Source organism: Coffea arabica, chromosome 9e (assembly GCF_036785885.1).
Source record: "Coffea arabica cultivar ET-39 chromosome 9e, Coffea Arabica ET-39 HiFi, whole genome shotgun sequence".
NCBI classification, from domain to species: domain Eukaryota; kingdom Viridiplantae; phylum Streptophyta; class Magnoliopsida; order Gentianales; family Rubiaceae; genus Coffea; species Coffea arabica.
Window position 1 is genome coordinate 38,028,020 of NC_092327.1, and position 126,847 is coordinate 38,154,866.

General features: G+C 35.7%; 14 protein-coding genes, 1 long non-coding RNA gene and 2 pseudogenes across 29 annotated transcripts; 9 read left to right on the forward strand and 8 right to left on the reverse strand.

Annotated features, from left to right (window-relative positions):
- Positions 1-1,560: 1,560 nt before the first annotated feature.
- Positions 1,561-3,292, reverse strand: LOC140014716 (uncharacterized). The gene is made up of 2 exons (XM_072065817.1): positions 2,268-3,292; positions 1,561-1,777 (listed from the first exon to the last, which is right to left on the reverse strand). Exons 1-2 carry the CDS (start codon positions 3,290-3,292, stop codon positions 1,561-1,563), a joined length of 1,242 nt encoding a protein of 413 aa, XP_071921918.1.
- A 20,717-nt stretch (positions 3,293-24,009) lies between these two features.
- LOC113710664 (uncharacterized) lies at positions 24,010-26,041 on the forward strand. Its single transcript, XM_072065818.1, has 3 exons — positions 24,010-24,603; positions 25,186-25,364; positions 25,454-26,041. Exons 1-3 carry the CDS (start codon positions 24,291-24,293, stop codon positions 26,039-26,041), a joined length of 1,080 nt encoding a protein of 359 aa, XP_071921919.1. The 5' UTR covers positions 24,010-24,290.
- Positions 26,042-30,625: 4,584 nt separating this feature from the next.
- Positions 30,626-32,813, reverse strand: LOC113709261 (patatin-like protein 2; annotated as a pseudogene).
- A 3,787-nt stretch (positions 32,814-36,600) lies between these two features.
- Positions 36,601-37,341, reverse strand: LOC113710663 (antimicrobial ginkbilobin-2-like protein). Its single transcript, XM_027233783.1, has one exon. The coding sequence runs from the start codon at positions 37,339-37,341 to the stop codon at positions 36,601-36,603; it is 741 nt and encodes a 246-aa protein (XP_027089584.1).
- A 3,066-nt stretch (positions 37,342-40,407) lies between these two features.
- On the reverse strand, positions 40,408-41,125 carry LOC113710662 (antimicrobial ginkbilobin-2-like protein). Its single transcript, XM_027233782.1, has 2 exons — positions 40,942-41,125; positions 40,408-40,859 (listed from the first exon to the last, which is right to left on the reverse strand). The coding sequence occupies exons 1-2, from the start codon at positions 41,123-41,125 to the stop codon at positions 40,408-40,410; spliced, it is 636 nt and encodes a 211-aa protein (XP_027089583.1).
- Positions 41,126-43,909: 2,784 nt separating this feature from the next.
- Positions 43,910-47,386, forward strand: LOC113710661 (uncharacterized). Its single transcript, XM_027233781.2, has one exon. The coding sequence runs from the start codon at positions 43,910-43,912 to the stop codon at positions 47,384-47,386; it is 3,477 nt and encodes a 1,158-aa protein (XP_027089582.2).
- Positions 47,387-47,452: 66 nt separating this feature from the next.
- Positions 47,453-48,092, reverse strand: LOC113710660 (cysteine-rich repeat secretory protein 38-like). Its single transcript, XM_027233780.1, has 2 exons — positions 47,671-48,092; positions 47,453-47,567 (listed from the first exon to the last, which is right to left on the reverse strand). The coding sequence occupies exons 1-2, from the start codon at positions 48,090-48,092 to the stop codon at positions 47,453-47,455; spliced, it is 537 nt and encodes a 178-aa protein (XP_027089581.1).
- Positions 48,093-49,425: 1,333 nt separating this feature from the next.
- On the reverse strand, positions 49,426-50,484 carry LOC113710505 (antimicrobial ginkbilobin-2-like protein). Its single transcript, XM_027233553.2, has one exon. The coding sequence runs from the start codon at positions 50,457-50,459 to the stop codon at positions 49,716-49,718; it is 744 nt and encodes a 247-aa protein (XP_027089354.1). The 5' UTR covers positions 50,460-50,484; the 3' UTR covers positions 49,426-49,715.
- Positions 50,485-55,767: 5,283 nt separating this feature from the next.
- Positions 55,768-56,496, forward strand: LOC113710658 (antimicrobial ginkbilobin-2-like protein). Its single transcript, XM_027233777.2, has one exon. It carries the CDS (start codon positions 55,768-55,770, stop codon positions 56,494-56,496), a length of 729 nt encoding a protein of 242 aa, XP_027089578.2.
- A 1,239-nt stretch (positions 56,497-57,735) lies between these two features.
- On the reverse strand, positions 57,736-62,057 carry LOC113710524 (protein RETARDED ROOT GROWTH-LIKE). 2 transcript variants are annotated; one of them, XM_027233581.2, is made up of 7 exons: positions 61,516-62,056; positions 60,934-61,045; positions 59,634-59,793; positions 59,051-59,199; positions 58,813-58,964; positions 58,307-58,421; positions 57,736-58,233 (listed from the first exon to the last, which is right to left on the reverse strand). In XM_027233581.2, the coding sequence occupies exons 1-7, from the start codon at positions 61,971-61,973 to the stop codon at positions 58,093-58,095; spliced, it is 1,287 nt and encodes a 428-aa protein (XP_027089382.1). In that variant the 5' UTR covers positions 61,974-62,056; the 3' UTR covers positions 57,736-58,092. The 2 variants fall into 2 exon arrangements, 1 of the variants encoding a protein (XP_027089382.1); XR_011821586.1 differs by having other exon boundaries at positions 58,070-58,233; positions 58,307-58,416; positions 61,516-62,057.
- Positions 62,058-67,040: 4,983 nt separating this feature from the next.
- Positions 67,041-74,816, forward strand: LOC113710523 (uncharacterized). Of its 3 annotated transcripts, none has more exons than XM_027233577.2 (13): positions 67,041-67,200; positions 67,536-67,605; positions 67,701-67,803; positions 68,688-68,815; positions 68,894-69,044; positions 69,212-69,321; positions 70,240-70,323; positions 70,415-70,463; positions 70,602-70,693; positions 71,471-71,609; positions 71,860-72,820; positions 73,848-73,958; positions 74,077-74,816. In XM_027233577.2, the coding sequence occupies exons 3-13, from the start codon at positions 67,711-67,713 to the stop codon at positions 74,691-74,693; spliced, it is 2,535 nt and encodes an 844-aa protein (XP_027089378.2). In that variant the 5' UTR covers positions 67,041-67,200; positions 67,536-67,605; positions 67,701-67,710; the 3' UTR covers positions 74,694-74,816. The 3 variants fall into 3 exon arrangements, with proteins under 3 accessions (XP_027089378.2, XP_027089380.2, XP_027089377.2); XM_027233579.2 differs by lacking the exon at positions 67,536-67,605 and having other exon boundaries at positions 67,042-67,200; positions 74,077-74,142; positions 74,227-74,816; XM_027233576.2 differs by lacking the exon at positions 67,536-67,605 and having other exon boundaries at positions 67,042-67,200.
- A 3,519-nt stretch (positions 74,817-78,335) lies between these two features.
- LOC113710528 (glutathione S-transferase L2, chloroplastic-like) lies at positions 78,336-82,007 on the forward strand (annotated as a pseudogene).
- A 1,782-nt stretch (positions 82,008-83,789) lies between these two features.
- LOC113710525 (glutathione S-transferase L3-like) lies at positions 83,790-87,266 on the forward strand. Of its 10 annotated transcripts, none has more exons than XR_011821362.1 (12): positions 83,790-83,975; positions 84,060-84,131; positions 84,613-84,673; positions 84,781-84,867; positions 85,124-85,222; positions 85,327-85,429; positions 85,502-85,582; positions 85,789-85,892; positions 86,429-86,509; positions 86,596-86,683; positions 86,851-86,928; positions 87,018-87,266. XR_011821362.1 is itself a non-coding variant. In XM_072065873.1 (10 exons), exons 1-10 carry the CDS (start codon positions 83,965-83,967, stop codon positions 86,605-86,607), a joined length of 711 nt encoding a protein of 236 aa, XP_071921974.1. In that variant the 5' UTR covers positions 83,790-83,964; the 3' UTR covers positions 86,608-87,266. The 10 variants fall into 10 exon arrangements, 2 of the variants coding, with proteins under 2 accessions (XP_071921974.1, XP_027089383.2); XR_011821364.1 differs by having other exon boundaries at positions 86,851-86,919; XR_011821365.1 differs by having other exon boundaries at positions 86,870-86,928.
- Positions 87,267-88,781: 1,515 nt separating this feature from the next.
- LOC113710527 (glutathione S-transferase L3-like) lies at positions 88,782-92,110 on the forward strand. The gene is made up of 10 exons (XM_027233583.2): positions 88,782-89,285; positions 89,376-89,450; positions 89,900-89,960; positions 90,061-90,147; positions 90,482-90,580; positions 90,693-90,795; positions 90,869-90,945; positions 91,137-91,244; positions 91,619-91,708; positions 91,805-92,110. The coding sequence occupies exons 1-10, from the start codon at positions 89,275-89,277 to the stop codon at positions 91,808-91,810; spliced, it is 717 nt and encodes a 238-aa protein (XP_027089384.1). The 5' UTR covers positions 88,782-89,274; the 3' UTR covers positions 91,811-92,110.
- An 8,558-nt stretch (positions 92,111-100,668) lies between these two features.
- LOC140014744 (uncharacterized) lies at positions 100,669-101,096 on the forward strand. The gene is made up of 2 exons (XR_011821379.1): positions 100,669-100,787; positions 100,887-101,096. It is a non-coding gene; the product is annotated as an uncharacterized lncRNA (long non-coding RNA).
- Positions 101,097-103,001: 1,905 nt separating this feature from the next.
- On the forward strand, positions 103,002-106,025 carry LOC113710473 (glutathione S-transferase L3-like). Its single transcript, XM_027233504.2, has 10 exons — positions 103,002-103,324; positions 103,435-103,509; positions 103,885-103,945; positions 104,029-104,115; positions 104,448-104,546; positions 104,655-104,757; positions 104,831-104,907; positions 105,057-105,164; positions 105,545-105,625; positions 105,716-106,025. The coding sequence occupies exons 1-10, from the start codon at positions 103,314-103,316 to the stop codon at positions 105,719-105,721; spliced, it is 708 nt and encodes a 235-aa protein (XP_027089305.1). The 5' UTR covers positions 103,002-103,313; the 3' UTR covers positions 105,722-106,025.
- A 1,396-nt stretch (positions 106,026-107,421) lies between these two features.
- LOC113710472 (APETALA2-like protein 3) lies at positions 107,422-112,391 on the reverse strand. 3 transcript variants are annotated; one of them, XM_027233502.2, is made up of 10 exons: positions 110,823-112,388; positions 110,098-110,123; positions 109,980-110,010; positions 109,751-109,838; positions 109,507-109,652; positions 109,233-109,277; positions 109,019-109,122; positions 108,783-108,910; positions 108,454-108,552; positions 107,422-108,086 (listed from the first exon to the last, which is right to left on the reverse strand). In XM_027233502.2, the coding sequence occupies exons 1-10, from the start codon at positions 111,479-111,481 to the stop codon at positions 107,850-107,852; spliced, it is 1,563 nt and encodes a 520-aa protein (XP_027089303.2). In that variant the 5' UTR covers positions 111,482-112,388; the 3' UTR covers positions 107,422-107,849. The 3 variants fall into 3 exon arrangements, 2 of the variants coding, with proteins under 2 accessions (XP_027089303.2, XP_027089304.2); XR_003452882.2 differs by having other exon boundaries at positions 108,020-108,086; positions 108,454-108,624; positions 110,823-112,391; XM_027233503.2 differs by lacking the exon at positions 109,233-109,277 and having other exon boundaries at positions 110,823-112,386.
- Positions 112,392-126,847: the final 14,456 nt, after the last annotated feature.

The window sequence follows — 126,847 nt, forward strand, 5'->3', positions numbered from 1 at the left end:
GTATTAATTAGGGACCACAAAAGTGCTCTGAAAATATTTTTGACTCATCTTTTAAGTTGCCTTTTTTTTTGTGCAGTAAATTTTGCCCCATCATTCCATCACCACTAACAAGTAAATTGACAGAAATCTTTAAACTTGGCACTTTTTTTGTTCAAGGGTTTCTTTGAGAGAATTTATAATTGAGGGGTCAAAATCATATAAAGCAAATAGTTTAACGACGGAAAGGATTGTTTCCTCCCATGTAGGTGCATTCGTGCTCGCATAATCTATATAGTGACATGTATTGACAATTAAATTTTTTCTAAATGTGCTGAGCATGTTGTTTGTACATATATCTTGAAATATTGGAGTTATTCATCAAGAACAGAAATTTTGAATGAAGGGAAGAAAATTGTATTGATTCACTATTACTTTTTTGAATGTACATGAAATTTGAAATCGTAGCCACAAATACATGTAGGAACACTAATTCAATTTACTCATGTTTTTGACCAATATAGCTACAGAAAATTTGGAAATGTCCTTTATCATGGATCTATTACAGCAACAGCAAATTTGGTAAAAGTATTTAGTCTTCTTTACTTATATTGTGTTCAATGGAAACCAGTGTAAATTTTTTAAAAAAGGAAACTAAGTTAAAACAATGCTAAATGTACAGGAAAACTAATTTGAATGTATACTTTTGAATGATAAATTATGGATAAATTATGTACACTAAAATATGTTCACTAATTTTCTGATTCATTTGATAGGTAAAGATGTTAATGATGCCTAAAAACAAAGAAAAACAATATGTTAATGACATATGGAAATAGTTGCACTTCCTTATTTTACCATAATTAGTCTAAAAGTGCGACAACCATAGCTAATTCAGTCAACTTACGTGCCACTGTGGTACTTCTTAACTCAACTCTTCATTGAATGATGTGAAACAGTAGCTAGGGAGTAGAAATTTCAAGACATAGACCAGTGCTATCACTATGGCCTCCAGGCTCTATGTAATCAAGAAAGAAAAAAAAATCCTTCATTGAAATACTATATACAATGCTTGTGTTCTCAAGAATGTTACTTTTACATCAGATGGAGATAAGATAAAAGGTATTAACCTTTATAATTTATTACTGACGTGGTTTATATTTGACATAAATGAATACTCTCTATTCATGCAACATAAAAGCTAGAGAGTCGAGTCACTTAAAGAGTAAATGAAAAACCACTTTTGGTTTCAAAATGAAGGGCAAATGTCAAATCTATACCAAGATTTAGGGTTCCAAAAACTCTTAAACTTGAATAAATTTGTAAAAGATTTGGAGCAACTAGGATGCCAGACAAGATAATTCACGTTTATCCACATCACTAAAGTCCACCGACTACTGTAGCATGCAGTCTTAAATCCAACGATATTTCAACCCTTAAAAGGTTCCAAAAACTAAAACCGATAGACGAAACAAACATCCACAACATAAATGAACAAACTTCAAAAACAACAACAACAACAGAAATATACAAATCCCTTATTACAACAGTAACACAACTGTAATTGCAGTTTGGATTGATTAATCATCTAGGTAATGCAACATTTCTTGGAGGGGACTTCTGCTTCCTTACATACTTCCTAGCCCAGACATGCTTCCCATTGATGGTGTACTTGGCTATTCCGCCTTCCACCACCGCATCAAGGGCTGAGGCTGACCTTGCAACAATTCGGCCGTACAATATTTGCTCATTTGGTGGAACTTCTTGCATCTGAATGGCTTCGATGAAATCTCCAAATTTCCTGTCAACAAATGAAACATTTGACAAAGGAAAAGATCTTTGACACACACACACACATATAAAACTATATGCATGCTAAAATATTTAAATAAAAGTTAAATGTTTATCTTTGATATGTGATATCACCTTTTAGTGGTTATGGAATATCGGGCTTGTAGGGAGTTGAATACAAAAATATCATAAGGAAGGAGTCAATTAAGTTTTATTCTCAAGTACCAAACATCAATTAACAAATTAATCAATATTTTTTCTAGAGAAATTGTCAATAATACTGCACACACGATCCTGTCCAGCAAAAACTAATTGAACACGGTTGCACAATGCAATGCAACAAAAAATTTTTCAATCTCAAAATTTTTTGCGGGCAAATTAGTCAATGATAATGCCCCCAAAACATGTAATCAAATGCAACAAAAGACAAATTGAATGGTGCAAAAATCAAATAAAAGTAGGAGAGAGAAAATGGAAGTAATAACAGATGTAAGAGATACCTAGTGAAGAACTCCCTAACTTCAGTTTCTGATATGGGGTAACCCTTGGAGAAAGTTAAGAAAATTGTCCTCTCATCAGGGGAGACTTCATCATTCGCCTCCACCAAAGCATTCAGGCCAGTGTTCAACCTGTGACACAGTTCATTTTCCATAATCTGATCTTCTGTTGACTGTACAGATCCGATAGGCCGCATACGATTATATAAAGGAAACCAGTATGGATAAACAGCAACAGCAGTAGCATTAACAGGTGGGGTTTGAACCACACTCGCCGTCACCCCGCTCCCCATAAAATTTGAACTATTTCCAACAGGAAAAAATGATGAACTTTGGCCAACTTTCTCCACCGATGGCAGATTGGGGTTTCTAGCACCACCATGGCTTCGCGAGAACATCGTTCCAACTTGACCAAAAGACGAAGAAGTTTCGCCAACTTTCTCCACCAATGGGGTGTTGGGGTTTACACCACCATGGCTTCGCGAGATTGTCCCAACTTCACCAAAAGATGAAGAGGTTTCTCTAGATCCTTTTAGGACCGCGGGGACAAAAAACCCGGTTCCACGGGTGTTTTTGTCGAGCAAGTCGTGAAATGCCCTGGAACAAACTTCCCCGATCATTTTCGACACCCCACGAAGAACCCCAATTCGATTCTCGTAGAAGTATTGAAAGCTGATGTTTCTCTCCACAAAACTAGGGAGCAACACGAGTTCATGTGGGTCTTTTTCTCCAAAAGGGAAAGAATCACTTTCCACACATTTGAGACACATCACGCTTTCATCTGCTAATTCGTTCATTAGAGTTGCTGGCAAGGACAACATTTGGTTCACCAAGGTCAAGTTGTCCGCGACTTCTTGTTCTAGCCATAGCCAAAACGCCATGAGTTGCACGGACTCGGATGGGTCTCGACCCAGGTTAGTCATCAAGCGAATGAACAACTTGCGGTCGATGGAATGGAAGGAGTTGAATTCTTCATCATTTACTGAAGAGGAAGCTGTGGTGTAAAGGAGAGGAAGAGAGGATGCCATTGTTGATGTTTCGAAATGATAAGATGATTTTTGCTGTAAAAACTTTGTGAAAGAAAAGGCAATACAAATCAACTTGTCTGAAGATATAAGGAAGGCAAGGGGTACAAAAGGTGGCTGTTGGGAAACGACTTGGATAAATAGGGCAGCATTTCTAATTCTGCCGTACCATTACTAAGAGGCAGCCACTCCAAAACGTTGCACACTTCCAAAATTTGGCAAAAAAAAAAAATTTATTATTTTAATTTGTTTCTGAATAATACCAATGATTTTATCAATTTAAGCTTTTTTTTTTTCCATGTATTGCCTTGTTTGAGAGCTATTGGATGGAATTTTTGCGATGACTTCAAAATGGGTAAGAAAAATTTTTAAAAGATAAATGCCGATGGAAAATCTAAAAGGTAAAAAACAAAAAAATCTCCTGTGGTAAATTTAATATACAAAAAAATCCCCCGAATTTCAAAACATGCAATACGACACCTCATACTTTTGAACTAAATTGTAAAGGTGACAGAATCCGTTAAAATTAACGGGAACAGATGAAATGACAAAAATGTCCTGATATAACCAAGCAAAAGGTAGTTCAACAAAATCATTTGTTTCATTCTCTAAAGAGATAGAGAATTGGGGGCTAAGGGGTAAAACGGGTATATTTGTTAAAAATTAGGTATAAAAAATTTATTTTTAGGTTCCAATAAGTCATTTCCGTTAATGTTAATGGATTTCGTCACCTTTACAATTTAGTTCAAAGTATGAGATATTGTTTTGTACGTTTTAAAATCACGAGGAGTTTTTCTGTATATTTGGTTTATCACAAGGGTTTTTTTTTAAATTTTTTTGCCCAAATCTAAAAGGTCCAAAGCAATAAGAGACAAAATAGAGAAGGAGAATTCTGCATCAGCATCTATCCATCTTGAGTTACTTTTGCTGCCATTTATTACTAACCTTCTTTGGTGTTTTTAAAATTATTCGTCCGCTTCTAGCCCAGGTCCACTTACCAATTTACCGTCCTTCTGTAATCTGTATCATAATCGGCATTATTCATTACCAGCTTTGCGTTGAAGTCTTGGAATTGCATGAATCTGGCCAAAAAAAATTTAATTAAGACAGCGGAAATGTACACTTTTTTTTCCCATCTCCCTCCCATAACGGTACAACTGTAGAATCCGCCCGCAAACTAAATAAAGCTTGAAGGGGGCTTTTTTACAACCTCGGTAAAAAATGTACGTGTAGCAATAATTTCAGGCACCTCCCCTCAAGTTTAATTGGCACTATGTCACGTTAACGCTTTGTTTGATAATTCAATTGAACAATTAAATTTAATGAATTTAGATTTTAACATATTCAGATGCATTTGATAATAAAAAAATTAAACATCTGAATTAATTAAATGGTACTGAATTTTTTAGGCAAAATTTGTTTCAAAAAATAAGTGATAAAGTATTCACTTATCACTTATTATAATATATATACATTCAAATATATGAAATTTATTACTTAACAATTTAATAACTTAATGGATTCAAATTTCATATTACATATTCCAGTTTTCAAATTTTAGTTTCATCTAATGCACCCTAAGTTTGTACAAATTTTCAAGATTATAGTGACCGACCTCAATTTAAGTTTCCTTAGAATATTTAATTTTTGTAAATTAATTAAGTTCTATTTTTTGGGGATAATTTCATAAACTTTCCCCTAAGGTTTCTATCATTTTCGCTAAACTTCCTTGAAGTTTTAAAAATTATACTTACCTCTCTTGATTTGACACTTTTAGTAACCAAACATTAGACTTGGTTAAAAATTTATATAAACCCTAAAAACCCTCAGTCTGTAAAATTTATATTACTTTCCAAAACAATTGAAAAATATATAGCACAAATATGAAGAAAAAGCAACAAGTTTTCAATGCCTATATTTATTATTTAATAAGCAATTATTACAATAGTTTTATTACTATAATAGGTTATTGTATATGGTGCTTTTTTGGGATACATATTCCTTCTAAATTGAAGAAGAATGTATAGTCATAATTCTTTTAGACTTGTAAATTTTTTATTTGTTGGAACTATCATAGTTTAGTAGTAGTGTTGCACAATTTCTTTTTGAGTTATTGTTGCTTTTGATACAAAAAAAAAAAGATCAGAAAAAATTGAATCACGTTCAAAGTTATCCAAAAAAAAAAAGATAACTAATTCAACATCTAATAATGATAATGACTAGAGCCAATATTTATAGTTTATTGTTATGTAGTTTTACTCGCAAAATATATAAAAAAAAGGAATAAGAAGAGAAAATGAAAAGAAAAATAATTATAAATCTTATTCTTTCTGTATGCATACCTAACAAGGGAGTTCTATTAAAATGTTAAAGCTGATATTGTCATTTTAGGTGGGCAAGAGAGATAAGCGTAATTTTTAAAATCTCAATCGAGCTTAGTAAAATTGTTGGAAAATCTAGAGGAGGTTTCTAAACTTATCTCTTTTTTTCAATATCCCATCTTTCTCTACACACTTTCTATCCCCAACTGCTAAACCTAGAATTCGAATCCTAAATCTGGCAGAAGGGAGACTCTAAAGACCCTATCCTAATAATTGGGCCAAAAGATTTGTGAAAAGGACGTGTTTTTTTTTTCATATATTGTTTCCAGCATGGGAAGATTGGAACTTAAAAAGTGGGGAGGGTTGAGAGAATTTGAACCCAGAATTTCTAATTTCTAGGACTGTGCTTGAATAACTAACTCTTGAACAGAGCATAATTTTTGATAATTTCATATTGAGGGCGTTTCTATCGAGTATTGAAAAGAATGTAAAATTTTCCTTAAACTCTGGAGTTGAATATGTACAATAGTAAGTACTCAAGTCTTTTGAAATAAGTATGCAAAATTTTTTCCCTTTTCATAACTTTGCCATTCAACACGTTTTTTCGTAAAACTTTCCCAATTATCTAGTTAGAGAAAATAGTCTGACAATTGGATAAACAGAAGGGGTTACATTTTTCCATTTTTACAACATGACAAGAATAAGTTTGAAGTAAAATTTAGCTAGAGCTTTGGAAATTCATGGACCAAATATGTCAAAGCAACAAGGAAAAATGTAATTTTAAAAACAAATAATCACCCAACTGTAAATATACAGAATTGTGAAGAGAATAGCTTTTATGGGATTCGAGTGGAAATGAAATAACGTGATCTAGTTTTTGTTTTCAATGAAGAATTTTATGTGAGTCAACCTGGCTAATAGATTAAATTGCCTTTTTCCTTTTTGTGGTCGCAAAAGTAAATGGCCTTTGAATATTTTTTTTTGTGTTAAAAAAAGGAATACTTATTCTTTGAAGTTTGAACAGTGGAAGTTTCAAACTACATAGACCAATCTTGGGTGATTTAATGCATGTCTGTCAGTAACTTTCCTTCTTTTTTTTTTCTTTTTAACTTTTCGATCTTTTTCTTTAATCTACTTGCTATTCAGTCCAACAAAAACATTTATTCACGGAGTATAACATTTCAAAGCTCCATTAACTGGAAATAAAGGAAAATATATAAAGATTACAAGAGCAAAGTGCTTCATTCAACTTGATGTGCCACTTAAATGACATCAAAACAAAAAACATCAAAGTCCCAGCATCGGAGCCACGATTGATCGAGGCTATGTATGTTTCTTCTTATATTTTTTAGCCCATACTTGCCTCCCATTGATGCTGTACTTTGCGTTGCCACCTGCTACAACCACATCAACCACGATAGCCGAGCGAGAAATCACTTGTGCATATAGTGGTTGTCCACCCGGTGCCACTTCTTGCATGTAAATTGCTTCTATAAAGTCACCAAATTTCCTAGGAATAACACGCAAATAGTTAATTAGCTCATCAATTAACTTAGCGAACAAAGAGATAACAAAGTGAGAGGAGAAATTGAGAATTACCTAGTAAAGTAATTTCTAAGTTCCAATTCAGAAATAGGGTATCCTCTCGAGAAGGTTAAGAAAATTGTCCTATCTTCTGGTACAGACGGGATCCTCTGTTCATTATATATGTCTATTTTTTCTGTCCAATGCAAAAGCACGTAGTTCTATTTATTAATACTATTGATGTATTACATAACATTGAATGCATATTTATGGAGTGTTTAGTAAATGGGTTTCAAATTCTGTAATATCCTAATTGTAGCCATAGTTTTCTACTTTGAAATTTCACGCCAAATGATTCAGATGAGATTAAGCAAGCATTTGTGGACGAGATCTCTGAGTTTGTCAGAGTTGCAGTTACGTGCAGTCATGTTGATTTAGAAAGTAGACCGTCCATACTAAAATTGAATTTGAAATCCATTTATCAAACGCCCCCTAAATATGCATTTAATATTAGGTGCCACATCAGCAGCATTAATAAGTGAAACTACGTAATTTTACATTGAACAGAAAAAATGGATAGATATAATGAACAGAGAATTGCGTCTGCTTCTGATAGGATGTTGTCTAAATTGCCGGTGACACTTAAGCAGCCAAACTTGTCACTTAGTTCCCAGCTGTGGAGTTCCTTCTGCCCTTCTGACCAAGCCTGCACATTTTCAGCGGGCAAAATCTGTTGTATGTTAATCGCTTCACCAGGAGGTATTGCATAAAATCCCAGCGCAGGTGGAAAAATTGAATAACAGGAGCATTATATGGAAATTGAATAACATGCTTCCCTTTTAAACTGTTTACTCCTCCAATAAAGCAGCTGGATTTATTGCCAAATGTTGTTGAAATTTGCCTATAACCAGTATTAGTACTGAAGCTAGTACATTCATTGCCAATGCGTTTGTCTCCATTGCGATACATGTAGAAACACTAACTTAATTAAGTCAATCTTCGACCAAAATAAACATGCTAGATCTTTGTACATGTTGAAAACGTCCTTTGTCATGGATCTATTACCGCAACAACTACTTTGACAAAAAAAGATATTTCTCAGTATTGAGTCTTCTTAACTCAACTCTTCATTGATTGATGTGAAACAGTAGCTAGGGAGTAGAAATTTCAAGACATAGACCAGTGTTATCACTATGGCCACCAGGCTCTATGTAATCAAGAAAGAAAAGAATCGTTCATTGAAGTACCATATACAATGATTATTCATTGAAGTACTATATACAATGCTTGTGTTCTCAAGAATGTTACTTTTATATCAGATGGAGACAAGATAAAAGCTATTAACCTTTATAATTTATTACTGATGTGGCTTATATTTGATGAAAATGAATACTCACTATCTAATGCAACATACGAGTTAGAGAGTCGAGTCATCAAAAAAGTAAATGAAAAAACACTTTTAATTTCAAAATGATGGACAAATGTCAAATCTATACCAAGATTTAGGGTTCCAAAAACTCTTAAACTTGAATAAATTTGTAAAAGATTTGGAGCAACTAGGATGCCAGACAAGATAATTCACGTTTATCCTCATCACTAAAGTCCACCGACTACTGTAGCATGCAGTCTTAAATCCAACGATATTTCAACCCTTAAAATGTTCCAAAAACTAAAACCGATAGACGAAACAAACATCCACAACATAAATGAACTAACTTCAAAAACAACAACAACAGAAATATACAAATCCCTTATTACAACAGTAACACAACTGTAATTGCAGTTTGGATTGATTAGTCCCCTCCCTCCTCAGGCGTCGTTCATCATCTGGGTAATGCAACATTTCTTGGAGGGGACTTCTGCTTCCTTACATACTTCCTAGCCCAGACATGCTTCCCATTGATGGTGTACTTGGCTATTCCGCCTTCCACCACCGCATCAAGGGCTGAGGCTGACCTTGCAACAATTCGGCCGTACAATATTTGCTCATTTGGTGGAACTTCTTGCATCTGAATGGCTTCGATGAAATCTCCAAATTTCCTGTCAACAAATGAAACATTTGACAAAGGAAAAGATCTTTGACACACACACACACATATAAAACTATATGCATGCTAAAATATTTAAATAAAAGTTAAATGTTTATCTTTGATATGTGATATCACCTTTTAGTGGTTATGGAATATCGGGCTTGTAGGGAGTTGATACAAAAATATCATAAGGAAGGAGTCAATTAAGTTTTATTCTCAAGTACCAAACATCAAATTAACAAATTAATCAAGTTTGTGTCCAATATTTTTTCTAGAGAAATTGTCCAGTAAAAACTAATTGAACACGGTTGCACAATGCAATGCAACTAAAATTTTTCACGCCCAAAATTTTCAATGATAATGCCCCCAAAACATGTAATCAAATGCAACAAAAGACAAATTGAATGGTGCAAAAATCAAATAAAAGTAGGAGAGAGAAAATGGAAGTAATAACAGATGTAAGAGATACCTAGTGAAGAACTCCCTAACCTCAGTTTCTGATATGGGGTAACCCTTGGAGAAAGTTAAGAAAATTGTCCTCTCATCAGGGGAGACTTCATCATTCTCCTCCACCAAAGCATTCAGGCTAGTGTTCAACCTGTGACACAGTTCATTTTCCAAAATCTGATCTTCTGTTAACTGTACAGATCCGATAGGCCGCATACGATTATATAAAGGAAACCAGTATGGATAAACAGCAACAGCAGTAGCATTAACAGGTGGGGTTTGAACCACACTCGCCGTCACGCCGCTCCCCATAAAATTTGAACTATTTCCAACAGGAAAAAATGATGAACTTTGGCCAACTTTCTCCACCGATGGCAGATTGGGATTTCTAGCACCACCATGGCTTTGCGAGAACATCGATCCAACTTGACCAAAAGATGAAGAAGTTTCGCCAACTTTCTCCACCAATGGGGTGTTGGGGTTTCTAACACCACCATGGCTTCGCGAGATTGTCCCAACTTCACCAAAAGATGAAGAAGTTTCGCTAGATCCTTTTAGGACCGCAGGGACAAAAAACCCGGTTCCACGGGTGTTTTTGTCGAGCAAGTCGTGAAATGCCCTGGAACAAACTTCCCCTATCATTTTCGACACCCCACGAAGAACCCCAATTCGATTCTCGTAGAAGTATTGAAAGCTGATGTTTCTCTCCACAAAACTAGGGAGCAACACGAGTTCATGTGGGTCTTTTTCTCCAAAAGGGAAAGAATCACTTTCCACACATTTGAGACACATCACGCTTTCATCTGCTAATTCGTTCATTAGAGTTGGTGGCAAGGACAACATTTGGTTCACCAAGGTCAAGTTGTCCACGACTTCTTGTTCTAGCCATAGCCAAAACGCCATGAGTTGCATGGACTCGGATGGTTGTCGACCCAGGTTGGTAATCAAGCGAACGAACAACTTGCGGTCAATGGAATGGAAGGAGTTGAATTCTTCATCATTTACTGAAGGGGAAGCTGTGGTGTAAAGGAGAGGAAGAAAGGATACCATTTTTGATGTTTGGAAATGACAAAATGATTTTGCTGTAAAAACTTTGTGAAAGAAAAGGCAATACCAATCAACTTGTTTGAAGATATAAGGAAGGCAAGAGGTACAAAACGTTGAAATAGGGCAGCATTACTAAGGGGCAGCCACTCCAAAACGTTGCACACTTCCAAATTTTGGCCAAAAAAATTATTATTTTAATTTGTTTCTGAAAAATTTTAATGATTTTATCAATTTAGTTTTTTCTTCCATGTCTTGCCTTGTTTGTGAGCCATTGGATGGAATTTTTGCGATGACATCAAAATGGACATGAAACATTTTTAAGATAAATGCCTACGGAAAATCTAAATGGTCGAAAGCAGTAAGAGAAAGAAAATAAAGAAGGAGAATTCTGCATCAGCATCTATCCATCTTGCGTTTCTTTTGCTGCCATTTATTACTAACCTTCTTTGGTGTTTTTAAAATTATTCGTCCGCTTCTAGCCCCGGTCCACTTACCAATTTATCGTCCTTCTGTAATCTGTATCATAATCAGCATTCTTTCATTATCAGCTTTGCGCTGAAGCCTTGGAATTGCATGAATGTACACATTTTTTTCCCATCTCCCTCCCACAATGTTACAACTATAGAATCCGGCGGCAAAGTAAATAAAGCTTGAAGGGGGATTTTTTACCACCTCGGTAAAAAATATACGTGTAGCAATAATTTCAGGCACCTCCCCTAAAGTTTAATTAGCACTATTTCACATTAACGCTTTGTTTGATAATCCAATTCAACAATCAAATTTAATGAATTTAGATTATAACATATTCAGATGTGTTTGATAACCAAAAAGTTGAATATCTTTTTTTTTTTTTTTGGCAAAGCCCCAAATTGGGGTAGGGATGTCATCCCTTAATTTATTTATATTGAAAAAGAGTACAGTGAATTAGAGGGGGGGCCAAACCTGACCTCTGTTAAAGTAAAAGAGACAGCTAAGGATCAACAATAATACGCACATATGGAAAAATCTGGAATTCTAAACACATAACAGATCAATCGAACGAAATCATCCACATGATAAAAAAAAGTTGAACATTTGAATTAATTAAGTGGCGCTGAATTTTTTAGCAAAATTTGCTCCAAAAAATAAGTGATAAAGTATTCACCTATCACTTAATATGATATACATTCAAATATATCAAATTTATTGCTTAACAATTTAATAATTTAATGGATTCAAATTTCACATTTCAATTTTCTGTTTTCAAATTTTAGTTTTATCTAATGCACCCTAAGTTTGTTCAAATTTTTAAGATTATAGTTACCGACCTCATTTTCCTTAGAATATAAGGTTACCGACCTCATTTTCCTTAAAATTTTCAAGATTATAGTTACCGACGTCATTTTCCTAAATTTTCACATTATAGTTTCCTTAGAAAATTCAATTTTGTAAATTAAATAAGTTCTATTTTTGGGGGATAATTTCATAAACCTCTCCTAAGGTTTCTATCAATTTCACTAAGCTCCCTTGAAATTTTAAAAATTACACTTATCTCCCTTGATTTGACACTTTTGGTAACCGAACATTAGACTTGGTTAAAAATTTATATGAACCCTAAAATAGCCTCAGTTTGTAAAGTTTATATTACTTTCCAAAAAATTGAAAAATATATAGCACAAATATGAAGAAAAAGCAACAAGTTTTCAATGCCTATATCTATTATTTAATAAGCAATTATTAGAATAGTTTTATTACTATAATAGGTTATTCTATAAGGTGCTTTTTTGGGATACATATTCCTTCTAAATTGAAGAAGAAAGTATAGTCATAATTCTTTTAGACTTGTAAATTTTTTATTTGTTGGAACTATCATAGTTTAATAGTAGTGTTGCACAATTTCTTTTTAAGTTATTGCTGCTTTTGATACAAAGAAAAAAGATTAAAACAATTTGGATCGCATTCAAAGTTTTCAAAAAAAAAAAGATAACTTGTTCAGCATCTAATAAAGATAGTGACTAGCATCAATATTTATAGTTTATGGTTGTGTAGTTTTACATGCAAAGTATAAAAAAAAAAGGAATAAGAAGAGAAAAGGAAAAGAAAAATAATTATAAATCCTATTCTTTCTGTATGCATACCTAACAAGGGAGTTCTATTAAAATGATAAAGCTAATATTGTCATTTTAGATGGGTAAAGGAGATATGTGTAATTTTTAAAATTTCAATGGAACTCAGTGAAATTGTTAAAAACTCTAGGGGAGGTATCTAAAATTATCCCTTTTTATTAATATCCCATCTTTCTCTACACACTTTCTATCCCCAACTGCTAAACCCAGAAATCGAATCCAGATGGGAGAATTGGGACTTAAAAAGTGGGGAGGGGTGAGAGAATTTGAACCCAGAATTTCTAATTTCTAGGAATGTGCTTGAATAACTAACTCATGAACGGAGCATAATTTTTGATAATTTCATATTGAGGGCATTTCTGTTGAGTATTGAAAAGAATGTAAAATTTTCCTTAAACTTTGGAGTTGAATATGTACAATAGTAGTTTCAAACAACATAGACCAATCTTGGGTGATTTAATGCATGTATGTCAGTTTCTTTCTTTCTTTTTTTCTTTTAACTTTTCTATCTTTATCTTTAATCTACTTGCTATTCAGTCCAACAAAAACATTTATTGACGGAGTATAACATTTCAAAGCTCCATTAACTGAAAATAAAGGAAAATATATAAAGATTACAAGAGCAAAGTGCTTCATTCAACTTGATGTGCCACTTAAATGACATCAAAACAAAAAACATCCAAGTCCCAGCATTGGAGCCACGATTGATCGAGGCTATGTATGTTTCTTCTTATATTTTTTAGCCCATACTTGCCTCCCATTGATGCTGTACTTTGCTTTGCCACCTGCTACAACCACATCAACCACGATAGCCGAGCGAGAGACCACTCGTGCAAATAGTGGTTGTCCACCCGGTGCCACTTCTTGCATGTAAATTGCTTCTATAAAGTCACCAAATTTCCTAGGAATAACACGCAAATAGTTAATTAGCTCATCAATTAACTTAGCGAACAAAGAGATAACAAAGTGAGAGGAGAAATTGAGAATTACCTAGTAAAGTAATTTCTAAGTTCCAATTCAGAAATAGGGTATCCTCTCGAGAAGGTTAAGAAAATTGTCCTATCTTCTGGTAGGACGTTGTTTAAATTACCGGTCACACTTAAGCAGCCAAACTTGTCACTTAGTTCCCAGCTGTGGAGTTCTTTCTGCCCTTCTGACCAAGCCTGCACATTTTCAGCGGGCAAAATCTGTTGTATGTTAAGCGCTCCACTAGGAGGTATTGGATAAAATCCCTGCGCAGGTGGAAAAATTGGAAAACCAATAATAGGAGCATTATATGGATGTTGAATGACATGCTTCCCTTTTAAACTGTTTACTCCTCCAATAAAGCAGCTGGATTTATTGCCAAATGTTGTTGGAATTTGCCTATCACCAGTATTAGTACTGAAGCTAGTACATTCATTGCCAATGCGATAGCAATTTTTTTGGCCATTTGCAGCTGGCAAGATTCTTCCGCCGCCATTAAAAGGACAAGTTCTTTTATTGCCATCAGCTGCCATAAGATTTCCATTTCCTTCCTTATCAACGTTGCATGACCGAGTTTTGTTGATAATAGCTCTTGCAAAAGAATTGGATATTCCACAATCATGCGACCAACCAACTTCTCCTGCACTAGCTGTTGTCAAAATACTATGGCGCCTTCCAGATCCTCCAGGAAATTTTTCATCAATAATTTTTTCAAGGATGTCTTTGAAAGCCCTAACACAAACATCTTTTACCCTTCTTCTCACCCCATTAATCACAGTAAATCGGTATTCATGCAACAATTCAAGACTAATGTTTTCGCGTACCAATTGTCGGAGTAAAACAAGCTGAAAAACACCATCTCTAAAGGGTAAGATCTCACTCCCAATACATTTCAGGCACACAACACTCTCATCTGCAACCTCATTAAGTACCGCAATAGGCAGCTTCAACAAGTGAATCACCAAATCCATCTTGTCACAAATGACTAATTCTAGCCACATCCAGAACCCCATGACTTGCATGGATTGTTCAGGGTCTCTGCCAAGATCGAAGATTAGGCGCGAGTATAATTGTCGCTCCATCGAGTGAAACGCGTTGAATTGGTCATCTGTAATTTCAGGGCAGAAATAAGTGAAAAGTGCACCGGCAGACAACGACATTGTTCAAGGTTGAACCAAGTTAGAAGTTTTTCTTAGGAAGAAAAAAAGATTAAATTTTGTGAATTTATACTAGATGGGATATAAGGTTTATGTAGACAGTGTCTCTGCAAGGATGATAGCTAGGTGCTTCTACTTGAGAAGCGTTGTTAGGCTTATATAGATGCAAATGTAGTTAAAGGCCATTGAATTTGAGCACAGAGTCAGTTGAAGAAAAAGCTAATAAAATAGGTGGATTTAATGCTTTCATACATGGAACTCGTTAACATTTTTTTGTATTCGTTCATTTACTCATTTTAATATGCTTACTCACTTGCCATTTTATATATATAGGTGCATTCATGCTCTCATAATCTCAACTAGTTACATGCATTGGCAATTAAAAGTTTTCTAAATGTTCTGATCTTGTTGTCATTGCAAATAGCTTGAAAGATTGGAGTTATCTAAGATTTTTCCTTTTTTTTTTGGAATGGAAGGAACAAAATTGTTGTGATTCACTTTTATACTACCGAATGTACATGAAGTTTGAAATCTGTGGACACAAATACATGTAGAAACACTAAATTAAGTCAAGCTTGGGCCAAAATATATATGCTAGATCTTTGTACATGTAGGGAATGTCCTTTGTCATGGATCTATTACTGCAACAACTACTTTGACAAAAAAAGATATTTCTAAGTATTGAGTCTTCCTAATCTTTTTTTTTTTGTTGAAAATCTCCTATTTACAATCTCTCTTATCTTACCACTCTAGTCAATCCTTCCCCCAGTCTTCTTAACTTATATGATGTTTGAAGGGTAACTGGTGTTAATTTTTAATAAATTAAATAAAGTAAAAAAAAAGTTCTAAATGAACATGATGAATAAATGTGATTGCGCACATCTAAATGATAAATTAAGTATAAATTATGTGCGCTAAAAAGTGTTCACTAATTTTTTAATCCATTTGATAGGTAATGATATCAATGATGCCTAAGAAATAAAAAAAATGTTAATGATATATGGAAATAGTTGCATTTCTTTATTTTACTATAGTTAATCTACAAGGGCAACAAACAGGCTCCACAGTGGTATTTTCCAACTCAATACTTCATTAAATGAGATGAAACAGTAGATAGGGAATAACACTCTCGAGATATAGGCCATAGTGTTCTGCAACCAGGCTCCATGTACGTAATCAATAAAAAGGAAAAAAAAAAAATCTTCATCGAAGTACTATATATATATATATATATATATTTTTTTTTTTTAAAAAAAATTATTTTATTTTATAGATAGGAGCAAATTTTACACACTGAGAAAGACCAATTCGAAGTACAGCAATCGACTGAAAAGGTAATAAATCAAACACAAAACCTCCATGTCTCATTCAACCGCATATTAGCTCCAGTTGTCCTTTGTTCTCAGCCCTTCATACGCTTACTTTTCCGAATTGAAGGCATTCCTAATCTATCAAGTCGAATGGCCCCACGAGCCATAGTTGGGAACGAATTAAAGGCCTCGTAAAGCTTGACTTGATGCTCTGGATGAAATACGCCCACATTGGACAACGCATCAGCAACTTTGTTAGCTTCCCTATAGCAATGCTCATTTTCTCTAGAATGCTGCTTTTATATTAGATGGTTTTAAAGAAACCCAATGCTAAAAGCACTTCACTTTTGTGATTCATTAACGCGGTGGTTTACATATGATGTGAATGAATACTTTTTATCTGATGCGACATGTGAGCCGGAGAGAAATTCAGAAAGAAAAAAGGATAGAGTAACTTTCAATTGGTACTTTGATTCTATACCAACTGCTTTTCATCTTCTACTTTGAATTTTCTAAATCAAAATTTGTGATGTTCAATTGTCATTTTGCATCAATGCAAGTACTTTTGGTGCTTGGCAGGTCACATTAATATTCATATCATTTTGAGAAAGAGAAAGATCCATCAATAATTACTGTGCTCAATTCTGGTGTTTGTGTTTCTGGCCGGCTTTATTATCCTTAGACATTATAAATTGCACAATGTTTGCATATGTGAAGACAAAAACAACGATTTAATGAAAAGAAACTGAACTTTTTACTTGAAAATTGAAATGAAATTCATAGTACAATTCACTTCTGGTTTGTCGAACTAAGGATTATTTATCAATAGAACAAAAGCAAAATTGAAGTATATATCTTCAAAGAAGACGAATTTAAATCAACATAATTGTTACAACGTGATCAGAAGTCAAATGTTCTCAAGAAAATATGTGTGTCGTCACTCGCACTTTGGCACCTACCTAGTCCACAAATTCACCCCCGAAACTGGCTTCTTCAGCAATTTCTCACTGACTTGCACCAGATTCTGTAAATTTTTCTCAGTTACGGTATCCACGGAAGATAGATCCCCTGTTAAAGTGTCATCCTGATCGTAATTTTTTGGTAGGCAAACAAAAGATTGGTAAAATCATTTTTGTCATAATTAATCACCGTAGAACTTTTCGGCTTTGGCTACCAATTAATGGCTGCCTAATCTACTTTGTGACAATTTGCTATAGGGTAAAAAATCTCAGTAGCCACTAAACTATTAGTCAGATCATGTTGTGGCCATCAAACTATTTTTCGTCAGTAATTAACCACTAAACAACTTAATCAGTAAACTAGTGACCATTTAGTCGATAATTGCTTTTAATCTGTAAAATTAACAGTTAATCTGTGAAATAAGGTCGCATAATTGTTAGACAAAATTACCCCGCACTTTGCCACGTGTCCAGCTAATTTCACATATTAAGAGCAATTATCGACTAAATGGTCACGAATTTACTGAATAAATTGTTTAGTGGCCAATTACTGGCGAAAAATAGTTTGATGGCCAAAATATGATCTGACCAATAGTTTAGTGGCCGCTGAGGTTTTTTGCCTTTTCTACACCAACCAACGGAATTATCCTTTTACTTATGTGTGATTCTTGAGTCGGTCATTAACCATAACAACTTTTAGTTGCACACGTTTCTAGGCCCAAGTTTACATGATCCCTGCAGGTGTGTTCGTATAGAGATTATTCAAAATACTAGTATTTAAAATAAAGAAAGGGATGAATTGAGTGGTACGAAGGAGGGAGTATATATGAGATGTTTGAATTCAAAATCTTACACTCACATAAAAAAAATATTTAAACTAATTATTGTGAGATAAAAAGAATATAAACTCTAATTTTTAAATTTTGGAGTTGAATATGTACAAAAGTAAGTGCTTAAGGCCTCTAAGAGTAAGTAATTCAATATTTTTTTTCTTTTCATAACATTGCCATTCAGCATGCTTTTGGTAAAACTTTCCCAAAGAAAAGAATCTAACAATTGGATACAGAAAAGGGGGGTACAATTTTTCTTTTTGACAGCATGACAAGGATAAATTTGAAATTAAAATTTAACTCGTGCTTTGGAAATTTATATTTAGTTGAAATGGACCAAATATGTCGAGGAAACATGGAAAATTGTAATTTTCAAAGATACAAATAATTACGAAACACCAAATATACAGAATTATAAAAAGAAGAGCTTTTTCTGTGCTTGAGTGGAAATGAATTGACATGATCTAGCTTTTGTTTTCACTGAAGAATTTTATGTGACTCGACCTGGATAATAGACTCAATTGCATTTTTCCTCTTTATGGATTAAAAATTAAATGGCCTTTGAATAGCTTCAAGGAAAAAAAAAAGGAATAGGTATCCGTTGGACAATGGAAGTTCCCAGCTACATACACTTATCTTGGATGATCACAGAACATGTATGTCAGTTCATTTTTTTGTTTTTTTTGCTTTTCTATTTTTTTTCTTTAATCTACTTGCTACTGAATACAACAAAAGCATTTATTCATAAAGCTTAACATTTCAAAGTTCCATTAACTGAAACATAAAGGAAAAGATATAGATTACAAGAGAAGTGCGAAATTCAACTAGCTGTGCCACTTCAACTAGCTGTGCCACACACACAAACACACAAAATAAACTGATGGAGGCTACTTTTGCTTCTTGACATGTTTTGTAGCCAATACATGCCTCCCATTGATCCTGTACTTTGCTTTGCCGCCTCCTATAACCACATCAACCATGGCAGCTGAGCGAGAAAACACTTGTGCACATATGATCTCTTTCCGCATCAATATTGCAAGGCCTAATTTTGTTGCGAATTGCTCTTGCAAAAGAATTGGATATTGAATAATCATGCGACCAACCAACCTCTCCGGGACCAGCTGTTGTTGAAGTGCTACCAGATCCACCATAAAATTTATCATCAACAACTTTTTCAAGGATGTTTTTGAAAGCCCTAACACATACATCTCTGACCCTTCTTCTCACCCCATTAATCATAGTTAATTGATATTCATGCAAGAGTTCAAGCCTAATGTTTTGGTGTACCAATTTTGGAAGCAAAACAAGCTCAAAATTGCCATCTGCAAATGGTAAGATTTCACTTCCCATGCATCTCAGGCACACAACACTTTCACCTGCAACTTCTTTAAGTTCCTTAATAGGCAGCTTCAACAACTGAATCACCAAATCCTTCTTGGTGCAAATTACTAATTCTAGCCACATCCAAACCCTATGACTTGCATGGATTGTTCAGGGTCTCGGCCAAGATCAAAGATTAGGTGCGAGTATAATTGTCTCTCCATCGAGTGAAACACGTTGAATTGTTCATCTGTAATTTTAGGGCAGCAATAAGGAAAAAGTGCACTGGCAGACAATGACATTGTTCAAAATTTGACCAAGTTAGAAAATTTGCTCAAGGAAGAAAGGATATACTCTAGATAAGATAGAGTGTTTATGTAGACGGTGTCTCTGCAAAAGGCCATTGAATTTTGGAAAAGAGTTTGTTGAGTGAAAACTTAAAAAGAGAGGTGGTATTAATGCTTTCATACATGGAAAGTTTTAACTTTTTTCTTGGATTATTTTTTTTTATTTTTTTAATGTAAGCAGAAGGACTCGAACTCGAGACCTCTTGCTTACATTCCCTCCCCTCTCCGGGACCAGCTGTTGTTGAAGTGCTACCAGATCCACCATAAAATTTATCATCAACAACTTTTTCAAGGATGTTTTTGAAAGCCCTAACACATACATCTCTGACCCTTCTTCTCACCCCATTAATCATAGTTAATTGATATTCATGCAAGAGTTCAAGCCTAATGTTTTGGTGTACCAATTTTGGAAGCAAAACAAGCTCAAAATTGCCATCTGCAAATGGTAAGATTTCACTTCCCATGCATCTCAGGCACACAACACTTTCACCTGCAACTTCTTTAAGTTCCTTAATAGGCAGCTTCAACAACTGAATCACCAAAATCCTTCTTGGTGCAAATTACTAATTCTAGCCACATCCAAACCGTATGACTTGCATGGATTGTTCAGGGTCTCGGCCAAGATCAAAGATTAGGTGCGAGTATAATTGTCTCTCCATCGAGTGAAACACGTTGAATTGTTCATCTGTAATTTTAGGGCAGCAATAAGGAAAAAGTGCACTGGCAGACAATGACATTGTTCAAAATTTGACCAAGTTAGAAAATTTGCTCAAGGAAGAAAGGATATACTCTAGATAAGATAGAGTGTTTATGTAGACGGTGTCTCTGCAAAAGGCCATTGAATTTTGGAAAAGAGTTTGTTGAGTGAAAACTTAAAAAGAGAGGTGGTATTAATGCTTTCATACATGGAAAGTTTTAACTTTTTTCTTGGATTATTTTTTTTATTTTTTTTAATGTAAGCAGAAGGACTCGAACTCGAGACCTCTTGCTTACATTCCCTCCCCTCATACCACCCAACCCATCCCTCCCCCCTTGGATTATTTAGTTTACTTATTAATATATTTTTTAAACTTCTTTTTTTGAAAGTAGAAGGGTTTGAACCCGATACCTCATACTTAAAATTCCCTCTATATTACCGTCCAACTCAACCCTTCCCCCATTTACTCATTAAGACTCTGTTCAATAACCCAATTCAGCGTTTAAACTTAATAGATTCAAATCTTAATATATTTAGAAACGTTTGATAACTAAAACTAGAACATCTAAATTCATTAGGTGGCACTGAATTTTCTAGGCAAATTTGTTTCAAAAAATAAGTAATAAACTATTCACTTATCATTTAATATGATATAAACTCAAATGTATCAAACTTAATACTTATCAATTCATTATTTTAATGGATTCAAATTTCAGATTTCAGACTTCAGATTTTAGTTTTTAAATTTCAGTTTTATCAAACACACTCCAACGTGCGTATTCACGTGCCATTTTATATGGGGAGGAAACTATCCATCCAACCCTTAAATATTCGCTTTGTGCAGTTTTGGCCCCCTTAATTATAAACCTTGAACAAAAAATGTGTCAAGTTTAAGGACTTCTACCAAATTTACCGATTAGTGGTTGTAGAGTGAGAGGCAAAATCGACCAAACACAAAAACCAATAGTGTGATAAGGAGTGACCAGTTCTCTAGAGCAGACTCACAATCCATCAATTCTATCAAGAGTATGCTAGACCTGTTTTTCTCTATTTCTGGTCTCCAAACCAACCTCCTTAAGTCAAAAGTCCTTTTCTCTCCCAACACTGACCCTCTCATCAAAACTACCATTTCCAATACTCTTCGTATTAGCCCCACAAATGACTTAGGCAAATACCTGGGGTTTCCCATCACACTCCACAAATCACCCACCAAGTCCTTTCAGTTCTTGCTGGAAAAAGTGCAAAAAAAATTGTTAGGATGGAAAGCCAGCATTCTATCTTTAGCAAGAAGGAAAGCCATACTCCAACAGTGCATTTCCTCCATTCCAACTTATTTCTTTCAGGCGGCTGCTATCCCAAAAAATATTTGTCAAGCCATTGATAGGGAACAATTTCTATGGAGATCTACCGCTGACAAGAGAAAAATTCACCTACTAAATTGGGACACTATTACTCTCAAGAAATCCCAAGGGGAATTAGGTCTCAGGCAAACTTTCCACCTTAACAAGGCTGGTCTTTCTAAAACTAGGTGGCACTTACTAAAAGGCCTTCCCAAACCCTGGGTGAACATTCTTTCGAACCTTTACCTTGACAAAACCCAATCCCTAGTCCAAATAGGCTTCTCTTTACTACCTCTAAAGGTTCTATTAACCTTAGAAACCTTAAAGTAGGGAAAGACATCATTGAACAGGGGCTTGGATGGAATGTTGGAAATGGATTATGCTTAAAAGTCTGGACTAGTAACTGGTTCACAACATCTAGCCTTAGATCCCTAATTCAGGGACCCTACATAGATATGAAGAAGATCTTAGGGTGGCTAATCTCTTTGACACCAATGGAGGATGGGATTTACAACTCTTGTCCTTTTGCCTTCCACATGAAATCTCTAGTTTAATACTCTCCATACCCAGATCCCACCATGTTGTCTCAAAAGACTGCCTCAACTGGAGTCCCTCTATTGACGGCAACTTCCAACTCAAATCAGCCTATGATCTGGCCTTCAATGCCAAAGTAAATGCTCCACTTCCCCCTACTCTCTCCTTTAACTGGATTTGGACTCTCCAAGTCCCAAACAGAATCAGGTTCTTCATCTGGTTAGTGAACCACGAACAGCTAGCCACTAGACATCTACTCCATCAAAGAAATATTCTTCTGGACAGCCACGGATTTAAGGGGGGGCTGGTGGGGGCTTAAGCCCCCCCAAGCCGCCGGAAAACCCCCTATATATAGGGGATTTCGGCGGCCAGCCTAGCCCAGCCCAGCCCCCCCACGGTGATCCAGATCTACCATCCTCCATGGCTCCATGAATGCTGCAGAGGAAGTGAAGAAGAGCTGGAAAGCCGCTGCCGTGCTGACTGCTGAGGAAGAAGATGACCCATTTCATTTTGATTTTTTTTTTTGCCCTCTAAATACAAAACGACGTCGTTTCACTTTTAGTGGAACGACGTCGTTTTGTATAATGAGGGGAAAAAAGCACGCCGCCAGTGCCAAAGGGCAAACAAGACTCCAACTCCAAGAAGAAGACGCCAGGCTCCAAGAACTCCAAGAAGCTTCAGTTGAGATTCTACCATCCTGCTTCAAGCCTTCAATTCAAGGCTCCAAGACTCCAACTCTCCACCATTCCATTCACATAAATCTTTTAGGTTAGTTTTTTGGTTTAAATTACAATATTCATCTTTATATTTTTGTTAATTATATGTTTAAATTATTTTTGAATTTTGAGTATCTTGATATTAATTTGATTAAGATTAATTTTTATTTAGTTTATGTTAATGTAATTTAAGAATTTGAAAGATTACATTAAAAAATTTAATGATATTAAATTTAAATTAGAAATTAGTTTAGAAATTGTATAGATTTTAGGTTGTATTTAGTTTTTAAAATTTTGTTAGTTTTATATTTGAAATTTTAAGAATTAATTATGTGAATTAGAAATTTTGAATGTAAATATAAATTCAAAATTTTATGAGATTGAATTAGAGATTATATGGGTATTTAGTTGTACCTTATTTTAACTTTTTGATAATTTTATATAATGAATTTTATAAATTGAGAAATATAAGTAATATGAATTTATTATTAAATTAAAGAATTATTTATATGAATTTTAAATTAATTGATTATTGAATTGCATAATTTTATTGAATTTAACCACAATTATTTAATTGTGACAGAAAATGGAGAGATTCTTTAAACCTAAACGAGTCCGTAGTGGTGAATCTTCAAATGAGCCTAATATTAGTGAACCAGTTCAAAATCAATCTTGTGTGGAATTGAATTTAAATGATATTGTTAGTGATCCGGGATTACGAAAATCAGTTGAGAAATTTGATATTTCTCTTCGAGACCATGTCCGAAGAGAGTATTTGACTAGGGGACCTTGCCAACCGATTGGCCATATGTATCCAAAAACATCATTTGGTAAACAACATAGAAGTTTCCAAGATAGTTGGTATCAAAAGTTTGTATGGTTAGAGTATAGCATATCGAAAGATGCGGCGTTTTGCTTTTGGTGCTTTCTTTTCAAAACACAAAATAAGGGAGGTCGATATGCAGAGGATGCCTTTACAAAAACGGGATTCAATAATTGGAAAAAGGCAATGGAAAGATTTAATGAACATATTGGAGCTGTGAATAGTTGCCATAATGATACTAGAATACAGTTTGAAAGTTTTCAAGATCAAAGGCATAGTGTGTCAAATGTGCTACGATCTTGTGGGCGCGAAATAGATATTGCATATCGCACCCGTTTAACTGCTGCTCTGGATGTGACCCGCTTTCTTTTGAAGCAAGGATTGGCTTTTCGTGGAAATGATGAGTCAACTAGTTCTTCAAATAGAGGCAATTTTCTTGAATTGTTTGAGTGGTATAGCCAGCGAAATACTGAGATTTTTGAGGTTGTAAATCAAAATGCTCCTGCAAATAATCAACTAACTTCTCCAATGATTCAAAAAGATCTGGCACATGCTTGTGCCTCAGAGATCACAAGTGTTATAATCAATGATATTGGAGACAATTATTTTTCCCTAATAGTTGATGAGTCTCGAGACAGTTCAGTGAAAGAGCAAATGGGAGTTGTTTTGAGATATGTGAACAAAGAAGGGCGTGTGATTGAACGTTTCCTTGCAATTGTACATGTGTCTGACACCACATCTCTTTGTTTGAAAGATGCAATTGATTCTTTATTCGCGCAACACGGATTATCATTATCCAAATTGAGAGGTCAAGGATATGATGGAGCTTCAAATATGCGAGGTGAGTTCAATGGTTTGAAGGCCCTTATATTACAAGAAAATTCCTATGCGATGTATATTCACTGTTTTGCTCACCAACTCCAGTTAGTTATTGTTGCTGTTGCTAAGGGAAATATCATTGTCAGTGAATTCTTTGTCTATGTCTCTATGATTGTCAATTTAACTGGAGCATCATGTAAAAGGAGAGATCAATTAAGACAAATAGAACATGATAAGATTGTTACACTTTTAGACAGTGGAGATATTATTAGTGGAAAAGGCAAAAATCAAGAAACTAGTTTAGCAAGACCAGGGGATACTCGTTGGGGATCACACTATCTAACATTACTTCGTCTATCCTCTATGTGGGCTTCGGTGATTGGAATATTGGGAAATATACAAGATGATGCCACCACTTCTGACAATAGAGGTATGGCCAGGGGTTTGATTGATAGAATGAATGATTATGAGTTTATTTTTGCATTGCACCTGATGAAGTATTTATTGGGAATCACAAATGACTTGTCACTTGTTTTGCAACAAAGGGATCAAAATATTGTCCAAGCCATGAGTTTGATTGATACTATGAAATCTCAATTGCAAGACTTTAGGGAAGAGGGATGGCAAATAATTTTAGATGAAGTCAACAATTTTTGTGAGTTGAATATGATTCCCGTGATTGATATGGAAGACAGTATAGCAATCCGTGGCAATGCCAGGCGCAGTCGCAGAGGTCAAACCATCACTAATTTTCATCATTATCGCGTGGAAATTTTTTGTGAGGTATTATTTTTGAAATTATTATTTCATTACATTTGTTACTTGTTAGCAGATTTTCTTAGTTATTAATTTTATTATTGTTGTGATGTCAGGTTGTTGATTTAATTATACAAGAGATGAATAATCGTTTCTCGGAAGTTAGCACGGAATTGCTTAGTTGCATAGCATGTCTTGATCCAAAAAGTTCTTTCTCTCAATTCAATGTGCAGAAACTACTCCGTCTTGCTGATTTATATCCTGAAGACTTCTCAAGTAACGATTATTTATATCTTGAGTCTCAACTTCGAAATTATATTTATAATGTGCAACGCGATCCTCAATTTTCAGAAGTTGGAGATTTGGGAAGTCTTGCTCAACAAATGGTTAAAACTGGTAAAAATACAGTTTTTCCATTGGTTTATCGTCTGATCCAGTTGGCATTAGTTCTACCAGTTGCGACTGCTTCTGTTGAAAGAGTATTTTCTGCAATGAATATTGTCAAGACTGATTTGCGCAACAAAATGGGAGACGAGTGGATGAATGACTGCCTGGTTGTATACATCGAGAAGGATATTTTTGCAACAATTGAAAATGAGCAAATATTGCAGCGTTTTCAACGGATGAAGACTCGCAGAATGCAATTGCCTCCTCTTCGTTATTCGAGTGCAACAATTACCAATACTTCAAGTGTTAATCAATAACAAATTTTTGGGTATGTATAATTATATGTTTTTATTATTTTTATAATTATTGATTCTAAATTTTACTTATTAAATATATTTATTTCGTCACAAAAAAAAATTTTTAATACACTTCAGCCCCCCCAAAAATAAATTTCTGGCTCCGTCCCTGCTTCCGGACAACACCTATCAGCTTTGTTCCTTGCACTGTGAAGACATAGATCATACCCTTAGGAAATGTAATTCAGTAGTTCACTTCTAGACAGGTCTTAAACCACCTTGGTTCCCCAATATAAACCATCTCCCTTTCACAAGCTGGCTCAAAAAAATTTGCACTGACCCTTCCTCATCTCTTTTTCTCTCTATTCCTTGGGGAGTTTTATGCACTTTTGCTCTTTGGGTTATTTGGAACACTCGCTACAAAAAAATATTTGAACCTCACAAATTAGTCTCAAATCCTTTGAACTGGTGTATAGACCTGGCTTCACAACTCTAGGCCCACAATCTCATTCCATTCCTTACAAGGAATCCCAAGTGCTGGTAAGATGGATTCCTCCACTTTGTGGCTAGATTAAACTCAACTCTGACGGTTCTGCTCTCAATACTCCTGGTATAGCAGGAGCTGGGGGGATCTTTCGCGACTATTCCGGCCGTTGGATTAAGGGTTATAGTAGAAAGTTAGGCATCGCATCTAACATTCTAGCTAAACTATGGGGAGTTAGAGATGGACTCCAACTTGCTATTGCGCTAAAAATCCCTTGCCTAAAAGTCAAAGTTGATTGTGCTGATGTTATTTCTCTCCTAAAATCTACTGTTAATCCTGATCATCTTTTCCATCCAATTATCATGGACTACAGATGCCTGCTTTCGCAGCTCCAATGTGTTTAACTCAGGTATGTCTACCGTAAAGCCAACATATGTGCAGATGTCTTAGCAAAGTTGGATAGCAAGTTGGATCAGAACTTTGTGATTTTTGAATCATGTCCTCCAAAACTCCTTTTTGCTTTTGATGAGGACACGAGGGGCATCTGTTATCCCCGTAGCATTAGGACGATTCTATAATAACTAGGGAACTTTTGATTGCTTTCTATATATTTCGCCGTTTCATCAAAAACAAAAACAAAAACAAAAACCAATAGTGTTCTTAAAATAGTATAGAGGGCACAATAGTGTTGGAGTATTAGTTAGGGACCACAATAGTGCTTTGAAAATATTTTTGACTCATCTTTTAAATTGCCTTTGTTTTGTTCAGTAAATTTTGCCCTATCATTCCATCACCACTAACAAGTAAAATTCACAGAAATCTTTGAACTTGGCGCTTATTTTGTTCAAGGGCTTCTTTGAGACAATTGATAATTGAAGAGTCAAAATCATATAAAGCAAATAGTTTAAGGACGGAAAGGATTGTTTCCTCCTATGTGGGTGCATTCGTGCTCGCATAATCTATATAGTGACATGTACTGACAATTTAATTTTTTCTAAATGTGCTGAGCATGTTGTTAGTACATATAGCTTGAAATATTGGAGTTATTCAACAAGAACAGAAATTTTGAATGGAGGGAAGTGATAAGTGACTAATTTACGTAATAATTGTATGATATTTTATATTATTTTTAGTCACTTTAGTTATATTATTGGTAGAATATGAATCATTTTGACTATAATTGGTGAAAAATGCTTTTAAGTGATTAAATGAGGTTTTTATCACTTTTTACTTGGATTTTGTGTATTTTGACAGTTTTGACACATTTTCGTATTTCGACTATAACTTGAGCTACAATGATCGGATTAAGATGATTCATGAACCAATTTGAAGATAAGAGATAGATATACAACTTTGGTGAAGACATCTAAATCCAGTTTGAAGGTTTTCCAGGTCAAAATGCCGAATTACAATAGCAAATTTCTACTGGTCGAAACTGGAACAGGGCAATGAGCAGGTAAGGGTATTTCGGTCATTTCTCAGCCTACACAGATCCAAATGAGGTGATTCTTGATGCATTGGAAAGCTAACTCAAAGGGCTACAAGTTTTATGTTTTGGTCAAGAGCTAAATCAGCTTTTATCATCAAGAAAAGATCGGTTGAAGTTGGGCCAAAAACAGAGTAAGTGATCCACACTCGGATCCACTATTCATCCGAACCCTCGGTTGTTTCTGGGTTAGTGGATCCGAGCTCGGATCCATACGGATCCGAGGTACTGTAGCAGCTCGGATCACTGGTCAGAAAAGGCTGCTCTGTACGCGTAAAAAATCAATTTCACCTCCACCAACTCACATTGGATGCTAGACATGTGAGAAACATTCCCAGCTGTAAAAGGGAGATGTAATCCTCATTTCTTGACCACCTTTCATCATTAAATAGCCAAATGCATTGCAAAAATAGGGAATTGGGAATTCATAGGAGAAATATAGAGAGTGAGCTACGGGAGAGCTTGAAACTGCAGAAATGTAGCTCTTTCATCTCCCTAGTGATAGTTTAGCTTAGTATAGAGTAGTGTAGCTTTTCCATTCTTGTTTATTATCTAGATTAGGATGAAGATGGAGGATGAAGAAGGCAAGGAAGAAAGCTCATGTGACAAGGGTTGTATTCCTTCCAAACTCTTTATCTTTTGTATTTGATTCCAAGTTTAGTTAATATACAAGTTCTGGATTTTGTGTTCAATATGTGTTTCTAAAGTTTATACCTTGGGTTTGGTTGAACTTTCTATGATTGTTAGTGTTAATTGTTTGGTTATTTGATTGCTACGATTTGAGCAAGTTATTTAGCACTTTGGCTCTTTAAATCATGATTAATCTGGTACCATTAATTGTGATTATCTAAGGTGTTGTTTCTGCAATGGAAATTGAGATTTAACACTAGTTCAAGAAGTGCTAAACATAGGGAGTACACTCACGAAAGTAGAGGTGCATCTATGTGGTTTTTAGTGATTCATTTCATGTAATTTCATTGAAGAAATGAACTTGTAACTAATTTCATAACCATGAGAATAGGTATAGATTAGTTATAAGTATAATTGATTCACTACGAAAGTAGGAGTCAAGTGCATTAGGAAATTACACCATAACTAGCCTAGATGTAGTAATTAATGATCCAAATATAGCACTTGCATGAGTAGTTAGGGATACCACAACCCAAGGAGCTTTCATTTGTCATTTTGTATAATTTCATTAGGTTAAATTTGTTATAATTTATTGATAGTCTAAATAATAGAGAAGTTTTAGTAATACCGGTAATTGTTCACTCTTCCTTGTGGGATCGACCCGATATATACCCTAAACTACTAGTTGACCTGTATACTTGCAGTGAACGGGTGTAATTCGGTTTTTTAACTTGTACGTATGTAAAATACCCGTCAGGAAGAAAATTGTAGTGATTCACTATTACATTTTTGAATGTACATGAAATTTGAAATCGTAGCCACAAATACATGTAGGAACACTAAGTCAATTTACTCATGTTTTTGACCAAGATAACTATGTGGAGAGTGCTGTCCACGTAGGAAATGTCCTTTATCATGGATCCATTATAGCAACAGCAAATTTGGTAAAAGTATTTAGTCTTCTTCAGTTATATTGTGTTCTATGGAAACCGGTGTAAATTTTTTTAAAAAGGAAAGTAAGTTAAAACAATGCTAAATGTACAGGAAAATTAATGTGAATGTATACTTTTGAATGATAAATTATGGATAAATTATGTGCACTAAAAATTGTTCACTAATTTTCTGATTCATTTGATAGGTAAAGATGTTAATGATGCCTAAAAACACAGAAAAACAAGATGTTAATGACATGTGGAAATAGTTGCACTTCCTTATTTTACTATAATTAGTCTAAAAGTGCGACAACCATAGCTAATTCAGTCAACTTACGTGCCACTGTGGTACTTCTTAGCTCAAGTCTTCATTGAATGATGTGAAGCAGTAGCTAGGGAGTAGAAATTTCAAGACATTGACCAGTGTTATCACTACGGCCTCCAGGCTCTATGTAATCAAGAAAGAAAAAAATCTTTCATTGAAGTACTATATACAATGCTTGTGTTCTCTAGAATGTTACTTTTATATCAGATGGAGATAAGATAAAAGCTATTAACCTTTATAATTTATTACTGACGTGGTTTATATTTGATGTAAATGAAAGAGTAAATGAAGAATCACTATTCAACCTTAAAAAAAGAGAGCTGGAGAGAAATTTAGAAAAGAAAAATAAAGGAGTAACTTTTGTCCTTTGATTCTATAGCGTTTGCATTTCATTTTCTAAGTTAAAATTTCTGGTGTTGAATTGTTATTTTGCTTCAGTGTAAGTACTATAGGTACTTGGCAGATCATATCGATCTACATATCATTTTGAGAAATAGAAAAATCCATTATCAATTTCTGGTGCCCAATTTTGGTGTTTGCGTGTTTGGCCAGTTTTATTGTCCTTGGACATTATAAACTGCACAATCTTACCCCAAAGAAATTGCACCATCTCAAACAAAATGTCTTTTACGATTTATATTCATAAAAGAAGCTGCATGTGTGTAGAAAAAAGCTATGATTTAAGGAAAAGAAACTGAACTTTTTGCTTGAATATTGAAATGATATACATAATACAATTCGCGTCTGATACTTTGAACCAGGGATTATTTATCAATAGAATAAAACGATAAAAGTACATGCCTTCAAAGAAGATGAATTTAAATGAACATAATTATTACAACATGATCACAAGTAAAATGTTTCCAAGAAACTATATATGTAATCACTTGCGCTTTGGCACCCCTTCTTTTGATCTAATATCACGAAGCCGCTTCTCCTTTGAAACCGTTTCCGCAAACCTAGATGAAATCATCAAACGCAAGTAAGTTTATTAGAAGTTCAATTGCGAATATTAACGAAACTGCAAATGATTTTGGTGTTGCTATGTCATAATTAAGAGGCTGTAAGAGTTGAAACAATTCTTTCATACTTTTTGAGCGCATCCTCATTTGTACCCTGATTCAGAGGTTCAAAAACTCCAGATTGCAAATTCACCCTCGAAACTGGTTTTTTGAGCAATTTCTCGCCGACTTGCACCAGATTCTCTAAATTTTTCTTAGTTGCGATATCCACAGACGATAGATCCCCAGTTAAAGTGTCATCCTGATCACAATTTTTTGGTAGGCAAACAGAAGACGGAAAAAAATTAATTTTTTTCATCTAATTGTATATTAAATTGTTAGCGCCTAATGAAGGTGAATTGTTACCTGAATGCGTAGGTAATTGGCTTCACATTGGAGGGTTTGAAAGATTGTAGCAAGGTGAAAATCGACCATGTCACTGCTTGCTTCGGTGAAGACGTCTACTAGTGGAGATGAACCACCATTGACTAGCCAAGCCAAAATGCCCCACTTGGCTGCGTTGTCTGCATCATATTTCTGTTCAATTTTTGCTGTACCGGTTCCCAGAGATAGGACAAGAAACCGGTCAAATTCCATAGGCTTCATGGGAGAAAAGTCGGAATTTCCTTTGCTTATCTCCCTGGTCACTTGGTTCATGGCAACCAAAGTCTGAATTAATTAGAGAACACATGATTAATAATTCAGAGGAATTCATAAGAAAGTGCTGGAAGTTAAAAAAGAGTCTCCATGTTGACAAACAAATTTTGATATGGAAAGTACCGGATTATTTGCTGCAACTCCACCATCAACGAGATTGAATTCTCTCTTGCTCCCATCAGAATTTTTGGTTTCAAAATGATGGGCCGGAAGGAAAGTGGGAGCAGCTGAAGTTCCAGTGCATATATCAGAGAGCAGAGCACACCGTCTAGACTTGGCTCATTCTTGATCTGATCACGAATGAAGATTGACACTAATTACTTATGATCCGAAGTAAAAGACAACGAGCTGAAATGAAATAACAAAGGAAGTCTAAAAAGGAATTTAAGGTCTGACTAATTAACACGAACCGCATAGTTAGAGAAAATGGTAGGCTGGAGTAGCTTGATATCAAACGTTGGAATGACAACATTAGTCAATGTTTGGTGCAACTTTGTTTTTCCCACTTTTTGTTGTAGCAAATTATGGAGATACTTGCCATCGTATTTGGGTCCTGATAGAAGCCTAAGTTCTTGTTGAGCTTGACCAAAGAAATTGCTGCTCATTTAATGGTCAAAAAAGAGTCATGTTAAGTACAGCTCCCATGGCATATATCTCATCATGAACTAGCAACTTACTTAAACGGGATCCATTCTAATGAATGGGGTTAGTATAATTATTTACCTCTCTTGGGGGAAGATTTTAGGACAATTTTCAAGATAGAAGTCCTTGATATCTTTGGCAGCATAAAGGGGGCGGTTATTTTCATTAGGGGCAGTTAGCATAGCAGTCACAAGGCCACCAGTGCTTGTTCCGGCAATCACATCGAAGTAGTCAGCAAGTCTTGCATCTTTACCATCCAATTTCTGCGAAAACCCCAAACCAAAGTAATGAAATCCGTCCGTCCCAAAAATAGCTTACACGCTAAAACAACGTAGAAAGAAGACCAATATGGAAATCGTCAATTAAAAAAAAAAAAATGCACCCATGCGTGGCATCATGATATCAAAGACTTTTTGTAAGGTACCTGAAGCTCAGACTCTAAAAATCCAAGGATTACGCTAGGGATGATTCCTCTGATCCCTCCACCATCAATGCTGAGAATTGTGACGGTGTTTCCGTAAGTTGGAAGCTGCAGAACTGACTTGGCAGTCTTCTCCATCGGTGCTGAATATTAGTCGATCGGGACTGAGCAAAGAAAGTTTTAAGGAATAGGAAGTTGGAAGAGAAAATAAGAATGACTGAGAGAACTGTTCAGTGCTGATTTCTGCATCAGGTTTGGGTATTTATAGAGTTTGATTCCACATTTCTTGCATGGCTTCCTCAGTCTTTTTCTTTCTCGGCTTCATTAGTCGAATTTTCCCCATTTCCATCCTCATTCTCTTTTTCCAACTTCAACATTTGACTGGACTCTATCATATCAACATCATTTGTTATGCCAGAAAAATTAGGAAATTAGTACGAAATGAGACTTAATGACTCTGAGCAATAACGTAACTAGTTACCCAATGCATGCATGCCCAGTAAACAAAAGATTTTTTAAAGTTTTCTTTCTTTCTGACTTCAATTTTTGGGATGGAAGAGAAGTGCCCTTTTTTCTTTCTGACTAGAATTTTCATTCATCTTTATCTTGAGGTGCAAAATGAGACAAAACTATGCATTAGGGCCTTAAAATGTTGTAGGGTTGAATCTTCCATTCAAATCTAATACTATTACTTTTTTTTTTATTTTTTGGAGAGTACAATTTAAATAAAGTACATCAAAACCACATAAGTATTAGATTTTGGGTATGCATAAACGTCGATGAAGGTATATCCACTGAATTCTACCATTTGATTGGCATTAGGATTCTTTTCGTAGTCGGGCAACCTTTTACACCATGACTTTTAATTGTGAAAGAATGTTAGCCAGCATGTATCTATATATATATTTTTCATCTCCTCACTTTTAAGATGGTTCCAATTTAGGAGATTCTAAGCTTAACAAGCGGAAAAGGGGAACTTGAGAGTCGAGACATACTTTGCTACCAATTAAGTTGGATTTTAGAACTAGAACGCAATACATACCAATTTAAAATAATACAAATTTATCAATTGTGGCAACAAAATAAATGGATTGGAAGAAAAACAAGAAACAATTTAGAAAGGAAAATAGAATTTCTTCTTTCGGCCGTCACTGAAAATGATTGCTTCTACAATAAAGATTCTTAATACCGCAATTAATTTTTACTACATTATAACTTCTTCTTCTTTTTTGACATAATTATTTGGAATATGCAATGACACACGTGAGTAAGAATAGTCGACAGACGGCGGAGGCGGAGGCGGAGGCGGAGGAAGATGTGGTAACTTGAAAGAAAAGACTCGTAATAGAAAGGAAGAAGTGCATTTTTTTTTGCTATCTTGACTGGAATTTTCATTCAACTTTATCTTGAGGTGCAAAATGGAAAATGGGATCTTAGAATATATTGGAGGATTCAATCTTCGTGGATTCGTGGTCCGGTGCAACTTGTGGTTTCAGGAAACCAATTAATTGCTGCCCAAACTCTTGGGATATTATGGCACTGCTACTTTTCTACGCCAACTATGGGATTTTTCTTTTTGCGTATATCGTGTGAGTCGATCATCAACCATCATCAGTTGTACTAGTAGTTACCAGATCTACGTAGATCAACGTGTGAGCAAGCCGATGTTGAAAATGCCATCAGGTTCAAATTGACCAAAGGGCCTAGGAATCTTCGGTTTCACACTTTCCTGCGTCGCTCTCTATTCCAACTTTTGTTATATTATTATTTCTTTTTCATAAACATAAGTTTTCAGTTTTTTTTTGTTTTTTTAATATTCAATAACTAATAACTAGGTAAAAACATAAATACAACAATATCAAAAAAAGCAATATATAATAGAAAATTAAAAGATACAGCAAAAAATTCATAAAAAATCTCGTTTTTTTATGCATTTTGATGTTTTGAGTTTATTAAAATTTGTGTATTACTCATTTAATAGTTTTTGGATTTTAAGTAAACAAAAATGAACTAAAATATGATATTTATGAAGGAGAAATATATAGCAATATAACCAACAAAAAAAAGAACAGGGAGTGGCACAGAAAGTGGGCTTGAGGATCCGTTGTGGACCACATAGTGGAGTTAACGCAACAACTTGAAATTTTTTATTAAAAACAAAATGCCACAATTTGAATTTTATTTCCGCGTGTATTATTAAATAAAATGTCAAAATTGTCCTTCCAAGTCTAAATGCATTTGGATTTGAAAAAAGCATAGTTTCTATCATTTTCAACAATAATTCTTGCAGAAAAAAACATTCTCTTTTTTTTCTTTAATAAAAACATCATCATTTCATTAAATTTGTATTAATAACACAAATTACACCAACCATATACAAATACAAACAGATTTGAAGAATGAATATTAAATGCTACAAATCTAAAATATTACACTATAAAACTCCAAAAATACTCCATCAATATCATTTGCCTTGAACAAATGATCGATGACAACAAAATTGCATTGCCTCGTCAATCAATCGGCTATGTGGCTCACTGGTTGATTTGGGAAAATTCTGTGTGACAATAAAACCAAAGATCAATTTTGCCTTCGAGATAAACGATAGCAACGCAGGAAGACTAAGGATGCATTTGATAAAATTAAAATCTGAGAATCGAAATTTGAAATCTGAATTCATTAAGTTATTGAATTGTTAAATACTAAATTTGATACATTTGAGTGTATATCACATTAAATGATAAGTGAATAGTTTATCACTTATTATTGGGAGCAAATTTTGTCTAGAAAATTCAGTGCCATTTATTTAATTCAAATATTCAATTTTTGCTTATCAAACGCGTCTAAACATATTAAAATCTTAATTTATTAAGTTTAAGTGCTGAATTCTGTTATCAAACAGAGTTTAAATTTATTGCCCAGCAGCCTAGCTAGAAAAAAAAAAATTTTTTTGAACGCAGAAAAATTGTGGCCCGGTCCAATTACAAGGGCTGGTCCAGAGGATAACCCCTCCGCTACATGTGAAGAACAAGATGCGAACACCTGCATGACCCCAAAGGAGTCCGGATAAGCAAACCTTTCAATGGGAAGCATAACAGGCTCGGGCAAGGCACGATTTAGATTGTCGTTGTTCAAATCTTGGTAACATTACAAATTGTGAGGTATAAGCTCTCCCACTGCAATCTTGACAGGAATATATAGGTTTCTTAACAAATGAAGGTTAGGCCACCTTCCTTCCAAAGATTTTGAAATTTACAATTTTTTTTTTTTGAAAAATAAAAAAATTAGGATATGTAGTGGAGAAAATTACATTTTGCCACCTCAAAATGTTAACTTCAAATTTTCAAAGGCTATAGGCACATTGTTAACTACATTAATTCTCAATCTCTGATTCTTCCACGGCATATATGCACTCACCGCGCCTGTATTTGCTAGGATGTATATCACTAATTACAAATCTAATTGCCTAAGGGAAAATTAGATTGCTAAAAGCCTAACTTGGAAGTGAGACCGTACAGCCAAATGACTTAAATTAAACAACCACAACCAGGACAATTCAATCCAACTGAGAAATGGACTTTTCTTGTACAGCTTAAGTAGTTTTTAAGATTTGACCAGCACAGCACATGTAGGAGCAAAACCTGCATTGCTTGTAAATGTAGTTTCAGGAACCATTTTAGAATATAGAAGTTTTTTTTTTTTTGAAAAAAAAAAAGGAAACTAGAAGCTAATTCCATAAGAAAGCTCAGATTAACAAGTATCTGATATTTTTCATTGTACTCGAAACTTGGAACACAACATATAGCATCAAGCAAACATTAGCTTCCCTCTTTCCGCATCTTAAATCTTATGCCTCCTCTCTACTATTCAAAAAAGAAAGAGAGTAAATGGTCTTAGAGATATGTAAATTGGCCACAACCCACAAGTGCTACTGCTTATAGCACCTTAATTGTGCGTTACATTCGGCGTTTTATTAAGAAGCATAGTCGCCTAATTTGCTTTTTAAGCAATGAAGAACTGATAAAACTCGTACTGCAAAGTGCAAGCTGCACTGACGAATCGACCTCCCCTGGGAGTAAAATCAGGGATCCGTTCCAACATCCCAGCAATGCAACTCTCACAATCAGCTGGAGAAAGGTCCAAGGCACACTGAACCAGTCCATAGATTGTATTCCCTGATTCATCTGCAAGCTTAACGTCTCCTGTAGCAAAGAACGTTTTGGTTGCAGTAGCCTTATCTGTTAGATTGTTCACAAACTTGGTTATAGTTTCTACTGGTGCGGAGATGCTTATATTCCGACCTCTAGAAATGTAGTACGTGTCAACTATGTATTTGTGGAAGATATCTCTGTGCGAGTAAATCAGCGAACAAATTTCAGAGAGACCAACCGCGCCTTTCTTTAATGGACACTTTTCGAGAATCCTTGCAATTACAGCCCCAACACAGGCTTTGCATTCTGTTCTTGAAATATCACCACGACAGAAAGATCGGCCGTATACCCCGCGACCAGTTTTCGGCTCGCCCACGAATTCAAGAGCGAACCCTGTATCAGGAGTTTTATTCTGAAGATCATTCAAGAGAATGCTCAAGTTCTTGTGGTATTTACTCCTGGCAGGAAAGTGGTTAGAATTTCTGCAGTCAGCTCCAATACGCTTGAGAGGATCGTCTCCCGCCCCCATTTGCACGAAAAGGGCAACAGACAGAATTACAAAGATGGAAATGGTTAATTGTGAGAATGCCATCGCTAGCTGGAAGATGGATTGGAGATTGGAGGAAGTTGTGTTCATTTTAAATATCATTTGCTGCAGTTATATAGTACTCTACTCCTCCTCAACATAATTTTTTTTTTTTGTTCCAAAGTGTTATCCAATTAACATAATTCACATATTTTTTAGTCTTATTGCAGCATTTGTATAGAGCTCAAATAAGTTAAATAATCATCCTTTGGAATACTTTCTCTTTCAATGTTACTCACTTTAGTATTAGGTCCTTGGCTTTTCCTTTCAGCAGGTTGCAAATGTACGCATTACACGTATTTCGGTCCAGAAAAGTATTTGGACAGAAGCCTGAGATTGTCGCCGGCTTTGTATTGCCTTAGAGCTTCATAATTAGAGCTCAGTTGATACTCATTAATGGTTGTCCTGGAGTGGATTAACCGAACAAGCCTGCTTGGCAATTATAACGAGCATTGTGGAGCTCTTCTTCTACTTCTTCTTCTTTTTTTTGGTTGATATGAAAAATGTAGCATGCACAACCGGAGGGTATCCCTCAATCAATACAAGAAAAGAGCGACAGAATAAACCAATTGACACACTACCACATAAACTGACTATAACAAATTATCCGGATAGCCATTGAACCTTTTAAATAATATAATTTTGGCCACTCAATTTTTAAGAGTGTATATTTACCTACTAACTATTAAAAGTATAAATTTTAAACCATTTTGTCTGTTTTTCAATGTTAAGTCTGCCATATTTGATTATGTCTGGTGACACGTCCGGTCTTTAGATCTGATAGATTTAAAAGGTGAAAATAGACAAAATAGTCTAAAATTTATATATTTGATAGTTTAGTAGGTAAGTAAATACAAACTTTTAAAAATTAAATGGCTAAAACTTTGCTATTCAAAAAGTTCAGTGATTATTCAGATAATTTGCTCCACTGACTATCCATGCTCAAAAAATAGACTGTGAATAGTGAAATAAGCTGAGCAGAATCCAAAACTAAGTCACAAGGGCATGATTGAAATCAGTCTAGGATAAGTATGTAACAGTGATATCCCTGGGATCTCTTCCTCACAAATTAGAAATTTAATTGTCCAAGGGGAAATGTTTTGTCTAGATGAGGTAGCTTTAGAGAAATTATTACTGCAAAATTCTCAAATTTAAAATATGTTTACTCATGATCGTTTCATTTATGTGGAACTTTAGTCTTTCAAATGGCTTTAAGTGACAGCCCAGGGGTTGGCTTGGATGATCGTAGGCTAGTAGTTATGAACCTAATGATCGTGTGTTTGAGTCCCCTTCTACCAGTTGTGTATCCTTGGGGCGAGGTGCATGCCCGCAGGAGGATTAGTCCAGCGTAAACTGGGATACCCTTGTATTGACAAAAAAAAAATTGGCATTAAGTGACAATTACTAGAACTCACCTCTGAAAGTAATCTTTTGTTTTGGGACACTAAGAAGGGGAAAAAATCGATTTAGTTAATCTCAAGAAAATTAGCATGTCAAAATAAGCTGATATATAAATGTCAGTAATTATCTCAATCATTATGTCTACTTAAATCCTGAATTTATACCCTCTTCAAGCAAAAAACATAAGTTTTCCTGACAGATTTACAATCTCATCTAACTCAGCTCAGGTGAAAACTCGAAAACTTGGTTGCTTTACTTTCCTTTTGAATGTTCTCGTCTTCTAAACTGATCAATCTAGACAATTTTTTCGCTTCCTTTTCTATCTAACCTTTTCTCTCCACAATTTACTATGTGTCTCTTGTAGCTTGAACTAGGATCTGTGGTGGTCTAAGCCCACTGCAATCATTTGCTTGTCTAGAAAACGTGGGTTTGACTAGTCTTTCAATTATTCGTAGATTTTGATTTAGCAAATAACATCGTAAATTCATGCTTGCCATATACTCCGTACATGCCATTATTAATCTCCCAAACAAGATTCCCTAATTAAAGGTGAAATCAAAATAATGTTATAAGTGGCATACCTGTTTTTTTTTTCCATAGAGTAACTTATATATTGAGGATAATATATATAATAATTTACTTCTAATGAGTAATTATTTTGTTTTGGTGGATTGTATTCCTTGTTTACCAAAAACCACTTCATTTATAGTTGAAACGTATAGCATAATGTTTAGAATTTTTTTTTTTGTAAAAATTTACTACATTACCACAAAATTTAGGTGACAGTAATTTCATCACGAAGCATTAGAAAGCTTCACAAATTTTCATGCTACAGCCTCCTGCAATTTAATGCTATGAAAGGAGGGAGGATTGGATTGGGTTAGGTGGTTTTCGAGAAGAGAATGTAAGTGAAAGATTTCGACTCGACCTTTCCTACTTACAATGAAAAAAAAAACACTTAATGCTATAATAAAGTAGAATATCAACCATCTAATTATTAGATGGAGCCCTTACAGCCAATAATAATTCATATTTTTACATCAAAGGGACCATAAGGGGGAACAAAAATGGTGTTTCGCTAAAATTGACCAACGCGTGTAGGAGCATAACTTGCATCGCTTGTTGGTGTTAAGGAAACAAAAATATAAACAAGTGAACGTGATATTGCAAATTTCACTAAAATTTTTTGAGTTCCCACATCATCAAGGATGGAACTAATGGGCATTGGGTAGGGAAATCGCCTGTACAAGTCTTAAAAATTTATGTTTTTTATTTTTAAAAACTAAAAAAAATTCAAATTTTCCAAAAGTTTTAGAAACTTTCATGATTAAAGCTTAAAAATACTAGAAGTAGCTCCTCCAAAGGAAAATTTTTTGTTCTGTCGCGGCAGATTCATCCTAGTTTCAAGACTCACTTAATGTAATGCCGGCATCTGTTTTGGAAATAATTAGAAGCTAATTTCATAATGCAACTCTGATTAACAATTAATTATCTGACATAATATTTCGTTGAACTTGAAAGTTGAAACATAGCATATAGCATTAAGCAAATAGTACATTGTTTTGGAGACGTAATTTTAGTCACAGGTGTCGGTCGCTTTTAACAACACCTAAAGCAGTGTTTGATTTGGACCTTTTATTTGTTTAGAGAAGCATAGCCTCCCAATTTGCCTTAAGCATTGAAGAACCTATAGAACTCGTACTGCAAGGTGCAAGTAGCACTGAGGAATTGACCTCCTTTCCCAGTATAGTCAGGAATCCGGGCCATCAACTCACCCATGCAAGTCTTGCAATCAGCTGGAGAAATATCCGAGGCACACTGAACCAGTCCATAGAGTGTACTTTCTGATTTTGCAAGCTTAACTTCTCCTTTAGCAAAGTAAGTTTTGGTTGCAATAGCCTCTACTGTCAGATGATCCAGAAACTCAGTTATAGTTTCTGCTGATGCCGGGCTGGTTACATTTTGAGTTCTGTAAATGTAGTAGGTGGTGTCGCCGATTTTGTGGAAAATATTTTTGTGCGTGTAAATCAGAACGCAACATTCATACAGGGCAACTGCGCGCTTCTTTAATGGACATTTTTCGAAAATCCATGCAATTGCAGCGCCAATGCAGGCTCTGCAATCTACACTCGAAATATCACGTCGACAGAATGCTGTTTCGAAAATCCACGTATTCAAGAGCGAACCCTGTTTCAGGGGTTCTACTCTGAAGACGACTCAAGAGAATGTTCAAGTTCTTGTGGTATCTACTCCCAGCGCCGGCGGGGAAGTAGTTTGATTTTCTGCAATCAATTCCAAGAAGCTGGAGAGGGTCATCTCCAGCGCCCATTTGCACAAAAAGGACGACGGACAGAAAATATATGGAAATGGTTAATTTTGAGAGCGCCATTGCTGGCTGGAAAATGGATTGGATTGGAGATTAATTAGAGCAAGTCGTGCTCTTCTTAAAATCATTTTTGCTGCAGTTATATAGGATGCTGCTCAACCTCTGGAATAATTTTAATTATCTTAATATCCATCAAATTATTTAACTTGTCTTATCCAATAAAATAATTAATTTGCTAGCCTAATGATTTGATTTATTCATGTGCTTTGTTCCTTTTGCTTGTTTGTCGCACACCATGTAATTTCTCTGTGACAGTTTCCTTGTTGGAGCTTGGCAGATGCTCATTAATGGTTGTCCTTGATGGAACCAGCCGATCAAACCTCTCTACACTATAGAAACAATTATTGTGCTGCTTAAAATTAATTGCCCTTGGATGTGAACTCTAATATGTTTTTTAATCTGAATTTCTATGCGCATTATAATAGCTAAGCCTGCCTATCAAATAAATTGATGGGTTGGTAGTTCTGATGAATTGGTTAGTACGAGCCTTCAACAATTATGGGTAATATTTTGAGGGGTTCATAATAAAACCAATCTTGTACTATAAGGCAAAATTTGAGATATGTACCATTCTTCTACATAATTAACGTAGAAAACTTTAAACAAGTTGCCTATAATAAACGCGATATGTAGATAAAAAAACATTAATTTTATATATACTATCAGTATATATATTATTACCATTTTTAACAGAATTTATACACCGTCAATGTGTAATGCTTAGGACATAGGTTAGGCAATGACGACTGGGCCTAAACTTTTGACCCATAATGTTTAAACCAAGCTATCAATATCGCGTGCTAATCCAATATTTGCCATAAACTACAAACCCAAAATGTTTAAATTAGGATCGGTTGGACCTAGGGGTGTCAATGGGTCGGGTTCGAGTCAGAAATGAAAATTTTGGACCCGAACCGGACCCGTATACCCGACGGGTCTTGATCTTAGAGTTCCAGAATCGGGTCCGACGGATCTGAGTCGAATTCATGTCGGGTCCGGGTCTAAAGGGTTCAAAATTAAATCCAAAAACAATTACAAATCCAATCTCCAAATTTAAACCCATCAAATTACAAAAATAAATCACAAATAACTTGTAATAGTCAATCCAAAATTAACCACAAATCAATCTATAAAGTCATTACTAAATTGTTAATTTGATAAAAGAATATATTTAGAAATATTTGCATTTTATAATTATTAATATATTATTCGGATCCGGGTCGAATACGGGTCAGAATTCTATATCCCATATCTGACTCCTTTTTTTTGTTAGAGTAAATGGGTCCAGATCTGGGTTCGAGTATCGAAATTATTTTTCAATCCAAACTCAAAAAAATTTTATCGGGCCCGGATCCAAACCCGACCCGTTGACACCCCTAGTTGAACCAATAACTTTTGATGTCATTAACCCCAAAGTGTTAGTGTGGGATCGCCCAATAGCTTTTAAGCCTAAACTACTCAAGTCGGGACCTAATAGCCTATGTGTGTGCAATAAAAAAAATACATAATATTTATAGTGAATGAATTTTACATACATTTGTTCATTGTTAAATAAAATTTTAATCTTGTAAATTATTTTGACAAAATTATTGTGATGTTGGTAGTTATTGCTTAGGGTAGTTACATTGAAAAAAAAATGTGTTTAAATGATAAATTAAATAATGCTTAGAGTAGTAGTTATCTTGACACCATGTGTTTGAATAATTAAAGTAAAATTAGCTTTTATAAGGGCAAAAATGTAAGTACGTAAAGTGACATAAAACATTAGCACCAAACTCTGTCCTTTCTCATTATATATAGAATATAGATATTCATTTTGATATCAACTGTACCACTATTAGTTTGTGGGTGACCCAATAATTTTTGGACATAAACTACTAGAGAGGGAGAAGTATTTAAGTCAAATTATTAGTAGCTCACCATCCAAAGTATTACCTATTACCTATACTTTTATTATTATTTGTTTCTAAATGTTGGATGCACGACATGAAGTGTAACAAAAATTAATCCTTGCAAAAAGCAAAAATACAAGATTACAAGTTAGAGAAAAGTATCCTCCGCATATTAGCCCATAGCGTTCAAGGGAAATTTTGTGAAGCTAATATCTTTTTGCATCATATTTAGTTGATACTTAGTTGAATTGTTCAACTGTTTGGATCATATTTTTGCTCATCAAATAAAGTGAAGTATGTTTTAATCTTAACCTGAAAACAGGTGCATCATGAAACGGGAACCAAATTCTTAGTTAACTAGTCAAGTATGAATGAATAACCAGTTATAGTCCACTGTCCATATGTAGCTCCCGTATGAGTTATTTTACATATCCCATTACACTTGAAAGTTCAAACATATCCCATAGCATCTGAGAAACATGACTTAGGAGAGTTGGACAAGTACTCCTGACTTAGACACACAATATTGCTTCTAACACATTACTTCTCCTTTATTCCCACTTTTCTAATGGAGATGAGGAGAAGAACCGAAAACAGTAGCACTCCGCTCGGGTATTGGATTTAACAAGCTTAGAAAAAAGGCAAAAACTCGTAATGCAAAGTACAAGTAGCACTAAAGAATTGGCCTCCTTTCCCACTGAACTGAGGAACCAAGCACATCAGCTCACTGGTAGACATACATTTCGAAGGCAACCCATGGACATGGTGTAACCAATGGGAGAATGGGGGAGAGATTAAGCAAAGGCTGGATAGATGTCTGAGTAGCACAGAGTGGTTCCAAATCTTTGGGAATGCAACCTGCAAACATGTGGAAAATGAGGCTTCAGACCACTCAATGCTGGTGCTGTATACTATACCTGCTCAAAAGAAAATGAAGAAAAGGTTTGTATTCGACCAAGTCTGGGCGCAGAGCCAAGAAGCAGAAGGGGTAGTGAGGCAGGCCTGGGCAAGACCACAGGTGGGATCAAAAATGTTCAAGATTACTAGGAAAATTAGAGAGTGTCGGATAGCTCTTCTAAGTTGGAATAGACTGAATAAAAAAAATGCAGCTATACAGATTAATGAGATTAAAAGGAAGATACAAGAGCTAAAAGATTCTGCTGTTCAAGGGAAAAGTAGGAAAATGGCTGAATTGAAACTAAAGTTGAGTAGTGCCTATAAAGCTGAGGAAATTTTCTGGGCTCAAAAGGCAAGGAGCAAATGGCTAAAGGAAGGGGACAAGAATACAGCCTATTTTCATGCTTGTGTGAAGACAAGAAGGAAACGGAATCAGATAACAAGTTTGCAGAAAGGAAATGGAGAATGGTGTTCAGATAATCAACAAATCATCCAGGAGATTTGCAGGTACTATGAGGACCTATACACCACATCTCAGCCACGAGACATGGAAGAAGTGTTGGAAGGGGTGCCTGTATCAATTACTAGCAGATTAAATCAGACTTTGATACAACCTGTGGAGGAAGCTGAGGTGAGAGTAGCTGTGTTCTCCATGCACCCAAATAAAGCACCTGGACCTGATGGTATGACACCCTTATTTTTTCAAAGATACTGGAATGATATTAAAACAGATGTGGTGTCTGCTATTCAAAGCTTTCTGAGCCATGGCCACCTTTTAAAGAGTATAAATGAGACTAGCATAACCCTCATTCCAAAGGTTGAAAACCCTATAGATCTGGCAAACTATAGGCCTATCAGCCTCTGTAATGTACTTTATAGAATCTTAGCAAAAATTTTGGCCAACAGACTGAAAAAAGTTATCGCTTTGTGCATTAGCTCTTCTCAATCTGCCTTCGTTCCTGGAAGACAGATTGTTGACAACATCATTTTGGCCCATGAAATCATGCATTTTTTAAAAAGCAAAAGAAAGGGTAATACTGCTTTTATGACCTTAAAGCTTGACATGGCAAAGGCTTATGACCGGGTGGAATGGAAATTTGTGGGCAGAATGATGTTAAAAATGGGGTTCTGTCCTATTTTTGTAAGATGGATTATGAGTTGTATGTCCTCTGTGTCATATTCTTTCAACATTAATGGGGAAAGGGTGGGGTATGTGAAACCTAGTAGGGGTATTAGACAGGGGGATCCCTTATCCCCCTATCTTTTCTTGTTTTGCTCGGAAGGGCTGTCTAATCTCATGGCAAGGGCTATTGAAGATAGGCAGATTACAGGCCTCAAACTGAGTAGAAATGGACCAGTGCTATCTCACTTATTCTTTGCTGATGACTCTTTATTTTGTTGTAAAGCGCACCCACAGGAAGCTAGAGCCATGCAAAGGATTCTTGCAAAATATGAATTAGCCTCAGGACAGTGCATAAACTATGACAAATCTGCTGCTTTCTTTAGCAGAAATTGTAGCAGACAGCATAGGAGACAGACATGTGAAAAGATGAACAACATCAGGGAGGCAAACAATGGCAAATACTTGGGACTTCCCCTGGTGATAACAGCATCAAAAAAGCAAGTTTTCGCCTACATTGTTGATAAAGCAAAATCCAGAATGCAGGGATGGAAGCACAACCTACTCAGCCATGCAGGAAAGGAGGTACTACTTAAGTCAGTCGTAATGGCTTTACCAAATTACACAATGTCATGCTGTAGGTTGCCTAAAGGACTTTGTAATGAAATCTGTGGTCAAATGGCAAAATTTTGGAGAGGCCAAAATGAAGGGGATAGGAAGATGCAGTGGGTAAGTTGGGAGAAAATTACACAGGTGAAGGGAAATGGGGGTCTGGGCTTTAGAGATCTAGAACACTTTAATAGTGCTTTGTTAGCAAAGCAACTCTGGAGGATATTGATGCAACCAGACTTATTAGTGAGCAGAGTGCTAGGAGCAAAGTATAAAATAGTGCAAACAGACTGGGATGGAGCAGCTCCGAAGAATGCATCATGGGTGTGGAAAAGTATATACAGCTCTGGACTGGTGCTACAAAAAGGAATGTGGAAGAGAGTGGGAGATGGGACTACTATCAACATATGGAGGGATAAGTGGATCATGGCAGCACCAAATGGGAGAATAGCAACCCAGAAACCTCCAGATTGTAACTTGCAAACTGTGGCAGACTTGCTGATAGAGAGGGAATGGAATAAGAAGCTGATTGAGGAGACATTCTCAGAGCAGGAAACCTCACAAATATTACAGGTGCCATTAAGTTTGTTTCCTAGAAAGGATGCGGTCTATTGGAAATACTCAAAATCAGGAAATTACACTGTGAAGTCGGGATATGCAGTAGAAAAGGAAGAGGTCAATGAAAGAAACAAGGAAATTCATGGAGAGGAAGGAACCAGCTACGCACAGCATAAAGGCAAAGTGTGGAAGAGCTTGTGGGGATTAAAGATGAAGCCAAAGATAAAACATTTCATATGGAGATGCCTACACAACAGCATTCCTGTAAACGTGTTGATACACAAAAGAACAGGAAGAGGCTCGCCATTATGCAAATGCTGTGGGGAAGGGGAAGAAACAGTGGAACACATGATTTTCTTTTGCAATAATGCTGAACCTATATGGAAGCTGGCCCCAATACAATGGGACGGATTATTGCAATGGAGATCAAATTTCTGGAGATGGTGGGAAGGTATATTAGAGGCAAGGAGCAGGCAAAGAGGTGAAGACCACATCACCCTAACAGCAAACATCATCTGGCAAATTTGGAAGGCAAGGAATGCTCGACAGTTTGAAGGGAAACGTGGAGAGCACATGACCTTACTAGAAACTGCAAGGAACGAATGGCTGGAGTTTCAAGAGGAGCAGGTGGAAAATGACAAAAAGCACAGGACAGGAACAAGTCACCATATGAATAACCACCAATGGAGACCACCAGACGCAGGGGTAATGAAGATAAACACTGATGCTGCGATTCCTACTAATTCAGCAGGAGCTGGATTAGGAATGATTGCGAGAGATTGTGAGGGAAACATTGTCCAAGCAAGAGGCATCAGGAAGTATAGCAGCGCAGGTGCGGAAATGGAAGAGGCAGATGCTCTTCGACAAGGCTTGCTAATGGCTAGAGAAGCTGGCTGGCGAAGAATTGAAATGCAAACTGATTGCAAAGCCGCCATTGAGACAATATGCAAGACAGGCTTGGGTGAAACACCAATTGGCACGATCATAGAAGATATTAGACATCTGAGTGACCTGTTCCAGGACTGTACCTTTTCTTTTGTGTATAGAGATGGAAATAGAAGTGCTCATAAAATGGCACAATTTGCAACTAAACTTGTTTCCAAGGTAATTTGGAAACAAAGTTTCCCCCTGTGGCTCAAAGAGAGTATACAGGAGGATAATAGGACTAATGTCCCTTTATGTAACTAAAATCTTGTATTATCAAGTTCATATATGTATAACAAGAATACCGTTTGAGAAAAAAAAAAAAGCACATCAGCTCACTAAAGCAAGTCTTGCAATCAGCCGCGGAAATATCCAAAGCACACTGAACCAACCCGTACAGAGTTTCTGATGATTGTGTGACCTTAACTTCTCCTTTCGAAAACAGCTTTGGAGAAGTGACAGCTTTATCCGACAGATGATTCAAAAACTCGACCACCATTTTTGCTGAAGCAGGGCTGCTTACATTCTGCTCTCTCCAAACGTAGTACCTTCCGCGATCAAGTTTGCTGTATATGTCCTGGTTGCTGTACTTCACAAAACAGCCTTCATACCAAGCACCTGCTACTTTCCTGAAAGTACAGTTTTGGCGAAGCTCCGTGATAGCTGCATCAATACAGGTTTTGCATTCCGTAGCTGAAATGTCTCCTCTACAGAGGGCTCGGCCATATATCCCACTACCAGTTTTTGCTTCCCCAACGTATTCAAAAGCGAACCCTGTTGCAGGAGTTGCTCTCTGAAGATAATTCAGGACAATGTTCAACTCGTTTTGGTATTTACTCCCGGCGGTAAAATTGTTCGATGGTCTGCAATCAACGGCCAGAAGCTCAACAAGGTCGACCGCAGCGGCCCTTTCTACAAAAATGGCAATGTAAAGAATGCAGCGGGAAATGGTTAATTTTGACGAAGCCATGGTTGAAAGAAGGATATTAGAAATGAAGGCAATTATTGTGGTCTACCTAGACTTAGTTCAGCGTCTATATAGCAGTTATTTCAGCAATTATTTTTCACATCCAAATATGTTTGGCACGAGGAATTTCTGTGTTTTTCTTATACATATTTCTTTGCTTCTAGGACAATTTGTCGGACAAAATAGTTGGATCAAGTCTGTCGCAGGCGATGTTACTTCTTTGTGCACAGCTTCGTCTCTGATCTTGGAGCTTTGTAGATAGATTCACTAGTGTTCGTCCCGGACGGCCTTGAGCATCTATATCTCTTTGTTTATTGTTTTGGCTAAGTAAGACAAAACAATTCGAGGAAGATAGGCAAAAAAACTAACCCGTCATCCAATCAAGCTTTCTCTAATAATTAGCCTAGCAACAATTATAAACATTTGAGTTCACAGATGGGGGCGTCAATTATTGCCAGGCCCTAACAACTCGACTACAAATCTCAAAGTTATTTATCACCTGAAGTAGGACTAACTATTTAGGACATACTCCATTATGGGTCCAGATCTTTTGTAGTTGCAGTAGTGGCTGAACAGAACAGTGTGTAGTGCAGACAAAGTGACTTATAATATGATGGTTGGGATTGAATTTGTAGGCACAAATTTTAACGAGTGACAAATTTTGTTGTGTTTGTATATGTCATTGTGTTAGTGTCTGCATTAGTTAGTTTAGTGTTGACATCAAGTCTTGCTTTTCATTTCTCTCTTCTTTTGATAGAGATCAATTTTAGGCGGTTTCCACTCCGATCACCACTAGCGATAGAGATGGGGACATCTCCAGAATTACAAATCTTTGAGAATATTTATAAATTACTCACTAAAGCAGTCCTAACTTACGTAATGGAATTTGAATACATGACTTTTTTTTTTATGAAAGAGTCCTTCAATCTCTTTTTAAGTGTTGCCTTTTTATTTCTTAATAACTTTCATTCATCCAAATAACTAATTAGTAACTCAACTATGTTTACAAAAGTTTTGGAGCAAATTGTAACACTTCTCTGTCTATTTCGTTCACTCCTAAATTATTATCACTGTACAAAAGCACAGGATTTTTTCGGGCAAACATGATATTCAATTAGAGATGGCAATGGACCGGGAATGGGACTAGGAACCCTCCCCTCTTCCCCGCCCCAACCCCTGTCGTTGCACCTAACCCATTGCATTTCTTTTCTTTTCTACTGAACTTCCAACCATGTTTGTTTCTCTCTCTCTTTTTTGTTTTAATACCATTTTCTCTTAGGCATTTTATGAAATAAGTTTTGGACCATTTAGCCAAAAGAAAATATACAAACAAAAAGGACCCAAGATAAGCAAGCTATACTTACTGCTGATCAAAAGCTACATGCGTAAAAATATCACTTAATGTGATAGGCGATTCTCCTCGGAGAAGAATTAGGAAATCTAGGTATTCCTACCAAATTTATATAACTTCAACAAGGTTGAAAATCAAAAGGCAACAAATTGGAATCACAACTCGGACAACCATAACTGATCAACAGCACACATTCTTCTAACACCTGAACGATGTTAAATATCTTCAATTCCAACGTAGAATATTGCAGAAGCTAGCATAGCCACCTTTGCATTTTAAGCATTGAAGAAAGCATACAACAAATATTGTAGGGTGCAAGTTGACGTGTAGATCTGAGTCCCGTTCCCATAAATTTTAGGAACTATACTAACCAATCCATCAACGCAAGTCTTACAATCTGCTGGGGAAAGGTCCAAGGTGCATTGAACCAAACCATATAGATTTTTCGATCCTGCAAGCTTCACCTCTCCTCTGGCAAACAACTCCTTAGACGCGGAAGCTTCTCCTGCAAGTTGATTTAACAATCCCTCCACCTTTTCTAAGGGTGCAATGTTGCTTAGATTTTCTTTTTCCAAGATGAAGAATGCCAGCGAGTTGGGATCATCAATCTTGCCAAAGAAATCATCGTCCGAGTATCTCAAAAGACAACCCTGGAACCAAGCAAATGCGGATTTATAAAATGGACATTTCCCCCGAACCCATCTGACCATTTCAGAAATGCAGGTTTTGCAGTCTGCTGTTGAAACGTCCGCTCTACATTGAGCTCGGCCATAAGCCCTGTTACTGTTTTCCACCCCCCCGGCATATGCAAGACCGAACCCGGTTGCGGGAGTTTTGTTGGAAAGATCGTGTAAGATGAAGTTCAAGTTGTTTTCATACTCGCTGCCGCTAGTAAAGTTCCTGTTATCTGGAAAGCCGCAAACGTGGTCGACGGGCTTAAAGAGGTCGACTCCAGCAGCCATTTCTGCGAAAATGGCGATTGAGAGAATGTAGAGGAAAAGGTTTAATTTTAGAGCCATGTTCTCAAGATTTCAATAGATGCAGGAGATCGATCCTGCTGCAACTTAAATATAGTAGTAGTGCTAGGTCGTATTAGTAATTTAATTAGTAGTGTAGTGTAACTTTTTCTTCCATTTCCTTTGTGGTTGGGATTATATGTGCGTCCGGTACCTTTTTTCAGCACGACAAGTGTGGCATCGAGAGGCCCTATCATGTAAACTTCATCAGTAGAAGTTTCCTGTGACAGCTTCATGTTTGGAGTGGAGCACATGCTGATCACTGGTTGTCTTTGACAGCACAAACCGAATGTGCGTGTCCAAATGTTTTTGTATATATTATCTTTAATTCGGAATTTGTGATGACAATAGTTTACAGTGCAGAAATAGTAAGCATGCATTTGTAGGAAACCTTGTTCATAGAGGTATCGTTCTAATAATGTTTCATCTGATCATCATCTTTATCAAACAATAATATTCCTCAACATTATTTCAAGTGTAAAATAATCAAAAAAGTTTTAAGATTAATGCAGTTTATCTCTACAAATGAACCCCTGAATTGGCACAAGAAACAAGCGGACAAGTTCCTCTTTTGTCTTTACTCTTTGTCCATTATAGTATGGATTCACCGAAGACCGCCACAATGAATTGCTTTCTAGAGCGACTCAATTAATCTTGCATTGGCCAATTCTAGGATTACCCAAAAAAAATTCTGACATTTTCAGCCATTCTTAAATTTTTATTAACTCGTGAAGATCCACAAATAGCATATCTGGTTTCAACCGTGGCAGCCTGCATGACCAATTTCTTTCAAAGTTCAGGGAGCTCACACTTCTCTTTTGGAAATGCATGTCAGAATAGCCTGGTAAAAGTTTATAGAAATGAAAAAGGGGAGTAAACTTGGTTAATGCAATCGGTAAAACCATGTCAAGCAATTTAACTTGTAGGACTTAAACACGTGTTCTCAGATAGGTAATTTGCTTGAAATCGAGATCCAACGCATCCAAGCCAAACTAAATTCAATCTTTGGCTCGGACATCAGATGTCTTCCAGTTCTATCCACAATATGAATGGACATCTTCCCCAAATCCAGCAGAAAATATGATAACACTTGGCAATTCTCTTATTCAATCCTTACAATAGAACTCCTGCAACAGGGAACGAGTAAACATCTGTGGTAGGAGAGCATGATCTGTACGCCGTTCAGGGAGATGTCTCAAGAGCAGAGTGTAGAAACCTGCATTTTTCACCAGACCGTTACTTACGATTGAGCTTCGAAGTTTGAACCTAGACTTCTAGTCAAGTGGAAGCCCATAAACTTTTCTTGTCAAGTCCATTTTAGTCGATTTATTAAGTACAGCCAATTATCTTTAGTGCTAGATGCATAGCAGCTGATTTTGTGAAGTTTATTTTTCTTGTCTAGTCTTTTCAGTCAAGTGTTTTACTCGATCTTTCAGCTTTCACAAACTTTTGCAGCTATACAGAACTTTTCAGATAAACTACGAGCTAATTAATGCTACTCTTGAAGTGCTGCTGAAGCATGTACAATTCTCCTGAATCCTGTTTCATCGTTTACTATAATTTTATACAGTAACAGGTGGTAAGGAGTGATATCCTATATTTGGTCCTTTTTTTTTAGACTGAAACTGATTGTCTTTCACTGTATGAACCTATCAAGCCTCTTAACGAGTATCAGAAGCTTTTGTTTTGTGCAATTTTGTCTAGATTTGGTGATGATAAGGCTTTGATTTATTTGACCAATTGCAAAATGGAGCTTATAATTGCAACTTTGCTGCAATTGTTCGGATTGTATTTTGATTTATATATGAGATAAAAAGGTGATTGAAAAATGCGTTCATGAAAAACGTAACAATTTTTCTTTGAAAAATTGCTTTCCAAACAATTTGTAGCTTGAATTATACTTTAATTAGTGATCTTCAATTCTTGCTTCCCTTTTAGCAAACCAGTAGATATTCAATAATATATGTATTTTCCCGCATAGCCGATCGAATATTTTGGGACTTCACACAAATTAGAAAAATTTGAAAATATTTATAAAAAAAAAAGGGCAAAAAGAATGTGGGGACTTCGCAGAGAAAATTTTCAAAAAGAGTGTTGGTCCAGTTAGAGACAGCCCATCTAGCATTTCTGGGCTCAGAGAGCACCGATCTGTTATCCATCCACTGCGAAGAGCGGGTGGTCTTCGTTGCTCTGTGAAACCAGCCTCACGCAGTCCCCACCTCTCTAAAGACCACATGATCCAAGCCTTCGCCCAGATCAAATGGCCCAACTCCTAGCTTGGACCGGGCAGACCAGCAAGGAGCAGCCCTAAACCCCACCGTCTGGGCTGTGCTCATGTTCTAACACTCCAATGCCTCCACTTGGGTTACAGGCCTCCTTTACCAGGCCCGGCGATCGACTTGGTGGTTTTGGTGCTTATCAGATGATCAAAAATCATTTCAGTTTCCAGTGTGGGATAATGTGGAGGAGGATTTTGGAGTGCTCATAGTCATAGCCTAAATGAACCTGCAACTTTGTTGTGCACGAAAGTCAGCTGCTACTTATTATTCAAAGTAATCCTAATCTACAACAAATAATACCCATTTTGCTGAGCAACAGAAGAACTTACATAATTTTTGAACTAGGAATCATTTGCCTGCATTAGAAGCACATATACAAAGGCTCAAGCAAGGGAAGAACCTGGCAAAACTATAATTATGGCTAGTTTGGGAGATAGGATTTGAGCAGAAAAGAAAAGAAAGGAAGAGAAAGATAGATGTTTCTAATGATTGGGAGATTTAGTGAAATAAAAAAGAAAAGAAAGCAACTGATTTGGAAGGAGAAAAACAGCAGCTACAGTTAAAAAACTTTTTTATTCCAAATCGGGTAGAAAGCAAAGAAAAGCCGCAGAGAGCCTACAAAAAATTATAAAATTGCCCATTCTATTCTTGAAAAACTATTGGATGAGATTTTTACTGACCAATATGTTCAAAATCATTTCTTTTCTTTCATAAACTTCCAAATAACATTAAAATCGTTTCTCTTCTTTTCTTATCCTTTCTTTTCTCTCATAACTTAATCTTTCTCTTCTTTTCTTTTCTATCCTCAACTCCCAAACTAGCTATTAGACATAGGTGATGGAAACTTCTGCACTACTTTTACTGATGCGGAGCTCCAAAGATTTAACGATTTCCCATTGATGCACTGGGCATTACCAAAGAAATTCATTGTCTGAATTAGGCATGTCAATGGGTCGGGTCTTACCCAAATCCAATCCAGACCCAATATATTTGGGTAAGGTTTGGATTTAATTTCTCAAATCCAGATCCTATCCAAACCCAGACCCTATGAGAGAGTCGTGGGTCTGGGTAGGGTCTGATTTTTTAGAATTCATATCCAAATCCAGACCTTACCCAGACACATATATATTTAATAAAATAATATATATTAGAAAATTTATGAAATAATATAATATTTTATGGCTATTAGATCAAATACAGTAAGATTTTATGGCATCAGAATCTGCAATTAATGTTGGTGGTTGGATGATTAATGAGACTCGTGCCAAATTGCTTCTACATGTGGTTGAAACATTAGTGACTCTACTGATGATTGGATTGAATCAAAGAAAAAATGAGTAAGTGTTTATAAATCTTCTTATACTATTATTTATTTGCCATCGGTTCTTAATCAAATAATTTTTATCTCATTCACTATTTTAATGTTGGTTTGCGAGACATCTGTCATCATTGAGGTTTAAATAAGCAAAAGAGGTACAAAATTACATTTTTTTAATAAAACTAAATATTTATATATGTTATGGTTGTTTTCTTTTTTAAAAACTAATCCTAGTTGTCATTGTAATTGATACAAACTTTTTCAAGAAAAGGAGAAAAGATAAAGGCAAATAAATGAAATATTGATGTGAATGCAGTTGAATTTTTAAAAATATATAGAAGTAGTCAATAATAATTCTTTCTTTGAGTTCAAAATATTGCATTCAATTTGTTGAATGTTAATTTTATTATTTGAAAACAAAAATTGGATGATATTTCTATTATTTATGAACTCTATATATTTTTAATACATTTTTACTTTAGTATTTTAAAAAAATACCCATGGATGTCCATTGGATACCCAGATCCATAAGGGTCTGGATATGGATTTACTTTTTCATACCCAAAAGGGTCTGGATCTGGATTTGGGTCTAACTAAATTAAATGGGTCTGAATCTGGATTAAAGGGATCCAACCCAAACCCTACCCATTGACATACCTAGTCTGAATATTCATTTATAGAAACGGATTTCTTACCTACCATGTAATTGAATGGACTACTTTTGGTGAATCCATGTCTTAGCCTCGGCGAATGCCTGATATCACCCCGTTACTTTACCAAGGCAGCCTAATTTAATATAGTGTTCAGTGTTTTTCTTATTGACCTCCGACAGTAATATTCATAGATTATGATGAAAAAGCATGGCCTGGTTGAGCTAGAAGTTCCACTCCTAAAAGGGCAATTCTGGTGGAACTTAGAGATCCAGAAAATGGTTAACTTTCTGCAGAAATGCACAAAACGTTACATGCTACTCCAGTAATCATCAGAAATCAATGTGTATCTTGCCTTAAATTAGGGAATTTACTTTGAACTATTGCATTTTCTTTCCAGAATCCAATCCAGATGGTTTCCATATTCTTTTTTTTTTTTTCCATATTCATTCCCTCTTTTTCATGTGTGTATCCATGCGTCTGAAACTGTCGGGACAAGAGTGTGCAATCAGGAAATTGGCAGGCTGTAATTTCGCAATTGTTGCTTCTTGATTGGACCTCAGCAGTATATACCACTTACTGGTCGTCTTGTACCATAACAATTCGGGGCTAAAAGCCAAGGTAACAGGCCTGGGTAAATTACAAACAAGCTTCCTCCTATATCAATATTACATCTCATATTGCTACAAGTCTGTAAAATCTGTTTCTCTCCCTCTTTCCTTGATCTTTCATTGTTCCCTTTTCGCCTGTGCCATTCAATTTTTTTTTTTTTACAACTTAATCGAAGAAAAAGTTAACCGAGTGAGGATAAATTTCTTGAATCTTATTTACTGAACAGCTTCGTACAAGACAACCCCAAAATTTACAACAAACTCAAAAAAGCAAGTCAGCCTGCAGCGAAGGCAATCTTCTCAATGGACAAAAAACCTGGGAAAAAAGAAACATTGATCGGAAGGTACTAGGAAAGCTTCGAAATGATCACTGACGATATATGTATTGGCATGGCTATAAATGCTGCAAAAGACTGAGGAGATAGCCACCTCCACAACATTGATCCTTCTGACATGGATTTCCAAAAACTGAGCTTTACCATTGCTGTTCTATGCATTGCTTTGTTAGCCCAAATCGCAGCTGGGGCTGAACCTCTCTACCATACTTGCACCACCTATAAAAACTTTACAGCCAACAGTGACTATGACAGGAACTTGAACATTCTTTTAAACGATCTTTACTATAATACTCCTGCATCAGGATACAAGTACATATCTGTATCGGGAAAAAATGACTCAGTTTATGGCTCAGCTCTCTGTAGAGGAGATATCTCAAAGGCCGACTGTCAAATCTGTGTTTTTGAGGCAGCAAAAGTGATTCGCCAAATCTGTCCATACAATATAGCAGCAAACATTTGGTACGACTATTGTTCACTGGAATACTCAAACTTCAACGATTTTGGATACCCTTTAAGTACAGGGTATTTCATAAGGAGTGAATTTCGTGTAAGCAGCCCTCTATCATCACTGGCTCAAATTCAGAAGTTTTTGTACGGATTGTCTGATGAGGCTTCTGCATCAACGAATTTGTTTGCTAAAGGGATTACTGAGATTGAAGGACTTTTACTACTGTACGTCTATGGATTGGTTCAGTGCCCCTTGGATTTGACTCCTGCCAATTGTAGCACTTGCATTAAGGGAAGGATTGATGATCTTTCCGATCTCTTTGATGGGAAAGGAGCTCAATTTCTTAGTGCAACTTGCAACGTTAGATACGAGTTATATCCTTTCTTCAAGCCTTAAAATCAAAGGGATCAAGCTAATGTTCTGCTGCTGGAATGATCAGTCTCGTCTCGTCTTGTTATGTTTAGGAGTCGGGTTCCTTCTTGAGAATTGTGTTTCCAAAAAATAGACGATGGTCTATGATTTGTTATGGTTGTAATCTGAACTTGGACTGCTAGTCCAATTGAAATTCAACAATCTTTTCTTGTTTAGTGGATTTCCTTGCTCCTTTTATCTTTGGATAGCCAATTTAGTCTTCAATAAAGTTCCTTTTATCAAAAGATTATTTTCAGTTTTGGCATGCTCTTGGAACCATAGATCGTTTACAGGAATTTTTTTATTTTTTTATCTTTTTTGTAAACAAAATGTTTGAGTAATTATCAACACAGTTCTTACATTGACAGTGAGATTCAAACACACAACCTTTTGTGAAGAAGTAACTTGTCCTTATCAATTTGTATCGGCACTGCCCCCATATCTACCCGCGCTATTTCAACCAACCACAGGGAGAGTCTAGGCTCTATTCTACATCTTTAACAAGTTTAGATGCAAATCTTGCAAGTCAATTGACTCGTTTCATTTCCTACTCTATTCATGAGGGAAAATGCAAACAAGTCTAAAGGATCGTGTGACAGAAAAATAAAGTGAAACCGCAAGAATCAGAGGCATCAGGCCCGCGTAATGCACAATCTCTCAATTAACAAATGCCTGTTTTATGTTTACAATGACCAAACTATTTGTATTTGGTCACTGGAAGACAGAAAGCCCAAAGGTAGTGTAAGCTACAGACTTTGTAGTCGATAAGTAATCTGCAGACTTTATGGTGGGTAGGTTCACATTTGTTAGATAGACAAACTCATCGACTAAAATGGTTTAGTTTTGTATTACAGATGACAAACCCCATATCTTGTGCATCAACTGACACAAGTAACTTGCGTGGCCATTTTGGCCAAACCAGAATCCAGAACTACTAGTTGAGTCCCTCGAGATGAATTAAGCGAAGCATGTTTTGAGAGTTGAGACCATACGCAAGAAAATATCAAGATAGTCTCTTATGCATTGTACATTTTTAGAATGACAGTGTACACGTACCATTGCCAAATGCCAATGACACTTTCACTCGTTAAACAAGGGTTTCCTTTTCTCCCTCCTTTTATTTTTTTTCCACATTTCTCAGCCAAAAATAAAACTAGAAGAAGAGGTAAAATCTACATTTAACTGACTTGATAAAAGAAAGAAATTGTCCAAGAAAAATGCAAATCCAAGACAAACATCAAGTTTCACTGCATACTTATATGCAAATCAACCAGTACAAAGCAAGAATACTCGTTAAATCATCAAAATAACTTATATGGAGGGATGTGTAACGAAGACTTGCACTGGAGAAAACATTCCGTGGGATATTTTGAACTAGCAATGCACGCTATTCTAATTGTCGATGACTGGGCAGCAAATTTCCATTGAAAAATTACAAAGAATAATATTTTCAAGATCTTCTTTCTCTTTTCAATTTCCCTATCAAATTAGAAGCATAATCTAAAGCATATACACAAAAACTGACCGGCAATCAGCATTAGCAAAAATGAATGATTCCTTCGCCATTGTAACCTAGAGGTGTCATAGAGACGTAATTGCTGATTTGTGGGCAATATCATAAACAGATATGAGGATTTCTGCAGCTATAAGTATAATGATAAGCCATTCCAGAAAATCTGACTTCCTATTTTGAAGGATCTCCTGGAGAAAACGGATATTATGCTGCAAGAAAAGGGCAATATGTCAAAAACAACCATCAGAACTACAAAAGGCCATTTTCGCAACAAAAAATTACCTCCACAAATTTCAACTTAAAATCCAGGCTTGCAAATCTCTGAGTCAATTCAAATTCATCCCTGAGATATTCCCATATTTGAGCATACTTAGCATCCTTCCACGCTATGTCTGACCTGAAGGAAACAAGGTCTGTTAGAAACCATAAGATTCTTGAATAGCTAAAAATGCCACACAACTAGAAGTCTTTTCAACAAAAAAATATTAACAAAGAATTTGATTTGGCAACAAGATTGTGGCTCATTGAAAAAATTAGCGCTAGTAATACTAAAAAATTTAAAAATTTTTAAATAAAAAAAAAAAAGCAGACAGATGATCCTTTAACAGTTCAGAGAAGGGAAACCAAGCAGCAGAAAGAAGGAAAATAGAAAAGACAGGGTGTCAGGCAAAGGAAAAGATGTTATTTACAAGAAAAGACAAATAACTTTTCAACAATAAGAGTTATGAAGCATCTCTAAGACAAGCCAAGAAAAGATATTTTCTTCCAAGGTGCACCAACATTATTACCGTTCAAAGAGTCCAAGTTTAAGAATCACATCAGCAAGATTGGAATTGGCCTTTCCAACTAGCTGGAAAAGCTTTTTTCGTTCCATCTTGAATGTGCCTGTTTTCTCCATTCCACGATTAATGTCAGTAAATTCTGCAACCATTCCATCAACCTAAAAACACACAATACAGCTTAAATGCCCTTAACTGAGCAATATTTTCACGAAGTGGTAGAACAAAAATTTGAGGGGACACCAACCTGGCGAACATAGTAATCAAGGGCAATACTTTGACCAAGAACACTGCCAATGGTACGAATCCCATCAATATTTAAATATTGCAACATTATGTAATCCAAACCCCCTTGCATCCAAGTGTTCAGAGTTGGCTTTTCTCTGACCTCATATTCTAATTTGAAAGTGTCAAAAGGAAAAAAGTCAGACCAAAAAGCTGTGAGTAATCAAAGGTTGTTAAAAAGCTTTCACTACACAGTTCAACACGCTAATTCGCTGTCTTGAAAAAATTTGAACAGAAGAACAAGAGCAAAGACATATCTCCTACCAATGCTTCTGAAGTGAAAAGCATATAAATAACTGTTTCAACGATATTCTTGGACATTGTAACAGACAAAGATTCTAATTTACAGTAGCAACAGACTTAAACTGCATTTATGGAGCATTCTTTCACCCTAGCTCAAAGCATTAATAGCCGAAAACAGATTTTCCAATACATATCTTGTCACAATATCATTATAAATAACAGAAATGTGATCCTGGGTTCATCAGTTCCAAATTTTACATATTAAAGAAGTCCCAAGTATAACTGTTTGTACCCAAGCTTACCATCTCTTTTCATGTCAGGGAGCATTCCAGAAGCATGTTTTTCTACGATGTTCAAATATCCCTCAATTTCATGATCCCGAACATTAAAAAGGACAATTGAGCCATAGTGAAAAACAACCATGTACGAGCAGTCACTTCCAATTAAACTAGCACCCAGAGCCTGAGGGAAAAGGGGGGAAATACAGAAAATCAGAAAAAATATATATGTATATATATCGCAGAACAACTAACTACAACAAACATAAGGATTTTTTAAAACATTTGCTGCTGCGTGAATTAATCAACTACTCTGAAAATGCACAAGAATCATAAATTTTATCTAGATGATGGAATACATCTGAACTACTCTTATGCCAGCTCCTAGTTTCAGTGAAAACATGTAATTCAATTAGAAAAGGAAAATCTGCATTTGCCTGTCTTGAATTACTTGCAATTACAGATATCCCCTGCTAAGTTTCTGAAATCACATTGACCTCCCTTACTTTCGTATGATGTTAATCATATCCTCGCACGCTTCAATACATAGTTAGAAGTTGCTGACAACATGACAAATTTTAGGAGCATGAGAATGACAGGAAGCTTATTATAAACACATAATACAGAATATGTTTAAAATAAAATAAAATAAGAAAAATACATGGAATGCATAAACACATTAGACAAGATCAATGTATTTTACAAATGAATAAGTATAAAAAAATTATCATGAAAAAGTATTTTGAACTTAACGCATTGATAGAAACATGTTGTCAGTGTTCTTGGTAATATAAAACCATCTAAGTTGAGACAAATAAGACAAGCTAGAAGCTGCATCAAGATCAATCAAATATTCACATTCCAACATTTGACAAATATATATATATATATATATATATATATATATATATATATATATTCACATTCCAACAGTACACAGAACCTGGTGATAGGATGGACAGGGTCCTAAATAAATTGAATCTTTCCAGTAAAAGAAAAGGAAACATGACAAGTACATGGCATAAATTTATCTGAAAGTGTCAGCACACTGGCTCACTCACATCAGCTTGCTTACATTAAAGATTAATGATTTAACGAGTCAATAGACTTCCAGCAATCATACATAACAAACACGAGAATTTAAATAAAAATTAGTCGCTGAAATATGATACTTCTTTGGACGTTGAATTATTAACATTTGCAGTCAAACCAAAGATTCAAAATGCATTAGCCACAGTCAACTTTTTTTTTCCCAAAAATTACCGCCTAAAGTTGGTTCAACTAGTGAATGTCAAAGGAGAGATGAGATAGAAGAGAAACTTACATTGGGCTCGGACTTGCGCTTGCCAAATCTTAAGACGACATAATTAGTCATACGAGATGAGGGTGGAATTAAATTCGGTTTGTTTTGATCCATTAAGCCCCTTAAGTCCACACTGCAAAAAAAAAAAAATCATCATAACAAACATTCATACTTTCCACAGAGCACAAAGGCTTATCACCCCAATGGAAGCTAACCAACGGTCGGAAAAAAAAATTTAATCATAAGTGCCTAAATATTGACAAACATTACTAGGAACTTGCAATATATACATATTGTAAGCTCAAATTTTGTTTTTCCATTTTCATTTTGAATTTGACGGGTGCAAAACAAGTGTCAAAATTGTTTCTTTGTACTAAATTCGGTAGGAGTATCTTTTATAGAATAAAAAGAAAGACTAAAACAGCTCGCAAAAAAAATTCATCATATTGATCACCTTTAATCATTAATAAAGTTCACACATACAATCTCCATACAATTAACAATTGCCAGGATAAAAAGAAAAAAAAAGGATCTTTTCCTTCCCAATTTCGAAAAGATGAGAAGAAAAAAGTGAAACTTTAAAAAAAAAATGGAAAATCAAACCTAGTGGAGTAGAAATAAGCCCTAACTGGAATAGAACCAGCAATTGCATCATCATCATCATCCACCTCCGACAAAGTCGTAACTTCAGCTTCACTTGCCCCACCATCCCCAATTTCCGAGCAGGAAACGGCGTCGTTCCAGCCCACGGTATTCGGCGACGACGAAACCGAGGATAAGCATTTAGCTACAGCAAAGCCAGGGCTTCGTCTGGAGGCAAAAAATGGATGGGCAGGCATGGATGACGAGGAATGCGAATAATTCCGCGAAATCAAGTTAAATACAAAAGCATTCTTTAACTTAGAAGGGTTCGAATGGGGGTTTAGATATTTTGTGGGATTCGAGTGAGTGAAAAGAGTTCGAATTGAAGAAGGAGAAAGTGGGATGGTTTTCATGGGGGCATTGTTGATTATGGAGAATGAGATTTGATAGTAAAACTTGTTTCTCCAAAATCCCGTCATCTTCACCCTTTCTTTCTTCTCTGGTAGTAAAATATTCGCAGGGTTTTTGGCAACGATAGCCGTGGTTTAACTGCTTAACTAAGGGAGGGGCAAGAGGAGGGTTTTAGGGCCTGGCCTGTTTGGAAAAGAAAAATTGTTTGTATTGTAATTTTCCGCAAAAAAAAAAATTTACATTCTTGTTAACACATTTTTCAATCAATTTTTCCTTTATATATATCAAATCACTATAATATATTTTTTTACAAAAATTTTTAAAAATGGCAATTCAAATGGATTTCTAATTTTTTATCTAATTTAAGTCCTACAAATTAAATTTCAGCCAATGTAGCCTTTTCTTTTCTTTTTTTACTATTATTACTAATAAAATAGATTTAGTTTCTGAGCCTTTTTTCCCTTTTTTTTTTGGTTCTTTATTTAGTGCAAATCATGCCAAGAATGATAAACACTTGAAACATTAAATAAGATTTTTCTCAATGATTAGATGGAAATGAGAGAGGGGAAGGGGGTAGTTAAACTTATAAACCAGTAAAACGAGTTGAATTCGGGTTAGGTACATTACAATCAATTTCATGTTATAAAATTTTAATAATTTTAAGATTCTACTTTTGTTACAAATTTGAAAAGTATTAACAATACAAAGAAGCAGATTTCAACAATTAGGGGTTTTTTTTTTTTTTCCAAAAGAAAATGAGGGAGCTAGTAACAAATTATAATGAATGTATTTGTTTATTAAATAAGCGGACAGCCCAATCACTTGACCAATTTTGGCTCAACCTCTTGAGGCTTAATGTCATCTTGCTCCTCCTCCGGAGGTAAGATTCTTATGTCAAGGCCCTAAAAGTGAGAAATTCTCAATTGTGTACCTAAAGCTGGGACTTCCATTCGAACAGATTAGGCCTTGAGCTTTTAACGAACTATGCAGTTTGCAAAAATGTTTGTGTTTGCCTCGCTCAAGTTCAATAAAACTCGATCGTTTAATAAATGAATCAAGCTCAAGTATACAATATTAGGCTTGTTTAATAATCAAATCAAACATAAACATGTTTGCGAACAATTCGAATAATTCATGAACACATATATAATTATAAAAAAATAAATACATTATTTATTTTTAAAAAGTAATTATACATAAATTAGCTTTATTTATTTTTTAAAATCAAAAAATACAAATTAAACTTATTCTAAATAATATATTATTTATTAAAAATATAATTATATCATCTTCAAACTCAAATCCGGTTCGAATTCGAATTCGAATATTTATACAAATAAATGAATCGAAGAGCAATACTTATAGTTCATTTAATATTCGAGTCAAATTCAAACTCTGTTCGTATGATATACGAATAAAGACTGAGTCGAATTCAAATCTTATTCGTATAATATACCCCAGACAAAGTCTGAATCGATTGGGCTCATTAAAAGCTCTAAGATTAGCATTTGCTTTCATGGTCTTGGAACAAATTCTTGTAATTTATTCCTATAAAGTCCTAATTCATATCGATACCTCATCCATCTAAAGTTTATGCTTTTGTCCTATCCATAGTTCATGCAGCTACACAAGGCCTAATATGATTATAATACCATCAAGTACCTGCAGCTGCATCTCATACATAGGAAACATGAAAAGGAAACGAATGAAATCATCCCCAAAGCTGGCAGTAGAAAAGATTACCACATAAGCTTTATATTTGCCATTATAGGCATTCATTTGCATCAAATCATCCTCAAAGCCCATGGGGGAAACAAAAACTATTGTGTGCTAAATTATCGAATAGATCCCTTAAATGGTTTAAATTCCAAGAAAGCCCCTTTTCATGACTTAACAGAGGTCAACCGCCGTTGATTTGACGGAGACCAAGCGTGAACTAAATTTGTGGTTTGGAGAAATTATTTGGGACTTTCTAACTCGAGGGGATTTGATTGAGGCACTTATCTAGTTTGGAGGACCAATACGACATTAACCCACTTCATGAGGACCTACCAGAAATTACTTGGCCCTCCAAGATTGATGACCCTCTTCCTCCTCCCTCCTCTTCCTCCCCCTTCAAATGGATAAAAGAGATTAGTATAAATTTTAAAATCTCTAAAGAGTTCAATGAAATTATAAAAAATCTTAGAGAAATTTATTGAAATTATGCCTTCTTTTTTTTTTCTGACGGATTGGGTGTCCGCGTCAATCCTTACGGGGCCCGACTAATCCCACTCCGATCCGGGAGGAGAGGTCCCATCCCCCCAAACATGGTAACCACGGGACTCGAACCCTTGTGGGGAGGCTGGACAACGGCCTTAAAGAAGAAACCGTGACCAAACGAGCTAACCCGTGAGGGGCTATTTAATTAGCGTACTAGTATGTGATGGTTTATTTCCAAATTAAACCTTATACTATGTCAACAAACATGAAAGAAAGGAAAAAAAAAATAGAAAAAGGAGAAAATCATCTGTCATTGCTTCAATGCAATTAAAATAATATTGGAAATTTTCGTGAATGTTGAAAACATTCCACAACTAAATGCAACATTGAGAGAGATTCTTGAGTCAACCACCAATCAAGCTAACACATTGTTATCAAAACACCTTGGCAAAATAAACGACAATCAAACGACCCATCCTTATCAAAGCACCTTGACAAGAACACACGTTCTTTTCTATTAGTACCGCGGCAATAGAATGTGACTAGCCACAAATCGAAAACCACAAAAACTCGTATACGCGCTTTAAGGTTAAGACTGGTTAAAAATCCAAAGTTAATTAGTGAAGACATTGATTAAATGATTGCGAGGTCTCGAGTTCGATTAATTATCGAACCCTTAACTCGTCTTCTTTTCCTTTTGCCTTTTTGAAAAAAAAAATCAAAATGGAGACTATCAAGAAACGTTTGTACCACTAAATCATGGTTATGATTATTAACAAATTGAACTATATTACATGTAATTCCACACAAGGAAAAATTATGCACAGGTGATTATAAATTGTAATGGGCATCGGAACTGATGAAATGATAAGGATAATAGCTGTCGATAGTTGGAGTTTGACGTATGTTCGAGGAGTTTCCTAATCAAAACTGGTTAACAAAATTTTGTTCATAAGAAAATGGTGAGAGTATATTGAGTTTGTTAATATTTTCGATGAAAAACACCTGCACTTATTGAACTATACATATTTTCTACCTTTAAAATTTTTTTAAAAAATTCTAAATTTGAGTTATGGCAGAATTTAGAGTTAGGATTTGTAATTTCATCAAAGTACATAATTGGACGCAGGACGTACATGAGATAACATGTTACAAGGTTGTATATGGCATTTCAATAACAAGTGAGTGATATAAATGTATCTTATTTTGCCGAGGAAATATATTCTAGAAACTCTTCTACTTTTAAATATTCCAAAATATTTTCTAAAAATATTTCAAAATATACTCTAAAAATTCTGCCACAGTAAAGTTTTTCAAAAACACCCCAAAAAACAGCTAATCCAAACGGAATTTGTAATTTTAAACAATGCTAGAGTTTTTTTTTAAAGATTATCAGTCCGTTTGGATTCCTTGTTTTTGCCTCTGTTTTTGAAAAATTGTTTTTCACATTCCAAATACTACAGTAAATGTGTATTTCAAAAACAATTCCAAAAAAATTAAGACCTTATAGCCAATAGAATAGATTTCTCCGTAAATATGATGCAAAATGATCATTATCTGCACTTTGGGGATAATTTTGACATTTAAGACCGTGTATTAATGTCATTTTCAACAATAATGATGAAGGATGCTGTGGTTGGTTAGAGCTGTTTTAACAGTACTAATACTATTGACCTTCCTTTTTTTTAACCTTGTATAGTAAAATAATTACAACTTTAATTGATTAATCATAACATAGGGTTTTTTTTTTTTTTTACAAGATTAACTCTTAAACAACCGCGCAAAATACTTCCCTTCATAATTTCCTTTGGTTACTCTGACAAATCATACATATTAATAGTTAACAATGACTACTTGAAAAATCACTAGGAAATTTCCACTGTTAATCTCAACATCACTAGGAATTTTCCACCACTAATCTCAACAACTTTCTTTTAAGTTAACATCAGACATAAATACACCGAATCTTCTTTTCCTGCCCAGGATAAGATTTGGCTTTTGTATTACTTTATCTGTGGAAGTCTACCAAATTTAGGAAACAGTTGATAATGACTGGAGTAATTATATATCCACCAATCCCACTTTTTTGGTACTCTAATGGTCCTGTATCTCTAGGGCATAAAATAGGATTAGCTATAATTAACCCCGTTTAGGGTTTCAGTAGCGTACGAAGAAGCAATTCCGATACAAGTATTTTAAAACCTTTTAAATTATCGAAAATCGAATTTACTTTTAGGGTGCGTTTGGATTGTAATTTTTATTTGAAAAATTACTACGTTTTCCATAAACAGAAGCAGTTCCGATACAAGTATTTTTGAAACTTTTAAATTATTGAAAACTGAATTTACTTTTAGGGTGCGTTTCGATTGTAATTTTTATTTGAAAAATTGCTACGTTTTTTGTAGACACATTTTTCAATCACATTTTTACCTCACGTATATCAAATTGCTACAGTAATTTTTCTATAAAAAATCCAAAAAAAATGCAATCCAAACAAAGCTTTTTAAATTACGAAAAATTAGTTACTAAACATCCTAAAAAAACTTTCATAATACTTAAAAGCCTTTATGGTAAAAGCACCTTTATTAGTCTTCTAGAAGTAAATTCCCCTTCAATCGGTAATTTACAATCAAGAAAAAATAAAAATACAATAATTGAGTTTGACCCTCGAACAAAATCCTCGGTGGTCCATCCCTCACCCAATCCTTCTCCGCTTTGTTTCCACGAAAAAAAAGTAGTACTATAATATAACAAAAATAGAATATAGCAAAATAAATATATATAAGTAGCAGTAAAGAGATAAGTTTAATAAAGAATGCCGAACTAAACCAAACAGGAGTACTTTTTTTAAGTGTAAGACTATTTAATTGTATTGTAGGAGTACTTATTAAAAATAAAATAAAATAAAAAAAGGGCATCCATAAAAACTAAAAAGGCCGTCTCCATCCTATGGCTTTCAATCCTCCTTTGTGCCGTACAGACTTTCTCTCCGACTAATCAAACCTCTCTTCTCCTGTGTTGGTTTTTCGCGTCTTTCCTCTTTCTCCCTCTCATAATCTCTCTTTCTCTCTCTCTCTGCAAATCAAAATCCCTGTAAGTTTTTTCTTCCATTTCCATCTATGATTGAAATGCAAAATGACCTAGCTTTTCTTTCGTTTTATGGATGTATTTATTTACGTTAATGTGTGCCTTCGTTTCTAATAGAAATGCATGTGCCCTAGAATTCGAGAAATGCGTTGCACTTTTTGTTGTATTTTGTTTTTCGGTGTGCAAAATGTTGTGAATCACATTTCTTTTTGCGGCGTTCGTTCTCCATTTGTGGATTTATTTGCTATATGTGTTTATTTTCGCGGTTCTGATCTGAAACTGAAAGTTTAAGCATTTCGGTTGTTGATGTTTTATTGTAACACCTTATTTGTTGAAATTAGGGTTTATAGGTTTTATTAGCTTGTGAAGAGAGAATTGTATTGACGCGTGTTTCTATGGCTTGGAAAATAAGTGAGGATTTTTTTTGTATTAATGTCGTTTTTTGTTTTTGTTGGATTCTTACCTGTTAACTGAAATGAAATTATTTTTCTTTTCGGGGGTGAAAGGGGGGCAATCATGAGTAACGAAGGAGAGAAAAGATGTCCTTTGTGCGCAGAAGAGATGGACTGGACGGATCAGCAATTCAAGCCTTGCAAATGTGGCTATCAGGTGTGAAAATTTTCATTCATTCCTTTTTACCTTTTGTGGAAATTGATGTTAAATATTTCATTTTCTGCAAAGTAGCTAGATTGATCAAATGTAGCTTATTGTAATGTTTGATTGACATTGTAAAGCTATTAGGTCAAAGAGGAACTCTGAGACACGTGTTCCTTTTGCTTTTTCATTCTGATGTAGCTGTCATACTTTGGAGTGGTATAAGATCATTGGAGTAAGAAAAACATGAGCTGATTGTGGCATGTCGGAGGCTGAGTCTGTCTTACTTCTTTAGTATATTCCTTGTCTTGGTGGGAGAATCAAAACTAGCCTAGCGGTTAAGGGTCTTTGTTCCTTGTCTTTGAACTGAGTTCAGTTCTCACTGGCTGTTTTTGCTTCCCCTCTGCTGTTCTTCCCTTCCTCCCCTCCCCTGCTAAAAGATTATATCGAAAATTTTTCTTTGCCTTATTCATCTTTGGCAGACGTGGATGCAAATATTCATCTAAAACTCGTAGCTCCCTCTAATTCATCATGAACTGTTCTATATGGAGACAACAAATTTTTAGGCCTTTTTCTTCTTTTATTTACCTTCCCTGTACACTGAAATTTTTCCTTTTCAAAAATCAGATTTCACACTTGAATATATCATCTGTTAAGCGTTATTGATTAAATTCAGGTCTTTTTTAATTAAAAAGCCGTATTCTTTGGAGTCTACCTTTGCTTTGATTGTTACTTTTTCTCTTCACGTCTGAGGACATGCCTATAAGAACTTAATGATTGATTAGTCCGTTAACCTGCTACTATAGCCATTCAAGAGTGTAATTTTACTTTTGATGAACGATATACACTTCACATGGGTTTTTTGTTTTTGAATATTCATGCTGGTTTTTGTCTAATAGGTCTGTGTCTGGTGTTGGCATCACATAATGGACATGGCAGAAAAAGATGAGACAGAAGGGCGGTGTCCTGCCTGTCGGACTATTTATGAAAAGGATAAAATTGTTGCAATGCAAGCAAATTGTGAGAGGTTGTTATACATTATGCCTGGAGTCATTCTTTTGGGTGTCTGAAAGGCAAATCTGACACTTGTTTTTATTCTGATTAGGGCGGTGGCAAAGAATTCTAGTAGAAAAAGTAAACCACCAAAGGCCAAGCCAAAAACTAATGAAGTAAGGAAAGATCTTTCAAATGTTAGGGTGATTCAACGGAAAATGGCCTACGTAATTGGGCTACCTCTTAACCTTGCTGATGAAGATGTAAGGAGCTCCTTTTTGTGTTTCTTAGTTTATCCATCTTAATGTTGTCTTTCATTTGGCTGTCCTGCTTCGTAAATAGTTATTCAAAATATGTATTCCTCGAAGAAACTATTTGTTGAGACTCTATCTAATTTTCTTTGTTCTCTGGAAAATCATGAGTCTTGCAGCTCTTACAGAGGAAGGAATATTTTGGTCAGTATGGGAAAGTTTCTAAGATTTCTCTATCTCGGACAGCTGGTGGGGCAATCCAGCATTTCATTCATGACACCTGTAGTGTGTAAGTTAATTAGTTCTCATCTTAAAGAGCTGCAGGATTATTTGATAGTGTTTGTAACAGAACCTGGAAAAGTAAAAGAGAGTGAATGATTGAAGTAAAATACATGGTTTGACTGGACTCAGTGTTTTTTTTTTAATTTATATTTTATGTCCTTGTATCTCAAGTGGTGCAACTTCAAACAAATTTTTTATGAAAGGGATTGTTACAACAGCTGTTGTTGCATGTTTTGTAGAGTGGGCTGTGGGTGTGGTTATTAATCAATTAACTTGGGGTTTGTTAAGTTAAAAATACCTCATACATTGCCCATTTGCTTCCCGATTTAAAGGATGCTGTTAACATTTATTGTCATGGGATCGAAATTGAGACCAGATAGAATCATTTACAGGAAGAAGGAAAATATATTTTACTATTGCTTTCCAATGAAATACAAAAGTTTTCTTGACCAGTTAATAGTGAGGTGGTCCAGCATCTGGAGTCTGTTATTGAGGAGTATCAATGTGCATGAAAACTGTGAAAGGAAATTTTGGTCAAGTGAGGAGTACCAGGGGGAGACACGTGATGATTCCTTCATGGATGTCACACCTTTGCAAATTGAAATGTGAAGTACTTACATAATCACCATTGAGTTGATGTCATGTTATGAGGATTCAAAAGTGATAGTTAAGACCTGATTTCACAGGTTAAGTTGTTGGATCATCACATCAAGAACAGAGGGATTTTTCTTTGCATGTGAATTTCTGGTGTTTTTTTCAACTAAGGTTGTCTCATTTTCAGTTCCATTTAAGGTGTCTAGGCATGTTTAATACATAAGTAGCATCTCATGGTGATGAATTATTTTGTTCTCTTGTTCCTGCAAATATGATTATCACCCTTCTTTGATATCATTCTCCTTTCATTTGACCCATTCCCTCATCCCAGATATGTGACTTATTCAAAAGAGGAGGAGGCTGTACGCTGTATTCAGTCAGTGCATGGTTTTGTCCTGGAAGGTAGGTTCTTGAGGTAAGAACCTGTCCTTTTCCTGTCATTTTTTAACTTCATTTATTACCTCCTAGTTTAACCATAGTTACAATTTGGAACTTCATTTGTGCAGGGCATCCTTTGGAACTGCAAAATATTGCCATGCTTGGTTGAGAAACATGGTATAGATCTATAATTCTATGTTGTATCTCATGCAAAATCTTTTTTTTTTCGGATGCTCCCTGGCAAATATTGTTCATTGATAAATATAAGTGCTTCTTGTTGACAATGCCTTTTCTTTTCTGTGTTTTTTGGCCCAGCCTTGCAGTAATCCTACTTGTTTATATTTACATACAATTGGTGCTGATGAAGATAGTTTTGGGAAGGACGAGGTAGCTGCAGTTCATACAAGGTATAACACGCCAATCATTCTATATGGCATTGAAATACTTTCTTTTTCTTTGGGTTACTTACATATTGACCTGAATTGGGGCCTGTGTGCTCATAGTAGGAGAAGCAAATCTCCAGTTTGATTGGTTTAACAGTTACACGATGAAGCTTTTAAGTAATGGCAATCAAAGAAGCGCTGATAACGGGGAAACAAAGGATCAAATTACAAAGAGATATAGTTTTTAACAATAGACTTTTTCTCGACTTGTTGAGTAGATCGTTATTTTGAAATAACTTTCTTTCTTAGTTTGTGTGTTTCTTGTTGGAATTTCAGTTATAGCATGTTAATACTCCTTGAGTTTCTCTTGTGCGGTTGTTGACTCTTTCCTGATCGTACAAGTTTGTTAAAATTGTTATGGGGTATATTTCCATGTAACTTGGTAGAATCTGGTTCACTTCTCTTTTCTGACAGATGATGTATCGATTTATAAGACATCTCATCTTTATTTAATGAATGAATTAATATTTATTTTTGCCTTCTTTTGTGAGCTAAGGCTTAATTCTTTTGTCAGAACTGGCTTTTTTAGTTGGTATTCATCTTTTTGCTATTTTCCTTATGGGGTTTTTTGCTGTTTTTGCTTTCTAGTTTCAAATACTTGTTCAAAAACTTCTGGTTTGTGCTTCAAATCTTTTTATCATTCTTGTTTCCCGTTTTTAAAACTCCATATGTTTTTTTTCTTTCAACCTCTGGTGTCTTTGCATTGCTGTTTGTTTTGACTTTATATATTTGATTGACTAGGCATCGAGTTCAAGAGGTTGCTGGTGCTACAAATAATATGCTTAGGCGCTCAGGAAATTTCTTGCCACCTCCTGTGGAAGAGATGACCACTAGCAGCAGCTCCTTTATAGGCAAATCTACTGCCAAAAGTTCTTTCAGTGTAAGAAATTCTGGTTAAATTTTCTTTCATGGTTAATGTTTCTTGACTTTTTACACTCATATCCTCCTCCTCCTTTTTTTTTGGGGGGGGGGGGGGGGGCGGTGGGGTGTGGGGAATAGAGTGAGCTGCTTGAGTTTTGCCTGTACAGCAACAATATCTTCCACTTCTTAAAGACAGGATCTTCTTATTTGTTGTATTTAGACTGAGTATGCCTTTCTGATTTGGAATTGGTATTTCAACATGATTACAGGATTCAGTCTATGGTGGCCACTTGGCTGGGGGCCTTGGGGTGCCCAACAAGACAACTTTTGTAGATATTGTTGGACGGTCTAGTAGTTCTGGTCCAGAGAAAGATGAGAATAATGCTGAGGATAGAAGGATATTGGATTTATGTTCTGATTTATCTTCAGTAGCCACAGATAAAGCTAATCATGTCGAGGATACATATTCAAGTTCTTCGCCTTATTCATCTTCTGCTCACCTTTTTGATAGACTACCCTTGGATGGAGAGTCAACGGAGTTCTTGGATGAGCCATTTGGTGAAGATAGAATGCCTTCTGATAACTTACTATCAAAGGATAGCAATTTGAGTCAGAGGGCTTGCGTTGATCATTCAACTTATCCTGCACAGGTTTCTGAGGAGTCTGGTGGTCATTCTCTACAGCATGGGAGGACTCATAGTTCAAGTAGTTTCAGCATGGACCAAAGTTCTGTACATAGCCTTGAAGATGATGCCTCTTTACCATTTACATGTGTAAATTCTGTATTAAATGACCACAGGCATGAGTTGAAATTCCAGACTTCTGTCAAATCAGATAGGATTTATCGGAGTTCTAACTCCTTCTCTAATGAAGAAATTGTGGAGCATTTGCGAAGGATTGAAGATGAGAACTTAACTAATGATGATGAAAATTGTGTTTTAGATGCTGTCGAGAGCAGTATTATCTCAAATATTTTGTCAATCGACCTAGATTCATGTGATGATTCCTTGAGCTTGCCTCATGGTTTAACTGATTTACTCCATGAAACTGATGACCAACGTGGTTCATCCTGGAATTCTTTTACTAGTGGCGAATCAGGGTTTCTGTTTGCAAAACAAATCGGCTTTGCAGGTCAAGCAGCTAACTTTGAGCCTTACTACAGTAACCTTGGTCAGGTGCCACAAAATTGTACTACCAAGGAGCATTACTTGTCTAAGCCTCAGCATCCAGGTAAACATTAGTTTATACACTCTTTTGATTCAGTTGATGTTTGATTAGTTTGTTGTTGTGTGTCTTTAGGATGCAGAGCTCATCATTCTTAATTAATTGGGAAAGTTTGGAACTATAAGTTCTATTTGTTCATCTTACACTTTGGCATATTTGTTACATTAGCCAAGTTATGCGACTTTAATAGAATGCAGAAAACAGTCCATTTCACCACCTAGAAGGCTTCTTGCTTTTTGCAGATTTTAGAGTGAAGCTATTCTTCTTAATACTTTGTGCTGAAAGTTGTGATGTTGTAAACTTCACTGGTCTATTCAAAAGTTTTGCCATGCTTAATGATCTGCCTAGGTGAGCGTGTCAGTTTGTGTGTGTGTCACTGTCTTTTCTTAGTATACAAACATATGCATCTTCTTTATACGGGCTTATGTGCAAGTTTGTTTTTTTGATGTGTTTTTCATCTTCGAGATACATCATTTTCACAGTTTCGTTGACTCTGTGACTGTTAAGTTACCATATTAGTCCTATACACTTTCTCTATTAATTTCTTTTATTTTGCTTTTAAAGCTTTACTGTTATTCAATGTCAGTGGCTTATGTATCAGAGTTTCTTGCAGTACTTGATTTCTGTTATTTTGGATCACATCATCTATGAGTCTTCAGACTCAATGCTACTACAATTCTTTGATTCTGCACTTTCTTTTGGGTGTGAGTTTTTACTGAAATCTTTTTGGTTAATAAACTGTTGTTATTTTTAAGGCGTTTCCTTATTACCAGAGTAGTGTAGCTAGTATCGCTATCCACCTGTTTGGGTTGCACACTGAAATTTCCAGTCAACTTAACCATGGTGGAAATATAATTTGGAGCATCGAGAAATGTCTATTAGCAGGAACTGGAAGGTTTAATTTGGGAGTGTGTGCATTTATATCTCTTTGCTTGAGCATTTGTACACTAGTTTGGCTCTGTGTTAACCAAAATAGTTCACTGCATTTGGTTTTTGTGCTATTGGATATCATGTAAACTGTCTGTTTTAACAGCATGCAGGCCTCCAAGTTTGGTTCCGCCTGGATTCTCAATGCCCTCCAGAGAAGCACCTCCTGGTTTCTCTGCATATGAGAAGACAGGTGGATTTCCTCGTACTTCTTCTGGTATGTCACTGCATTGTCCATCCCCCTCTCCCATCCTCCTTGTCTTGAGGTTGTATTACTAATTGACCTTTTTGAATTTTGTCCCTTATAATGTTTCTTTACCCCTTTCTGTCTGCAGGAAGTTTTGTTAATACTTCATCATTGCCAAACAATTTGCTTCAAATGCCATTGGCAGGAAATAATGGTAGTAATTCTGATATTGATTTTCTTGACCCTGCAATATTGAGCCGTGGTGATAGCAAACCAACAAATGGATTGAATATCTCAGGCTTGAGCACGAGGCCAGCTGTTAATCAACAGATGGGCGAATTTGACAACGAGACGAGACTTCAGCTTCTGATGCAACAACAGGCAAGGGCTGATCAGGACTCGAAGTATTCTCAAATCTTTTTCCAGCAAACATCCACGCATAAAGACATGGGGTTTCCTGGCCATACTGGGGTCGAGTTATCTAGTTCAGGTGATGTATATGGGTGTCCGTCAAGACTGATGGATCAGTGTCAATCATTTGAATCTTCTTTTGCACAATTATCGCAGCAGAAATTTGGAAATGGGTACATCTCTAATGGCTATCAGCAAAGTTTGGATGAAGTCCAACGGAGAAATGAAGCTGCCATTGCAGAACATCAAAGAAGTGAGAAACTAGGGTTGAACAAGTACCTTTCTGGATATGGAGATTTAATGTTCCAGATGCCCAGTTCAGGCGATGTATACACCAGAGTATTTGGGATGTAACTCTCTTTTAAGTGATCTTTGAAATGAAACTTCATGACTTCTTGGTAACGTCTTCTGTGCAAAACTTGAATCTTTTTATCATAAAAAATGAACTTGGGGGTGGGATTGATCTTTTGAATTGTATATTGTGGCCCTATAATATGTTCCTTTCTTGATAAATCGCATCGCAATGAAAAGGGGCCTTTCAATCCCAAGGGGAAAAGCAATCTTTTTGAGAGTCATTATCAAGGTACATTTAATTCTTTCTTATGTTACTAGTTCTTGGATTTGCTCCAAATCACCTTAGCATTGCTCTTTTTTCCAAGAATGTCGGCATTGGCAGAATGCATTACAAACAAATTGGCGGACAAACGAGTCTGCAAAGAAAAAGCTTTACCTTGCCAGTATTACTATACATTGTTTCTCCTCCATTGTCTTGAAAATTTGCAGAGGGTGAAAACTATTCGTAGCCTTGGTGGCAAAGTGCAACAAATCAGAATGTTTGTTGGACGGAGCTACAAACACCTACAATATAACATTACCCGAAATTAAAATAATTTTCCAGTACATGACTTTAGAACCTAACTCTATTTTATACTTACTAGTTTCAAGATTCAAAGTCTGCATGTGTATCTGATTCGAATTTCGGCAACTTAAACCACAATTTGCCAAAACAAAGACAAAGGTAGAAGAGGCCGCTTTGAATGTAATCACTATCCTGGCACTACACATGCAAAGGACTCATTATAGCTTATGGAATCAATCAAAGGGTTGCAATGCCAGGTAAAAAAGTTTCGTATCATCTTTGGAATGCCTGATTGACATTGGATCCCAAATGAGATTATTTCAATTTGTGTTGGATGGAATAAGAAGAGCCCACTAACGAAAAGAAGGTCTAATAAATGGCATACAACCTCGTGTCATGTATGTCAGGAGAATAAGGGTTCATTGGGCCATTTATCTTTAATAGGTACTAAGCAAGTTTTGGTCTAGTAATTGAAGTTTTAAGAATTGAAGATTCGGATTCAAATCTCTTATTTTTTCCTTTTCATTTCTTCAATTTCACCCTATTTGATAATTTTTAAAAATATAAAAAAAATAGTAGTTTCAGCTTTAAGGTCTTAACCACCCGTTTGATATCCAATGTCACAGGGAAACACAATCAATTCCAACTTCAAATTCCTTCAAAAGGGAAATCCTCATCAATCCCAATTTCCAATGTTGCGTACAAATCCAATTACTTTCACTCTCAAATTTCTTCAGAAAGGAAGTCTGCATCATATCCAAAAGGGCCAAAACTTACAAATTTTCCAAGTAAAAATCCACATTCAATTTGCCAAGTGCTCCTATTGTGCAAGGCGTGAATCAATGAAAATTTGCTTCAAATCTAACACTATATGGACAAAGACGACTCTAACCATCTCCCCCGATGAGAGAGAGGGATGGAGCTGATTGGGAGGGACTCGGGGCACGGACGGTTGCAGGTGCAACCGTCCCGGGCAATTTTGGTCATTATCAACTGCGCGTAACTTTCTTTGTACATCGTGTAACTTTTTTTTCACAGGATGTATTTTCACAACAGATAGTGGTGGGCCCCACACTTGGCGCGGAAATCGAGTTACATGGTGTAATCTCAGTCGTACAAAAATTTGAGGGCAAATCTTGGCCCTTAACCGTGCAGGGACGGTCATACTGATGACCGTCCCTGCCCCAAATCTGATTGGGAGGGGGAAACGGAGAGGGGAGGCAACTTGTACCAGTAAGGAGGGAGAAAACTTGTGCCAGCCATGCTCTTCCTTTTCCGATTCTTCACAATTTTTACGGTTAATTTCAGAAACCTCCCCTCACATTTCTAATAATTGCGGCCACCTTCCTTACAATTTGAAAAATTACACTTATATCCCTTGGTGCTATAGAAAGACTGTGATATTCTTCACAAACTTTACAAATTAGGATAAAAGACCTGAGGGAGCCCCTAAACTATTGCCGTTGTTCCTCATCTAAATTTTGTTTCTGATTGGCTCTTGAACAATTAAAACTGCATACTTTAGGCATAAATTTGGCCGGATTTAAAGGGCATTTTTGTCCATTCATAATTGAACCTTCGGGACCAGCATCAGAAACTCTCCAAAGAGGTAACCTTTCAATTTTTTTTACAAGACTTGTGAAGAAAAATCTAATGGTGTGTTTTTTTTTTTTTTTTTACAAGATTTGTGAAGAAAAATCTAATGATGTGTTTTTTTTCCACCAGTGATGTTGCTCGTAATATATGAAAGTTTTTTGAGTTTGATGCAGGTATATTTGATCCTGGACTTAGTATTCATTGTCATTTGGTTAAGTGGTGGCTCTCTTCAATTCGTAATGTTCAGGCAGCTTTTGTCTTTTGAGTTCTTCCTGTTTTTGTTTGTTGGTTCCTATAGAAGGCACGGAATGCATATTTCTTTGAGGGTAAGGATTTGTGAAGAAATATCTAATGGTGTGCTTTTTTTAAAACAGGATTTGTGAAGAAAAATCTAATGGTGTGCTTAAAAAATTAAAGAGTTGCCTCTTTGAGGGTTTCTGATGCTGGTCTCGAAGGTTCAATTATGAATGGACAAAAATACCCTTTAAATCGGCCAAATTTATGCCTAAAGTCACCGGAAATCCTTAAAATATGCAGTTTTAATTGTTTAAGACCCAATCGGAAACAAAATTTAGATGAGGGGCCAAAAATAGACAACAGTAATAGTTTAAGGGCTCCCCAGGATTTTTACTCTACAAATTATAAGTGAAAAATGAGTTTAAAAGAGAAAAATGAAATCCTTTTTTGGTAATATTTCTTTATTATAAAATTCTAACATCATCTAATCTAGTATATTATACTTCATCTCCAAATTTTTTTATTAAATTTCTTAATCAATTTACAAAAAATCGACTAACCAATTAGAGAGGCATTTGTTAAAATAAGTATCTTCAAAAATTACTTAACAAAAAAGAAAAAAAGAATCCTTTTTCTAGTAGATATAAGAACCTGACTAGACTAAAGGAGTGCTTTGACACCTCTTTTAGATTTTTTCCATTACATGTGGGGTTCAAATTTCCAATCTATAACTCAAAGAGAGACTTAGTACTTTTTTGGTGACGACTGAGCTTTGAAAAAAAAAAAAAGAATCCAAAGTACCAAAAACAAGATGCTTTCAAAACATAGCTTGAATTTTTTTAGCAAAAAACTAACTTGAAAATTTCACCTAACAAATAATGGTGATAGTTGACTTTTTTAGTATTTAATTTCTTTTACATATGAGAGAAAGGTAATATTGGATCTTCATTAGATTTTTTTTTTTTTGGCTTACATCATCAATTGTTACCAAAACATACATTCTAGAAGAGATTTTCGTAATTTTTCAAACCTTAATGGAGGTGGCTATAATTATAGAAAACTCAAGAGAGGTGTCTGAATTCTGAAATTATCCCCAATTTTTAAGTTTAATTTTTATTTATTTTCTCCTAAAAATTGGGTAATCAAGCTGATAGTGCCCCGCCCAATTTAGTGGAGAATGAATTTTTGGATTTGGAAGACTTAAAAGTGGATAATGAAATACCTATTGTGGGTGTACCAAACATATTAATCGATAAGGATCACTATCCTATCATATTCCCATTAAGGAGAGCAAAACCTACCAACCAATCGGATGGTAAATGTTTTAGTGTTACAGTTGTGCGTCGTGCCATTCGCCATTGGGAGCGGCGGCATCTCTGATGTAATGACTTCGATAATGTTTCCAAGTGAAATTTCCACACCTAAGACAGCCAATCCAGAAAACAGTCGTAAACTAACACGACATGTCCGCTTTGAACTTCCATCTTCATCTGTAATCCATATGGTCCTGCCTGCTATTACACCCTGGTGCAAGTGTAAGCTTACCAACTTCATCAGCTGCTAATCCGCGCCTAACATTTCCTTCTGCTTTCTCTGTGTAGTATATGCTCTATCCAAAAACCCATTAAGATCCCCTCGAAATCTTCACTCGCATGTTAAATTTTCAAGAATTTCTTCACTATCCGCTTCGGCAATGTCTTCTCGGTACTCGAATCTTTATCAGTTCATCTTTTCCGGTTTTATTTTTAGGATGTTGTTGTTTATGGTGGGATTTTTTTCTTTTTTTTTTTTTTTGAAGTGTGAAAGAGGTGCTTCCACCTCCTCTTGATTCTTCTTCAGAACCACCTGCCATCTTTGATGGTACTACCAAGTAAGTCTTTTTTACTGTTTTCTCTGTTCGTAGATGCTTCATACTTCTGCAGCGAGGAAATTTAGCAAATTTTTTTTCCTGCTTTCATACAGGGAGAGTTTCAGTATGTTTGTTTGTTATCCAGTATTTAGACCATAAAAACTTCCGATTGTGAATCGAAAATTTTCACTCCCTCCAATTTCTCTTATCTGCACTTCTGGCAATTTGCCAACATTCCTTATCATGTTATATAGGCTTGGAATTTGGACAACAAAATTACCCAATTTCTCAATCCGAACAATATAATAAGCCAATTGAGAAGTCTATGCTGAAATGCGAAGACATGATTCCCATCTTAAAGCTGTTTTGGTCCTTGGGATTTTGTTTGAGACCAAAAAACTCATTGAATCTGTAACAAAGAGAATCGGATATTGTACATGGATGCAATCTCCTACTGTTGAGATGAGGAATTGGCAAATTCAAAATTTGGTTATTTTTAAAACTCTTGAACTACCTTCAATCATTATAGTTGTTTAAGTTTGACATTATTTTATGTTCTGATTCCTTGGTTTTAGGTTGTACATATCTTACACATGCCCTTATGCGCAACGTGTATGGATTACAAGGAACTATAAGGTTGGTTGGGGAGTTCTTCTCACTCCTTGTTCTAGGTACTTGATTTGATTTTCTGTAACACCTTTTGGAGTTTCTGAATTTGTGTTTCTACGCTTTTCTGGAACAGGGATTGCAAGATAAGATAAAACTGATCCCTATTGACCTGCAGAACAGGCCTGCCTGGTACAAGGAGAAAGTTTACCCGCCCAACAAGGTTGATTACCTAATGGCACTATGCTATATTAGCTCTCTGATACTAATCATGCTCAGCCAGAATTGATTTCCTGCTTTAAGCACTGTATATCTCTCCTTGCATCAGAAGTTGGAATCATTAACTGCCCCACAAATGATCAGGATTTGATGATTTGTTCACTTGAAGTCGAAAAGAAAGTCTCTTTTGACCAACTGCAACTACTCTTGGTAATTGCTACGTTTCTTTAGGAATCTTATACTGCTCTATTCCCATTCAGGTGCCATCTCTGGAACATAATAATGAAGTTAAAGGAGAGTCTCTTGATCTGATAAAATATTTGGAGGGTAACTTTGAAGGTCCTTCACTTCTTCCTGACGTAAGATCTCCACAAACATCATAATGTTGAGTTGTAGTGAGCTCCTTTAAGATCCTTAATTAATCTGCATTTTATAATAGCTTGAGTTCTAACTGGAACTGTAGGATCCAGCCAAGAGAGACTTTGCAGAAGAGTTGCTGTCCTATACCAACTCCTTCAATCGAGCTGTGGTTTCTTCTTTCAAGGCAGATTCAATTAGCGAAGCTGGTAAGTTCAATGATCATGGTTTTTGACTAATAATTCATGTAAGCATTGATACCATGGAGGTGGTTGACTAGGTGCTACCTTTGATTACATTGAGAATGCCCTCGGCAAATTTGGGGATGGTCCCTTTTTCCTTGGAACTTTTAGTCTGGTGAGTATCATCTTTGGACTTTTATTTGTGATAAACACCATGATTGGAATGAAGTGTTTCCGTCAAGTTATAAGAGGCAGATATGCAAATGGAAAATGATTTATAATGTTGGTTGGATTTTGAGTTTTTATTTTTTAAAATTTCATGCTATATATTGAACAAACATAGGGTGCTTAATGCTCCATCTGTGCAATCTCAGGTAGATATAGCTTATGCTCCGCTCATTGAGAGGTATCAACCCTTCTTGTTGGATGCGAAGAAGTACAATATTACAGAGGGCAGGCCACAACTGGCAACATGGATTCAGGTGCTTATAAAATTTAGTTCTACATGCAAATTGAGGATAGATTTACCAGGCCAAAAATGGCGGCATAAAGTATCGATTTTACTTGTCATTCAGTCCTTGAAAATCTTTAGTGATCCTCCACAAGGGTAATGATCTTGTGTTCATATAAGAAACTTGGATAAGGGGGAAGAGATTTTTCAGCTTGGTAATGTTTGACTTGCAGCATTCATCGACAAAGAATCACATATATTTCGTTCTGTAGAAACCTCATATGTACCTGGATATTGCATGAATAGATTTTAAATCAGGGAGATTTAGGACATATTATCCACCATTTTTATTATTAGACAAGCAAGTTGGTTCAATAACCCACCCCTTGATCAATTCTGCAAAACTAAATTCTTTTCTTAATCAGCATTGATTTTGATTTGGTATTCTCTGTGATGGTTTATACATCATTTATTATGATAGAGTACGTCTTTTATGGCACGCGGCACCCTTACAGCAGGTAACAGAAGTACTTCCTTTCAGTTGATTGTTATAACCTAGTTAAATTACTTCTGCAGGAGCTTAACAAGATTGAGGCTTATGAAGTGACAAAATGTGATCCGAGGAGCTCATAGAAGCCTTCAAAAGACGTTTCTAGGTAAAATCTTCCGCCACATATTAACTACTTTGTGAGGAATCTGAGCTAAAGGGTGAATTGCTTCCAACTTTTATCCGAAGTCTCAGCTCTGAGCCCTCGCAATCCCCAGATATTTCATGGAAATGGGGCAAGCATGCTTGTCATCTCCGAGGAATTTTATCACGCAAGATTCTACCCCGCCTATATCACCTATAATGAAGCCACTAGTTGATCTCAGTATTCGTTGTTAGACATCTTCTGGTTGTGAGCAGCTGTTTGAATAACTTCTGCGGACTTAATAGTTTACTCTGTCTTAACTAAACTGGCGGATGCTTGGTATTCTCTGAATAGGACCTGAACATCTTTTAGTGTGTCCGGGCTTCCCAAAATTGGTAGATGACCCAGAAAACTTGGATGAGGATTTAAAGTTCGTCTTCCGAGTACTAGTTAAATAAAAGCATCTTTCTATATCATAGTACTAATCGATTATGGTTTCAGCATTTCTATCTACTTTAGATTACTTCAAGGTCTGTGAAGTGTTTGGCCTTATTAAGAGGTGGTAATAGGGAGAAATGATGAAAACCCAAATAGGGCTAAGAGACAATTGGGATGCTGCCTTTTTATCTTCTTGTTGGATGATAAATCTGAAATTTAATGAGTCGTTGGAGCTCTGCTTATCCCTTTGTTGCACAGTTGTACATAACCATATCATATGTTGATCAAGCCTTGGTTTTAGTGAAAAGAAAAATCTACTCTTAAGCGATATATTGACTTACACGATAAACGCAAACGAAATGATGGCTCATTTTCTAATTTGTTTGGAGTTTTCATATTTGTATTTATTGTAGAGGCATATCGTGTTTTTAAAATTGCTTTCTATATAGGTAAACTCGAGCGAAAACTAAGAAAATTCGGAAAAAAAAAAGAGCCATGGTGAAGCTTTAGGAGCAAAAGACGATTGAACAGGTAGACTTTAGGAGCAACTGCTGCTGTTGTGCAAGGTGTGAATCAATGCAAATTTGCTTCAAATCTAACAATACATGGACAAAGACAACTCTAAGCATCATTTCCCTCGACGAGCGAGAGGGATGAAGCCGATTGGGAGGGCAACCTGCACCAGCAAGGAGGGGATAATTTGTATCACCCGTGCTCTTCCTTTCCGGATTCTTCACAATCTCTAAGTTCAATTTTGATTTATTTTCCTCTAAAAAGTGGGTTATCAGACTGACAGTTCCCAATTTAGTGAGTTTTTGAGTTTGCAAGATCCAAAAGTAGGCAATGAAAATACCCATAGTAATGTATCAAACATGATCAAAGGAGAACGCTACCATCTCATTCCCATTAAGGAGTGCGAAACCTCCCAACCAAACGAGTGGCGTGTAGTGGCCAGGGTTTATCATTTTACTGAGTTTTAGCGTTACGCTACTGTGTCGTGACATTTGGCACTGGGAGCAAGAAATACCGGCAATCTTATTAATGATTTGAGAGCCGTTTGATTCAAATTCTACAATCACTATTATTATCGGTGTCACAGAGTGTTCAATGATAATGAATTTTGATCAAAACCTATAGTATAGTGTGTTTGTTAATGTGAAATGGATTTTACAATTTATTACTTTTCTTTTTTCTTTTTTCCATTTGTTGAAACCAGCACAAACGGTGGCATTTTGTTTTCTTATTTTTACATTCAAGGAAAATAAGATGGGTGTTTTTACCTTTAAGTAGAGTAAAATGGGTAGTTAAGATGATTCTCTAGTGAGAGGTGATTAATCATAAAATCCATGAAATAAGCCTATTATTCCCATTGATTTATTCCATTGACCCTAAGCAAACATCATGTATAGGTATAATTGAATTTGAAACACCTAATGGGAGTTGAAACTCATTTACCAAACACCCCTTGAATAAAGATTCCAAGAGAAAGTTCCGCACTTCATAAGCCAATCCAAAAATTAAAAAATAGAGACGGGCAAATTACATTTTACCCCCCTATGATTTAGCGATTTTTTATATTACCTCTCTCATGGTTTGAATTAAAGTGTCAAAATAACGGAAATAGTCATTGTAACGGAACTTCTAGAAATGTCGAAATTACCCTTATAAATACATGACACCCCCTATAATTTTTATATTTTACTAGATAAGCTCCTTATGATTTAATACTTTACCATATAACCCCCTAATGGTTTTCAAAATATACACATAACCCCCCTTGATTAATAAATAACTTTCAATTTTACATAAAGGTATTTTTTATATTTTAGGTGACTCCGTTAAGAATGATCATTTCCGTCATTTTGACACTTTAATCTAAACCACGAGGGAGGTTATGTATAGCTTTTGAAACCATAAGGGGTTATGCAAAAAAAGTTAAACCACAAGGGGTAAAGTGGAATTTGCCCAACAGAGACATAAATTAACACGACATGGCCACTTTGAAGTTCATCTGTGATCATGGCAGCTGCTACACCTGGCACTAGTGTAAGCTTACCAACTTCATCAGCTGCTAATCCGCGCCTCACATTTCCTTCTGTTTTCTCTATATGCTCTGTACCCAAAAACCCATTAAGATACCCTCGAAATATTCACCCGCATGTTAAATTTTCAAGAATTTCTCCACTATCCGCTTCGGCAATGTCTTCTGGGTAATCGAATCTCTATCAGTTCATCTTTTCCGCTTTTATTTTTGGGATTCTGTTGCTTATGGTGAGATGTTTTGTATTTTGAAGTGTGAAAGAGGTGCTTCCACCTGCTCTTGATTCTTCTTCAGAACCACCTGCCATCTTTGATGGTACTACCAAGTAAGTCTTTTTAACTGTTCTCCTTGTTTCAGTATGTTTGTTATCTAGTATTTAAATCATAAAACTTCCAATTGTCGATAAAAAATTTTCACTTGCTCCAATTTCTCTTATCTGCACTTCTGGGATTTTGCCGACATTCCTTATCATGTTACATGGGCTTGGAATTTGGACATTAAAATTACTCAACTTCTCAATTCGAGCAATGTAATATGCCAATCGAGAACTTACTTTATGCTGAAATACCGAAACATAATTCCCATCTTAAAGCTGTTTTGGTCCTTGGGATTTTGTTTGAGAACAAAAAACTCATTAAATCTTCGACGAAGAGAGTCGGATATTGTACATGGATGCAATATCCTACTGTTGAGATGAGGAATTGGCAAATTCAAAATTTAGTTATTTCTAGAACATTTGAACTACCTTCAGTCATTATATTCACATAAGTTTGACGTTTTTTTATGTTTTGATTCATTGGTTTTAGGTTGTACATATCTTACACATGCCCTTATGCGCAACGTGTATGGATTACAAGGAACTATAAGGTTGCTTGGGGAGCTGTTCCCGATCCTTGTTCTAGGGACTTGATTTGATTTTTCTGTAACACTTTTTGGAGTTACTGAATTGGTGTTTCTACGCTTTTCTGGAGTAGGGATTGCAGGATAAGATAAAACTGATCCCTATTGACCTGCAGAACAGGCCTGCCTGGTACAAGGAGAAAGTTTACCCACCCAACAAGGTTGATTACCTAATGGCTCTATGCTATATTAGCTCTCTGATACTAATCATGCTCAGCCAGAATTGATTTCCTGCTTTAAGCACTGTATATCTCTCCTTGCATCAGAAGTTGGAATCATTAACTGCCCCACAAATGATCAGGATTTGATGATTTGTTCACTTGAAGTCGAAAAGAAAGTCTCTTTTGACCAACCGCAACTACTCTTGGTAATTGCTACATTTCTTTAGGAATCTTATACTGCTCTATTCCCATTCAGGTGCCATCTCTGGAACATAATAATGAAGTTAAAGGAGAGTCTCTTGATCTGATAAAATATCTGGAGGGTAACTTTGAAGGTCCTTCACTTCTTCCTGACGTAAGATCTCCATAAACATCATAATGTTGAGTTGTAGTGAGCTCCTTTAAGATCCTTAATTAATCTGCATTTTGTAATAGCTTGAGTTTTAACTGGAACTGTAGGATCCAGCCAAGAGAGAGTTTGCAGAAGAGTTGCTGTCCTATACCAACTCCTTCAATCAAGCTGTGGTTTCTTCTTTCAAGGCAGATTCAATTAGTGAAGCTGGTAATATCAATGATCATGATTTTTGACTGATAATTCATGGAAGAATTGATACCATGGATGTGGTTTGACTAGGTGCTGCCTTTGATTACCTTGAGAACGCCCTTGGCAAATTTGGGGATGGTCCCTTTGTCCTTGGAACTTTTAGTCTGGCAAGTATCATCTTTGGACTTATATTTGAGATAAACACCATGATTGGAATGAAGTGTTTCCGTCAAGTTATAAGAAGCAGATATGCAAATGGAAAATGATTTATAATGTTGGTTGGATTTTGAGTTTTTATTTTTTATTTTTTAAAATTTCATGCTATATATTGAACAAACATAGGGTGCTAAATGCTCCATCTGTGCAATCTCAGGTAGATATAGCTTATGCTCCGTTCATTGAGAGGTATCAACCCTTCTTGTTGGATGTGAAGAAGTATGATATTACAGTGGGCAGGCCAAAACTGGCAGCATGGATTCAGGTGCCTATAAAATTTAGTTCTACATGGATAGATTTACCGGGCCAAAAATGGCAGCATAAAGTATCGATTTTACTTGTCATTCAGTCCTTGAAAATCTTTAGTGATCCTCCATGAGTGTAATGATCTTGTGTTCATATAAGCAACTTGGATAGGGGGGAAGAGATTTTTGAGCTTGGTAATGTTTGACTTGCAGCGTTCATCGACAAAGAATCACATATATTTCGTTCTGTAGAAACCTCATATGTACCTGGATATTGCATGAATAGATTTTAAATCAGGGAGATTTAGGACATATTATCCACCATTTTTATTATTAGACAAGCAAGTTGGTTCAATAACCCACCCCTTGATCAATTCTGCAAAACTAAATTCTTTTCTTAATCAGCATTGATTTTGATTTGGTATTCTCTGTGATGGTTTATACATCATTTATTATGATAGAGTACGTCTTTTATAGCACGCGGCACCCTTACAGCAGGTAACAGAAGTACTTCCTTTCAGTTGATTGTTATAACCTAGTTAAATTACTTCTACAGGAGATTAACAAGATTGAGGCTTATGAAGTGACAAAACGTGACCCAAAGGAGCTTGCAGAAGCCTTCAAAAGGCGTTTCTCGGTAAATTTTTCCACCACATATCAGCTACTTTGATGAGCTAAAGGATGAATTGCTTCTAACTTTTATCCAACTCTTTTGATATGAAGTCTCGGTTTTGAGCTGTCGCAATCCCCAGATATTTCATGGAAATGGAACAAGTGTACTCGTCATCTCCGAGGAATTTTATGATGCAAGGTTGTACCTCGCCTGTAACACCTGTAATAAAAGCCACTAGTTGATCTCAGTAATCATTGTTAGAAGTCTTCTGGTTGTGAGCAGCTGCTTGAATAACTTCTGCGGACTTAATAGTCTGCTTTATCTTTACTCAACTGACGGATGCTTGGTATTCTCTTGATTGATAGGACCTATACATCTTTTCAGGCGTCCGTGCTTCCCAAAAATTGGTAGATTACCCAGAAAACTTGGACGAGGTTTTTGAAGTTTGTCTTCCAATCCAACTGCTAGTTAATAAAAGCATCTTTCTATTATAGTACTTATAGATGATCGTTTCAGCATTTCTCTCCTTTAGATTGCTTCTTGGGCTGTAAAGTGTGTGGCCTTATCAAACCGGTGGTAATAGGGAGGAATGATGAAAACCCAAGTAGTGCTGGGAGACGACTGGGGGGATGCTGCTTTTTTCCCTTCTTGATCGTTCATGAATCTGCAATTTAGCGAGTCTATGGAGCTCTGCTTATCCCTTTGTTGCACAGTTGTACATGACCGTATGTTGATCAAGTCTCTAGTTTTAGTGAAAAGAAAAATCTACTTTTAAGTGACACATCAACTTATACGATAAATATAACCTATTTCTTAATTTTTCAAGAATTTTTATATTTGTATTTATCATTGTGTTTTTAAAATAAATTCCAGTGAAGAAGAAGAAAATGAAATGAAAAGACCCCAAGTCTCAGCTTAGTATCAAACACAAAATTAAAGGGGTACAAATCAAACATTCAAAATATTCATCTATAGTGTCTTGCAACCACAGAGAAAAACCTACACATGAGATTATTCAGAATTCTTTTTATAATAATACTATAATAATTTTTATGATATGATAGATGTGAAATTAGAAAATAATTTTAAAAAATAATAATAATGTGTTTACAATCAAAAAATTTTCTTGCAAAGAATTCCATACCTAAACAAACCCTTTGGGCAGGGCAGGACTTGCTGCAATTGTTTTAACCTAACAAACTATGTCCATGCTTGGAAATGAACTTGTCTGCCAACCTCATATGCCAACTAGTTGGCAGAACATATATATGATCATGGGATAATTTCAGAAACCTCCTCTATAACTATAAGTTTCTGACAATATCACTTAGTATCTTTAAAGTTTAAAAATGTTATTCGCCTCCCTTATTTTTAAAGTTTTGTAACATTATCAATTCAATTCAAAATATATCATTAAAAATTAGTTATGAGAGAGTAAAAATAATTTCATTCCAAAATAGCCCTTTTGTTATGATCCCTTAATTGTCACGACAAATTAATTTCAAATCTCTTAACATTTGAAAAGTTGACTGATATGTTTCTTTGATGAAAAATTATAAGTTTTTATTAGGGTTAAGAGATCCTTTAATAGATTTTATTTTATAATTTGGAAAAAAAATTTAAAAATTTACAACTTCTAATAATTTATAAAAACATGCAAAAATCAATAGAAAATACTATAAAGATGAAGAAAATAACTTTTTGTGCACCTTGAAACCATCTCAAATTAATTTTAACTACAATTTTAAACTCTTTCTGTTTTTCTAATTTTCAAGCCATCAATCTCAACAAACAAAAAATCAAACATTCTAATCAATTTATAAAATTCCTCAAATTCACTCAAAACATTTTATATAAAAGGAAAATTTTAAGCATATTAAACAAAAAAATGAAAGTGGGCCCAGTGTTAATGTTTTACGGTTACAATCGACCTCATAACTATGACATTTTTGCAAAAGAGATCCACCCTTTTGTCAATAAAATAAAATAAAATAAAATAAATCAACAATGATGTACACAATGACCTTATTAAAGTACCAAATAGATAAATAATATTTTAAAACTTTTGCTAGGTTATAGCGCGTCATGTGTGGGTGAGCAAACATAAAGCCACTTCTGTAGTTCCAAGTCTTTTTCCAACGAAGTATCAAGCCATGCTACAATAGTTCAAGAAGAATACTTTGATTCGTAAAGCCATCATACAAACACGAAGGTAGGCAATGTTTTAGTTTAAATTCGCGGATATGGCGATTATGTTGACATCTTATATGCTTCTTCTAGAATTTCTTCGTACTTCCATTCAATAAATCTCTCCATTCAAATATGTTGTTGCTCTCTGCAAAACCATCCCCCCAAGAAATGATATACTACACAAGTTTGATACAAAGATTATTCCAAAGCTCGATTTATTTGGTGTTTGGATTCTTTCTGGATGTTGGCCTCATATTAATCCATTGTCCCTCGTCACCAAGTCTTTGCTGTAATAATTAAAAGTGGGTAACAACTATCTGTCAAATGTCAATCGGTTGTGTTAATATTTAATGTCAAAGCAATCCCGACTGGCTTTAGAAAAAGGTGAATGTTGTATGGGCCACTTTGAACATAATCAATTATCCTGGAACCATACATTTCCACGAGGACTCGATTCATCGGTGCTGATTCATTAAGGCCTCGAATGTTGTTCTCCTTCGACTATTTATACTCTGTCCAAAATCCACATTTGCATACCATACAGAACTTCACTTTCAAGACAAAATTTTTACAGAGTTTCTTCACCATCACCTTCAGTTATGGCTTCTGGGTAATTGAAATAAGACTTTTGTTTGTCTGTACTTTGCTGTTTTTTATGTCGGATTTTGTTACTGATTGTGGTATGTTTTTGTTCCCGAAGTGTGAAAGAGGTGCTTCCACCCACTCTTGATCCTGCCTCAGAATTTCCTGCTGACATCTTTGATGGAACCACCAAGTAAGTTCTTTAATGCCAGTGGAATCGATAGCACCAGCTTTACTTGGTGGGAATTCCTTTATTTGAGTTTGGTTCTTTTCTCTTTTTTACCTTGTATGTTGTAACTGGCCTGCGTCTTACATCGGATCGATCAAAGATGTTTGTCAAGGTTTTTAATGTCCTGATCTAACTTTGAGATGGCCAACCAAGAATTTTGGGTTGAGAATTGAGTTGCTAACCATGACTACTGTTAGAAGCCTGTATTGGCCTTCAGTGATATTGTATTTGAGATGAACAACTTTGATAGCTTTGAACTGAGAATCAATATGGGACGTGGATGAAATCTCGATGTTTTCTACATCGGAACCTAGAGAACAAAAAATTTGGTTGTTTTGAATATCTTCGGATGACAACATGGAATTATACAGTAATAATTTGAAACTCAGAGATGTTTCATGTCTTGATTTTAGGTTGTTCATAGCTTACGTATGCCCGTTTGCACAACGTGTGTGGATCACAAGGAATTGCAAGGTTTGTTGGGGAGTTCTTCTGGACCCTGGTGATTCTGCTTGATCTAATCTATCACCTTTGTGAATTTCCTGATTTGTGTTTATATTCTTTTATGGAGCAGGGATTGCAAGATAAGATAAAAGTGATTGCTGTTGACCTTGATAATAGGCCAGCCTGGTATAAGGAGAAAGTTTACCCAGCAAACAAGGTTGAATATTTAATTGCGCTATGCTGCATGAGGTCTTTGATACTAACTATAGAGTATAGCTATACCAAAATCATGCTAAATGTTCAGAAAAACTCGGCAAGAATTATTTACTGCTTGAAGAACATATGTCTGCTTGCGTCAGGCCTGGAAATCTTAATTGGTTGACAAATAATATCAACGAAATATGATACCAAGAAATTTCTTGATAACAAAACGTACAAGGCATGATTTGAAGTTGAGATGAAAGTCAAATTTCAACAGCAAATCATATTGCATTGCATGTGAATTTAGTTTGTACTCTGTTGGGCTTTTCCAATGCTCCACTGTCAAGCAGGTGCCGTCTCTGGTACATAATAATGAAGTAAAAGGAGAGTCTCTCGATCTAATCAGATATCTGGATGAAAAGTTTGAAGGTCCTTCACTTCTTCCTGAGGTAAGATTCATTACATTTATCTGTTAAATTTCGGTGAGCTAAGTTGGCTGCTTTTAGTCTGCATTCTGTGATAGCTTGTGTTTTTATTTGAGTTCTCTGACTAAATATGTAGGACCCTGCTAAGAGAGAGTTTGCAGAAGAGTTGTTGTCCTACTCCGACTCCTTTAATGGAGCTGTATTTTCTTCTATCAGAGCAGATGGAATTGGTGAAGTTGGTAAGTTGAGTGTTCATGGCTTTTGGCTACTAATTCCTGTAAAAGTTGATACTGAAGTGTGTGATTTGATTAGGTTCTGCTTTTGATTACCTTGAGAATGCCCTTGGCAAATTCGATGATGGTCCTTTTTTCCTTGAAACTTTCAGTCTGGTAAGTGCAAAAAGTTGGGAGTTCTATTTGTTCACATATACCTTGTTTAAATGAAGTTCTTCTGTCAAGCATTACGAAAGGGATATTAAAAAAAAAAGAAATTACAATGGTATTTGGATTCACTATCAGTTGTACTCATGTTATCTTGAAGAATGATAGGTTGATTCATCCTTTTCCCTTTGCAAACTCAGGTGGATGTAGCTTATGCTCCATTTGTTGAAAGGTTCCAACCCTTCCTGCTGGACGTGAAGAAGTATGATATTACAGAGGGCAGGCCAAAACTGGCAGCATGGATTGAGGTACTGACAGAACTTACTAGTAGTTCCCCATGCAAAATCATGTAGAGAATAGTCAGAAAGAAACTGGAAGTGCCATTTAAGTGCAGATATCGTTTGTCATCAAGTCCTTCAATTCTTAATGATCCTCCCAAGTGGGCACCAATTGAAATGACTTGGTCTGATAGAGCAATTGAGGCATCTTTGGACACAGTAATCTGCCACTTTTATTCATAAATTCCATAGTGATGTGGTATCATCGATCTGAATCTAATATCTGCACTGCTTTCGACGCATCACTTGGGTTAAGAAAAGAGTACATGTTCCAGAGCTCATTGCAGTCTGTTGGGACTGGAAGCGCTTAAGTTGATTACTACCTACTTCATTTACTTTTACAGGAAGTTAACAAGATCGAGGCTTACAAAGCGACAAAATATGATCAAAACGAGCTTTTAGCAGCCTTAAAAAGACGTTTCGGTCTTGACACGGTAAATTCTACTGCCAAATGATATACTCTTTCATGAGATTTGCTAGAAGTTCTTGGGATGCATTGTTCTAATGTTTGTAGTCGTGTCCGGCCTCAGGCCTGAGCTCCCTTGAAATCACTTGGAATTGGGATAATCACGCTCGTCATCTTCAAGGGCATATGCATGTTGCAGGATCATATCTCAAGCGTTATGCCTAACAAGGAGCAACTGCCTGATGTAAATAAACTTTGTTTATGTCTACATTCTGTGTTGTTTTGCGGCTTTGCTTTCTAAGTGTTTGATGTCAATAAACGTTATTGCATCTACATTCTGTACTGTTGGCAGCTTTGCCTCCATTTTAAGGTTGTAATACAACTTTGTCTTGCATTCAGTTTAAGGTTGTAATACTACTTTTTCTCATCAGACTGGTCTACATTCAACTTTTATGCTCTTTCATCGTTGTGTGTTTCCATGATGAGCTATGCTACACCTTGACAATACTTTTATAAGGTTTTCAACTACTGCAACATCTTCAATGTAATGGAAGCATCTCCTTATTCTTGTTTCTAAAGCCTCATAATTATTTCTTACTAATGTTAGAAGTGCCACAAAAATTTTGTGAGTAATTGGAGGTGTCAATTTCTATCTATTGCCAGTAGACCATATGTCCGGAATGTGATCAAGATTCGAGTTTTTCGAGTCAAAAAATGAAATAATAAGATGTAATGGGAATAGTGCTTTAGCAGTAAAGAGTTTACATGTACGAGCAGCGCTTGAAAGAGAAACTGTTGCGTCCTTTTCTGACGAAGCAATGATCACTACTCAATTTCCCTGTCAACTCGTAACGTTTTTGCTAGTTTGATTACAATTGGTAGCGACTGGCCCAAAAATCTAGACCGGTTATCATGAAAAAAAACCAACAGGTAATGTTTTTTCCCTTTTAGGTTGAGGATGGTTCATGCTCGAAGGTTAAATCCTATGTAACTGGACTTTCTTGAAGTAGGAACAAGAAACACCAGAAGCCTGAAGAATTAGAACCAGGCAATGCAATCCCGCCTGATATGGTGCAGCTCCGCCTTCTTAGACTGCTATCGCAGTTTGTCTCGGTACGAGACATATCTGTAACCAAAGTATACGTTTAAAAATGTCATCTTTCTATTAGTACATGCATGAATGACAGAAATAAAACCCTGCAACTGAGCTGAGTTGCTTCCTTTGGCAGCTGACTTCCAAGTCCACCACCCCAAAACCCACAAGTTTCCGAACCTCAAATTTGATGATGCTTTGCTCATTGTTGTAACTAAAAAGTCATGAGGGTGCTGGAACTGGAAGGCAGACGTCTATGAATTTGTAGTGTTCGATTACGCGACTTTGAAAACGGACCCAATATGCTATTTATGGCAAATATCTTGACTTTGAAAATGGACCCAATATGTTAGTTTATGGCAAATTTCTTGACCTCTTATGTGCTTTCTAGAAAGAAAAGAACTACGAAATGCGCCTTCTAGAAAATAGAGTTAGCTCTTTTTCTTGAGTTGTATAATTTTCAGATTTCACTCCTTATACCTAAAGTCAAACTAAGACAATTTCATAAAATAGAGCAATAGAAAGGAAGCAATTTTTGACATCTAAAGTACTGCAAATTGAAAATATATAACAAGAAATGGTTACGAGGGCTCAATATAACAAAATTTAGATTCATGAATGGGGCTCAATTTAGATACTTCCATAGATTTCAGGTGCTAAATTGGACTTATCACCTATCCCAGCTTGTGTTGGATAAAAGTAAAAGAGCCTGCTAGCTTTTGAATAGCTGCCCTTGTCATGAATAATAATATGGCCAACTTGGACGTTATCAATTGTTGGGAATAATTGCAACGAACTGGCAAATGTTGTGACAAGAATTGGCTTCAAATCGTGATCGAAAATCACTTTTCTTTAGGCTTTATTTGTCCAGTATAACGTGCAAAAACATTGGATAAATATCCTTTAGGATAAGATGAAGTTTGTTTGTCTTACACTCTTTGTGCAATACAAACCCTTTTGAACTAAGGAGTGCTTTTGAGAGAGTATACAATAGTAGGAAAGTGATTTTCTGCAGCAAACCACTCTCTACTTGACCTCTTTATATAGGAAGATTGTTTAAGAAACAAAGGAACTCATTAAATACTTGTATGAATAGATTCAAAGTATTGTGTACAAATTCATGTACTTTAATTCATGCATCTCATGATCTTAAGATTAAATCATGAATCTATCCTTTCATTCAAGGATTCCCATATACATGAACACATTCATAGATAAATGTACATTTTAGAAACATTCACAATACTATACATGTATCAAAACATGAATGAATATACATTAAAATTACATGTATGTACGTCACACAAATTTTGAAAAGTTTCCAACATCAATTATCAGTGCACACGTAATATTTGTATTCGAATAACTTCATTCCCTCCTGATTCAACGCCTCGAACTTTCATCTGCTGTTTTCTATTTATACCATGTCCAGAATCCCATTCCTATACCGTCCAAATCTTCACTGTCTAAACAAAGTTTTCAGAGTTTCTTCACAATCAGCTTCAGCAATGGCTTCTGGGTACTTAAATCGATACTTTGCCTGTTCCATGTTTCTTCTTTATGTTGGATACTCTGCTGTTGTCGATTTTGGATTTGTTACAGATTCTGACACGTTTTGTCTTCAAAGTGTGAAAGAGGTGCCTCCACCTGCTCTTACTAGTTACTTCTTCCTCAAAACCACCTGCTGACATCTTTGATAGAACCTCCAAGAAAGTTCTTAATCAAACGTAGAACCAATATCACCAGCTTTTATTCGTTGGGATTTACTTTCTTTCAATTTGGTTCTTTTCAGCGTTTTCCTTGCAATGGCCCTGCATCTTTAGGACCCGGGGGTGGAGAGATTGACCACCCTTTTGGGACTTTGCACCCTCACGAAGCTAGGCCCGTGATCCGGACTTGTCTCGTTATTTATGTAACTTGAGCTGGAGATTCTAGGAGGCCTTTACATGGCTGTAGTGTTTAAGCCACTTAGCTCTGCAAATCATTCAGTTCGTGCAGTTCCTTGTCTAGATACATCCCAACAACATTGGCCCTCGCTTTGATGGTTTGATACCGACTCTAATGCTTGAGGGTTAGAGGGAATAACTTGATTTTTAAGGTAAACGGGACAACGGTCCAATAGTAGATCAATACTTTTGTTTGGGTGTGGGACACGGTGACACTTCTCATCTCGGATATGCTATTATATATGCTTGGAATTGGAAATCAAGGCATCTATGGTCCTAGTTGAGCTTGAGATGCGGATCAAGAATTTTGCATTGAGATGCCGACTGTGGCTCATTTTACAAGGTCGTGTTGGCTTTAAGTCATACTATTTCATATGAGAAAAACAAGTTTTACAAGTTTAACATTATGCCACCGGGACTGAAAGAAATGGATAATTTGGTTGGTTGGAATATTTACGGTTCAGAAATCACAACACGAAAATCTTCATTAACTATTGTCCATTCAAGCTTAATATTTTGATACTCAAAAATGTATCGTTTCTTGATTTTGGGTTGCTCGTCGCTTACCTATGCCCGTTTGCAAAAGCAGCATGGATCGCAAGGAATTACAAGGTTTGTCAAGGAGTTCTTGTTGACCCTAATAATTCTGCTTGGTCTAATCTATCAGCTTTCTGAATTTCCTGAATTGCATTTTATATTCTTTTCTGGAGCAGGGATTGCAATATAGGGTAAAACTGATTGCTATTGACCTAGAGAGTTGGCCAGCCTGGTACCAGCAGAAGCTTTACCCAGCAAACGGGGTTAGATATTTACTTGCGCTATGCTAATAATACTCCACAACAATATCAATCTCATGTTAATATCCACAAAAACTGGCCTGAACTTTTTTTTTTCCTTGTTTCGGGAACTTATTTACTGATCTGGACAAATTTCTTGATAACAAACTGTACCTATTACTCAAATTTGAGATTATAGTCTATTTTCAGCTACTAATCATTGCACGTAGTTAATTTTATACTTTGGAGCTCTTCTTATGCTCTATTATCAAAGCAGGTGCCGACAACAATCAAGTTAAAGGAGGCTCTATTGAAATAATCAACTATTTCGAGGAAAACTTTGAAGGTCCTTCAGTTCTTCCTGATGTAAGATTGGTAACTGTTAGGAGAATATTAGTATTCTTATAGATAATAAATTAGTAAGGGTATTCTTGTAAATAGTCGGTTAGGTTTGTACTCCTATAAATACTAGTTGGTCACTCATAATATGTGACTAGATGTTTTCCTCCCAAGATACCTGTTAACATGGTATCAGAGCAAAAGTCCTAGGGTTAGGGTTAAATATCTAGCAAAAGTCTTGACGCGATACTGTTCATCGCGCACTGTTCACTCGCACTGTTCATCATCGCGCGTACAGTTCATCGCGCACTGTTCACGCGGTACTATTCACGACGCACTGTTCACGGCGCACTGTTCATCGCGAATTTTGATTGCTGTTTTGTTTGAAGTGCTATTCGCTATGGTTGAAAGTTTTGCTAATGGGGTTACCACTGATCAAGTTGAATCAAGTTCTTCAGCACATGGGTCCCAGAAAACTGTTACTATATCCGAGGAAGATTATGTTAAATTCTTACAGTACCAAGCTACAAATCACGCATCTCTTCCCTCTGCTTCTTTAGCACAAAAAGGTAATGACTCATGGATTATTGACTCCGGGGCTACTGATCATATGTCAGGTACCTCTAAAATTTTTTCTAATTTTCAAGAGTCTACTCCCTTTCTTCATGTTACTTTAGCTGATGGATCTACCACTAAAGTTAAAGGACTAGACACTGTAGAAATTAATCCATCACTTCCGCTGTCTTCTGTTCTTTACGTACCCAATTTGCCATTTAATCTAATGTCTGTTAGTAAGCTCACTAAATTTTTACAGTGTACAGTTACTTTTTCTCCTGATTCTGTTGTCATTCAGGATTTGAAGACAAAGAGGACGATTGGTGGAGGGCATGAGCATAATGGTCTTTATTTTCTCAACTTCAATGGTCCGATAGCATGTCCTGCTACTGTTTCTCCTCTTGAAATTCACTGTCGTTTAGGTCATCCGTCTTTACAAAATTTGAAAAAGTTGGTTCCTACTTTGAATCAATTATCTTCGTTAGAATGTGAGTCTTGTCAGTTAGGAAAGCATCATCGTGTTTCTTTTGCTCCTAGAGTCAATAAACGGGTTTCTGAACCCTTTTTGTTAGTTCATTCTGATGTTTGGGGTCCTAGTCGAGTCACTTCAAAGTTAGGTTTTAAATATTTTGTAGTCTTTGTTGATGATTTTTCCAGAGTTACATGGCTTTATTTAATGAAAGATCGTTCAGAATTATATTCCATTTTTTGTGCATTTGTTACAGAAATAAAGAATCAATTTGGTGTGCCTGTACGTATACTTCGCAGTGATAATGCGAAAGAATATTTTTCCATTCCTTTTAATACCTTTATGACTAAGTCTGGTATTATTCATCAGTCCTCTTGTCCTCACACTCCACAACAGAATGGAGTTGCTGAAAGAAAAATTGGGCATTTAATCGAAATTGCTCGAACACTGTTGTTGCACATGAATGTGCCCAAACAATTTTGGAGTGATGCAGTTTTAACTGCATGTTATTTAATTAATCGCATGCCATCTAATATTTTTGGAGGTCAATTACCTCACTCCATTCTTTTTCCTCATGAACCTGTGTTTAAATTGCCTCCTCGTATTTTTGGATGTGTGTGCTTTGTTCATCAGCTTGCTCCGGGGATGGATAAATTAGATTCTCGTGCTATTAAGTGTATTTTTTTAGGATATGCACGAGCGCAAAAAGGGTATAGATGTTACAGTCCAGTTTTAAATCAATTTTTTACTTGTGCTGATGTTACTTTCTTTGAATCCACTCCGTATTTTATCAAGCAAAGTATGTCTTGTGAATTAGACCAGTGTCCCTCTTTTTCCTCTCTTGTTTTACCAATACCTTCCCCTTTATTACCTGAGTTGTCTAGTCCACCAGATTCCATAGCTCGATTATCTCGTCCTCATCTTCAAGTTTACTCTCGTCGTTCCATGGTTGAGAAAGTTCCTGATATACCACGCACTTCACCAATTAACTCTCAATTTTCAAATCCAGGTATGACGCCCTCCTCTGAGTTAGATCTTCCTATTGCTTTACGCAAAGGTAAGAGACATTGTACTTCCCATCCTATTTCTAATTTTGTTTCTTATTCTCGTCTCTCTATGTCATATTCTTCTTTTGTTGCTTCTCTTGATTCTATCTCCATTCCTAAGTCTATTACCTATGCTATTAATCATCCTGGTTGGAGATTAGCTATGCAAGAAGAGATGTCTGCTTTGGAACAAAATGGTACTTGGGATCTTGTCCCTCGTCCTTCAGGTAAGCCTGTTGTTGGTTGTAAATGGGTGTACACTATAAAAGTGCAGCCTAATGGTTCTATTGATAGATTGAAGGCTCGGCTGGTAGCTAGAGGATTTACTCAAGTGTATGGAGTAGACTACTTAGAAACATTTTCTCCTGTTGCAAAGATTACCTCTGTCCGTCTTCTTATCTCTTTGGCAGCAACTTATAATTGGCCATTGCATCAGTTGGATGTGAAAAATGCATTTCTGCATGGAGATTTGGAAGAAGAGGTATATATGGAACAACCTCCTGGATTTGTTGTTCAGGGGGAGAATCCGCGGTTGGTTTGTCGTTTGAAAAAATCCTTATATGGATTGAAACAGTCTCCGAGGGCTTGGTTTGGCCGGTTTAGTAGTGTTGTCATGGAGTTCGGTCTGACAAGATGTGGAGTAGATCACTCTGTATTTTATCGGCATTCTAATGCTGGTAAAATTTTATTAGTTGTTTATGTGGATGACATTGTGATTACAGGTGATGATGTTGTGGGGATCCAGAAACTTAAATCCAATCTGCAGGCAAACTTTCAGACAAAGGATTTAGGTCATCTACAGTATTTTCTGGGTATTGAGGTAGCTCGGTCTAAATATGGGGTTTATTTATGTCAAAGAAAATATGTACTCGATATGTTGAGTGAAGTTGGGATGTTAGGTTGCCGACCTGTGGATACTCCTATGGATCCCAATGTGAAATTAGCAGGAGATCTAGGTGCATTACTTGATGATCCTAAGCAATATCGAAGACTTGTGGGTAAATTAAATTATCTCACTGTAACGAGACCTGAGATTTCGTTTGCAGTGAGTGTTGTGAGTCAATTTCTTGATACCCCTCGTACTAGTCATTGGGATGCTGTTATACGGATTCTCAGGTATCTTAAGAGTGCTCCTGGAAAAGGGTTGCTGTATCAAAATCATGGACACACTGATATTGAAGGATATAGTGATGCAGATTGGGCTGGTTCTGCCTCAGATAGAAGATCGACTACAGGATATTGTGTGTTTGTTGGTGGTAATTTAGTGTCGTGGAAGAGTAAGAAGCAAACAGTTGTATCCAGATCAAGTGCAGAATCTGAATACCGCGCTATGGCTCACACTGTGTGTGAGTTGGTTTGGGTGAAGAGCATGTTACTGGAACTTGGGTTTGAGCATAAACAGCCTATGAATTTAGTGTGTGATAATCAGGCGGCTGTTCATATTGCGTCTAATCCAGTGTTTCATGAAAGGACAAAACATATTGAAGTTGATTGTCATTTCATTCGAGAGAAATTGCTTGACGGGGTCATCAAGACATCTCATGTACCGTCTGTAGATCAATTGGCTGATGTATTTACCAAGAGTTTAGGGGGCTCTAGGGTGAAATACATTTGTAACAAGTTGGGTGCTTATGATATATATGCTCCAACTTGAGGGGGAGTGTTAGGAGAATATTAGTATTCTTATAGATAATAAATTAGTAAGGGTATTCTTGTAAATAGTCGGTTAGGTTTGTACTCCTATAAATACTAGTTGGTCACTCATAATATGTGACTAGATGTTTTCCTCCCAAGATACCTGTTAACAGTAACATCTTTCTGTTAAATTTCAGTGAGCAAATTTGCGGCTTTTTATCTGCATTTTTCGATAGCTTGTGTTCCAAGTCCTCTTAACTAAATATACAGGATCCTGCCAGGAAAGCGTTCGCTGAAAAGTTGCTTTCCTACTCCAACTCTTTCTATGGAGGTGTAATTTCTTCTTTCATGGCAAATGGAGCAGGTAAAACTGGTAAGTTGAATGCTCATGGCTTTTTGGCTACTAGTTCCTGTCATATTTGATACTCAAGTAGGTGATTTGATCAGGTGCTGCTTTTGATTACCTTGAGGATGCCCTTGGCAAATTTGATGATGGTCCCTTTTTCCTTGGACAATTCAGTCTGGTAAGTGCAATGGACCCCTATAGTTTTTTTAATTTCACGTAGATCGTGTTTGAATGAAGTCCTTCTTTCAAGCATTCGGAAAGGGATATGAAAAAAGAAATCAGAATGATGTTTGGATTCGCTATAAGTTGGATTCATATCCTGAAGAACTCAGGTGGATATGGTTTTTGCTCCACACATTGAAATGTTCCAACCATTCCTATTGGATTTCAAGAAGTATGATATTACAGAGGGCAGGCCAAAACTAGCAGCATGGATTGAGGTACTCAAAGAATCTACTAGCAGTCTCCCTTACAAAAATCATTTAGAAAAATTTTAAGGGAGAAACTGGAAGCATTGTTCAAGTGCAGATCTTAATTTGTCATCTAAGTCCTTCAATTCTTAATGATCCTCCAAGCATGTAGTGAAATGACTTGGTCTCACAAAACAGTTCGGCATATTGGACAGAATAATCTTCATACGTATCATTTTTTTTTTGAATTCCATACCGATCATGGCATCCATGATCTGAATGTGATATTTTGCACTATTGTTGACACATCACTTTGGTTAAGAGAGGAGTACATACTTTAGAGCTCATTGCATTTTCCTTGGGACTGGAAGCACTTGAGTTGTTTGTTACCTACTCGTTTCACTCTTACAGGAAGTTAATAAGATTAAGGCTTATACAGCGACAAAGTTTGATCCTGACAAGCTTTTAGCAACTCTGAAAAGACGTTTTAAGGTAAATTCTGCTAGCAAATGATTTCTGTTTTGTTACAGATTCAACCTTTGCTAGAAGTTCCTCAGGATGAATTTCTTTGACCTTTATAATCGTATCTAGGCTCTGTTCTGAGCTCTTCGGATCCCTTGATCTCGCATGGAATTGGGATAATTACACTCTTCATCATCAAGGCATAAGCATGTTGCTGGATCACATCTCAAGCGCCTGTCACAAGAGTAACTGTCTCAAGTCAATAGACATATTATTGTTATATTTAACATCTATACTTTTTGTATTCAGTTTAAGGTTGTAACACCTGTATTTTCGTTATCCGGCTGGTCTGTAGAGAATTTACTGTGTCCTTTTATCTTCTTGTGCATTTGACCGTAGCATGATATATTAGTCCTTGGCAAGAAACATGAATAAGGTTTTGAAGTACTATTAAGTCCGTCAATGTAATGGCAAATGGAAGCATTACCGTGTCAATGGGTCGGGTTTGGACCTAGACCCGACTCGGGTCAGATAAATTTTTTCGGGTTTGGGCTGAAAAATATAATTCCGATACCCGGACTCAGACCTGTTTACTCTAACAAAAAGAAGGGGTCGGATACAGAATATAAGATTCCGACCAATATTCGATCCGGACCCGAACAATATATTAGTAATTATAAAATATAAATATTTCTACATACATTCTTTTACCAAATTAATAATTTAGTAATGACTTTGTAAATTGATTTATTGGATTTATGATTGGTTTTGGATTTAATTTTAAAATGTTTAACTTTGAACTTTTTCTTTTCTGGTAAACCTGGACCTAGTTCCGAGACTCAAAGGTCAAGACCCGTCGGACATACGGATCGAATTCGGATCTACTACATAAAAATGGGTTTGGGTTTGGGTTTGGCAATAGATGCTTTGAGTTTGGGAGCATGATGCTTACACGTAGCAGCATCACTTAACAGCTGTTGAATTCTTTTCTCAAGATACCTCAAACAGCAAGAATCACCAACTGAATTAAATTTGCAAATTGTTAAAATTCTTCTTGGAGACCAAGTCATCAGGCAAGACCTGTCTGCGGATTCGATTCCTATGCCAGCCAAATTTGCGATTGTTACTGATGGAAACACAAATGATAATATAATAAATCACTTTTTTTTTTAGCATAAGTAGAAGGTCTCGAAACCCGAAACCCGAAACTTACACTCCATTCCTCAAAATCACCCAATTCATCCCTCCTCCAAATAATCACTTAGTTCTCACTTTGGTTGCATGGATAGCAATCCTGGAAATAGATTTCTTGTAAAAACTATGGCAGTAAATGCTCTTAATGCTTGCTCTCAAAACTACTTTACCCTCTAATGTTTAATTTTGAGCACCTTACCCCCTCATTGGTCAAAATTTATGTTTGATTGTTACAAATTACAAATGTTTCGAAATTGCCTCTATTATATTTCTACGTATTAGAACTTTAGACAAAATTATCATTATCCTAACGTCGGGAAATGTACAAGAAGGTGTTTTCCTTTTTTTTTTTTTTTTTTTTTGGGACTTGAGATTATGTAGATATGTACGTACACACACATAAATGTATGTGTAGCTAAGGAAATTAAAGCAAACAAAAAAAAAATGTATGTATCCAAGGTCTCTCCAATGTGTTCTTTGTTCTTGTGTCCATCTACTATTCAAGAGTTTATTTTTCAGCTAGCAACTTTGTAATATGTTACCAATCTCCTTTGACTTCACGATTTTTGCGTACCACTACATGAAAAAAATTACATGCATGCTTTTTGAGTCGGTTAAAAAAAATAATTAATTTTTGTGCAAAAAAAATTTCAATAAGTAACACTAAAAAAATCCCAAAATAGTACCAAAATTTGAGAATTTTTTAAAAAGTATTTTAGCCAATAATTTGTCAAAAAAAAAAAAGAAAAAAGAGATACCAACCTTACCAACCTACATACAGGAGTTGGCCTTTTTCTTTAATGAAGAGAAAGTAGGGTCTTTAATTATTGAATGCACACACTAATTATTATTGTTTTATTTTATATCTATATATACTTTTCTTAATTAATTTTTTTTCTTTTAAAAAATTTAATACCTGACCTACATCTTAAATTCTTAATGGATGGCTATCTTTTTTTTTTGTCAATACAGGGGTGTTCGGGTCAAGACCCGAAGGCGGCCCGACTAATCCTTTGCACCCAAGTACACCGCCACCCCAAGCGCACCCGGAGTTAAGTGGGATTCGACCACTAGACTTGGAGTTCCGGATGAAGCCCAAGACCAGATGGTCTATCACTTAATGGATGGCTATCAGTTGTTCAGATCCGAAGATTTGCAACACAGTCCGCATTTCAAGTAGTCAAAGCACGATTTTGGGATGCAAACACACGTGAAAAATATGAATGTTATGTGGCCACTTTGAAATTAAGCAATCATCATGGCAATATAAGAATCCTTGTACTACTGCTACTGCTACCACCATCCAATTCTTCCTTTGCAAGATAAAAAGTTTTCGGAATATCTTCGCTGTCAGCTTCAGCAATGGCTTCTGGGTAATTAAATCCCAACTTTTGTTTGTTCACTGTTTCTTCTTTATCTTGAATGCTTCGGTGTGTTTAATTTTGGATCTTGTTACTGATTTGGGTATGTTTTGTTTTCGTAGTGTCAAAGAGGTGCTTCCACCTTCGCTTGATTCTTCCTCAGAACCACCTCCTGACATCTTTGACGGAACCACCAAGTGAGTGCTTAATCCCAAGAGAATCATCAATGGCACCGCTTTTTCTTGTTTTATTGACTTTGTCTCAGTTTGGTTCATTTTAATGCAAGTGGCCTGCATCTTACATCGGATTGATCAAGGATATTAGTAAAGTTGGATTAAGCATTTTGGCCCAGTGATTTAGATCAAAAAGTTATTAACCTGCCTACACATGAACTGAGAATCAACGAGGGACATGGATAAAATCTCAACAATATGTGCATCGAACTGGAAGAAACCGAAATTTTTGGTCATTTCCAAAATTTTTGGATCACAACATGGAAATCTTACAGTGACTATTGTTCGTTTGAGTATGATAATATTTTGACACTACGATATTTCATTTCTTGATATTAGGTTGTTCACAGCCTACATATGCCCGTATGCACAACGTGTGTGGATCACAAGGAATTATAAGGTTTGTTGGGGACTTCTTGTGGACCTTGGTGATTCTGCTTGATCTAATAATCAGATTTGTGAATTTCTGATTTGCGTTTGCAGGGATTGCAAGATAAAATAAAATTGATCGCTATGGACCTAGAGAATAGGCCAGCCTGGTACAAGGAGAAAGTTTACCCAGCAAACAAGGTTGGGTATTATTTAATTTCACCATGTTGTGTGAGATCTCTGATGCTAATTGTTCTGCGGCAATATCAGACTCATGCTAAATGTTCACAAAAACCAGCCAGAAACTTTTGTACTGTTTGAGGAGCCATGGCTGCTTGCGTCAGCCTGGAAATTTCAATTGGTTTATAAATAATTCCTGTGGACTGATATGTATAGATTTCTTGATAACCAACTGTACCTAATATTTGAAATTGAGATGAAAGTTTCATTTCTCATTTCAGCAGCCAATTATTACATGTAGTTTACTTTGTATCAATCACATGGGGTTTTTCTTATGCTCCATTATCAAGCAGGTGCCAGCTCTGGTACATAATAATGAAGTCAAAGGAGAGTCTCTTGATCTAATCAAATATCTCGATGAAAACTTTGAAGGTCCTTCACTTCTTCCTAACGTAAGATTCATAACAATTTTCTAGTTAAATTTTGGTGAGCTAAGTTGGCTGCTCTTAGTCTGCATTCTGCAGTGGGTTGTATTTTGAGTTCTCTGACCAAATATGTAGGACCCCGCTAAGAGAGAGTTTGCAGAACATTTGTTGTCCTACTCCGACTCCTTTAATGGAGCTGGATTTTCTTCTTTCAGAGCAGATGGAATCGGTGAAGTTGGTAAGTTGAGTGATCATGTATTTTGGCTGCTAATTCCTGTAAACTTTGATGCTAAAGTGCATTATTTGATCAGGTGCTGCTTTTGATTACCTCGAGAATGCCCTTGGCAAATTCGATGATGGTCCCTTCTTCCTCGGAACTTTCAGTCTTGTAAGAGCAAAATTGGGAACTTCTATTTGTTCACATATACCTTGTTAATGAAGTTCTTCCGTCAAGCATTATGATAGGGATATGAAGTTGTATTTATGTTATCTTGAAGAAGCATAGGTTGATTCATCTTTTTCTCTGCGCAAATTCAGGTGGATGTAGCTTATGCGCCCTTTGTTGAAAGGTTCCAACTCTTCGCGTCGGATGTGAAGAAGTACGATGTTACAGAGGGCAGGCCAAAACTGGCAGCTTGGATTGAGGTAATCACAGAATTTCTTAGACTTTCCCCATGCAAAATTATGTACAAAATTATCAGGAATAAACTGGAAGCATTATTTACATGCAGCTCCTGTTTGTAGTTAAGTATGTTAATGATCCTCCAAGTAGGCATGAATTGAAATGACTATACCATAAAGAAATTGGGGCATGCTTGGAGATAGGAATCTTCCACTTGCATTCATACACATAGTTGCTTTTGAATTTCATGCTGATATGATATCCTTGATCTGAAAGTGAAATTCTGTACAATCCCTTGGTTAGGAGAAGAGTACATCTTCAAGGGTTCATTGCATTTTTTTTTGTTGTTGGGACTGGAAGCAGTTTAGTTGGTTATTACCTATTTAACTTGCTTCTGCAACAGGAAATTGATAAGATTGAGGCTTATAAAGTGACAAAAGCTGATCCAAAGGAGTTTTTAGCAGCGTTAAAAAAGCGTATCGCGGTAAATTCTACTGCCAAATGATCAGTCTTTCTTTGTTAGAAGTTATCAGAATGAATTGTTTTAATCTTTGTCCGCTTGTTTTAATCTCAGTGCTGAGCTCTTCGGATCCCTTGAAATCACATGGAATTGGGATGAGCCATGCTCTTCATCCTCAAGGCATATGCATGTTGCAAGATCATGTAACAAGCTCTACTACGCCTAATAAGAAGCAACTGCCTGATCTCAACATAATTAAATTGGAGGCTTTGCCTTCAGTATAAGGCTGCTGTGACACTACATTTTCTTTATCAGACTGGTCTGCGTGTGATTAATTCCCATGTCATTTCATCTTTCTGTACTTCCTAAACATATGATATATTACTCCCTAGGATGAAAATGAGAGATTTGAAATTTACCAAAATTGCTTTAGTTGTTTGGATCAGTAAAAGTACATTTAGTTTTATAATTCATCAATTATCTAAATATATTTTAAAAATACTAGAATAATTGTCGATTTATGAATCTGAGTGCCTCTTAAATAATGTAAACAATAAAAAAGATTTGAGAGGTTTTCAAATTCTTTGTCAAATCCCTCCGTCCAAATGCAGCTACTGATCATTGTTTCACACACAAAAAGGGGGAGACAGTTCATTACTTTTCTTTTAAATGCATATGACACAAGCATATTGTTTTTCAATACATTGATCTTGGTTGGACCTTAGAAGGGGACGGGCGGAATGAGAATATAATCTAAGCATGTGCCAATGCCATGGAGAAAAGGAGAAAGGTCACTGTAGTCAGTGGCCATTCTTTGCTCTCCATTGATAGACAAGCCCTTAAAATATGATTTTTTACTACCATGATTACAATTGCAAACAGTTAACCCAAATTTTAGGTCCTACCTGTTTATCATAAAACACCCCAATGGATCATGGTTTCTGTACATTAAAGATAATCAATCATGCTGAAAGCCTAAGTTTGTGTTTGTTTGCAGTGAACAGGATGGAAAAGTGAAAGAAAGTTACTCTTTTTTTTTTTGTTTTTAATACAAGGAAAGTTAGGCAATGTTTCTTCACTCTTCTGCATTTATTGTCCTGCAAAATCTGCAGGATTTTGGAGGAAAATTGTTGATTATTTACAATATAGTGCCGCTAACCATCCATTTTCTATCAAAATTTCTCCTATCAAACAAACATATATACACAAGAAAGTGATTTTCTCTTTATATATATATATATACTTCGCTTCCTGCGCAACTTTCCTACTACTAATCAAATAAAGCCTAAAGGTTCCTTATTGCATTGGGGGTAGACAAGCTCTCAGTAGCCTGCTTGAGCACAGCAAAACTGCTGAAGGATTACTCTGGGAAAAAAAAATGCGTGAAGCATTGGAGTGGGGCTTGCAATTGCACTTAGAACTGCCCAATCTCTTATCTGCAGCAGCGTTTATCTTTTTTTTTTTTTATTTCTTTCAAATATTGTTGAAGGCGCCGGAAGCAATTAACGACTGATTTTTTTGATGATGAAATTTCCCACACATTCCACAGCAATTCATTGGTGCACAATTGATTTAGGACCTTGATGTAATACGGAGCTTCTGTTATTTGGCATTCTTTCTGTTTGGATGCAAAAGAATTGGATGCTGAAGTGTTTAATAGCTGATGGAAGTTTAAAGTAGCCCCATCCCTCAAATTCCTGAGTTCTGGAGGATCTGTGTCGGTTGCTATTTCTTCGTATACTCCATGATGAATCTTCACCACAACAAATTCAAGAAAACTCTCTAGAGCAACGGTAAAACAACACCGTGCAAAACCAGGCTGAGCAAAAACCACGAGTTTCATTTTGCAGTTAAAAGAGTGACTTTAAACCACCAGTTAGAAGTATGAGCTTTGGCATACCTCAAGTTTCCATTTGTAGTATAGGTAACATTGTATAGGTCAAGCAGGACTGAACCAGCTTGAGTTCTTTGCTCAAGAGAAGCCGTGCTTCTTTGCAGTCAGTGGAGCACTTCCACGTTCCAAACAGTGTGAATGGCTATACAACAATTCTCATGGCAGCAATTCTACACAATTTTGCACTAACCTATACCCCATTGTATATGTTCAAAATATCTTTGTTTCTATCATATATGCATGAATCATAGAAGAAATGAAACCCCGCACTGAACAGAGTGGATTCCTTTGCCAGCTGAATTCCAAGCCCCAACAAACGTTGTTCAAAGAGGTTGTACTTCATGATGATGCTTGCTAATTGTAATTAAGGGTCAAAGGAGGGTGCTGGAAGGCAGAGGTGTGGACAATCTTATTTGGGGCATTCGTTGACACAAGCGTGGTTGAAGTGGCAGTCACTGTGGAGAATCCTGATGATGCTGCAGAAGGAAACAAAGGCACCGAGGTGATCACACCATGGCAATGCATTTTCCATGGCCAGTTTGATAATCCTGGTATCGGAATGCCTTCAGGCCTCATTTTCCTTGCTCTTTCCTGTCAAATGGATTTTCATGTCTTAACATCACGTTTATGAAGATAAACCAGATTTATCTCTTTGTTTTGTTTTCATCTTGACCACAACCCAGAATCATAAAAAGTTGAAAGAAAAAGAATCGTCTAAAGTCAAGCCTTTACTTCAAGAAAAATGGAGAAGCATGAGGACCATTCACTCTTCTGAAAGTAGTTCAATAAAATAACAATTGAAGATGCATTTGAACTGATTGGTAAAACAACACAAAATTTACTTTTCAACTTTATATATATATAAGAGATTAAATTTTCTGAAGTTTGAAAGTTAGAAATAGCTCCTATATGGTATAATGAAAAACTGTTCACGGACATCATGTTAGTAAAGAATTACCTCATTCTTTGGACCAAAACCAGAATATGTGTGGGTCCAAACTGAAGAATCTTGCGATGCCATTGGTAGATATTCAGGAGTATTGAAGGAGTTCTCCACCTGTCGAAGTATTTTTTAAGGAGGCCAAGGAATAGGAGAAGATAATCTGAGTACCAGAATTTCTCGAAGTTCCTAAAACAGTAGAAAAAGATTTCATGGCTCTTACAACGATTGTAAGACTACCAAAAGCTTGGAAGCAGTTCATCTTTTCTTCTGGATAAATCTTAAGATTAAAGTATAAACAACAAAGAAAAGAACTTCAATTGCTAATCACTTCAATGAAGAGATACCTTTATCATTTTGTCATCAGAAGCTGCATAATGGGCACAGGAACTTTTTGAATCACCAATTTCCTTCTGCCCATCTGAAGCTGGAGAAATCCACAGGTTGAGATCAAGATTGTCACCTCTACCTGCATCTGTGGGTCAAGAACAGAAACCGTACCACGTCAATAGCCTGCTCCTTTCAATCATGTGATGAAAGGGTTGAATGAAGAGAAAGCAAAATACGTATACGATCAGCATACCTCCATCTTTGGCAGCTCCACTGATCTCCCCCTCATAGGCACTAGGCTCAAAGTTCGTGACTGCTTCCCTTCCATTGCATTTGATAGCTGCTTTGTCATATGCCCTGGAAAAATACAAAATGGAAATATTGTTGGATGAAGCCCAATAAAAACTATATTTTTCATTTCAGAGTGAGAAAATCAGTCTCAAGGAGTTTGATTTATGGTTAAGGACCTTGCAGCTTCTACTTCGCTGTCGAATAACCCAAGATATATATACCTGCAGCCAACCGTTGTTATCTCATATGATGAAGAATGGGCCCTCAAGCATTATTTTCGAAACCATCTAAAGTAATATCCATGCAAAATAGTGTGCATAACAATCGTTGGGAAATTAACATTTTTACAGGTTTGGTAATTTCATGTACAAAGGATGAGACTACTGCTTCTATATTTACATGTGGCCAACCAAAAGCAGCTTAGAATTTGTAGTGTTACTGGACACGTACTTTTTACCAAGAAACTGGCCCATCCGAGCCTCCCAGCGACCACATTTGTGTAGGGTAACTCCTCTATACTTTGAGCTCCCGCGCGAGAATCCAGTGCTTTGACGACGAAGAATATGAACAAATTCTTCCTTTGCCAAGTTTTGCATCTGTACATCAACTTAATGAAGGTTAACATGGAACGCATGTTGCATTATTTGCATTATCTGACCTTACTGATGCTAGAAATTTATCAGCAGAAGTGAACCTGTTTCAAATCGTCTGCATAATCGCTGATATGAAAATTAATGTCAGCATCAACACCTCGAAACTTGATTGCTGCTCGATCATACGCTCTGAACAATAATTGTTAAAATCAGCTAGGAAAGTAGGGAGCGAAAACTTGTAAAATGAGCTTTTCGTAGCAAGATCAACTTGAAAGTACTAGAAACATTTTTCTTTTATTGGTTATTCTTTTCCCTAAAAAAGATGATTACCTAGCTGCAGTATGAGCTGTATCAAATCCTCCTGAAAAAGCAAATGCACTACAAATTAAAATCGCAAAATAATGAAAAGACTTACATGAGTCGTAAATCAGTATCTTAAGCCGCTTACCTAAATACACTTGTTTCCCGCAATCCCTGTTCATAATGCCACAAACAAAAGATACAATTACAATCAAGGAGGAGTAGGAGGCCCAAATGTTTAAGACAAAGAAATGCATACTAGTCCTATGAATACTATCAGAGAACTATCCCATACTGTCATCAAAATTAATCGATTTAGAGTCCCACAAAATTCAAAATAAAAAAGAGACGATAGAGAAGAAGCAGTTTAGACGTTACCCTAGTCATTCACGAATTTACCAAGAAACAAATCGACAGCAAAGAATCCTTGCACACAATTTATAACTGAGATGTAGCTGTCAAAACACTCTTCCATAATTATGAAATTGAAAGCTCGATTATCATTCCCAAAACCCCCGCTCCCCAAAAGCAAGGGGGAAGAAAACCCCTCTTCTCACTACCATTCCGATTCTACCCCTAAATGCATGAAGGGTAAATAAGCAAAAGAAAAGAAAAACAAGAAAAGAAAGATCACGTAATTAAAGTTTAAGACAATCACACACATAAAAGAAAAGAAGTCGGCACAATAAACGATACCATATGGAGCAGTAGTTTATGTAGAAAATAAATTCCCACAAACAGCTTGATTTTCGCAAAATATGAATACATCTGTAACACAAACAACAAAGTCCCAAGAAGCCATTGACACGGTATGGTTGGGGGGATGGGTTTTTTTCTTCCTGTAAACTGCAAAGTGTAGCATAGAACAGATACCAGATATGGGATTCCCATCTGCCAGTCCTCCGATAAAACGTGACACCCCTATACTGAGAACTTCTCGACCTAGGCCCCCTCCTGCTCTTCTTCGCACCGCCTCCAGCTACTTGGTGCTGCTGATACGGCTGACCAAGCTGATGTTGTTGTTGCTGCTGCTGCTGACCCTTGTTATATATCCCACCAATTTCCCCAGCAGCGGCGGCCTCCGGCACGGACAGTTTGAGCCATTGTGGAGGCCTGGCTGTCGTCGTCGTGGTCGTGGTGGGGAACGGGAATGGGTCATTGTTGGGGACAACAGGAAAAAACTGCCTAGTCATCAAACCTTGACGATGATCATCATTGTCGAAATCTTGATCATTGTCAAGAATTTGGATGATATGGTCTTCCCCAGTGGTGTTGAGGATGGAGAAATTGAGAGTGGTGGTTGTGCAACGGTGGTGGGGTTGGTTATGAGTCGGTGGGGAGGAGCTGTTGGGTTCTTCGTCGGCTATGATGAGGACGGACGATGAGGCCCCGGAATCATGATCAGTTAACAAAGTAGCAGTAGCAGCAGCGGTGGTTTTGACGGGGCAAGGAAAAGGGTCGGTTTCATCACAAGCTGAGTCCACTGATGCTGCTGCTGCAGCATCAGCATCAATATTCAGATCCAACAACATTTTCTCCTCCTCCTCTTCTCTTCTTTCTCTTTCTTTGTTATTATCAATCAATGAATACTACAGTAGTATTATTGGGATTTGTCTGTAGGTAATGATTTTCTGGTGTCTGTTGTTAGTTTCAGATAAGTACCTTTTCAGAAGGATCACATGCTCATGGGAGAGAGAGAGAAAGATCTGATCAGAAGAGAGAATATAACCATATAAGAGAGAGGAAAAATAAAATGGTAAGACAGACTCCCTTGAGGGGTAAGTATATATCAATCACAAAAGCAGCAGCTGGGCGGTTCAGAATCAGACTTCAGGCAGTTAGATGACCACACAAAATTCAAGAAATTGCCCTCTCTAGAGTCTAGTCTCCACCCCCAACCCAACCCCAGAAAAAAAGAAAAATAAAAATAAAAAGGGTTGGGGCGGCAAGGCTACTCTAGCCTAGTCTACCTATAAAATAGTTGGAGGCTTGTATCTTGTAAGCTGTAGCTATCTATATCTATATATTCAAGATGTATGGTTTGAGAGTTTTTGAGAGATGGGTATTGGTATTGGTTTTGGTGTTGTTCTTGGTTGTGGGTTGTGCAAGGTCTTGTTGTTGGTAGAATTGGAAGCTGTGGAGCTGATGGCAGAAGTTTTTGGTCCAGTTTTGTTTGTTTTTGGAGGTTTCACACTTTCATTACACTACAAGAAACCCATGGGCTCTGGAGAGGGAGAGATATAGAGGAGGTGGGGAGGATATTTGGGGAGGGGAAGGGAGGGGAGTTGGATTAGGGGCTATGAAGTTTGGTGATAATAGAGAGGAAAAGTGGAGGAGAAGAGAAGAGGAAAATGCCCAAGTGTGCGTACATGGTGGATAACATTTTGGCTGTAGGGAGAGACGCATTAAGGAGGAGAGAGCTAGAGCTAGGAATGGAGTTTAGCAAACCTTTTACCATGTACTCACTCATTTGTGATGTGACTTGTTTGGATTGACATTCTTTCTCCAAAAAAAATGTTTATTTTTTTATGAATACGTTTCTATACCATCTTTTTATTTCATATAAATCAAATCGTTATAATATATTTTTAATTTATACATTATCTTTCTTATATATATATAAAAAAAACTTTCTAGTTTATGTAGAAGTTACTGAATTGTTAAAATAGCCCTGTATGTGTTCGTGAAATTATATGCTGAATCGTTAAAGGCAAAGCATCAACACCAAATTCTGAATATGACGTGACAAAAATATAATTGCTAATTTTTAAAAAAATTGAGATGATATAAATATTTGAAAACCTATAATATTTTCCTCAAATTTTAGGCAACTATGCCTGGTTAAAAGAACTTTTGCATATGGAATTCTCAGATTCAGCCTGTCTATTGACACTCGGAAGGAAAGGAACAGTGTGTTTGGATAGAAGATTATACTACTGAAAACAAAAAAAAATTAAAATAATATTATAGCACCATTTTGTGATGTGATGTATTTGAAATTATAAATTGGTTTCAAAAATATATTTATATCTATGATACGACGGAAAAATCCTCTTTTTATTCTTCGGAAAAATCAGCTAGGTTGTCTTGGTAAATTGAGATGGATCAATTTTCACAAGGCAAAATTTCTAAGGTTTTACGTGCATTACACTCTCAAGTAAATGGTCAGGCAAATTGGTTGTGGTCATCGATTTTGTGCATGTAGGGTAGTCCTACCCCTACCACTTTACCGCGTAGGGTAGTTTAGTAAGGGAAAGAGTTGAGACAGCCCGACGTGGCAACTGGTTTATTTTTCAATTACGTTATTTTATTTTATATCATGAGTCATGAGACATGAGTGTGTGTGTTTGTGTTTTTGTTAGTGTATATATATATATATATATATATACATATAGAGAGAGAGAGAGTGAAAGAGAGAGGAATCTGTGAGGGGTGTGGTGTGGTGTGGTTGTTAATTTGTTACAGGGATGGTATGAGAATCTGCAACTTCCAAACTTGATTAAATTTACGAACCAAAAAAAAAAAAAAAAAAAAAACCCAATCCGCTGCACTTTTTAATCTTCTACACACCCGGATCGGATATGTTAAGATTCTCCTCCAGCTTCTGCTTTTCGTCCAAAAAGGAATACAATTCTATGATTAATTTATGTACTTTTTAACTATTTCTGGTTAGGCCTCAGGCAACTGTTTCATTCAAAGACTATTCACTTTCTCAATTCAGCATCTGCTTCCTTTATTTTGTGCCTTTGTCTACCTCGAATGGAATGCCATTATTAGTAGTACAACCATCTCTTTTTACTCGTAGCGAAACGGACAAACAGTACTGGTAGTAAAACTTTTTCTTTCCCACATCTCATCTCATGACATGAGAGCCAACTATTTCACCACTTTCCATAGTAAAAGTTTATAGTAAAAATTTTTCATATACACTACTACAGTAAAATTTTTTAAAAACACTCCTGAAAACAATTAATCCAAACAAAATGACTAGTTTTAGAGTATTATTTCAAATAATCTCCTGTACAAACAAACCCAGGATATATATGGCTTTCAAATTGTTAAAGAGTAGTGTAATTTATAAAGTAGGTAAAGCAATGGACAGCAGTCTTGTTCTTGAGCCTCATTTCATTTACTTTCACTACTATCTAACTCCTTCCACAATCTTTTAAGTGGAATAGATATTTTATTATTATATAGATTTCAATATGTTACATACAACCGTGGTAGACACTTCTGGTGAGCGATAGAGAGTCTGCTAGAAGGCCTCCTCCTTCTAGAGTCAATTGACTTTATAGATTTAGCAGCGCACAATTTTTAATCAATCTTTTATTTTATATATATTATATCAAATTATTACAGTATATATTTTATATATATATATATATATATATATATATAAACTCTTATAAATAACAACGATCATAGAGCGGGCTCTTAATTTTTTTACCCCCAAGATAAAAATCCCGACTATCAACTTTTTCACAATGTAATGATTACATTCAGTCAATGGATTCGTCCTTCAAACACCCGTTTGTCGGGTTAGATGATAGAATCCACCTTTACATTTCGTTAGTTGAACCCATCTTGCTTTACGTCTTAATCCATTAATTTGAACATTTTGAAAATGTGTTCGTCATAGTATACACACGTTCAACGTTTTACTCGAAATGGTAAGCTGATTACCTCTTCCACAGCCATCAGAAGTATCACTTTCAAACAAATTAAGCATGCATTTTAATTATTCAATGCGATCAAAGTACAGATTTTGGATTATTTTTTGTTTGTGAAAAACTACCCCTATCCAATCATTACAGGCTAGTTTCACCAACACACGCATCATATAGATTAAAGAAAATATTTTCTGGTTTAAAAGGAAACTTCAAACTTCATGGCGCGGTTTAGAATTGAGGAATTTGACGAAAGAAGTTGAAATTCGCCCAAATCACTCTGGTCGTTTAAGAAGCATTTGGGCTTGTAATTCACCGATTATCAAAATATATTTTAAATACTAGAATACTTAGTAAATTTATAAATTTAAATACCTCCTTTTCTGAGTAATCTAAACAACTAGAGGGATTTGAGAGAATTTCAAATCCTTCGTCAAATCTCTCTCACTGAATCCAGACGCTGCATATGAGAATTTACATTATTGCTAAAAATGTGATGAAAAATTCTTTTGACTTCGTAAAGCAGCTCATATGAGATTTGAGAGAATTTCAAATCCTTCGTCAAATCTCTCGATACAGACGCTGCATATGAATTGCTAAAAATGTGATGAAAAATTCTTTTGCTAGCTTGATGTCGGCAGACTTGTGCATCTGAAAACGGAACAACATTATTGTAAGTTTCCATAATTGGATGTTGCATTTTTGACACTTTTTGTTTGAATCACAAGAATCATACTACATTGAAGTTGGAAAGTTTCCCACGTTAATCCCCTGTTGCTTTGTAGGCTGCGTAGACAGCCAAAAATGGAAAGGAAAACGAAAAATTGGAGGGAGAGGCACCTCAATTTGGTCTATCGTAGAATATGAATGCCACATGCTGGACATTATTGTTGACTAAGGAAACTGGGTTTCTACTCTTTTTGATGCCAAGAAAGTCACAGGACCGCCCCGTCGAACTAATCAACACAAAACCTAGCTAGATATTTTGAATGGTCCAAGCCACAACAAACTTATTTCTACGGTTAGGATTGTCTTATCCCGACGCAGGATCCCACGACCACATAATAATACGTGCAGGAGCCGTCAATTGCCAGGTTTCGATCAAATTGCCAAATTTATCAAGAAAGCCAAGAATAAACAAGTTCAAGTAGGACTGCTAACGAGTACGAATATGTGGCTTAAAACATATTAGCGTATTATACAAAAGAAAAGAACCTCTTTCGTCTCGGAGCATATTTCTGATTTTCAGAGTTTTTTTTATACAGAAATATATTATAACAATTTAACGTATGTGAGATAATATAGTGATTGAAAAATATGTTTATTAAAAATAAAAAAAAATATTTTTTGAAGAAAAAAAGGCAATCCAAGCAATTGAATTTATCGAAACTTTGAGTGGAGAACATAAGAAAAAGTCGGATCAATTGACATTGGAAGGCCATGACAGATAATTTTTCTTACAAGGGAATATGATGTATTAGCGTACGAATCCTTTTCTTTTTTCTTTAGTTTGTATTATTAGCTAATGGTATCTATTGAAAAATTTTTGTCGTGTCCTTTATATCTTTTGCTGTCCAATTTTATCTAATTATGGCCATTTATTATGGATCCTGCACCGTCAAAATATGGAAGTTCAACTTTGAATGTTAATGTACAAAGGGTTTGTCTAGCGAGTGCCCGTTGAGTACTCGTAAAAATATATTTCAGGAGTTATATTTTAAAAAAATATAAGATTAATCAGGAAAAGTAAATAAATATAAGGGACGGTAGGTCAGATTAACTAGAAAAAGTATATAAATATAATGCAGGATAGTAATTGTTAGTATGTATGTGTGTGTGTATATATATGTATATATGATAGGTTAGATGAACCGTAGATGTGTTGATTGCTGCCCAATGGATTAGGAAAACGCAGGTATGAAAACATATGTTGTATGCTAGAATAGCAGTGGGTTCGCTTAACTTAAGGAACAATCACATATGGTTTATTAAGTTTTGTCCAAATCAATCACACTAACTAACGTTGATTGTTTATTAAAACGACAGTAAAGATAGTTAGATTATAACTAATGTGGTGAAAGGTTGTTATTTCCAAAACAATTTGGTTTTGTTTGATAAGCAATTTAACATTATTGTTGATTGCTCATTTTTACCACTCATTCATTGTTATCACTTTTCATAATCAATTTATCCAAAATCTAAAACAAGAGACAACAAGATCTAAGTGTTAGAAATATACATTTTTTGTCAATGTTGACTATTGAGTTAAAGTCAGTTTTTCCATTTTCGTTCTTCTCCCTTTTTTTTTTTCTGAATTTTCAACTGAAACCCAACTAAAAGTTCGGCTAACCTGAAACATAAGGGTTCCTCGATAATGCTTGCAACTTATAAAGTTAGGTACAGCTTATTTTAGGTAAATGGGGTTAAAAAAAAAAAGGAAAAGAGAGAAGGATCCAAATGGACTATAAATATATAATAATAGTTTGCTGAAGTTTACTAATCACACACAGGTTAGTATCGTGGCAGTCCAGAGTGTGTCCTACTTCAACTAATAGGTTACTTGTTTATTCCTCAAGAATGAAGGCAAACTGATAAATCAAGGAAAATTACATTGGCAACGAAATGTGAGGTAAAATCTAGGAGGCTGAGGAAAATTACCGTTTGGATTGTGATTTTCTAGAGTTTTTTTTTAAGTGTGTTTGGATAGTTAAGTTATCTCAAATAATATTTTACTTATATCATAAACACATTTTGTAACTCGTCTTTTTATATTTTTAATCATCTTTTTATCTCACATACATTACATAATAAAAAACGTTACAGAAATTATTTCAAATAATACTCTATCCAAACACATAGAAAAATATACCGTAACGATTTGATGTATGTGAGATAAAAAGATGATTGGAAAATGTATTAATGGAAAAAAAACATAAAAGTTTTTGAAAAAAAATGACAATCCAAACAAGTAAATACATGTCACAATCACATCTTTACCAAAAATTTTTTTTAAGTTTTCTGTAATCATATTTTTCAATTATTTTTTTTACCTCACATATATTAAATTACTACAGTACATCTTTCTACGAAAACTTCAAAAAATGGTAGTATTTTTTTGTCACACACGTACATCAAATTGTAAAAAAATGTTACAGTATTATACTACTATTACTCTAAATAATTTCTTACTCTATGGGCCACAAAGCACCAAAGTCAGAAACCATATCTTGTTTTCTTGACATGACATAAAGAACGTACTTGTGCAAATGTTGAAGCACAAGGTGGGCTAGGTTGATAAAAACGTGGGAAAATGCGGACAAATTTTTATTTCTGGGACCAATTATAGCTCAGATGAGTGGTAAGGTAAGTTGGTTTTATCAATGTTAGTATTAAGAGGTTGCCCAATACTGCTGAAAAGAAACACTCTTTATCTTCTTCTTCTTCTGGTATGGCACCTTAAATGGACAAAAAGAAGAACAAGAAAGGAAGCAGCCATCACGTACGTGTTTGACTTTGCCAGTTTTATTTTGTGCCTAGCCTCCCACCTTATGTGGCATCTCCGACCCTTTCTATCCCATGAAAAGGCAACTTTATATGAATTAACTTCACTTATTCCAAAACAAAAATGTCAGTACAAAAAATCACGCAGCGCGTGAGTAATATTAAAATCTTACAAATAATAAATAATAAAAAATAAGAGAGGAAACAAAAATATTCTACTTCAATCTCCTAATTTCCCTCAACTACAAAACCAAGGATTCCAAGTGCTTAAACAGAAAAAACATAACCACAAATCCTATTCTAATTATAATATCGAAGCGCGACTCAACTATTTTCTAAATCAATTTTGACGCCAATTCTAATCTAGTTACCAAATAACAAATCAATTTCTAAAAGTATTAAAATTCTAAATATGTTTGGCTTAAAATATATCAACAATGTCTTCTTTAAACCTTATTCTTCATGTAATAAGGATCTAATGCCATCACGAGTTTGAATTGCCTTTGCAGCATCTGTAGCAGTATAACTCAAGTGTAACTCCAATTTGCAACTGATACCCATCCACATATTTATGCGTGGAAGTGGACTATCTGCATGCAATTTTGTTACTAATTTTCCTCGATCAAAAAAGTCATCCATATCGACCCTTTCACAATTAGAGCCACCATATTTTCTTGAATAACAATCCACATAACTTTTAACTAATAAATCATGCCTTTCATAATCTTCTTTATAGTAATAATTTTCTTCATCGATAAATTCTCTCTTCATGACAACTCAAAACAATTTATGTAACTTCACAAAAATTTTCTTCGTTTGTTTGAGTTTCTTGGCCTCTCTGGCTTTAGGTTTGATCAAACACTACCGTGACAATCAACAATCTAGTAGGACCTTTTTTATAGATCACTGCACAACACGAACAATTTCAACAAAGTCCTTCTTTTTAGAACTCTGTCCAATTAGGGTCACTTTTCCGTAATTCCAATCAATAAACGACTACTCCAAGATCAATTCTCATGGTTCAATTCTTCAATATACTAGTATTCTACCATAACCTCTGCACCCTTCTATGGCACAGGTTCCTCTATCAAAAACTTTGTAAACTTTCCATGCACTACAGACACCCCAAAATCAAACTCTTGAATTTAGGGTTCTAATACCACTTGTTAGCACAAAAAATTACGCAGCGGAAGTACCAATAAAATCTTACAAATAATAAACAATAGGAAAGGCACGTGAAACAAAATATTCTGTTTCAATCTACTAATTTTCCTAAACTACAAACCAAGGACTCCAAGTGCTTAAACAAAGAAACATATAACCACAAATCCTATTCTAATTATAATGACTCAACTCTATTTTCTAAACCAACTTTGACACCAATTCTAAACTAGTTACCAAATAACAAATCAACTTCTAAAACTATTAAAATTATAAAGATGCTTGGTTTAAAATATGTCAACAAAAACTAAAAGAAAGAAAGAGAAAAAATGGCAACCTTTTTCTACTTCTATTCCTTACATTTGCTCATGGACAAAGGCAAAAAGAAATATTTGCATACCCATCTTCAATTTCTTTTCTTTTCTTTTCTTTTTTCCTCCTCTTTTGAAAGAATCCAACTCCGTTGAATTGTGAGACAAATGTGTGGTGTTTTAAGTGGGTGTCAATTAATGTACGGTTTGTACTAAGATGACATCGCTCAAATGGTTTGGCTGGATCAGAATCAGTAACGAAATATTAATGATCATCTGGATGCTTTTCATGCAACTAATGTACTAGTAGCAATGACTAAATCAACGATAGCATTATTAAAAAGTTCACATATATGCACGGATGATGTACTAGAGTAGTGTGGGAAACTTTCCAACGACACGAAAATGGATGCAAGATTTGTGAAAAGGCATGAAGAAGACCTGTACTTGGATTCATAGCAGTAAATCAGACCAAATCCCACCAACGGTACTGGCAGAAGCCAGTTTTTTTTGTCTGTTAGAAAAAGATGTCAGTTTTTTGAGTTACCTTTTTTCTTTAATCAATTGTTCTTTCACCTTGTTAATTAGCACAGATAATATATATGTGCTTAATTTATGTGTCATAGATATAAGGGAAACTTGTTTCAAGCTGTGCTGTGACTTCTCAGTAAGGAGCTGAGAGATGCAATGGCAGTTGGCTTGATGCTGCTCATCTTTACTTAAAATGTTTATGGGGCATGCCTGGGAAAAGAAAATCGTGTTCAATTTTCAGTCTACCAAATTCCAGGAGAACAGGCCATGTTCATAGGGATATATAAGTTTTGCAAAATTAATCCAGGGGATAAACAAAGTTTTGCAGGCCGAATCACTAATTATGCTAAAAATAATTAATTGGAATATCGTAAGTTACTTTTTAGATGCACTTTTTTTTTAATGCACTATTTAATTATCAGGTTAAAGATCTTACTGGAACCAATTTTACGAGTGAACCATTCAGCCATTCAATCCACCATGAATTTGGATTTTGGTGGATGTGAAAACAAAGTTTGACTTTTTCGTGGCCAAATTTATTGATCATGGACTTAAATTTTTTTTTTTTAAACTGATCATTGACTTTAGATGAACATTATACCACCTTATTCATATTTTCTTCTAACTATTCTTTTCATAGTAAAGTCAAAGTTATAAAAGTCGACTTTGTTATTTAACATGTTATGCTCTTAGGGAAACAAAAAAAGACTCATTAAATCAAGAAAAAACATTATTGATTGAGCACAAAATTTTGTTTTTCTTTAGTTGTGAACTAGAGGATTCCGAATCCCACCAAAATCCAAATTCATGGTGGTGCCAAAAGTATATAAGTTTTCTTTGCTGCAACACTCTAAATTCATGTCCCTTTTTTTTTTTTTTTGAATCAGTAAACTCATCTGAAAAGAAGCGGAAATTGGCAAATTGAGCATTATCTAAAAAAGTATTTTAAAAACCCATAAGGACGTGGGCTTAGACAGACCATCATGTTTAAACAATAAACAAAGTACACCATCCAAAGAAGAGTCAATTAAATTTAGTAGTCATTCCCGACAATCCACTGAGGTTTAATTATCAAAGAAGCAGTCCTGACCTTTACATTATTGCAACATCGAGGTGCTTGCATAATTGAAAAATACTACTGCTACTAAGTAGTAGTACTAAGGAAGATAGATTGACATCATCTCATGCATAAGCTTTCCTTTTTCTATTCCTTTTCTTGGCTCTCAAAACCATACAAGTAATCCATAATAAGCAAGTCAGATTATCCTCAACAGATCATCGTTTTAGTATAATCTAGCCCACTAATGTCAACATGTTTGCACCATCCAGCTTCCTGCAGAAAATTTGCTGCCTACTCATGGAAGCACATGACAATTTATCAAATTAAAAAAAAAAAAATATTGCATGTAAAAACGATTCTGATCAGTTAGAGATGGCAGATGAAGTCTTCGCAGACTACGAGAATAAATACATATGATATTCAAACCCTCTCCTATGTGAGTTGTACATTATTATTTCTTTTGTTAATCAGGTTAGGTAACATAGAGTATGCATCCTTTACGGCCTTTAGCAAGCAAGTTAGTTACAGCTTAATTGTCCTGCTCCAAGGAATGATGAAGGATAACATATTCTACCCTAGTCGATGAATAATTGATCCAATTGCAACATTCATCTGTGTTCTATGCGATATGCGCTCTATTTCAGATTACAAAATCAAATTTCAAGTTGCTAAAATCTTATTGGACAATCAATGGAACAAAGCGAGAAATATATATATATATATATATAGGGATAATTTCAGAAACCTCCCTTGAGGTTTTTAACAATTTCACCTAGTTCCCTTAAGGTTTGAAAAATTACATATATCTCCTCCGAGTTTTACCATTTTCGTAACAAAAACTATTTAATGATCAAAATTTGGAATGAATAACCCAAAATGCCCTCGTGAAATTGTGTGATTCATTTTATCTTCTTATAAAATTATTCAAAAACTACGAACATGCACAAAATCTCAAACTCATTTTCAACCCTTATCTCTACTATTTTAAACCTTTCATATTACCACATTTTAAATTAGTACCATTATCACCATGACCATTACTATCTTCAATCCCTAAATTCTAAATCAATCGAAATTAAAAAAAAATTTGCACTGTTAAACTCAAAAAATTTTAATAACTGCATCAATATAACATCCTATCCCTCAAATATTGGAGTATCAATACCAGTCCTATCCTTTTTAAACCCAATTTACATCTTCTTTTATTCATCTCCAGATCCTCCAAGCAAATCTAAAATTAATTTTTAACATGTTATTATTGTGTTTACGACATGATCGGTTATTTCACGAGATTTTTGTTTACATTAAATGTCTAATTGTGTGAGGCATTCAAGTGAACAAGATTAGGAGTGAATTGTTTAATTGCATGAACAATATTAATATGTTAAGGTAATTATGGTTATTTTGTAGGGTCAAGGGATGTATGTATAATATTGAAAACTTCAAGGGTACTAAGTGAAATTGTCAAAAATCTCGAGGGAGGTTTCTGAAATTATCCCATATATATATATATATATTCTAATTCTACTAGTGATAATTTTTGTAATTAATCCTCATTAAAGTTTAAAGATGATTAAATGTTCCTTGATGTCATGGGCTATGAAAATTTCGAGCAATAAGGGCATTGGCCACAACTAAAAGGAAGAAAACAAAACCCTCAAAGGAGGAAAGAGAAACCTTAATGGAGACAGAAAGATGTCTTGTCAGTTATCAGTGACTCAGCCAATGAGACAAGACCTATCACCGTCGTCTCCCCAAAAATGGAATGAAAGGAGCATTATGAAATCTGGACCGTCCAAAGATTTTCTTGTCCCCTTCCGCCAGCAGAAAGGGAGCAATAAATAAAGATGATTGAAAATACAATACTACTAGATATCTATGAAAGATATGGCATCGGTCCTTCCTATTTTCTTCACCTCACACATGCGGAGCCTTTCCTCTTAGGGTAAACCTCTGACCTTAGAACTCTCCTCTTTTCTGTTCTATCAAATTCCTTCCTATGGTTTGATTTAGATATATATCAGTACAAAAGCACCATTGCCAAGACTTCAACATCATGCAGTAATGGCGTGCACACTTGTATAACAAGGAACCAAGACCAGTCACCGTTTCATTCCAATAAATCGGTCACAATTCCTTTCCTTCTTTTTTTTTTTTTTTGGGTAATAGTAGTATAAATCTGGGTACCTTCGACTCACTCTGGTCGCTACTACGAGATAAAGACATGTTCTGAAACCATAGGTCACGCTTATGAGAATTCTTACAAATTGCTTATTAATATAATCTTCACATCGACAGTAGGATTTGACCGTACAAATTTTTATGAGAGAGTGATTTGTTCTTATCGATTAAGTCAATTTGTATTGGCGTACAATTCCATTTCAGTGTGCTCTGTTGCTAGAACTTTTGAGGAACTCATTTGGAAATTAGATAGCCTATCCATTTACTGTACGCCTAAAGAAACTTGAAACCTTCAATCTTAATATGATTTTTGCTATGATATTGATAATTGGAGTACTTTCACTAGTACAACCTTACACGTAATTTATCGTTTCAATTAGGAATGTTAGTAACAAGTCTCCTGTACCATCAAAATCACCAAGTATTTATTCAGATTGCAATTACTTTTTCATTTTCATACATTGCGTTTGAAAAAAAAGTGTTACAATATAATTTTTTTGTAAACATTTCCAGAAACTCTTAAAAGATACAATTCAAACGGGACTTAAGGTTTTGTTTTGGATTGTATTTTTCTGGATTTTTTGTAGAAAAATTACTGTACTGATTAAATAAATGTGAGATAAAAAGGTGATTGAAAAATGTGTTCATAGAAAACGTAACAATTTTTAAAGAAAAATTGTAATCCAAATACTTTATGACCACAACTATAATGTATGAAATATGTTAGGTAGGAGTCACAATTTTTATTTTTTTTTTTGGTAAAAGGAAAAAGAAAAGGTCATATTTTCAAAGTCTAACAAGAAGAGATGACGGTCTAGATAACCCGTCTTCTCATAATTGGCAAAGAATTACTCAAGTCTTGCCCAGAAAGGGCTGACCCCTGAGTAAACAACGAAGGCTGTTAGTTGTCACCCACCGATCATAAAGGTAAAAGTACATAAGTACCAAAAACGAAAAAGCTAAAATCACTTTCGAGAATATGTGTTCGTAGGAATAAATACCAAGCAGCTTTTATCTTCAGGATAAGATGACCGAGAAGTAAAGCATACTCCTAAAGGCGACTGGAATCGTTTCTTTTTTCTTGTACTGCTAAATACGATGATGTTTACAATTTTATCTTTTTTCCCTTTTCATTTCTCTCCAAGTTTAGCACTTTGCAGGATATTATTGAGAATTTGAATGAATTGCCATGAAGTAATACTGCTGGAGGATGGAACTTGGGCACTAAAATATTCAGCCATTGAGATTGACATGATATATAACTAACATACATTGAATACCGATCAAATCAAAATAAATATTATTGATTAAAGAAAAATTCACGACTTCTTGTTTTACTAAAATAAGCTCTCTAACGAGATTGAAACTTCAAGAATTAGAAGTCTGGAATTCAAACTTTCACTTCTTTCTCCTGCTATGTCTTAAATTCTATACCTGCTGCGTTTTTCTTTAAAAAAAAGAAATAATTATGCTTTATTTGACAAGAACAGGCAAAACTCTGTTCAACTCTACATATCTGTTCCTGCAACAGCAGACATCAACTTGAACGTCATAAACTTGCACTTATGATTCCAAATAATTATGCATGAGACCATCCATTACAACAAAACCTAACACTCACTCACAATTTTAAATGTCGTTATCCTTTCTGTTTTTTTAATGTAAGATATACAATATAATAACAAAAGTAAAGGGGACCCTTGGGCTTGAGCAAGTGGGAAAATGATTGAAGAAGAAGAATTCAATGAAGTGCGATCCATGTAATTTTTAAAATTAGAGGGGTACTAGCTGTAATTAGTGGAAACCACAAGGGAGGCTTCTCAGATTATCCCAAAAATAAATGTACAGGGTGTACTTGTCGGCAGGGGTACGAGGTTATACTGGCCCTGGTTGTCGGGAGTGACGTGGTCGCTTCTTCTCCTTCCGTACCAAAAGTTTTCTTATTGCATTTCCCAGTTTTAGTCATTCTTTTCCTTTGTTTCCCGTACTATCCTTCCTCACCACCCGATGCGTAGTTTGTGTGTGTGTGTATGTTTCTGACGATACAGGGGATATCTGGATTTTCGACCCGACTAATCCCCTGCTGCAGTCCGAAAGAAGGCGCTCCAATTCACTCCGAACATGATAATCATAGGACTCGAACACTAATCAATGTCTTAAAGAAGGATTACATGACCGGTCAAACTACCTTATGGAAGTTGTAGTTTTTGTGTGTTTGCGTGTGTAGATTTGGCTACAATATTTATCAAAAAATCCTACCTCGACTTTTTCCATCAATATGGGATGGGATCCATCTCCTCCAATATTTTTGCAAGTCGCCTACAACCTCCTTCTGTGCTTGTGAAAACCTTATTTCAAAAATCTATATTGAATAATGATAAATAAAACTATTACTGTTATATAATTACATTGTAAATCCCCTTTCATAACTCATAGTTTTTTGTATGAGTGTTTCAATAAATCGATGCAATAACATTGTAAATCGATGCAATAAAATATGAGTCTGATTCTTCTAAATTCTCTCACTTTTTGCTACGCCCTCCATTTGACAAATTCCACGTCTCCAATTTGTCACATTATATCTAATAGTATATTCTTGCGATGTTAAGCAATACACTGACATAGTATCAAATTGGTTTTTTAACTAGAATTTCCAAATTCTTTTAATCATAATACATAATTTCAAGTGCCAATTACAAAAAAAAAAAAAAAAAAAAAAAAAAAGCCATGCAAGCCACGGGGAATAAAGCAAGGAGTAGTGCTTTTTACAAAAATAAAAATAAAAAAAGTTCTTTGCCGGACGTTTATGCTTATTCGTCTTGCACATACCACGAGACTGCTTCATGCTACAAGCTAACAGATTTTGACACTACGTACCATTTTCATCTTATCTTCGGATTCCAATTTTTGTGCTTTTTACAAGAGCATGTCTGGATTCACCACACACACAAAAAGTGAGTACAACATTTAAGAGTTTTCTGTGTTGGTTCGATGTATGGAGGAGAAGGATTCTTGATCCGGGAATCCATTCACAAAGGGGAAAAGGAATTGGGGTGGTGTCAACTGTGCTAGCAAAAACCCTGGTCCTACTTGTTTTCATTGCGGCACACAATCCTTAGTAGGAGGAATGCTCATAATTCACAGCATATGTTTTTTTTTTTTTAATAATTTTTGCAGCATATTCACATAGTTTCTTATTAATATACTGCTATTGGAGTACCAGATACTTAACCCTTTTCAGTCCGTTTCTGTTTCAACTCAAATGTGGGGTATTAAATCTGAGAATGTCTAGTTTTTTTCCACAGAGTTGTAAAGTGTTTGGACTTCACTCACTAACTAGCCTTTATGCTTATTACAAATTATTATTACTCTACATACAGTTGAACTTATAGTTTAAAACTATAATTTCAATTTTATTAGCTTACTATAATAGTTCAGTAACAAACGGAATTGAAAATTTGAATTGAAATTCAAATTTTACATAGT

Bases quoted from the DNA above. Each gene is read 5' to 3' on its own strand.
- LOC113710527 (XM_027233583.2), top strand. The intron at 90,148-90,481 runs GTTGAATATTTA...ACTGTCAAGCAG, and splicing joins AAGTTTACCCAGCAAACAAG to GTGCCGTCTCTGGTACATAA. The intron at 90,946-91,136 runs GTAAGTGCAAAA...TTGCAAACTCAG, and splicing joins TCCTTGAAACTTTCAGTCTG to GTGGATGTAGCTTATGCTCC.
- LOC113710505 (XM_027233553.2), bottom strand. From the start codon at position 50,459: ATGGCTCTAAAATTAAACCTTTTCCTCTACATTCTCTCAATCGCCATT.
- LOC113710472 (XM_027233502.2), bottom strand. From the start codon at position 111,481: ATGTTGTTGGATCTGAATATTGATGCTGATGCTGCAGCAGCAGCATCA. The intron at 110,011-110,097 runs GTAAGCGGCTTA...TTGCTTTTTCAG, and splicing joins CGGGAAACAAGTGTATTTAG to GAGGATTTGATACAGCTCAT. The intron at 109,123-109,232 runs GTCCTTAACCAT...GTATTTTTCCAG, and splicing joins AGCGAAGTAGAAGCTGCAAG to GGCATATGACAAAGCAGCTA.
- LOC113710525 (XM_072065873.1), top strand. The intron at 84,132-84,612 runs GTAAGTCTTTTT...CATTGGTTTTAG, and splicing joins ATCTTTGATGGTACTACCAA to GTTGTACATATCTTACACAT. The intron at 84,674-84,780 runs GTTGCTTGGGGA...TTTCTGGAGTAG, and splicing joins GGATTACAAGGAACTATAAG to GGATTGCAGGATAAGATAAA.
- LOC113710473 (XM_027233504.2), top strand. The intron at 103,510-103,884 runs GTGAGTGCTTAA...TCTTGATATTAG, and splicing joins ATCTTTGACGGAACCACCAA to GTTGTTCACAGCCTACATAT. The intron at 105,165-105,544 runs GTAATCACAGAA...CTTCTGCAACAG, and splicing joins AACTGGCAGCTTGGATTGAG to GAAATTGATAAGATTGAGGC.
- LOC140014716 (XM_072065817.1), bottom strand. From the start codon at position 3,292: ATGGCATCCTCTCTTCCTCTCCTTTACACCACAGCTTCCTCTTCAGTA. The intron at 1,778-2,267 runs GTATCTCTTACA...ATTTGTTGACAG, and splicing joins GTTAGGGAGTTCTTCACTAG to GAAATTTGGAGATTTCATCG.
- LOC113710664 (XM_072065818.1), top strand. From the start codon at position 24,291: ATGATTCAAAAAGATCTGGCACATGCTTGTGCCTCAGAGATCACAAGT. The intron at 24,604-25,185 runs GTGAGTTCAATG...CTCAATTGCAAG, and splicing joins TGGAGCTTCAAATATGCGAG to ACTTTAGGGAAGAGGGATGG. The intron at 25,365-25,453 runs GTATTATTTTTG...TTGTGATGTCAG, and splicing joins GCGTGGAAATTTTTTGTGAG to GTTGTTGATTTAATTATACA.
- LOC113710658 (XM_027233777.2), top strand. From the start codon at position 55,768: ATGGATTTCCAAAAACTGAGCTTTACCATTGCTGTTCTATGCATTGCT.
- LOC113710524 (XM_027233581.2), bottom strand. From the start codon at position 61,973: ATGACGGGATTTTGGAGAAACAAGTTTTACTATCAAATCTCATTCTCC. The intron at 61,046-61,515 runs GTTTGATTTTCC...TTTTTTTTGCAG, and splicing joins GCTTATTTCTACTCCACTAG to TGTGGACTTAAGGGGCTTAA. The intron at 59,794-60,933 runs GTAAGTTTCTCT...CTTTTCCCTCAG, and splicing joins AGCGCAAGTCCGAGCCCAAT to GCTCTGGGTGCTAGTTTAAT.
- LOC113710660 (XM_027233780.1), bottom strand. From the start codon at position 48,092: ATGGCTTCGTCAAAATTAACCATTTCCCGCTGCATTCTTTACATTGCC. The intron at 47,568-47,670 runs GTACTACGTTTG...ACTTCTCCAAAG, and splicing joins AGCAAACTTGATCGCGGAAG to CTGTTTTCGAAAGGAGAAGT.
- LOC113710662 (XM_027233782.1), bottom strand. From the start codon at position 41,125: ATGGCGCTCTCAAAATTAACCATTTCCATATATTTTCTGTCCGTCGTC. The intron at 40,860-40,941 runs GTAGAACCCCTG...TTTCGAGTGTAG, and splicing joins TCTCTTGAGTCGTCTTCAGA to ATTGCAGAGCCTGCATTGGC.
- LOC113710663 (XM_027233783.1), bottom strand. From the start codon at position 37,341: ATGGCATTCTCACAATTAACCATTTCCATCTTTGTAATTCTGTCTGTT.
- LOC113710523 (XM_027233577.2), top strand. From the start codon at position 67,711: ATGAGTAACGAAGGAGAGAAAAGATGTCCTTTGTGCGCAGAAGAGATG. The intron at 70,464-70,601 runs GTATAGATCTAT...TTTTTGGCCCAG, and splicing joins ATGCTTGGTTGAGAAACATG to CCTTGCAGTAATCCTACTTG. The intron at 70,694-71,470 runs GTATAACACGCC...TTGATTGACTAG, and splicing joins GTAGCTGCAGTTCATACAAG to GCATCGAGTTCAAGAGGTTG.
- LOC113710661 (XM_027233781.2), top strand. From the start codon at position 43,910: ATGCTGGTGCTGTATACTATACCTGCTCAAAAGAAAATGAAGAAAAGG.